Raw genomic sequence first — 144,179 nt, forward strand, 5'->3', positions numbered from 1 at the left:
TGATTTCAAATACTCCAACTGATGAAGGCTTGATCATTCAATACAAACAGTTTGAAAGCCCCTTTTTTAAATGTAATGATTAAAAAAGATTACCTCCATAGACATAAAATCCCTCATAGCTTTTCTAAACAAACATATCGATGAACTTTAACAACAAGGAATCCGGTTTAAGTTTTAGAGCGTGTACTTTGCTAAACATCCGTTCGTTTGAAGTGTAATAAGGCCAAGTTCAACTGAATGTATGTTTGCCGTAAGGTTCCAGTTTCAAATCTACCTACCAGGCAGAAGAAAACGGTGAAATAAATCCCAACCACTTCGTCCGAAATTTAACTTGTTCGTGTCCTGAGAAATTATAATTAATCCATTTTTCGATATAGCAGGTTAAGAGGCCATGTTTAGAGCCCCCTATCTAAAGGTTATCGTCTAGAGCAATGATAAATAACAGTTAAACTGATAGTCAAATAAATATGAGTATCAGTAGCATTAGCATTAGCAGCTGCAGCAGCAGAATTATCAGCAGCAGATGCAGCCAGTACAATGACAAAGTTCACTTTTAATTAAGGTTAGTAATATTAAGTTATTAATAAAAAAATACTATTATTCAAAATGAATACATACACAATTCATGCATACCAAACATACATTTTGACTGATACCTTTAAACCTTTAACTACTTACTAAATAATGCATTTATGAGAATATTAATGTCAGAAAATTTAACCGTGTACTGAATAGCAGAAAGCGTAAAAAATAATTAAAAAATAAATAAAAGAAATAATGATTGGTGAATTTTTAAAGGTTTACTGTGGTCTTCTATAGTTATATAAGGTAGAAATACCGTATTTAATGCCATTTCGTTCAAACTCGGTATCCTTCATAAGAACTATTGTTTTGACATATATTCATCATTTTGGGAATATTTAAACAATGTAATTAACTATGGTAAATCTTATTTGGGAGTAAGAGCACATCTTTAAGTTAAGCACTTAATAACTGTTATCGTTTGCTAAACATTAAGGCTCTATTCTTATCATAGTATGCCATGGCTTCACCAGTAACGGTTATATATGCAACTATTGTTATAAAGTTGTAAAAAGCGGCATTTCTGATTTATGGCGGAATCGCCAGAGATGAATCATATTGTACACCGTATACGGTGGAAACACCAGTACTAGTTTGTAAGTAAATATTATTATGAAGTTGTAAAAAGCGGCATTGCTGATTCATGGTGGAATCGCGAGAGATAAAACGTTAAATGTACGGTGTCATCACCAGTACTAGTTTATATTTAATATTGTTATTTTATTGATTCATACGAATGCAATAAGTCATAAGCCATGAGTGTTAACCAAATTAATTTATATGAATAATTTATAAATTATTGTTTTGTAGAAACAGTTTTGTGAATACGCGTATTTAAGCAGATTCACAAGGATGACACTTTACCAGAATACTTGACGGGCAAAGTGGATTTTCTCCCGTACCGATTACAGAAGTGAATGGCCTCAAGTGTTATTCTTCAATACGGAAGTAGTTATTTCAGTCAGAATACAGGATTTTTTACGGTTTATGGAGAAGAATATTTTGCCTGCTAAAATTTTACTATTGTAATACATTTGTTTTCATCAATACGAAGTGATAAAAGGGCAAGTGTGTAGTGACTTCTGGTGGTTTCATCTGTACTGGCTTTCGCAAAAAATGATTATTATGTATCTAATATATATTTATAAAACAAAGACAAAACTTACACATATAAAGACAGTGCGATCATTAACATAGCTAGAACTCGTTTCAGCTTATGTAAAACCTTTAATGACTCATTGGTCTGAAATGAAGGTTATGTGTATCCCAATTTATATTGTCTATACATGATTATGCTGTTTATTGAAATTTTATACGAATATATGAGATGAATTTATTCCGACACTTGCTACTCATGTTGAAGATATTTAAAGAATATACTGAACACTGATTAAGATCTGCTGGTGAAACGTCTGTTGTCAACGATGGAGTTAAGGACAGAAGTTTAAGTGAATCTAGTAAAAATAGATATGTGTAAAGGTTTCTTTAATAATTGTCTTCAGCATTAAGTTTGTAAACAGAAGTTTGAAATGCCATTACCAATCAACAATGGGTTTGTTTGAAAAAGATGATCATATTAAGAATAATTGATGATTTATATCAGATTTCCCGTTCTTTTAATTTCATCGGTGTCCCAAGTGGTTCTCTGATACTTCCAAAATAATACTATTGAAAAGTATTGATTTTGTTGTTTTCTATAGGAGGTTATAGGGAAATATAATTGCCTTCGTTTGAGTAAAACGAATTAGAAGGAAATTATTTGTTAATCATGGAATAACCGCCCGGTGGCGTTTAATAAGCACGAGTGATTCATATGCACCAGGTTTTCGTGCGCATATGAATGTAAAGGCATTTCATCGTACAACTTAATATAATACTTATATATAATTCATGTAATTAATATATTTTCTATACATCATTGTTATGGGTTATGAGGCCCGACATCTAGTGGTACAAGACAAATCCTGTTAATCTGGATGCTAAACGAGCAGAGGTTTCTGAGTTTTCCCCAGAAGGAAGGTTTATCTCAGTTTTCCTCGGCCGGTCGACCACGTCTGTAAGCTCTGTTTGTGTCAAGCATGTTGTTATCTTGACATACTTTGTTCATGTTGCAAGTGTATGCTGTATGTGATCATCGGTTTCCCAAGACTTCCAAAATTATACTTTTGAAAAAGTATTGATGTTGTTGTTTTCTATAGGAAGTTATAGAATGGTATTCTGGGATTTTATCTATACTAGGGGTCACTCCGGCAATGTAACATTTTAAATAAAGCTCCAATTATAATTTCAGGTTAATAAATGTGTACGTTTATAAGGTAAACTGGTTTTATGATTAGGCTTAAAAAATGCAAGTTTCTTAGCATTCATTTGATATTTCAATCGTTTGGAAGGCTCAAAACATACTAGCCAGATGACGCTAAACAAGGAATAAATTTGACATGGCTACTTCTTTATTGTACTTACAAGTAGAGTGGCATTTAACTGTAATTGTGAATTAGTCCGATGTATATGTATATGCACTAAAGGAAACGCCTAACGTACCAGCTAGCGCTAAATAACATATTTAGTGCCCCGTCATGACAAATCAGCTGTCATTTCGGCCCATGCATATTTCATTCAATTGTCCAAATAATCCTGACAACATGGCGCTCAGAGGGGGCATTATGTGTGACAAACATCTTTTGTTTTAAATTTATATAACATCTCTCGAACACATAAACTACATGTGTTTTTCTGTCGCCACGTGCAGGGATGCTGAGTGATCTTATACATTAACTTCCCCATTTTAAGGCATTTTTTGGCGGTATTTTAGCGTTTATGAGAGCCATGTTCGCGAATGGAGGCGGTGCAGCAATTACGTCAGAGATTTCGATTATAGGAATTGCTTCAGGTACTAGCATGCATGATTGACACATAATTCCTATCAACAACTTGCCATACATTTTTGTAAATATGTTGATATAATATAGAGGCGATTTAAAGACTGATCCATGTATTAACTTATGAATATGAATAGTATACGCTTAACAAAAGTATTTTTGATAAAGATGAGATTTGGGATTAACACTTGTATGTCTGTGTGCTTCAATGAGTGCCCTTGAAAAAAATAATATTTTATTAGGTTATACAAATTGTCAATCTTAAAACTCACACATTGAAATTGCAACGAAAGTTTCTTATCAGGTAGTGTACACTTTTTTAATATAAATGTATATAAAGTTTAATTTTATGGCACTTGTATTTAGAAACTGTTTAACGAGACTGACTTTAAATAAGAGAAGTGAATAAGCACTCTTTTCAATTACACAGCCTTTATTTACCATAAAATTATGTTGGATTCTGACATTTATTTCAATTTATTTTAAAACGTGATAACTATATACAGTACGATTTTTTTACGGATATTTAGTAATTTTTAAATCTGAAAGACGTGCATCAAACATGTTGTTTAATAGTTGTTTTCATGACTGTGGTATAACTATTGAAGCAAACTGAAACTCTTCCTCATACATTGAGCCTACCTACATATCAATATATCAGTAAACTTATAAGAAACTATGTCATCTATTAAAAACACGGAACTTAAGTTTTAAGTGCATACTTGAATTGTTTATATTCGGAAATAAGGATGCTTCTACAAACAAGACGTGTAATACAATGCCCTCGATTAATTACAGTAGTCTTAATTGAGCACTTTAAAGCGGGAAGTTTTTTACAAGTACTAACACAAGACCATAACATGATTACAATATTAAGGGGGCTTACTCAAACGTGCGAATGCGAATGGAAATTATGTGTGTTTTCAAAGTCCATACGTATATTATTTATTACTATAAGCTTGCGGATACGGACTCCAAAATTTACATCAAAAACGCACGGAGAACTGTCAATCTGAAGGGCACGCCGTTCAATGTTTTTGACCAGCTTCCAAAGGAAGTCCAACTGCACAGAAAAAGCATTAAATGGTAAAATTAAGAGAGGAGGGTGAGCGCGCATTTCTCATCCGGGAAAAAATAGATCGTTAACTACAAGCCATACACGCCTGGTGAAGCATAAATTTAAAAAAATGCAAAAAAGCAATACCGTGGACCAAGGACAACTGAATGTTTTAATTTGGTTATTGGTAAGCGTCGCATATTTCGAATGGCAAAGTGTCGCGTTAAATTAAAATAAAAACAATGTCAACGTGAACGGCAGCATAATACAGCAAAAAATAAACCCAAACAGTTCTAGGATCTTATTCGATAATATAAAAAATAAGAATAATAATAGCGATGTTTCTTCACAGGAATTTTATGAACATTTCAAAGAAATATTTTCTGATTCTGAATCTTTCACTGATAATGATATCGAAATTGTAAATAGTGACACGTTTGGTGATCAATAAATAGATTAGCTTGACTGTGATTTTAATGTCTATGATGTTATTAAGGCTATAAATAGTTTAAAGAGGGAAAAATGTCCCGGTTGTTTTCTATTAATCCCCGGTATATTTATTAAGTCTAAACATATTTTAGCACCATAATGTGTAAACTTTTTAATTATATATACAATACGGGTTCTTATCCGGAATCATGGACGAAAGGCATTTTAATACCTGTTCCTATAAAGGGTGATGAAAATGAAGATGATAATTACAGAGTAATACAGCTTACTAGTATGTTCTCTAACATATTTCACTTATGTTAAAAGTCCAAGAAAATGGACTGAAGATAACGATATACTAACGCGATATCAATTTGGGTTAAGGCAAAACAAAAGTACAATTGATTGCATCTTTGTTTTAAAATCAACTATTAACATAGGTAACATAACATAAAGCATACAAATTTTATTGCGCACTCGTAGACTTTAAAAATGCGTTTGATCTAGTTTACAGAAACGGCATATGATTTAAGCTCTTCAACAAAACTGTTTCCTCAATTTTGTTTAAGTGTTACAATCTATGTATATGTATGTCACAATATGTGTTCGTTCAAATGGATGGCAATGTCGCGGACTTTTTTGAGATTTAGTTAGTGTTAAACGGGAAGAAACCTTAATTATATATCCAAATCTACATATATATAGGAGTCTTCAAATGCGAAAGCCACCAAAGGCTTTAGCCTACCAGGCATTTAAGGCTATCTATTCACTGAACTGACTTTTTGACGTTGTTTAACTGGGGATAAATGAAAACCTTAAACTAATTGACAGCATGCCTATATTTTATTACGGGGCAGAAATATGGGGTTTTCATTAAGCCACTGATACGGAAAGAATATATTTAAAATTCCTTAACCATGTATTAAAGCTGATAATTCAAACCGCAAATGCTTCTGTATATGGTGAGATTGGGAGGTTTCGCTCAGATATTGCAAGTAAAGAACGAATTCTGAAATATTGGTACAAAATTATAACTAAACACCACGGTTCGTTGGTGCATGAGATGTATTGGGATCAAGTGAATAATAATATTCGTGGCTCATGGGCATTAGTGGTAAGGCAATTGCTTAATAGTTTTGGTCTTAGTTATATATGGAACAATAATGACATATCGTTGCTTCAATTTACAGTGTCAATCAAAGAATCCATGATCATTAGTGCTAATACCGGTTTTCTCAATTCAAAACTAAATCGTAGTTTAAAGTGTAGGTTTGGTTATGAGAATCATCTAGATTATTAAATATTAACAACTACAAGCATCGTATATCGCTAACCAGATTAAGATGCTCAGCTCACAAACTTGCAATCGAAGAAGGTCGTTTTAGAAATATAGATCAATCTGATCGTAAATGTATATATTGTTAAATTAATGTTGTTGAAGATGAGTTTCACTTTTTGCTTGTATGTGCTTTAAACAGAGACATACGGATTGAATCTTTGTCTAGATATTGTTGTTATTGGCCCACAGAGCTAAAGTTTAAAATGCCGAGTAGTATAGTACACAAATTAAACTTGATTAATGTGCGTATCTTTCAACTTCAAGACGAGAAAGTATCATAAAATTATAAATGTTTATTTTTTCTTCTTATAAAACAATTATTGCTATGCTTTAGTGACAATTTTTATTTCATACTTTTTCAGTCTGACCATGGACCTAAAACAAATAACAATTATGCTCTGAACAGTGGCTTTACAACGATATACTTTCATCACTAACAAACACGCTGTTGTCAAAACATGCCTGACAGCATACCCGTTTTAGCGGGGGTGGTCAGTCTATTCATATTATTCAGTAAAGGATTATGGTACGTCACTGTTCAAGCAATATCATATTAATAATTACTTTTTATACTTGAATTATCAATATCTTAATAGTATTATTAATCTGTGTCATCATATTATCATGCTCTTTTCATGTATGTAAAAAAAATATAAACACCAGCAATATAGGCGATGAACTTGAATGTTTGTTCTAATAATCTATTAAATTGAATTGAATCACAACTGAAACAGAGAAGTTGGTTTTAATTGGCATTTGTAATTGACCAAATAATTGCTTTTGTAATCAAAGTACGATGATGAAGTTGATTTAAGCTACTTCGTCTTGGTGATGTGATACCATTCTTCCTTCCTGATCGATGTTTAGCAATATCAATCTTGATTGTTTAAATGGTCAAAACTCCAAATATTTCTGCCCGCAAATAAGTAGAGGTTCCTGTGCAAACGTTGGACTTGCTTGTCTATGCTTCTCGAAAGATAACTTCTTTGGCGTGCAGTCTATCCGTTCAAGATTGATGTTTGCCTATTATTCTACTTGAAAACGCTTGAATGATTGCGATCTGTGGTATGTTATGGCTTAAGCCGCCGTACATTAAGCAATGCATTATTCATCCGCATCTTAAGATGGCGATGGAACTACACAAGTTGTTTATACGGACAAAAGTTGTTTAGGTATATCGGACTCGTTGTAATGGATGTTAATTACGGTCGACACGCCGAAATATGATACTGACGAAATTTAAAGAAAAATGCTAATCATTATGTGTCTGCAAACATATGCCAATACTACCTATTTTAAAGATGAACACAGAAAAAACGTGGTGCATTTTACGTTTCGGATAATCCAAAGCGTGCAATTACGGCAATATCACATTCGATTTTAAGGTTAAATTAGTGTCCGGAATACGCGACGATGGTAATAGAAGGTGACTGCAAAATGTCCCAAAACAATGAACAAGTTCTTTAATATAAGAGACCAGCCGGCTTATGACTTTAAGGCCATAAGAAAAGCACCAAAACGTTGTACAAGAACAACATAAACAAAGCGCACGTGCGCTATTTTAAAGGGGCTAGACACCAGATGGTCAAGAAATCAGCAAAAGCAAATGCTGTATTTCAATGCGAGCTAGTAGGAGGCCGATGAGACGTTACTTTACATGGTTAAAATAATAAATGCAACATTCATGTGGCTTTTTCTCTTATGTGTTCCACGTTTAAAATAGCGCATGCCGGTTCCAAGTTAAAGTCCTATCTGCTTATGAGAACAGATACATATACCGACGCTTTTTTAAACTTACTAGGATTTACGTGGTTTTACGTGCGCAAAAACTGCGAAAGATGCATGTATCGTAAGCGATATTATGATATACATCAGTAAGTATTATCAATGTGTTATACACAACGATGTCAATATTATATAAGTGTTTGTCAAATTTCTTTTTCTCTTGCAATTATATCATCTGGTGTATAGCCACTGTAATGCTTTGGGACTATGTGGTATAATGTTAATTGTAAAACATGTGTACTTTTTCTATTTTATTTACATTACCAGCAAGTGCACACACACGTTTATTACTTAAACTATTGTTCAAAAACATGGCCTATATTGCCCTACTGATATTAAAATCACATTGTCGATAAGTCGAAGGGATATATTTAACTGGAAATAAATGGGATAGTACAATGGAAATTACAATAGCCAAGCATTAAGCGAAAACATAGTTAAAAGGCACAGTGTTATAGTAGCCATATACTTCAAGAAAACCTCGTTTAAAGTCGCAATGATACAATTGCAAAATATAACACTAAAACCTAGTTTAAAGGCTCAGTGTTACAGTAGCCAAGCATTAAGCGAAACATAGTTTAAAGGTGCAATGTTATAGTAGCCAAACATTTAGAATTCACCAAGCTTGCTGGCTCAAAATTACAATTGCCAAACATTTGGTGAAAACCTAGTTTAAAGTCACAATGTAATAGTAACCAAACATCTGGAGATACGCTAGTTTAAAGGTGAACTGAACTGTAATTTCTAGTTCTTAATTGTATTTATTGTTTCTACTAAACGCGCTCAAGTTTGATATACAAAGCGTAAATTTTGCTTCTACGGTCTACCGTTACCAAGGAATCCGGCCTCTGTTCTGCCCATTCTATGGTTGCTAGATGAATTAATGCCCTTGAAATGAGTGGACACTGTGTTGTCTCCCTTCGTTTTAAGTGCGCATGCCCAGCGAGTACCACAATGCATTGCACCATTTACCACAATGCATTGCTTTAATTTCCCGGAAAATGTTAGATATTTCTGGGTTTCTGATATCGCCTACATATTGATGTAAGAATTAAATCTACAAAATCTACGTAGTCGGTTTGAATAGCGATACGAAGTGTTTTATATGAAGTCAGTCTGTATCATTGCGATAAATATAAACGTGTTACTTCCCTTGGATTAAAATAAGCCATTTAAAATGGAGGCCATGGCAACACTACGTTTCAGAAACCGTCAATGACAGACAAGTCAGTGGCACAAAATAAGGTAGCGATAATGAAATGCAGACGATCTTAAACTTTTACGACCGTGCTCTTATGTTGGGGCAGCTGGTTGAAATGGATTGATTTACCAAACAATAATTGCAGTGCCATTCAATCGTAATACTTGCGAGGACTTGGACAGGTTATAAACATTGGAGATTTTTTGATACAAGGAAATTGGAACAACCAGCATTCCATAATATTGCTTTACATTTGGCTGTTTTAAGTCAGCATTTTTAATGGAATGCTGTGTTGCACTCTACTTAGGAAGATTAAATTGTGAGTGATAAAGGTGAGTGATTTGATAATTACTTGTATTTTATCAAAGAATGACCTCCACAATAACAGTTAACAGTAAATCTGTGAGGAAAAGTGGGCCCAATGATGGGCTCGAACCTATGATCACTAACACACTAACCGATGCCCCATGTTCGTATAGGATTACCTAAACACTTCACCCCTCTCCCTTTGGGTGCAGGACGAAGTGAACCATTTCACAAGTGAACCTGTTCCTAAGTGTACAATTTCAGGACCAAGTGAACCACATTTGTATTATATAGTGGATATTGTGTGATGGCACACTGCCTGAAAGGTGATAATAACTAGTAATTATCGCCATTCGAATGCAAGACTTCACAAATTATCCATTAATTACACCCAATTAGGATGCAGTAGGATGTATTGATAATATATTCATTATAAGGATTAAATAAAAAGGTATTTTGTTTTTCATTTTTCTTTTCATTTTTTCAAAACATTGTTATATCAAAATACAGAATTCTAATAAATAAACACTTTGGTTAACAATTTATTCATATTACCTATTAAATCATTTATACTCAGGAAAATAAACTCCGAGTTACTCTGAAACATAATATTACATTAAGAGAATATTCCCTATATAACATATAGATGGTTCACTTCGTCTCACCAAGTGGTTCACTTAGTCCTGGTTCACTTGAGAAGTGGTTCACTTCGTCCTACATTCCTCCCTTTTATCTAAAGACTTATCAAGACACCCTTGCATTTAACATCAAAGTTAACCTTGGATGAACAGTGTGTCCGGTGTTGGACTCGAGCCAAAAAACACTCAAAAGTTAGGATGAAATTCTTATTAACTTAGCTAACCAAGCCGCTGCTTCCCCAAATACAATGCACACTACAACAATAAGGCAACTATCAATTCATTGCTGGATTTTCATACCCCGACATCCTTTTTTTTCGCCGCCACTTAGAAATATTGACTCAAATAAAAATGTTGATCTAGTGTACCAGTATGTATTTGCATATCGGTCCAGAACTGTCTAGGAACTGAGTTTATTCTTCGATGTAAAACATTGACTTATAAAAAAGGAGAAATGTTATGATCTTGATTGTGGTTCGTCTAGAAACTCATGTTTATGGCCCCTTATGCATTAAGAAAGAGCATGAACATTCATCTAATGAACAACAAAATACCCCCATTTAAAAAATGGTTGAAAAGCAATTAATCTAGCAATTTATATTGGCCAAAAAGAGACTTTGAGATTTTAAATACCGTCATTCACATTTTAAATACAACAATGGTTGGTTTTCATTTAAGTGATACTCACTTATTTTGCCTATTTATTGAAAGTATGTTGTAAAATAAATCTGTAAACAAATCATTGAGCTAGAGTTGTGGGCCTTTATCCCCCATAATCATATGATTTAACACTTTTAGGAACCGCTTAAAAGGGAGTGATCCATAAAAATAATAAAACAAATAAAAACAAGAAAGACTGAAAAAAATCATACATCAACAACTTTAGAGTTTGTGGAAAGTTCAGTTCATAATTCTGGGTGTAAATAAGGTTTAGTGATTTTAATAGAAATTTGTACTATTTACAGTCACCAAAAGGCTGTTGGTCCTAGCTAAAAGGCTGATCCTTCAATTGTGCAATTTTTAATAGAGGCTTGATTTACAATGGGAAAAAGGGCGGATTCAGTATTTGATACTGGGAGGCATAATTTAGGGGCAAAAACATTTAATTTGCGGCCCTCCATTAGAACTGAAATGTATTTGGTTAAAAGCATTGGCAGTGGTGTTTGAAATTTTCACAATTTCTTGATCGAAATGGTGCATTTTGGGGATATAATTTGTTATACTCTTTTTCTACTATATTGAAACAAAACTGATCATAGATATTGGGATGGAGGTGGGGGGATGCCCCCATCCCACTGGATCTGCTTGTGAAATTCTCTTATCAAATTGTGACAAATCAGAAAACTTAAAATATGCTTTAAGACAAACTTCTTATCATTCTAACTTTTTGTTGTACAGCAGACTAAAATTTTTTTTAGTTTTTTTTTCTGAATTATTTCAATTAAGCCCGACTTGAAAATATATGTTAACCATATTTACATGTATACAAGTCATTTTGTGAACAAAAAGCAATCAGCTGCTATAAATGCATTGAGTACAAAGAGTGAAATGGACAATGGCTGTATTTTAAAAAATAAAACTGCTTGTTGAAATGCATTTTTTGTTGTAATGAGTAAAAATTCATACATAAAATAGAGAATTAATTTGATTAAACTTGTGTATGATTTTTAATAATACTACATGTATTAAATACATGGTATTAAGATACTGTTTAACTTGTGCTCATAGAAATATAAATATTCTGTATTCAGCATTTGATGTTTACTTTTATTTTACTGCTTTTTGTCTTTAAACTGTAATTCTATAGGATTTAAAAAATACTGTAAGGTTAAACACTGAATCAAATTTCAAACATATTAGAGTATTGAAAATCAATTACATGCAATATTTTTATATCAGTATCTTTTTCAACATTTAATATAAGTATAAAACAAGTATCGCTATCAGTTATATTGTTTATTGTGTATAATTTTAATTGGATATCATGAAGATGAATCAACTTAAATAAGTCAACATCATAAAATGCTCATGAATACATGGAATACTCATATGGAAAATCAGTATTGTGAATAATGTTTTTTCAAGACATTATCTAGATCTGGGCTAAAAGCATTAATCAACGAAATTTATCATCATATCATAAAATTAAAACTGCACTCTCACAGATTGAACGTTTTGACAACTTCTTATTTTTTTCTTGAAACGAGCCAATTTTTGCGAAAAATGCACTGAAACTAGTTATATAACTGCTGACAAATAAAAAAATGACTGGATTTTTATATTTAAGTTCAAAAATTGATGTTTTATGCATTTTTCTTAAACCGTTAGTAACCATTTAAGCCATAAAACATGAATTTTCGAATGGAAATATGAAGTTCTATGATCTGATCTTTTGTCAGCAATCTTTTATCGTATATTTGCTGATACCAACGCACAAATTTGCTCTTTCCAAGACAAAGAATAAAAAAGTTGTAAAAACACTATATGTGTGAGAGTGCAGCTTTAACATGTCTTGACCACTTTGATGTTTAGACTCTAGAGTTGCAAGTTTGTCCTTAATCTTTCCACATGACTTTGTTCTTTGAAATAGTATCACACTTACCGTAATTTATCTAGTTAATTTGTATAACTCTGTCAGATTCCGTGAATGGCAGATTGTGACTAAGCATCCCATAGACTACAAATGCACTGGTTTGGAACTGCCAGTGCATAGTACATTCATGGCATACTAATCATGTTCAGATGTTTGTAGTAATTTCACCAATTTCCTATGTAGAGAATACATGTGTTTGGTCAAAGCCAGCATGAACCATGATGAAGTTCTCTCACCTTTAGAATGAACAACATATGCGCTTCTTTGCAAATTTCACAATAGATAGTTTTTCAAAATTAATGTTATAAATAGATGCATACATTTGAAGTTTCTGCTAAATGATTTAACATTTTGTGCAGGTTTTATCTAGCTAACCTTGATGTAAAATTTGGTTGACATTTGAGAACTTTAGCTTAGCAAATAATCTACTCCATGGCTAATTTACATAAAAGGGATGTTACTCTTTAGTCAAGCCGACGGTTAGAGATGGCCTTTCTTTAAATACAAACTTTGATAGTATCCATCGATAAATACCTAGGTTTTTAAAGCCACTTTTGTTGTAACATAGCACGACATTCCTTTTGTCAGTCAAATGACTGCCACTAAATCAGCTTGGCATTGCCATCGTTTTGCGTGTCACTACTGTTATGCCACGTTTTACATGAGAATTTAAGTGCCTAAATTTTTAATGGCTGGCAATTTTTTTCTTGGTCTTTCAACATCACATCTGGTCAAAGGAGTGGATGGGACAGAGGCAAAGCTGTTGCCTATTTGGGCTAACACACCGATCCCCAATTGAAATTGTATAACCGCCCCTGCATATTATACTGATACTGGTACACTAAATTATTCACAGATTCAGACTTCAGCCGGTTCAGGAACAAAGGATTTGTCGTCAGTTTGAAACTGTTTCAAACATTCTGTGTTTGACTTGGTTGAACATATTGATTCGTTCCATTTCTTCTGTTAACTTTCAAATTAAAAGCGTCTACTTCGGAAGATTAAGCAAAATCCATATGTTTTACTCGTTATTTTGGTGATAAACCATGTAAGTGGACTGGAAGCCTCGGAAAGTCCATGTTTTTTTACTGAATTTTCGCGGACGCGGAAGTTGATATGTCGATTGACTGGCTCCCGTTTCATCTTCATTCTCTATCAAAACCGAGAGGCAGTACCAAAGGAAGCAACTACGCATGTATAGCAACGCCAAGGGACGCAAGTCAGTCGAGTTTTTCGGAAAATGCGGAACAGGGGGTAGTTTGTAACAAAATTGCCAGCTTATGAAAATGATTTGAACTGAATATCATATCGTATCAGACTTGAAAATTATCAATCTTTTATATCGTTATGTAATAATTAAATGTCAAATATCAGTTCAGTTCTACTTTAAAGGCGTCACTGTTATAGTAGCCAGACGTTCAAAGAAAAACAAGTTTAAATGCACAATTTTACAATTGCCAAAGATTTAGCGAAAACCTAGTTTAAAGGCGCAATGCTACAGTAGCCAAATAATACGCGCAATATTAGTTTAAAGGCACAATGTTATAATATTCAAACATTTAGCGAACACCTAGTTTACAGGCACAATGTTATAATATTCAAACATTTAGCGAACACCTAGTTTACAGGCACAATGTTATAATATTCAAACATTTAGCGAACACCTAGTTTACAGGCACAATAATGCAGTAGACAAACAATAAGCGAAAACCGAGTATAAAAGGACACATATTACAGTAGCCCAAAATAGCGAAAACCTAGTTTAAAGGCACAATGTTACAGGAGCAAAACAATAAGCTTAACCTAGATTAAAGGAACAATATTAAAATAGCCAAACAATTAGTGTTAGTATGTGTTGATAAACAAAACTCAGGCAAGCTTTGCATTTACTCGAATGCACCCAATAAATGCATCAAAATACTATATAACGCAATGCACGACATAGCATACGTTACATCACAGTTAAATGGCGCGAAAGTTTTACCGTGCTGGATGCGACAAAGGGGTATGACTCATATCCGCTATCAAAGGGGTCGTCACTCCTAACTACATGCGCGACGCCTTTCGATCGATATAACTATAATCATATTCCAATGGGTATCCAATCAGCGTAAGACATTTTCAATCGGAATATCGATGAGATCCTTGAGAGGATTCCAGGCGTTGCATCGCTTGTAGACGATATAAAATTTTGGGGACGTTCGAAACCGAAAGATGAAAGAAAACCCGGAGATGCCTCCTCAGCAGCGCGTGAGAGAAAGGTTTCAAATTCAACACAGACAAGCTATTGTATAACCGTCGGAATTCAGCTATTTTGGTCAGGTGATCGGTGAAAAAGGATTGTCCGCAGACAAGGACAAAAAACCCGCGATAGTAAACAAGAATATCCCATAACCACGCCATGAATTAGAACCACGCTTCGGCATGGCGAACTGCGCAACAAATCTCAAAGACATCACAAGTCCAATTCGTAGTCTGCTGCAGAAAGAAACACAGTTCACAGTGACCAAGTTTCCTCGTTTGACCGAGTCAAACAGGTCAATTTCCAAGCACAAGTGATAACATACTTCGAAACTGAGAAATTCATCACGCTCAATGTGGACGCATCGTCCATGTGCGTCAGAGTCATCTGCTTACAGGGGAACCTGTCACGTACGCGTCAAAAACTTGACAGCTATTCAAGTAGCCTGGGCACAAATTGATTTCGTTTGGATGCCAAAAATTCAAACACTACTTATAAGGCAAGCAGACTATAGTCGAGAGTGACTTATTTCAATCCAGAAAACGCCACTATGTATAGCCCTGTAACGTCTGCGGATTGATTATGGAATCACGAACACTCGACATAGAATTTAATCATACGAAGGGATCAAACATCCCGATCTGTGACGTGTATCTAGAAATTATGTTGCAGAATCCTACCCAGGAAGGGGCACAAATTAGATGCTCACAGAAGCGATCAAAGAAAAGAACAAATCCATATTGAAACGCAAAGTGTCGAGCAGTTGCTGGCTGTAAAGCAGGCAATTCTCAAGGGATGGCCGGGCGAGCGGACATTGTGTGACTCATAATCTACCGAGCTCTGGAACCACAGGGACGAGTTAGGGTATGACGATTGGCTCATATTCAGATGTCCTCATTATACCAAGGGTAGCACATTCAGACATCCGTTCATATGAATTAAATCAGTTGCCAGAAGGTGATTAACCGTCCTTGCGGTATTTTGTCCTGGCTAGGCATGTCGAAACAGATTACGGAACATGTTTTAGCTTGATAGAAAGATCGCCTTGAAATCAAAAAGGAATCGTAGACTCAGCATGAATTTCCCAAGCGACCATGGCAAAATGTCTAATGCAACCTTTTATTCTCGAATACAAAGAAAACATTGTTTGGTCGACGCATTTAACTATCGCAAAGAGACAATTCGCAAAACAGTTCAAGCAAAACCTTAGTTACGAAGCTCAAAGTTTATTTCAGCCGACTCGGTAGTCCCATACAGATAAAAACAGTAAACGCAAAATAGTTCACATGAGACGAGTTGGTAAGATTGGTGAAATAGAGGATCAACACGTGACGTCATGTTCTTCAATTGCCTGCTCTAATGCTCATGCAGAATCCGCAGTCAAAATTGCGAAACGTATATTACAAAAGGCTGAAGACGCGAACACCGACGCACACCCTGCTTTGTTAAAAATTCACAACATTCATCTTCCATTAAGATATTCATCTGCAAATCTTCTTAAATCCCCGGCCCCAATTTCTCGAAACTTCTTAAGTCCCTTATAACAGGATTTAGCTAATCTCACTATTTTTGTTGTTCTATAAAATGTGTTATATTTACTTCTTCAAGAATTTTTAGAAATCATGTAGGAATAATCTGTTTGATTATCAGAATAAACCATTTTTCATTTATCACAATTCACTTTCAGTATGTATTTTGGCTAATTGAAATAAGCGTCTTAAGCCTGTTAAGCTTAAGAAGTTTCGAGAAGTTAGGGCCCGGTGCCTAAGGTTGATTTTGCCAAGGTCGAAATCGACATAAAGCTCAAACGTGTTAAAAGGTATCATGACAGAAATACCATGCCTTTACCGAGATGGAACCCAGGTGGCCGTTTCATGTTATAATGGAATACTGAAGTTGTTTTTCAGTATTATAACCGATCATACACAATACAGAGCACGGACGGCACAGAGCCGAAATCGAAGTTCATGAACAAAATCAGAGCTGATCATTTGAGCATAGGGTATGATCAAAATCCCCCCTGTACACTCGCGATGTCTTTTAAGGGTCGGCAGCGATGCAAAAGTCGATTGTGGGAACAATTTTTTTAACTGTTTTAACACATCAACTCATTTTTATTTTTGAGCTTCAATATTTAGCAAACATGTCTCATATATCCGATACAACATGAAGAGCTGCAATAAGGAGTTAAGCATGTTTTACGAAATCATTTTTGTCAGATATTCAATCAAAAAGCATTTACGTTTTCAGGGAAATGTCTTAATACATAAATATTAAGTTTGTGAGTCAAATTTATCGGAACTGCTCACAAAATTAATAACTTGTTCATCGGATTTCCAACACCTATTTCTTCAGAAAAGCAAAAAGAATATATGTTTATTATTTTGTCAGTTGCGACCGCACCGTGTAAAATTAGTTGTTTTTTTAAGAGCGCTAATTTGTTTAGTAGAATGTGGCCTTTTCCCTTCTAACCGCGTTTTTCGATCGTAAGAATTATCAAAGCACCGGCTCAATCATGCAGCCGCTCTAATTATAATCAATGAACGATATAGACCCGGATACAATCGTCTAGATGGTCGAGATTAAATTGGCAACACGAACACATTATTTCACTTCCTAATTCCTTAAAATTACGTTAACAAATGACAATTATACCACCATTTAAAGTCTGTTTGTTTTCATTTGTGTAATCGTATATATACTGGGCAAGAAGTGCTGATTTTTTTCGTGAATGACAGTGATTATCCAAAGTTTGAATTTGGTTCGGACATATTTGACGGGAATTTGGATGACCGTTACAATGAAAAGATGGTTTCCAATCGGTCATCTATACTTTCTACACTTGTCCAGGTAAAAGCTTCAGGTGTGTATTTTAACTTCTTTGTTGTTTTGCTGTTAATATAGCAAATATGCTGTATTTTTTGTATTATTTGTTTCCTTCAAAATTAATTATACATTTAATGATTTATTCATGTGTGTTTTTATTTTGCTACAGATAAAAGTATAGTGTTTATTTCATTCATATACAATGCATGTACAGTAATTGAAAAATAAAGTTTGGCCAAGAAACGAGCACCACATTTCTTGTGTTATCATAAAACTGTTTCAGTAATGCATACTACATTATACTACAATGAACATTTATGTATAATATTTCTTATTAAAATTACAGATTCCTCCGATGCAGCGGATCATGAAATTCCTGTCCCCATGAGGCAACGAGGCCGTGCTGGTGGTAAAGGCCTTGGTCGCCGATGAGTCAATGTTCGTGGACAGTAGGATGATGCTAAAAATCAAACTGACTGACATTCAAATGTGCTTCATGCAATCCCATGAGTTTTACCATTCACAAAAAAACAACAACATCAAACAAGCCGGATTGTGTATATTTTGTAAATATTAGTCAAAAAGAATAAAAAAATGGTGTCAGAGTGTGTGATTGGAAAAAGGTATTAATCACACTTTGTGTTGCGAATAAATGTTTGTAGATTGTTTAGATGTTCATGTGTATATTTAAGCTATATCTCGAAATCATTTAAGTGTTAAATATTTATGCTGAGTGGTTTTTGTCTATGAAAAAATATTGCATATTCTTGTATTTTTTTAGATATTTTTTTTGCTATATATGAAAATTGACACAATCAGTATTTGCAGTACAAAAGAAGTAAAAGTGTCGTTTGTATATATGCTTATGTTTTCTATTACCGGTCTAAATTTGAGCAAGATATCTAAAAAATAATAATGAAGATCTGCAAGTTTAAAAAAGATAGGCGTTAAATTCTGAGAAAGCCTAAAATCAATCTGGCGCTAGCTGGAATTTTCTGTGACATATTTTCAGCTGGTTAACAATACGGTGAAGGTCTATTGTAAATTCTCTTCCAGAACTTAGATGGCTACCAAGGTCAATCGTGTAGTCAAAGCAAGAGTGATAGCTGTAGTTTGTATTTGATTGCAAATACCTATATTCATTTTGTGAGTTATTTTTCAAGTCGCCTTGTGTAGTCATTTCCTTGGCATGAGATATGACAATGGATTTTAAAAGAGAATATTTTAACCAAGTTTTCCTAAGGAAAAGTGGAAAACCTCTTTAATAGATTTGGATATGCCACTGGTCAGGCTGGTGACTATGAGATAGTTCAAAGAAATATATTTGCTTTTTCTCAAATAGCATTTGTTTGATCTCAAAACTAATATTTGTATAGACTTATCTTTTAGTGTTATCATTCTTTCATTGGATGTTATCTTTGTACTGTTTACAATATCATTGTTTAGTTAAGAAGTGAATAAAATGTGAGCAAAAGTGAGTTAAATGACTATATTATATATTTGTTCGCTCTTCGCTCGTTTCTCTTTTTTGCTAAATGCAAAACAATTATTATTATTATTATTATTATTATTATTATTATTATTATTATTTCGCTCGCTCACTCCATTATTTTTTGAAAGAAATCCGATGAACAAGTCAGATGAATCAATTAGGCGTGGCCTGAACAATTTTAAATAACAAGCTTCAGAAATTTATAAACATTCAGGTATTAACTGTATTCCTTTTCTTTTACAGACGCCGGCTGTATACATATAAAAAAGAAAAAAAAGCTATAATGCGAAAACAATGTTGTATTTTCCTAGACGTTTGACATATTGTTACTCTCTGATAGGTACACCTTAAAATGAAACCGGACGTTAGACACAGGCTTCATTGTATGACCCTATACTACACTATGTCCCACGCAATGCTATAAACCATACTTTGAAATCATTAACATTGACGAACATTTATATAATCACCAACTGCCGAATTGATGTGTGCAGTATAAGTAAATATTTGCTCTGAATATTGAAACTTTGTCTTTTTTAACATGGATCTCGTTATCAAAGAAACATACATGAGAAATGTTTGAGGAATTTCATTGGAGTCCTCAAAGGCTTGCTGTGATAACTATTTGATATTATAACTAATAATACAACACATTACAACCGTGAAAATTATGAAATTGAAGGGAAAGTATTAGTATTAAAATGAAACAATGATAAAATATTTAGTAAGAGAAAGTGAAAAGCAGCAAGGAGTTGAGACTTGAGTCTGGTTGTTTACGAGCCTTACTCGTTTTGGAAGTTCGCTGTGTGTTGCCCTGTTGTCAAGTATGAACGTTGACATTGCGGGAATTGTACCATAGGAATTTAAAGTGAACGAACCCTGCTTTCAATTGGACAGATGCAATGTTGAAAGAAATAATTATGAATACTAAATGACAATCGTAATGAATACTCACAACACTACCACAGTTGGTTTAAAACGTTTCTGGTCATGACATAAACTCAACTAACAATTTCCACGCCTGTTAAGACCGCTCTTTGGTTTCCAGTGGTAAACGACCATCCAATGGCTCGTGGATGGTAAGCTGTTCATATTTCCATGAACTCAGTTTTGTAAAAGATCCACGTTTTTTTACATGGAGCTCATTGATACATGTTGTTCAAAAACGTCTCATTTGAAACAAGGGACGAAACATACACTTTGAAGATTGAATAACTTTCCACCGGAGTGTTTAACAAAACCAGAAACACGTTTTCAAACAGTGAGTACATCGGGTTCCTGATTTCCAAAAGAATCTCAAGCATGAATAGCTTAAGTGTCTAATTTTACATACCACTATCTTAACATTGATGTTTTAAATTAAAATAGTTTCTAGTATAAGATAATTTCTTCAAAAAGTCTAAGAACTCGTCAAAATGTAAATACTACACAACCTATACAGAAATAAAAATGATGTGTTTAGCTTGGTCCTTTTATTAGTTGATTGAGAAAATAAGGCCAGTTAATGACATTCATATGTATTTACTTAAATGGTTACAGAATAGTTCATAGCAGTTTTAATTAAAGATGTCGATTTGGCATAGAATTTGGAAGGCATGGCAACGGTCGTTGATTGTCTACTCAAATATGTGTATGCCTGATTTGTATCTGTATTCCTTGCCAGCAACAAAATGCAATCAGAAACTTGTCAATTTGCTTTTCTGATATGCATTCGCTTTGATTCAAATAGGAGCTTTTCCTGTGGCCATATTATAATTACATAGAGGGGAAATCAGCATAGAATTTTTATTATCAATATAATGTAGGGAATATAGTAAACTGGACAACAAAGTCATACTATGACTAAGATGACTGCGACAAAAAGGGTTACAAACACCAGCGGCCTTTTAAAGCTATTAAATTAACAAATTAACAAATATTCTAAAACATATAATACTGTTAACATTTTGAGTTTGCAAATTATTTTTAAAATCAAAACCATTTTCCAGTGTAGCATATACTAAAGTTGTGTTGATTAATTTTGTCGAACACAATTTTGTTGAGAAATACCATGTAAAAAACGTCATAGGTATGACTATGTTCCAGTGCCAGAGTCTTTATATATTTGAACAATTTATCTCTTGATTGGAACCTTCTTTTCATTACATTATTAAGCATATTGTCTCGTCCATGACAGCCTATCAATTATCAACGTTATTTACAACAATAGGTTGTGTTGCTTCTTTTCAGAACAATTTAATTACATTTGCATCGAAACAATAATTTCTCTGTCGGAAATCTTGTTCATGTCTCAAATGTATATGACTTCTATGTCAGCAATGTTATAACACTCCGATACTAAACAGTTTGCTTTTCAGATATACAGCTGCCTTGATTTAAATGGGAGCTTATGATGTTAGCACACTATGATTATATAGAGAGAACTCGGCGAAAAATATATATCAATATAACTCAGGGAATAATTTAACAAAAATAATTAGTATTGCCAATACTTAAAAAATGCATTTTTTAATATAGAAGCTTTTATTCAGCTCAAGTTGAGTAAGACATCAAATTTTACCGAACTAGTAACTTGAGCAACAAATACATATTCATGACTGAGATATATGTAACGAAAAAGCTTCTCTTTATACTTATAATACTCTTACCATTTCGTATTGCAAAATATTTTTGATATCAAAACGAAGTTAACGTTCTCCACAGCAAGGAAGTATTACAAAATTATGTTAATATACACTAATTTAAATTTTCTTTTTATTCCTATATTACCATTTTAAACCTCTTTCAAATGATACCGGTTAAATATGGAGTATCAGGCATCGTAATGAAATACGCATACGAAAATATATTCATAGAATATCCAGATTTAAAGAAAAGAAATAATTAAGAAAAGTCGACAAAAATTACATCAAATACTATTGGATAAGTAAAACATCAATTGTTCCAAGTATGGGTCTGTTTTCAACATCAGCCAACCAACGGTAATGGACGAAACTGACTGACAGCTACTATTATTGCTAAATCTGATGGTAAGAAACGGCGCTTGCGCGATCAAGAAGATAAACACGCCACATGCGCAAGCCCATTGCACCAGGGTTATTTTAAACACAACCAATATATGCATTGTTGCTGATGCACCCGCGAGATGTTCCGAACGCATTATCACTAATAATTATATTAAAACCAATACACATTCCCTTCACAGTGTCATATTTCTGCCTTCGTATAACCACGTAGCCTTCTTGGAAAGTTTCGCGATATTAATGGAGGATATAAAACATAATATCTATCAAGAGGAAACTCGAAAAAAACATTGATAAAAGCCAGGTAATTATTTTAACGCGAAAATAATTAAGTGTTCTATATGGCTCTTAAACATTTCAAATTTATTAATTTGATTGAATTCATGAAAAATTCATGAAAAATCGTAATGATCATATAAAATACGATATCTGTAATGTTTAAATTGTTCGAACTAAATAACTTGTCACGTGAAAACGTTATCTTTATTATGTTTGGTTGCAATTAATGGCAGTTTAATGCAGTGTATGACACTTATAGGAAATTTTTCGTTTTTATATCTGTCTCGTTTTTATGAAGATATTTGAATTTCCATTTGAGTGATAATTATGTGACATATCCGCCATTATCATCGTGAAAGTTTTCATTATAACTGCGTTGTAATGTGATAGCACTCAAGATTTATCCTAAGATGTACTTAATATGTCATTATTCCATGTTAGAAATATCAAACGGGATGACTCAATTACACAATGACCTGTATTGTATGAAATTGCTTAAATATTTTAAAGTATAACGTTTTACGAAAAGAAGATGTTTTCAAATTTAAACAAGGCTTTTTTTCTTCAAATAATAATACTACGACCGGAATACGGTGGGGTGTTTAAAACACATTTGGATAATACATTTATTTTACATGCATACCTTCTTGGAATGATAAATGAAAGCACGTAAGTGATCACGGGTGGGGGGGGGGGGGTCGGGGAACTTAAACCAGTTCGCAATGTTAAAGCCTTTACCTGGAAGATATCGATAAAACAACACAACCATTTTCAACTTAGGTCATTTACTAAAGTTAAGTACCACTTTTCATTTGATACAGTTACTTCATAAAATCTTAAATATCTTATTTTCAAAATGCATACTTTAGGCCACACAAAATTGATATTTCGTTCCGCGGATTTACCGCTCCTATTTTTTTGAAAATGTAAAAAAATTTTTTTATTTTTTTTGCGCCCGCACCTTCATTTTGATCGCCAAGCAGATTTTTTCAAGCAATATTTTACTAAAAGGCTTAAAGTAATCAAGGATAATTTGATACCGATGCGTAGTGTTTTAATACTGTATATCGATCGGTTCAGCATGGTTTTCAATAAATTCAATCAAAATGGCGGCTTCCGGTATAAACAATGTTGCTCGAAGTTTGGAAATTAAATCTTATTTTTGACAATAAATATGTTTTGAGCAGACTTGAAGTCATTGTTGATCGTCTCATGCACTAAAGGATCATTATTTAAAGCAATCATTATGCAATAAAGCATGTGTATCTGAGACTGGTAGCGATTATATATCTCCATACCCTAGTCACGCGCACGTCGGTGCAGCGCTGACGTCATTACGTCACAATTTCCATTCGCCTATAAGGTTAATTTATACGCTAAAATGCTGCACAAAATGCCCTAGAATGGGGTTGGCAATCTCAAAGATATCTAACATACCTACACGTGACCAGGCTGGGACCAATTTTTCCATGTAGGGGACGCTAAACCCTTCATGATGCACCCTCGGGGTGTCCGGGATGATATTTGGTCACTGGTTTTCAGCGCATCAAAGTATGCGCAAATTCGGGACATTTCGTAAACAAAACGCGCTCCCATATAGCTCATAAGGGGGAGCTAATCTCGTACATATCTTCGGAACCAATAACGATAGGAGGTTGGTTCCGGTATTGAAATTTACGTCTCTCCATACCCTAATCACTCGCACGTCGGTTCAGCGCTGACCTTATGACGTCACAATTTTCATTCGCCTATAAGGTTAATTTATACGCTAAAATGCAGCACATAATGCCCTAGAATGGGGTTGGCAATCTCGAAGATATCTCAGCATCCCTACACGTGACCAGGCTGGGACCAATTTGTCCATGTAGGGAACGCTAAACCCTTCAAGATGCACCCTCGGGGTGTCCGGGATGATATTTGGTCACTGGTTTTCTAGCGCGTCAAAGTATGCGCAAATTCGGGACATTTCGTAAACAAAACGCGCTCCCATATAGCTCATAAGAGGGAGCTAATCTCGTACATATCTTCGGAACCAATAATGATAGGAGGTTGGTTCTGGTATTGAAATTTACGTCTCTCCATTCCCTACGTCACGCGCACGTCGGCGCAGCGCTGACTTATTACGTCACAATTTCCATTCGCCTATAAGGTTAATTTATACGCTAAAATGCAGCACAAAATGCCCTAGAATGGGGTTGGCAATCTCGAAGATATCTCAGCATCCCAACACGGATGCTAAATCCTTTAAGATTCACCCCTCGGGGTGTCCGGGATGATATTTGGTCACTGGTTTTCAGCGCGTCAAAGTATGCACAAATTCGGGACATTTCGTAAACAAAACGCGCTCCCATATAGCTCATAAGGGGAGCTAATCTCGTTCATATCTTCGGAACCAATAATGATAGGAGATTGGTTCTGGTATTGAAATTTACGTCTCTCCATACCCTACGTCACGCGCACGTCGGTGCAGCGCTGACATTATTATGTCACAATTTTCATTCGCCTATAATGTTAATTTATACGCTAAAATGCAGCACAAAATGCGCTACAATGGGGTTGGAAATCTCGAAGATATCTCAGCATCCCTACACGTGACTAGGCTGGGACCAATTTTTCCATGTAGAGGACGCAAAACCCTTCAAGATGCATCCCTCGGGGTGTCCGGAATGATATTTGGTCACTGGTTTTTAGCGCGTCAAAGTATGCGCAAATTCGGGACATTTCGTAAACAAAACGCGCTCCCATATAGCTCATAAGGGGAGCTAATCTCGTACATATCTTCGGAACCAATAATGATAAGAGATTTCCGGTATTGAAATTTACGTCCTCCATACCCTACGTCACGCGCACGTCGATGCAGCGCTGACGTTATTACCTCACAATTTCCATTCGCCTATAAGGTTATTTTATACGCTAAAATGCAGCACAAAATGCGCTAGAATGGTGTTGGCAATCTCGAAGATATCTCAGCATCCCTACACGTGACCAGGCTGGGACCAATTTTTCCATGTAGGGGAGAAGGAGAGAACATGTATTAATATATAAATACAAAATGACAAAATACGTCTTTAATATGGTCAAACTAAACATTTATTTTGCATCAAACGCATAAGTTTTTTTTTTAATCTATAGTTGTTGAATTGCATACCGACACCTTACCATACATGGCGTAATTATTGGAATCCCTGTTGGCTAAAAACACGTTGATCTTTAAGTAAATTTAAACACACAGCTTAAAGCCTTCAAGTATAAGAAAGACTCGCTCATTGGGCTCACGCCTAATGATGCAATGTGTTCTCAAGATAGTATTATTCCACAATGAAAAAAAACAATTTAAAACACGACATTTGTAAAGGGAAGCCTACCGCCTCAGCTTGGTCAAATATCACTTCCGTTGGTTGAGAAGAAGTTTCCAATTTAGAAGTCGTTTCGTCGCACAGAAAAAAATCATCACTGCCATAACGAACGTTGAGCAGAGTTGTTTGGGGTTCGCAAATACTTCCCAATTCGCGTTTCAGTGTAGCTGCGTTAACGTCACACAGTCCTGATGACGTAGAAGCACGTTCGTTATTTGCTCCTAACGCAGTGCCAACGAGTAGTCCGAGAACTAGAGCAGCAACGGACACCATGGCAGACATCACTACAGTACAAATGTACAAACAAGGGGTTATCTTACATCGTCACGTTTGTGAATTGAAAAAAAACAACATTGTCCTTGTTATCTGTGTTAAATCACATTTATAATAACAATTTGCCAAACGTAATACCTCATATATATTCTGCATCCTTTTGTGTAGATGTGACTTAAAAGAATCGTGTGTTTATTTGAACCTCGAAGTGAATGCCGTTGAACATTGTGTCATCAGCTTTTCATTGACATACCATAATTTGTGCAGTTTATAGAAAGGCTTAGTCCACCAAAATCGTTACGCTATTTATAGAAAGGTTGAGTCCTCCGAAATCGTTACGCTATTTATAGAAAGGCTGAGTCCACCAAAATCGTTACGCCATTTAGGGAAAGGTTGAGTTCACCGAAATGTTAACGCTATTTATAGAACGGTTGAGTCCACCAAAATCGTTACGCCATTTAGGGAAAGGTTGTGTTTATCAAAATCGTTACGCTATTTAGGGAAAGGTTATGTTCATCAAAATCTTTATGCTATTTAGGGAAAGGTTGTGTCCACCAAAATAGTTACGCTATTTAGGGAAAGGTTGTGTCCACCAAAATCGTTATGCTATTTAGTTGTACACTTGATATATGCACGAACTTTTTTTTTAATGCATTTTTATGTTTAACTCATTTGACATTTATAATAAAAACCCAAAATCAAACACAAACAAAAGTGATTTAAGAACAAATAAAAATATTAGCGATATTTTTGCGATTTGTTATCTGAGGTATTTGTGGTTATTGATATTGATTGAAAACACCATTTATTAACACTAACATTATTATATGTACTTTAATCATATGCTTTTTTGTTTTGAACATTAAAATAATGAGTTAACATAATAAAGCATTCCAATTAATATTTGTTTGTTTATCTATCAAGTGTTAAAACTTATTGCCCACATCCTACACAAACTGTCACTTACGCACATGTAGTAGTTCGCAACCACATTACTGCATGGCCACTAAACGCTAGCTCCACCCCTTAAAGGTAGTGCAAAAAAACGAGCTGTCGACAACACCACAGTACATCTGTTCCCTTTGTTTTATTATACACACACGAACATGATTAATATTTTATTTGATTATTTTATCGAACGGATATATTTCGCAAATTCGAAAATGTGTTACCGTTATTTGATATTCTAGCCGGTCTCGAAATATGAGTGAGTCCGACTCGGTGGAGAAAACCTCCTAGCACCATAATTCACATAATATTGAAACGAAATCCGTGCCAGCCTGCAGTAAATGTTTTTACACGGTACCACATTATCCGATTTTCTTTTTATGTCCGTTCAATAAAATTGTAAAATTAGCTGGCGTTTAGTGGCCAAGAACTGCTATAAAAATAAGTAACGACATGTAAAGTTTCCACCTGTCTTCTAATAATTGGGATCATACCGAACATAATAAGAACACTAAGTCTAAGTTATAAACTCGACTTGCCTGTCGACATATTGAGCTTCTATTGAAAGTCAATCTTATCTTTGTACAATGTATATTATAGGCCATACTGTTTAAAACTGCCCAGTTTAACTGCCACAGACCGAGTGTATCTAAGGTTATTCTCATTTATAAAGTGATCGAAGTAACGTTAAACTTTGTATATTTATATTGCAATATGACAGTCGCTTTTTTAATGTTAAACTTAAAAATGCTTATATAGATATCGACACATCTGAAAAGTGTTATAGTTTTAATTGCTGGAGACAAGCATATTTAACATGTTTTAAAATTCTTTGGGGTGTTTTGCAAAATGTTTTGTGTTAATTTATAAATCCAATGGACCAGCACAAAGGACACACATTAACGAAGATTAAAGAAGAGTTGTGGAGGCTCCAATTAAGACATTTGGCTGTATTCAGTAAACAGCTAAGATGAGTAACTTAAGCTTATGAGTAGAATTATAGTGTTTTGTTTTGCCATTAGACGGTATGGAATATCGAGGTCATATCAGGAAAAATGTAAAAGATTGAATAACATTAGATGTGTAACTAAAGTTTAAGAGTAGAATTTAAGTGTTTGTTAGACTGTTTAAAAACTGGCTATTAGATAGTATGAAATCTCGAAAATATCAGGCTAAGGATAACACACATTGATTACCGCCCCAGGCCTCTATGTAACAAGAAAATCACCGCACAATCTCAAACTCATTTAACAACGTAACGTAAATTTATTCAAAATCATAAATTGTTTTTCTAATATACTTCATGAAAAATAATAATATGGTAAGCATTTGTTTCTCATTTAATAATTATATATATTATTGAAATATTAATAAACCTGAAACAATACGTAAGAAACCATTACGTTAGATATCAAACGACAAAAAATGTTATTGAACTTAATAACTCGTATATATCTACGGTTAAGTAAGCCCTTCAGCGATATTTGCGAATCTTACTTTTAATTTTTGAAATCGTCTCGTAAATGTTTCAAAGATGGCACTAAAAACTGAAACGTACACATAAAAGCTAATAGTATTACGGCTTTAACTAAAGGTCATTATTAGTGAATGTTAACACAAATAAGACGTTATTTTTATCGATGTCCACGGGACTAAGCTGGTACCTGGAACTGGAACACAGCGACTACCGAGCAAATACTTTCACTGTTCAAATTTACGAAATTTAGCAGTGAGAATTGACTTCTGTTTTCATCCGCAAGATGTACGTCAGGACCAGTTTTTGAACTGAACAAGACCAGTTGGTATCTATGACTTCCCGAAGGTGGAGAAGGACCGTAGTAACCTGAAATGGAAAAAATAGACATGTTCTGGGGGTAACAAAGGTAATTTACGTCTATTTGGTCTCAAATGCTACACAAACCAATACTCTTTTCTCTTCATTTTGATTTCACGATGTCCAGTGTTATTAAATGATGTGAACTATGATTTTGAATACGTTACTCTGTGATAGTTGGTTATTCAGATTGATTTATTGTTATATTGAATGGCATACATTATCTAACAGAAAGTGCTTTCAAACTTTGACCATATTAAGGTTCTCATGAAATATTAAACTCGGTGCAGTTCTTATAATCTAAGGCAAAATTAGTCATATACTTTTCTAACTACCCTAAAACATTGAGACGTTTTGCTCCATAGGCGTTTTCAGGTTTTAGCTCTTAACCATATAGAAAACAGCGACCTATTGATGTTAGCCAATTGTATGCCAGCGGCTTGAGCTGATTGAGGATGCCCAACGAGCATCACACAGCAACTAAGAAACCCTCGACTTAAAGATGAACTCTTATTCCCAAATAAGATTTACCACAATTAATACAATTGTTTGAATATACCAAAAATGTTATATTAATGTCGAAAACAATTGTTCTTCTGAGGGTTACCTAGTAAAATTTGAAAGAAAGATGCAAAACACGTATTCCTACCTTTGGAGAAGATAATATATCACAGTAGATCTTTAAACACTCACCAATCATTTAATATTTTTTTCATTTTTAGCTATTAAATACATGGTTACAATCTTGTTATCAGTAATTAATATCTCCATAAATGCATTATTGAGTAATTTGTTAAAGGTTTATCATTGGAAACGTATATTCGTTATACATGTGTATGTATGGATTTTGAATAAGAGTGTCACTTTAAAACAATGGATACCAGTCATCGTGTTATTGTTGTGATCTGGGAACCAGTCACTTTTAAAAAAAACAGAATAAACCAGTCTGATTCTGTAAAGAAGCTTATATAGGGATAAAACTAAGGGGAAGTAGGTATAATCTGACAAGCGGCTGAGACGACACACACTTTGACATTCCTGACATTAATCTTAATCTATTTACTTTGGTACTGAGATTTGACGCATGCGCTCATCTTAAACAAGGTATGTCAATATTTGCACTTTTTAAACTTCGAGTTTCCATTTACGTTTGTATGTACCACCAGGGCGTTACGACGTCTTTGTTAACATCATTCTATGCGATCACTGGCGTCGTTCAAATTACACGATATTCCCGAAATGATGCGCTTTATAAAGTATTACATATTTTCTTTATTAAGTGAAGATTATAACAAAGTTATTGCATATATACCAATAAGCTGTAATCGAGAAATGGGACGCTACAATTATCAGTTATTTCATGAAAATGGACATAAAAAGACAATAATGTTGTTAAAGTTTGCAAACTGAGAAACAGAATCCAGCATGTAAACATACGAGATTGATTGCATTAGTTAACGCTCCTTTAACTATCGAAATAACATGATATAAAGTACCCATTAGTCTTGTTCCCTCGATGGTTCCACTTTTCAGATTTTCTCCCTGTAGGACAAAAACTAACACAAATTTAGTTCAAAATTTCATGATTCTGTTTGGATACCAATTGCCAATCACTTGTTGAAATTATTTGATAAAGGTTTATTGATTTGATAGCTTCTGAAATTTCGTTTGCATTAAAAAAAATCTATCAAATTAGAAATGTCAGGCACATTGATACTATATGATTAGCCAGTACGTTAAGAACTGTCACGTGGCGTTCTGATTATATGTGGTAATTCAAAAGATTTACAAATGTCATGTGACGTCCTGATACTATGGCGCCATTCAAATTCTATTAGCCGTTTCATTTGGACGGGGGAGATTCTTGAAATTTTGTCCCAAACGTATATTTGTTAGATAGAATGGAACTTAAGTGTTGTTTAAACCAAAACATTCAAAACAACTGATGATTGATTGACTCTTATGAACGTTGGATATGAGATATTAGATTGATTGCAATTATGTGAGATAAAAGAATAGTTTACATCGTGTAGCATTTAAATTAGACCAAGTAATCGTAATCGTTACCCAGCTTCGATGCCAAAACAATATCCCCGTTCCGAAACCTTCGAATCGGTAGGAATACGACTACAATAACATATCATCATTTTTTTACAAGGAGTGACCTACTGTTATGCCTGTCGAGCCCAGTGAAGGAAGAATGTAAGCTTTTCCAAACTGTAGTGAGGGGCATCTGGGTCAACCATCAGAAGGGTGTACGTCTTTCCCTGGGAAGCAGATATAATGATATAGAAAATATAAGCTGTCAATGAAACGTCAATAAACATTTATAGTTTGCGTCAAATGCATACGCACAACATACAGTTGTGAGAATCTTTAGATGTTGTATTTTGCAAGAGTCAGTTGTAACCACGGTGCCCCCAGGTCCGGGAACAGCGGGAACTTTGACTTTCGGTCCAGCCAACCCAGGGTAAATCCCCACTCTGCGGAGACGAACTGATGGTAAAATCCCCGCCAAATGCCCCCGCACCCATGGGACCCTAGGTATGGCCCATTCCCCGCTATATTTTGCGCGAAGAAAAACACACCGCATTCACACGGCACTACGGGGCCACCTGAAAGGTAAAACCACGGCCCATTTCCCCAGCTATCCCCGGTATACCCCGGACCTGGGGGGGGGGTTACAATTGACTGGTGCATTAGTAAGTTAGGCAAAAATGTTTACATATATTGAAATACTTTTTACGTAGTTTTGGCAGACCGCCGGTTACAACGCAATATTTACGCTTCAACAGCCTTTCCTTTAATATGCTGCCTTTCGGCAGTTGCGATTATCATCCGATGAACGCAACATCTTCGGATATGTTCGGATTGCGATTCGTCGCATAACAATGAACATGAACATTGTTTATCTTGTCAATGTTTGTATTGTTTCAGCACGCCCCGAGAAACTTAAATACACATGTTAGAAAGTGTAAATTTATGACATGTTAAACGAATTGTTGTCATAAGCGTTCCAACTTTACTTTTGTAAGTGATTTTAAGTGGTTGATCTTTTCCCGCGTTATTGTAACGTCATTTGAAAACTGTTTCCTGTTACGGTCGTGTCGTTCTATTTACAGAATGGGTGAATAATATTTACTGTAAGGTATTCTTAAGTGAAATGAAGTATTTCTTAAAAACTTCTTGAATGAAATCATGAACAATTGGTGTAAATATAAGTAAGGAATTGCGGGGCTGATGTCATTATCGGGGACGGGACTCCACACACTTTAACCACGCCAACTGCATTATACCAGTATAGCACAGCCATTTTTAACGATATTTATATATGACACAACTGTACGAGTTTTGGATAATTATTACTCTTGATCTATATATATCTTATAAACATAATGATGACATTTTATCACGGCGACATTATGTATGATATTATATAGAATAAATTAATTATTAGCTGATAAAAATGCTTTCATGGTGACAAAAAATTATTATTGACGGAGGTCAATAATTATGATTTTAGTGGCAAAATGGCGTTCATTTTTTTCCAGCGTCATTATGACGGCATTTGATAAACTGCTTTCGGTATATTAATATGGCGATTTATCTAGTTCTCGAAAATTGCTCTCCGGCGGTTATTTAAAAATCTATATCTCTCTTAAAATAGTCCATATATACAGGCATGCGCATAATCGGATTACACATTAAATCGAGAGAAATATTTAAACAATTTCGTAACACTGCAATATTAAAACTACTTTTTAATACAAACTGATTGCATAATATACTCGAGTGTATTTCCTGATTGACTCTTTAATGGCCATATCATGCAACCGATTACATCTTTTTACTTGATTGGATTTTATATGAACAATGATAGTTTAATCAAGTTAACTTACAATTAAGAATAAAAACACATGGAGTATAGATAATGTCCTTGGGCCGATTGTTCAGAATTTTGTTAAAGCTATCAACGTTTTAATCGTCATGGTTGTAAACTTTCAAATCAATATTCCTCTGTAAGTTTCACATGTACACTTATGATCTGCAGTATTCCTAATAATAATGAGACAACAGTTGCATCTGTACTTTACTTTATTCAAATATGAGCACACCATCAAATAGTTCATCCTTAAAAGTTAACAACGACGTCATTAATCCCGTTGTTAACTTAAACAAAGTATTGAACAATCGAGCCATTAACTAAGAGATGTTATATTATGTGCTTACCAAATGGATATAATCAAATGAAATTATTATTATTTTAGCATTTTATGTAGAGTTAAACCCATATTATATTATGACCTACATTTCTACGTTGGAACATGTTGCATTTAGAACATATTGCGTGAACTTTTAAATTAACAAGAAGGTCTCATATGCTTTTCTCGCTCCGCCGTTCTTTATCGCAAAGGTTTTACACAATGTGTGTAGATATAACTCGATTCCAAGGTGATATTATTTACAACTGAAAACATTAACAAATTAAACTTACCGCTTCTGCTTGGTTAAAGCTCACTTTAATTGGTGGAGAAGAAGTATCCGATTTAGAATATGTTTCGTCGCACTGGAACTCATTATTTCTGCCATAACGAACGTTAAGCATGGGTTTATCGGATATGCATATACTTCCCAATTCGCGTTTCAGTGCATCTTCGCTGACGTCACAACTTTCTGATGACGTAGCAGCACGTTTGTTGAATCCTCCGGACGCAGCGCATACGAGTATTCCAAGAAAAAGAGCTTCCGCTGACATCATGGCAGAAACCGCTGCAACATTAAGAGTGCGAGAACGAGGATTACTTGTTTTGTCACTTTGGGTTTTTGATATTAATCAACACTTGCCAGTCTTGTTTGTGTTTAAATGTTTTCAAATATTCTTTAGACATGATTTTGTAGATACATTAACACTATCTCAAAGAATATGTATGTATATACGCAGCTGCATGAACGTATAAATGTACGCTATATCAAATTGAAAACAGTTAATAAATTAGATTTATTAAGGTGTCAACGAAACCGTCTTACTTGAAAAAAAAACTAAGTTAACTCATTCGAAAGAAAATGCTACTGACATAAAACAATGCTGACACAAAATAACCTACAAACATTATTTAGGTAATTGAATGTTCATGGACTTACAATTATTGTGCAATTCATCCGTTAAGACATGAACACGGAAATCATAAACCTTTTAATTATTCAATATCGTATACAATTTCCAGCTGACTTCTGATAAAAGCGCACAAAACAAGACAAGCAAAATCGATATTATAAATGTAACTTGCCTGGCGACATATTGAGCCTCTAACAAAACACGTTCTCGCAAATATAATGGACGGAAAGAGAGCTTCACAAAACCCGCAAAGACTTCTAAAATTGATGCGTAGATCTAACTGTATTTCACTACGCAATAAATCTTAAAACGGTATTGTTCACAAAATTATGTTAATGTGATAAATATTTAATACATAGCCCTTCATCATAATTTAATTAAAAGCAGCATTACCTTGTATTATGATCACGGCTATTTTGTACGTTTTACAGACAAACGAACCGCAGGTGACGTCAATGACGTCGTCATCTTGCACGGCGTTAAATCGCGCCATTTTATAATGTTTTAATTATTTAACCTTTGCTACGACAACTAAATCCACAGAGAAAGAGAACCGAGCAACAAATTTTAAACACCGATACACGATATTAACTACGAGTTTAACAAAAACAAAATCACATAAATTAATGCCTAGAACAGAAATTATCTTAAGGCCAAAACGTCAAGAAAAGTTTCGATGATCCTGGTAGATTCAATAACCAATAACATATTGAACACACTATAAGAGCACTCCATATCCAAAAATACTGATAAATTATCGAAATTTAATCCTCATAGACTAATTTAATAGTTCAAGTTTTTTAGAAATGTTCAAATGCTGGTGGAACTTATATAAAAACTACCAAAAGACTAACGATCAGAGAAGTTTTCCAGCATAGTCGAACCCTGTTAGCTCAAACTCGCTTGGCTCGAATTCCTCGTTGGCTCGAATTGCATGTTAAACACCAGTTTCTTTATACCAAATGTAAGCTTTCCCGCTTAGCTCGATTTTCCCGAGGCTCGAGTTATTTTCATCGGTCCCTGGGAGTTCGAGCCAACGGGGTTCGACTGTATTTACAAAATAAAAGTAAGAGTACATACTACAAAAAATGTTGATGTTTTTCTTTAAGTCTATAAACAAATTTGTTTTCTAAAACGTCTGTCTATAACATCTACCAAACTTTTCTTTTACAAATTAAATAACAATCAAAATGTTCTCAGCCAATACGAGATCGTAAGTGAATCCAATGCTAAGTATACATGATAATAAGTTTTCTTTTGTATTTTATTTTAAAACTGCATGCAAAGCCGTGTGTTAATATAATGCAACTTTCAATTGTAACCACGGCCCTCAGGTCCGGGACTATACAGGGGATAGCAGGAGAAATGGGCCGTGTTTTTACCTTCCTTGAATGGGGTTTTTATCTTCGCGCAAAATATATTTGTCCGGGCTTGGCTGGACCGAAAGCCAAAGTCCCCGCTATTCCCCGGACCTGGGGCTGTGTGTGTGGGGAGGGGGGGGGGGCGTGGTTACAATTGACTGGTGCCTTATGATGTATAAATGTGTTTATGAACGACGATATAAGCGTCAAGCTTTCTAAAAGAATGTTTTGATATTTCAGGCCTAAATGCGCATGTAGCACAAGAAAATATGTGTCACAACATTCAAGGCCAAAATTCATCAAAAGTCATTTCCCATCCAACGTTGATTGACTCAATTGTTCATAGTAATTGTAACGGAAATAATAGGTATATTACATAAAATCAGCAAAAAAAAGTATCTTAGATATAATTTAGTCATTGAATTATATGATCATTGAGGTTCTTAAACTGCGGAAAATGACATAAGTTAGGCAATGGCTTTCTAAGTTTCCTAATGTTGTTAGAAGCTCTGTTGTCTTTATTGGTATCGTTGTAGGTGGTGTGGTCACCAAGTCATCCTTCTGGTAAAATGTCCCTGTCCTTTCAATGCAACTTAATGTGAAGGCAACAACACTATGCGTGATGTTACAGCCAGGTTAATCGGCTGAATCGGCTAAGCAATCGGCTCAATTGGCTAAATAATTAGCTTAATCGGCAAAATTAAAAGGAAGATGCCAGAACACGTGGTTGTCTTTGCGCATTCGCAAACGTATGACTGTCTTGATCTCTTGAGTTCTGTTTTGTATTAATGATTCTTTCTGATAACAAAGCATAAAGTCGACTGACGATATTATGTTTTAGTGATGTAAACTTATTTGTTTTGTATGTATATTCACATGGAATCTCTTAATCTTTTTGACCTTTCAACCCCCAGAATGATGCAAAAATGAAATTACAAAATGCAACAAAACCGAAAGTATAATCTTAATTTACCTCACCCAACGTCATTACGATATTTGCATATCACGTGACTCTCTGAATACTTTACATTTTATGTTGTTTTATAAACTTATGATTTCCATTTTTTCACTAAGAAGTTTTGGTTTAAATACATTTTCCCAGTCATGCATCTGAAACACTTATTGTATCATTATTTTAGTCCATGATATCGAAATTGAAAAAGATACAGTTAAAGTATAATTAGCTCATTTTAGTGGGATGCAAGCTCTCGCCGGTAAAGTGAAGAAAAAACAGAGAACTAAATGCCACCTTACCCACTAGACCAAGAGGACCTTACCCACTAGACCACGAGGACTTCGATACATCTGTAGACATTTTTGAAATGTTGACCAAATCCTAATAACATCACGTGATAATTTCAATCAAACCAATCACGCACCAACAAAGCATGAAAATTGTGGCAGTCAAAGACGACTTTTGAGAAAATATTAATATTTGCGGAAGGGTTTAAGCTTTAAATATCTTAGTTTTAACACTCCTAATGAATTGTCACACTTTATTTCGGCATACACAAAAAATATCCATTTTAAAAAAGCATGACCGAGTACCTGCAATTTTTCACTAAACAACATTGGTGCTAGTGCTCCGCCCACCTGCCTCAAGATACAAGATTTAAGAATCTTTATTCAAAGTCGGGTATATGTAAACTAGAAACATTATGTCAATGAGCTATTTTCCGACATGAAGAACAAACATACATACTATTTAAAATCATAACAATTTAACTAGGTACAAGGATTGGAACAAGTATTTACAAAAGCCGTCCCTTGTTATATTCATGCATTCAAAATGTAAGATGGATTAGAGCGTTGAAAACAGTGATAACATCAAAAAGTTATGAAAAAAAGCTACAAAAAGTTATACACATTATTAAAGTACAAACTATTTGTAATTTAAACTGTAGATGAATTAAATGGTTTGTGTAAGAAAAAAACTAGCATAATATCATTAGCCTTAGCATATAGTAAGTCAGTTGACCAATTTGGAATATCGTTGATATTTCCCCTACACTTTTTTAATAAAGCATCGTGTGGACCTCGGGAATTCCTCAAAAATTATATGAGACTTTATCATTGTTATATACTCAATTATTTTTTTCTGTAATTATTTAATCCTAAATGACACTAAGGCTTTAAAAATACGTACTGTCTTAAAATAATCGATTGTACGCGCAAATGATATTTTTGTCACTTAAACGACTTCTTACGGTCTAAATACCCAAACGTATGCACACAAAAACTCGTATCTTTTCTTTAAAGTCTAATGGTAAACACCAGTTTTTTTATTGAAAACAGGAGATATATGAGAATGTTCATATGTTTGTGTTTTTTTTTCAAATAGTCCAATAAAGTTATGTTTGACGTTACGACGACTAACTATTATTTTCCAAACAAACGCATATAATGACCTTTGTTGCCTTTTCTTAAAAGCTATATTTAAATATATTTCATTCAACATTAATAAGTGTAGGGCTGGTTCTCACCATGAAATGAAAATAAATGCAAGCTCTCGCCAGGACAGAGCAAGCGAAATAAATCAGAGGGACTAATACACGGTTATTCTATAATGTGTTATATAAGCAAAAGTAAAGTATCGATTGGAACTTCTTACTAAATTTGTTAATTTTCATCTATGTAATTACGATTTGTTATTATGACAAAACCACAAATTTACGTCATATTAGATATAACATTTGTTGGCAAGGGGGGTATTCAAGAAACAACTTAGTTTGAAATTAAATTTAAGGTTCAAAACAGTGTTTTAATTGGCCTGTATATTTAGCTGATCAATAGGCTGAATGGAATCACTGAGGCATATTAAGGATAAGAACAAGACGAATGTTGATGTTAGGCATCAAAGACGCGGCTGAATGGGTTTTATTGAATATTAATATATATTATCGATACCCAATTGGCTCAATAAAGTCAAGTGACAATATATACAATAGTTAACATAACTATGACGGTTTAATCAACTTTCTAGATCGTAGTTACTCGGTCGTCTCCGGCATTCGTAAATTATTTAGACTGGTACCTTGCATTATCACCGACAAAATTATTGGTGTCGGGTCGATTCGGCCGAGATATCATTTCGACATTATCCTTTTCAGCCTACTTTTATTCATTAATGTTTGTTTTAAATCGTGTGAATTACGCTTTGAACTTTCATTTTATATCAGTTAAATTTAAATTGTGTTAATTTCGTTATTCCGACTTATATTTATTGGTAAAATTGTGTGAATTAAGCTTTGTACTTCCATTTTATATCACTTAAATTTAAAATAGTCAATTAATGTCGTGTTAAGGCACTTATATTTGTTTCAAATGCATAATTTAAACTATTATTCACAATATGCCCGTAAATTCTCACATGCATATTTACAACCACAGCGTGTATATAAATCGTTTTCACAGAAAGTAAATTTCTAAAATAACGAACTCGTATGACCGTCGACCATTCAATACAAAACACAGGGAATAACTTTTTTTTAATTTTCTGTTTAAACATTAGGCTTATTCGTTTTATATGACGTTTTATATGACGTTTTACACGCATCAAAACGGTTATTGACGAAAAAATTTAAGTAAAGTTGAATAAGATTTGATATCATTAACAAATCTTCTTTTTTTTCATAACTAAAATTTATTCGTATACACATCCCCATTGACAATTGCAAACATGTATCCCTATAGACGCGGCCTCCAGGCCGCGTCTAATAAGATCAATAGTGGCGGATCCGTGGACTAATGGTAACATACTTGACTGTCAATCCAGGGGTCGCAGATACGGTTCCCCGTCGCATCATAATTTATCATAATCATATTCGACACGGGCAGCTAAGCGCACTAGCTCTGTCATATAAAAAACGCAAATCCTGTGCAATTGTGTAACTATTTATATGAACATGTTTAGTTATAACAGATGATGTCATACGTTTATCAGGAAAATGCTCTATCAGAGCTGCACAAAGTATTGGCCAATTGATGTTGACTGTTCAAAAATTGTACGAACGTCAGACATACAAATGTAAAGAATCAAATTGTATGTCACTCTGGGTGCAAAAAACATTCAGTCCTTTCTTGCTACAGGTACAGCTTGTGTATTCTTAATTATGATAATATATCATTCAATTAGGAGAGCTTATAATATATAGTTTATTTCAGATTTGTATAATAAAAAACTGTGCAATATAGAATATACTGAAAATAATCAAACAAACACACACTTATTACAACGATAAGTGGTTTAAACAGTATTTTTTAAAACTTGAAGATATGTAAACATTTTGTATGAGTACGCAAATACAATGCAGATATATATAAGCAAATTGGACATAAAGGTATTTCAGACATAATTGAGATTAAAGCGTTTAGGTTATACAAGGTCTCTTTTCTGTATAAGCTGGTTTTCATATGTTGCTGTTTTGTGTAAGCAAAACTAAGAATGCGATATTTAGTACTCAATTGAATGCACATCGAAACATATTAAAATGTATTTGATGTAAATGCATTTGAGCAAGGTTGGTAAAGTGCAGAGACGATTGGAGGGACGTGTGACAAGACAATACCAAGAGGTAACACAGGAGGTATGTTCCAATAACGTTTGACAAGCACACAATATGAATTTAGTTACGACATGATTAAAATAGTAGAATTTGACTGGTCCACTGTAAAGTGCACGTCGGCAGAAGGAATGGAATGTGACTCTAAATTTCCCGAACTAACAAAAAGGAGTTTTTACAGTATGTGGAAAACAAATGTTCATAAAGATTTCTGTAATAATTTGTAGCCTTGCGTGATGTATACTAAACTTCCGATCTCCGTCATGGAAAAAAAACAACAGTGAGGCATGTTTATAAGTTTTGTTTAGGCTGTGTTATAAACTGGCAGATAAGGAACATACTGGATTTATACTTGGAGGGCATTCCATCAGGCTATTATAGAAGAAAGACACGAGTAAGAATTTGTTACTTGCATGAAATATTGCAGATTTCCCAAATTCCGAAGGCGATATGAGGTGGTTTTGCAACGACGAAAGTGAATCGAGGACGACAGGTTAGGTTTAGTCATTGATTGGAAAATTTTATAAAGTAGCTTGCTATAACGTATTTTGTTGTTTTGAGACTCAAGTTAGGTTTCGGTGTACTGGATGTTAATGTATACAAGACGTGCTGCACCACAAATAATCCTGACAGCTTCATGTTGAATACAAAGTCGTACTTGTCTTTTTTGCAAAATATTGTAACAAAAAAACGTCAACATACTGAATAAGTGGTATTAATAAAGTAAATTAAAATATTTCTAGAGATCTAAGTTGAAAGACATACTAGAAATACCGCTCTATGTGTATTCATAGCCAGGACTTTTGCTTGATGGACTCGATATGCTAGTGTCAGGAACAGGATATTAGAACCGTGTAAAAAAAGCTTTACTCTGTAATGTCTGTGAGATGTAACCGATTTAAGTTGCATGTTATTCGTGAAAACATGATTCACTGGTGTGCTCGTCTTTTTAGAGACAAGGAGAGGCAATATTTTCGCTGGGTTGAAGGACACAAACTCTCTTTTTGCCCAAGAATGGATAGGTGGTCTACAATAATGTTAAGGGCAGTATTATCTGCAAAAGACACGAACGCGAATTCACAAATGATGTTGTTTATATATACAATGAAAAGAAAAGGACCGAGAATTGAGCCTTGAGACACACTTGCAGTTACGGAAACAGTATCAGAGTATGTGCAAGAAAGAACAACAACTTGTTTTCTGTCGATAGGATAATCAGTAACCATAAAAGTCATGCTCCTAAAATTCCACTTGGAGAAACTGGAGAGAAGACGTTTGTGCTAAAAGCAACCAAAAGCTTTGTAAATATCACAAACCGGCGAGACAGAATAATTATAGAATGAACAAAATGGAACATAGTTAAATATTTCTTAATGAACCCAGGCTGAAAAGGGGCCAGGAATTCGGTCGTGCAAATATGATAATGTTATTATTCAGGATTCCATCTACCGAAAATAATTTTACGAAAACTTTAAAAAAAACACATACATTTTCATATGACCTACAATCAAGTAATATAACATGTTCAAAATAGCTAATTCGCTCAATGAATGAAACATTGAAACAAGTTAAAGATGCATTGCAAACAACATTTTGTAAACATAAAATTTTAAAATTAAAAAAAAAATCATGTCATGATTGAAACAATTATTTATTGGTTCTTTATTCGTTATTATCACCTTAAGTCAGTTTGTTATATATGCTGTACATGCTCAGCATTTATCCATTTATTACGATGTAGATAAGGAATTTCACCGGCAATGCCTTTTTAAAAAGCTGAATATTCCAATTCTTGAAAGGCACCACAGACTTCAGATTGTCATGCATGCCTTTTCAATATATACTTAAAACACTGTTTACAGTGGGTTCGTCAGCATCATGTTGTAATAAACATCCTCTGCAAACAAACACATTTGAGTGAATGAGAACAAATATACTCTTTATGGTTCAACAAAACAAAATGTAAAGTCAACTAGAGGTTTATTATGAGTTATAACACACATTGTTTTTACCAAATTCACGCTATTGTAACATATATAAAGCGATGTTGTTTCCCTTCATTCGTAGACGTCGAATATGGCTGACGAACTCTTGTCTATCATGTAACAAGTATTTCATGTATCTGTATGAAAGTTATAATTTATTTCGATTATGTATATGTTGCGAAATTCATTCATTTGTTGCAAGTTCATTTTTTATATGTTGAATTAAAACATCCCAGTGTTATAATTGTTTACGCGAATTTTTACCATAAGTTTAACTAGATCATACCTTTCTTCGCGTTAACATCTTCGTAGTGCACAGCATTCGTTGACCTTGACTCATCCAACGGTGTATACAAATCCGGGTCGTCGGGTCTGAAAAGTATTCCTGTAATAGCTTAGAACCATTGTTTAGAATGTCACCAATCATATATGGTATATCGTTAAACAAACTGCATTTTTACCCATGACATGACTGCCAAATATTTTACAATGTGGGATTAGGTTAAAAACATTGTAGGTAAAAGGGCGGCTATTGTCAAGCAAAACCTTATTTATGAATTCAAATTGCCCAGAACGTTTCCATTGTGTCTGATAAACCTATTTACTATGTCACTTTAGTGGCAGGTAATCCAACATGACATAAATACATCAATTTCAAATAGAAGACTATTATTGTTACAGTATTTAAATCGTTATAATCAATGACGGTTATACACATCAAATGCATATCACTTCCTGGAACATTGTGATTGTTTTACTCAAGATGTCGTAATAATTTGAATCGATTTCGAGGAAAAGAAAGCGCCAACAAAGAAATATCAATATTGATTTTAAATGCACCAAATGTTAAACACGTAATAAAAAAGTTTAATGGTCATGAGCGTAATTTCGACAGGGACAGTGTCAATGATATGGCTGCCAGCATGAATTTTTTTTTATGATAATTCATTAAATCAATATCTACCGATTCCCTTCCTTAATTCGATGCATGTAGTCCTAAACAGGTCAAACTGTTTTTGAAGGATTCCTTATCCTTAAAACAAACATACAAACATAATGTTGGCGTATTGAAGAATGCCGGACCTAAATAAACTGGTCACCAATTTGACATTTAATGCCATAATGCACGAGTTTTGGTACGTTATTTTTATTTGTTCAGTGTCATTTCGGGCTTAGTCATTTGCATTTAATCAGAGTGTTACTTACTGTTGTGACAAGAAGGATTGTCACTATATTATTAACATTTATGTTTAGTTCATAAAACGAAGATAATCATTAAACTACTTATTTCGTGTTTTTTTCTATCATGATCTATTTACATTGACACATATTCTATTGTAAACAGGCACATTAATAAATTAATTTTCATATCAAGACTTTTCCTAACATAAAATCGATAGAGTAAATCAACCGAGTTCTCCGTAAACAACAAAGTTTATAATGTAGGAACCTTATATATCACACAAAATCTTGCAGTTTTCTACATCCAATACTCCAGTACCATGGTGCAACTTTAAAATGAAACTAAGACGAAAATATAGTTTTTTTTATATCAAAATTAGTGTTGTCCAATAAAGACAAATAATGAGAAGCCTTTAGAGATTGATTTATGACACTTATATCACATTTTGAATATGTCCTTTGAAACTTAAGGTAGCACCAAGATTGTTAAATTTATTAAACTTCGAATACTTTGTTATTTATATGAAAGTGAGTGACTCTTGCTAACATAGTATTTCATCTAGTTTGATAGTGTACATTTAATAATATTCTAAATAATATGTGAATTAACCATCTACACGATCATAGCTAATAGAAACAAGGTTACACACATTTAATTCACCGTACTGGCAACAATGGAGATTTCGGGATGAACCATTTTGGATAATCATTTTCTAACCGACAAGTCAATCCATGTTCACGATTACAACTCGGGTAACTCAGGTAACTCAAGTGTTTAGTCAAATAAGTTGAGAAAGTCCACTGCGCACGCGTTAAATCATCGATTCGATTAAACATCATCGCGAGTTGGCTTTGACAATAGTAATTTCCATAGCGTATGCGTTAGGTATTAATCAATTTTAAGATAGTTAGATTTTCCGAATGATTTAAGCGGCTCACCCAAACGAAGATTTAGATCGCTCTGACATTTACGAATGTCTGATCAAAATAAAAAATGAAATACAAAATAAAAAGGGACAGAAACAAACAATATAGTCTTGAATATAATTGATAATTTGTTCAACATAAACCATATTTTTCCCTTGGTAATTAGTCAATGATGTTCCTTGATGTTCCATATACACGAAGACACTTGCGCTGAAAGGTTAATATTTAATTTGGAGCGGATAGTTTTGATGCAACAACGGGCAGTTTTTTAGTCACCTCAAGTGTCAATTGAAACAAGTGTCTATATGATTTGTTGGTATAGAAGCCATTCATAACAAAACATAACAAAAACTTATTTCAAGCCAGAGTTATAACATTCGTATTGTTCATATTAACATGTTCATACGTTGCACAAACGTTTTGGTCAATACTATACACAGGTTAGGGAAGAAATACATTGCAACACTTTTCATAATGTATAACATTGTTTAGTCTTCGCGTTAAAACCCTTTTCCTATCAAACAACCACAAGAATCACATATAGATGATCGAAATATATCACCAAACAACTACATAGCTCATTTGTACTAACATATAATATGTAAATTAGTCTACCAATAAACCGAATACACTTTATCGATAATTATACACATATTGTAGTATGAAACTTTTAGCTATTTCATTGGTTTAACATACCCATTTCCTCGATCGTCTGTAACAGAAAAACAGAAGCACATTTAAACAGTACGATAGTGAACTAATGAAAGCATTGCTTTCATGTACATTATGTTATCATTTGTGAAGGCCATAATGCTTTGTTCATGTAAGCAACACCCTAACATTAATATAAAGAGCAAGGTTACATAAACGCTGATGAATTATCGTAGCTTTATGATTCGAATTTGACAGTGATCTTTACTTATTCAATGTATTTTTACCTACAATATGGATTTTAAAACTAATGACTGTACCTGCTGTTTTGAGAATATAACAAGCCAGGATAAGTCAATGATAAGCATGATTTTTTTTAAATAATTTAAAAAAAATAACATAAAAATAGAAAATATACAAATAATCAGAAGAAGGTCGCTGATTATCTCGGTCTGCAGAACGGTAGATGGATAATTATATAGATTTTATGCGACATATAAATCCTTAACAATTGCGGCTAAATTTGTCAACATTGCAGCGAAAGAAGTTGGCATTCGCTATAGGCAGAACGTAAATAAACAACATCCAAAAGGTCTACTTTAGCAAGAAATGTATTTCTTCACTCCTTAATATAAACAAGCACAGTGATCAAAACGACAACTTTATTTATTGACGATACAAATATATGATATCGGAGAGTGACAATTACTAAGCGCGTCGTAAACCGATGCGAAGTTACGCCAACTTTATTAATTGACAATACAAATATATGACATCGGAGAGTGACGCTAACTAAGCGCGTCGTAAACCGATGCGAACTTACGCCAACTTTATAAATTGATGATACAAATATATGATATCAGAGAGTGACGCTAACTAAGCGCGTCGTAAACTGATGCGAACTTGCGCCAAGGTTATTAATTGACTATACAAATATATGATATTCGACAGTGAGACTTACTTAGCGCGTCGTTAACCGATGCGGCATTTGGCACGGATAATTCATCGTACGTATGAACTGCGTTATTTTCAGGATTGTCTGTATCGGATCTGAAAATAAAAAACAGAAGTTCTTAACATATATGATCTTAATAGATCACTGCAGTTGTTGGGTTTATATCTTTAAAATAAATCAGATATTGATAAAAATAAATATTGAAGATCTTCACTATGATCAGTTGTATTTACTAGGTGTACTTTCATTGTTTGAATCACAGTATAAGGTAAAAAATGTTCAAGAGTCATTAATACATATGCAATACAAGAAGAACAAATCAATAAATGAATGAACTGTGGTCGATGTACAAGTCATATCTTTAAAGCCACCGCAATATGCCTTGTAATCGTTTTTACTTTTTACGTTTACCACACTCCTAAAGAAAGATAATTCAAACACGCATATTGAAATATCTATTTTAGCCCGTTTTCTTAACTAAAACATTTTTGAAGAGATACCAATCAAAAGTACACACTGCGTCATAGTTGGATTTAATTAATTGACCGCTAATTCGGCTGGTAACTATTGAGTTATCAGTTCCAAAGTCACCGACTGTTCGCTTTCCAAAGGCATTGGCACTATTGTGAATTGATTCGAATTAAAGAAATGCTTTCTTTTGCTATGGCATATATTAGACAAGTCCGTGCCTGTTGTATACTAATTAATGCTTTGAGACACAACCAAGGGTGTTGTAAGTAAACCTGTCATAGTTGACGCGTTCTTAAACCCTTCTACTTAGAATTTAAAATCACTTACACAGATTGCGCAGCAGTCACATCTGTAATAAAAAAATGAAGGGAAAAATATTTTTTGACTCAGCGAAGGTATTCAGGAAAAGTCAAAAAGCTAAAAAAAAGTTTGTTTTCTGTGATACTACCAATACTTTGGTTTACGGTACAATATTGCTATCTAATTTCAAGGAAAATATCGTAAATGTTCGACTCTTACAAAGGCACTTGTCGTATTGCAGGAAAATGCTACGTATATAACAGCGCGGTGAACGACAAGTAAGGTTCTCTTTCAAACTTACAACGCCATTTTATAAAATCAACATCATGTTCATTAAAGTGTTAAATAAAAACGTGAAATAGCCGCTTACCTCTTTTTCTTTCAAAGTTACAGTTCACTGTATACTTCCGTCTAAGAATAACCACGACCACAGTTACGACTGCAACTGCCACAAGAGTTCCGCACACAGCAACGGCAATAACTGAACCAGCACTGTCATCTGGTTGTATAAATATATAATTCGTTTTTTTATTAATTAAATACACTGTTCGTCACGTTAATTTAAGGTTTATTTTTGAATGGTATCTTAAGTTAAATTTATGTCGTACGCCCAAATGTATATTCAATCATGTGACTAACATTCCCACAATTCTTAAAAGTCTCTTCAGAGACGTGTTAAATGTGCTACCTTATAAAATATATCCACTGTCGGTGAAAAGATTTAGTGAAAACATATACTAGGGTACTTCAAACCGTTCTGTAATATATGTTGAATAGCTTAGAGACCACAATATAATTTATACAAAAACTATCTTTGGTGTAATCCCACACTATGTGGAACCTGTAAGCATTCATGTATTCCTGCTAATGGTTGTCAACTAACAACACAGAAGTCTGCACTTTGGCACTGACACATTTATATTTAAAGGCTACTCCTAGTATTATATCTCCACCCCTAAAGCACGTGTATGAAACAATAAAAACATAGGAACATGTTTCGACAACGTGAAAATTTGGCACAGTTTTAACTTCTCTTTTGTAAAGAAATACCACCACCACTAAATTTGTGAAATGAATCAGTAAAAACAGATAAAGCTTTTCGAAAAGCTGTAAATCTTAGCACTTGCAATACAATAATTCTGACCAAGAAATAAGATGGACAGCAAGATTATGGGGTATTCGATGCTATTTTCAAAGTTGCGAATTGTGATTATAAAATGTTAGAAAAATATAATATTCTCTTATAAAAGACAAGTCAACACATTCGTTTTGAAAACTCATAGCTTGGTTAATGGAGATTCTAAAATTCTAGAATGAGTACCGAAATTGAACTGTAAATTGCACATTGTGTGAATAAAATGTAGGCTCATTAAGTGACAATCTTATACAAAATCAATACATACACATGTATAACAAACATAAACTTTGAATGAGCCTTTAACTACTTACTAAATAACGCATTGATGGAAAATATTAATTACTGATAACAAAAGTGTAACTGTGTATTTAATACCTATAAACGCAAAAGTATTAAATGATTGGTGAATGCTAAAAGATGTGCTGTGATCTACTGTGTTTTATGCACATGTTTTGTTCAAATTAAACTAGGTATCCTTTATTAAATCCATTGTTTTCGACATTTATTCATCGTTTTTTGAATATTAAAAAAGTATTAATTTATGTGGGAGTAATAGTACATATTTAAAAAGACATAATCGCCCGAATTCAAGAGCTGAGTAAACTCGTACATTACCTTGTGCCTGCAGTAGAAACGTTTCCGTATAGTTTCCAAGCTCGTTGTTGACATGTACGCGGTAATACCCGAAATCCTTTTCATCTACGGAACTGAAGAATAATTTAGTTTGAAGTCCGTCTGTAGAAAAAGTTATGACGATGTCTGTGTCATTAGAAACAATATTCCATGTACTAGACGCCGAAAACTTCTTTTCCCAAACAAAGTCCTTAGCTCTTGGTCGCGGAAACGCTACTAACTTAAGAGTAAACGCTGCAGGCTCTCCAGGTGCAATTGTGACGTTCTGGTCTCTCTGGGACAATGCTGATGCACGAGGAGCACCTGAGAAATAAAGCCATTTTTTATATATTTTCCTGGAAACAGGATAAGAAAATGTTTACAATGTGCTGCTGTTCTGGAAAACATGGTTTCTAATGTAAGTACATAATTAAAAAAAGGACAAGCAAAGTAGCCAACAATTCAGGTAATATAAACTTTGGTATGATGTCTTTTACATATGAGGCGATATCGTCTGGAACCGTTTGTCGTACTGAAAACGGATATGATTTCAGGTTCGGATATAACTAACTTTAGCGCCAAATATGGGTCACAAATGTCTTCATGTCTAGCGTATGATCAAAATAAGTAGTTGTGTTTTTGGCTTAGTCACAGTATAATATGCACATTTGTGAATGCTTAAACTTTCATAGAAACTCCATTCAATACAATATGAGATATAAACAACACTTATCTACGTTCGACAACAGTATATGCCATATGTACAAGATAATTAACACATGTTTGTACTGCAAAGGAAACATCAGAAAATAGTAGTGTCGCAATGGAAGTTGTGATGAAAGATTTATTGGTTTAAGTTCTTTTAATAAAATGAATATGCATTAGTCAATGTTTAGAGGGAAAAACAAATAAATGGAACTAAAGCTCGAAAAAACAAAACCAGAAAATCATTGTACTCACATCGAACAAATAGCTCCAAGGACCTGATATTAGCTTTAGTATTATGTTCGTTTTGTGCTGTACACTGGTAAATGCCTTCGTCTTCACAAACACTTTTGTGATCGTGAAATCCAATTGTTTTGCGTCACTGGCTGTTTTCAAATATTGGCTTTGCTTTAACAATGCTAAATTTGATGATGGATTACTATGAGCTTGGCAATAAAATATGACTTGTGTGTTTTCATTTACTTCAAAGTTTTGCCCGTGATTAGCATTCAATAATGTAAAACTCGCTACTTCTGCTTCGTCTGAAATACAATATATTGAATAAGTATACGATCAGTATTGCTGCACATTCTAGTTTTTATCAAATTCATTCATATGTCTTAACTATTTAAAACATTTTTCGGGCTTATTTTCATGTGTTTAGTCTGGAAGTATTTAATTTTACTAAGTATTTAACTTTAACTTTAAAAAAGCATCCAATGAAACACATTTTTAAAGCAATTTAAAATTAATACGTCCCCTTATGTGCTGCAGTTAGTTTAAAGATGTCAATTTCAAATATATATAATCAATTGAGGCTATTTTTGATATCGGACTTACATTGCACATCAATGTAGACTGTATTGCTGCTGATGCCGACGGATGCGTCATGTCTTGTAGGTTCCATGTAGTTCGAAGCTGTACATTTGTAGTATCCAGTCTGTTTTCGATCAATGTTGGCGAAAATAAGAGTCTGCTCCATGGAGACTTTGGAACTATCAGACATTCTTTCCCATTGAAAGTCGTTCTTGCTCGGAACACCAGCAGTTATTTCACAAACCACAGAAACTGTGCCTTCTTCGATTACTGTAACGTTCGTCAGCGGCTTAACCACGGGAGGAACTGAAGTAAAAGTTACCTTATCATCACTACAAACACTTTTACTTTTACAAGTCTTCTTTCTAAAGACCAATAAAAGACATCGCTAAGAATAAAAGAAAATACGCGCGCACTCATCAGGAACTCTATTTAACGCTATTCTGAATAACTGCATTTGTTATTATCTGCATGCGCCGAATCGTGGTATTGGATATATTTATATAGGTGAAGAACAAAGAAACCAGCCCTAGTGTCATATTTATGAAACATTTTAGAGAAAATGTTTAATTTAGTGAAATATTTCAAATGTTATACAAGAAAATTTTAGAAACCCTTTTATTTTTCACCAAATTTTTACATGTATGCATTATTATTTATATTATTTGCTTCCTTACTTTTAAAATTAATGTTTTATGTCCCTAAATCATTTTTAAGCATGCTGAGCATTTAAGTTGGATTTGTTTCAATGAGTAAAAAAAATGTACTATTTATCAATGTCAAATCTTAAAAATCAAATTAGACTGATTTCAGTATTGGACTTGCATTGCACATCAACGTAAACTGTATTGCTACTGGCGCCAACGACTGCGTCATGTCCTGTGGGTTCCATGTTGTTCGAAGCTGTACATTTGTAGTATCCAGTCTGTTTTCGATCAATGTTGGCGAAAATAAGAGTCTGCTCCATGGAGACTTTGGAACTATCAGACATTCTTTCCCATTGAAAGTCGTTCTTGCTCGGAACACCAGCAGTTATTTCACAAACCACAGAAACTGTGCCTTCTTCGATTACTGTAACGTTCGTCAGCGGCTTAACCACGGGAGGAACTGAAGTAAAAGTTACCTTATCATCACTACAAACACTTTATTGTTTAACAAGTTTATATTTTAAAGACTTTCATTTTATATTTTTTTATTTCTTTTTATTTTAAAGAAAACATCGCTAAGAAAAAAAGAAAATGCGGGCGTTCTCATCAATCGTTATTATGAATAAATGGTATGTTTAAGCGTTTGTTTATCTAAGTCATTTTCCTTTGGACCTTGTAACTACACAGGCTCTTTTTTGAATTTCCAACTACTAGGCTTGCCCAATCAGAAATCTTTGTATTATTCAAATCGTATATTATGAGAGCATTTTAGATTCAAGTCATACTTATGTGTCCCAAAAAGTTAATAAAGATGCCATCTTACTCCCAACTAAGATTTACGAAAATTAATTCAATTGTTTTGATATACCAAAAAGGATGAATACATGTCGAAAGCAATGGTTCTTATGAAGGAAGCCGAGATAAATTTAAAGAAAGGTGCAGAAAACATGATATTTCTACATTATGAGACTATAGTAGATCACAGTAAATCTTTTAGCATTTACCAACCATTTAATATTTTAGCATTTTCAGCTATTAAAAACACGGCTACAATCGTGTAATCAGAAATTAACATTTTCAATAAATGCATTATTTGGTAAGTAGTTCAACATGCATCACTCAAAATTAATGTTTGTTATGCATGTATATGTATTGATTTTGAATAAGAATATCACTTTAATTTCAGGTCATGTAACTCTTATTACCCCATTGCAGATTACTGACTTGTGTTAGATTGAAGATCTCGGCTTTCGGTTTTATTGTTTGGAATATGTATATCAGGTACGAAAAATAACGCGCTAGTTATCACATATAATCAATGAAATGTGTTTTGGTTTCAGCTGAACGGGCTATTAAGTAGAATACTTATATGAAAAACAACAGAAACAAGCTCAATAGCAAACAGTTTAATCACAGGTTAAACGCCAAAGACAGAACACAAACACAAGAAGACATGCCTCTTCAAAATACATAATGTGAAAGTTACTTACAAAGAACTTTGACTTCAAATGGCGACACACGTCTTCCTTGCGTAGAGTTTCCAATTGTGAACTGCATGCTGTTTTCCATGGTAAAGTTTATAGTTGTTGCATTTTGAACGAAAATGCGTAGATCTTGTCCAGATTTTGAAAAAGAATATCCAGACCACCAGTATATTGATGGCGGATTGCTATCACATAAACAGCTAATTGTGATATTTTGTTCTCGTATCGCAGATACGGTGTTTGTCGATATGGCAGTTTCTCCCAAGTGGCACTGTGGTTGATCAGGTGGATCTATGATAAAACAAAATCCATTATATAGAGGATAATTGTTTTCGTCCGTGATCGGTATATATATTTCACCGAGTGAGCACCAAAGTTTATATTTCAAAATCTACCTTCGGTTGTCAAGAGGTGAAATAAGTTGTGATTACACAGAAATAAACAATAGTTCTTTAATATATGCATTAAAAGGATATAAATAGATATTTGATTTTTTTTTAGAAAATTAAACAAAATTGTATGCGAATGTTTAGTCAGGGCGGAAAATATGTCGTTGAAATTGTATCAAAGTCTAGTACATGTTGTCGAAGAGAGCGGGATAAAAGTTAATAATAGTGAAAAAAATAATTTGTTCTATGTTTGAAACAGTGATATATCATTATGCTTCACTGATGTATCACTATGTTTATAACCGGGAAGCATAATTAATATTATTATTAAACAATAACAGCATCAACAAAGTTTCCAATTAATTCAATATTAAAGATTAATAATAGAAAAGAGGATACTCGTACACTGCACATCCACTGTGAGATGCATATCCTGTCTGAGGTAAACGGACTGTCGCTCTAGTGGAATCAATCTGTTCTCTGCTATTATCCTATATCTTCCAGAGTGCGTTCTTTTAATGCTGTTTATGATGAGGCGAGTAGATTGTCCGCCTCCAGGATGTATCCATGAAAAGCTTGGCAACGGATTTCCGTCGCTGGTGCAGTTAAGGCGAAACTCTGAGTCTTCTCTTAGTGTTACAACAGAGGACAAGGCTGATCCACCAAATCTGCAAACGGGTTTACTTGGTCCATCTAAAAGTTAATACATAAATAAGATTTTTGAAAGGGGCAGCAGATACGATCTGATGCGTTGCATTTACTGCACAGCTTTAAAACAATAAATCAGTACTCGGTATGAAATACTATTAATGTAGTATTTCTGACAATTGTGCATTACATATTGCATCGTCTCATATATTGGTGTGTTTTTCTTTTCCATTTTCTATTATATGCAATAAGGAGGTTAATACAGACAGTCCCGGAGATGGGCGGCAATATGTCTTGTGTTTTGTAAGTGTCATTCTAAATGAGTTATAATGTATGTACCTGGAAGAAAAAAACATTATTAAGGTATCGTATTTCATTTTCAAATCAAAACTACTGACAAATTTCCTTTGCTGAATTGCACTGATTTTTCTCGAAGAATATCTCACACAGTAAGACAGTATTATTGTTGTTTTTCGCGCAGCATGATGGAAGAATTGTTTTATTTTGTACGATGTTCTAAATACAATTTTGATATGGCTCACTCGATAGATTGCCTCTTTCAATGTACGTAAACATGCATTATATGTAAGGTCGTATATGCGATTGAAATTTATAAATCATTTTATTACACGCACTATTTATTTTAAGGATTTTGCGTCCAACTCACTTAAATCCAACGTCTTAACATACAGTTACATTATTGTTAGCTAATTATTAATCACGGAACGTTAGTATGGCATCGTCCCTTAAAAATATTAATTCCAGCGCATTTAAAATTTAATGAAAATAACACATACAAAGAACGTTAAGTCTTGGTTGATTATCAGATGTGAGTAATTGACCACCATTACTTCCTCGACAGAGGATTCGCTTGTCCTGGTGTCTTTTCTGGAAGGTGTAGTTTAGTGTACTTGTAGTGACGTCTTGTAAAGAATTGGACTTATTGCCAGATGTGATTTGCGTGGAACCCAGATACCACGATATTGTGGCCACCGGACGACACGTTGACGTAACGCACCGGAAAATCTGTGGGACATTTTCAATTACCGATATAAGGTCAGTCTTTGGAGTTAGTGTCACTGACTTAATGTCCACTGAAAAACAAAATACAAAATTATAATGCTCTTGAAACAATTCGGAATAAAAATGCTATAGTGTCATATTTTAAGGGCCCTCCACCATGAAAAATTTGTTAAGGAAGGCCAAAATTTGAATGGTTCAAATGTTAATGATATATGTTGTTCTCAGCAACAATGTTTTTCAAGAGTAAACAAATTCTATAATTGTGTTTGTCAATAGAAGTATGATATAGTTGCGGCAAGCTTCGAAACAATTTGCAATAAAGTTCATGTTTCGACTTACTTAAACCACCAGGAACATAATTTCAAGTGTACAAAAAGAGCTTGAGAGTTTTAAAGCACTAAGAAAGGCTTAACCTTGTTTATCTGATTTTTCTAATTGGATAAATATGTCTTATATTTACAGGGTCACACCCACTTCAGCGCGAAACACCACGCCAACATCGAAATCATCTAAATATGGGGCTCTCACCCTCAATCACGAAAATCGCTATTTAATAAAATTCTGTGCATCTGGTATACATTGTATATCACGCACTTTGTGTTTATGTTGTTTTAAACCTGTTAATTAATTCATGTTTTGTTTCATATAGAGCTGTTGTCAGGAGTGGAACAAAAAGTATTTAGTTACCTGCATGAGTAATATGTATTGTAGAGTCCTGCCAAAAGGTAACGTATGTAAGACATCGATATAAGCCTGTATCGTTCACTTCAAAATTGTTTATCGTTAAGGTGTATATGTCGTATCCAACAGGCTGTAAATTGAATTTCAAACTAAATTTGCTTTCATTTGATGTCGAACATCCCTCTCCTATTCTGCATATTCCCAAACGGGTTTCTCTCTGAAAATCAACCGCTGAAACGCTTTCACTTGTGTTGCAGGTGAGCGTTATAGTACCATATAGTTGTGCATACTAATTGTCGGATGTAAATATCGAATCACCTGAAATCGTATATTAAAACGTTTAAGACTATCGACACATATCAATGCAATCCATATCAAGTCCTACATGGGTACATAGCCTAATGTCAGCTTTGCATACTATGAACACTTTAAACAACTTTATTGTTATTACTACCTTTGTTTCAGTTCAACATACTGAACAAAAGAAAGTGCTCCAAGTCATAAATTATCAAAGAAGGTTGAATAGTTCTTTGACACTTAGGTAAGGCTTACGTTTAGAATTTAACCCTACTTGATTTATATATATATACTTATAATATTTCTTCATATAATTTGATTGTTTACAAAGTACATGATTGTTATATGATACGCAACTGTACGTGACAAATATAAGTTAAATAGTTTGCCTAACGCTTGTTTGTCCATCCTCAATGTCAATCTTAACACTATTTAGTACTAATGTAACGTGCAAAATACTAATTATTAATAGTCATCATAGTAAACCTTTTGCTACTAGCTTTTTGCATAAATATTTTTATGTATTAAACCAGGCTTGGCTATGACTCTCATATCCCCAGCTAGTAAGTAATCAACAAACGACCAGGATAAGTAAATATTTATATATATCGATACTGAATTGAAACACTGAAATCGTTGAGGTATACTTTTTTACAATTCTGTTGACAGGCAAAAAAATGAATCCGTAAATATTTGGCCCCAAACTGTAACCGATGATTGCTTGTCATTGCCTGCGATAAGGTAATGTGGATTGATGAATTTTTAAAACATTAAGCTAGTTTTTAACTGATAAACTTATATGTGTAGGAAATATGAACATTGCTTTCATCTCACAAGTGTATTGCTAGTGTTTATATACTTAAATGACGTTTTGACTATTTGTACTGAAGGCTGAGTAAAGCAGGGTCTTTGAGTCCACACATTACCATTATATTCGTTATTTTTAACAATTATATATCCCTCGGCTCCTCACAAAGATTATTTTGCGATATCTGCTTGCTTTCAAATTCACATTAGATTGATAAGTGTGTCGACATGCGGCATACAACCTTAAAACTCTTGATGGGCCATAATATGTTTTCGATCAATCCGATATGCTACACTTGTTATTTTCAGAACTAAAAACCTGAAGTGTTATTTTAGTTGGTCAAAGTCCGGACACAGTTGAAACAAATACATAGTCTGCATTAATTTTCAAACAATTTAATTTACTATAACTTTATGAATGCTTGTCGGAAAATTAAACAAACCTAATATGCACAAATACTAGCTATTGACGCCGCAGTTTCTGAGAAGTTTTCGGACACGATTTGAATATAATGATTCTCAAGGAGCTACAGTAGTAATTTGTTAGGATTGCTTATCTGATAAATACACCCTACCGTTCTGAGAAAAAGATTAATATTTTTTAAACTAATAAGTACATGTAAGTCAATATTGAAGATACAACTGAACCTAAATCATAAGGAAAAGCTTAGCCTCGCCATCGAGCCAATTAATCCAGTGAGTGCTATCTATATTTGGTGCTTTATTTTAAATATGTTAGCTCTATGTTTTGTGGTTTTAGTCAGTATTTGTTTAATGTGTGCATCTATATACAATATCAGAGCCCGGGGATGGTGGTTGCAACGCGATTGATTTGTACAAACGTTAAAAAAGACATCAATTGTTTAATGACAAAGGGACCGAACGTTAAACAAGTCACATACAACGTCATAATCATAGTGCATATGCAAATATATGTCATTGGACACAATTAACCGCGAGACAAACCCAATCCTGACCTAGTAGGTACGATATTAACGAGCAAGATACATGTTTTATGTGTTACTATAGATGATACTATTTTGTCTGAAATAAAAAGAATATCATTGAAATTAAAATTTATTTAGTATACGGGTTGATAACCACTCGATGGTATTTGATGGTATTAGCGCAAAATGATGGAAATGATGAATATGCTGATTGTGTCGATCAGTTAAAAAGATCATTCAGAGCACACTATTACATTTGACTCGTCAGATAATGATATTTTAAATGTTATCGAGTGGGTTCAATTTCTGCTTAGACGCTTTTAGGGCTATAAATAAATGTTTCTGTTTAGTAAATAATTATCCTACTGAACTCGTTTTACTAAGGCATATTGAACTTTAAGTCGTTCCCCGGTCCTGTTATTTTGGTGTTTTAATTCCAATTCACCATAAATACAATACATAATATTTTAATATTTACAGGGCGATCACACTTTCTAGCTCTTTTGAAAAATGTATAACTGTAATATTAAATAAAAGATTCAACAATATTGCGAAACCGTTTGTGCGTTGCACTTTTTGATTCAAAAACAGCTTAAATGTAAGAAAATAAGTTATATTTCTTTAATTACAGATTGCAGGTGTATGAGATTTCGTCAATCAGTTTCTTCTTCCGTTTCAATGTTTGGCACTCTCCTCTCCGCCAGTTCCATCAGGCTGAAATTTCCTGAGCAGTTCCACTTATAGACCTCAGAAAAACACTACCGTCCTCTTCATTAAACACTCTTCAGTTCACTAACTGATAAATCACTAGGTCCAAGTGTGCAAGTATTTTGGAACACTTAACACAAACACGAAGGGATGTAAGTTATAAATAATGCATGCTTGTATTACCTAAATAACCAGGCTGTAGGTTGATTTATAACAATGGGAAAAATAAGTAAAATATCGATAACACATAATTTTATATGAATAAGTAAATATACGTTTAAACAATTCTACACCAGTTGTACGTGTTTGACCTGCCAGATAGGTAGTTTAATTGGTTCATTATAACAGCTACATTGACTTGTATTTTTTCTGTGAACGCGGATGTTGTCTGGGCCAGTATTCAATACGATGTCGCTAGAATTATCTCCGTTGCAACACGTCTTGTGTCCTTTTATCAATCTATATTTCGAAACCGCCCTTGGACCACTTAAAGACAGATATTTAAGTCAATGACTTCACCGTACTTGTCGTCCGTGATACTCTTCCGTGTTGGAGACCACTTATTACATTCGTAACTCAAGATCACACGCAGATCTCAGCTGTTGCTCAACTCTTTTCTTCCTTCTACTATCTCTTCTTAGAATGCCTTTCGCAATATACACATCGTATACCCGGTTACACATGTATTATAAAAAAATGACATATGGCATTCGCTTTTTTAAACCAAAATATTACAATATTGTTTTTGTATCTTCAGGTTTAGTCATTTCAATATTTGTGTGCTGACTAGTCTGTCACCATTATGCAAAGAGGACCTCAGTGTAATGTTATACATCTTCAAATATGTTTATTTAAATGCATGTAGTTCATACATTTGTGCAATACATTAATGCAAATAGGAATGTAGCCAATACGTAAGTATAAATTACCTTGCGTGACGGCAATCGTCAACAGTAAACAAATGACGTTCCATCGGACTACCTAAAATGATAATTAAAGTACTAAGATATTGCAAGCAGGGCAAGGAGTATAGAGAGGAAATATATAAAAAAATTAAGTAAATTTTTAGCAATTATAATGCTACAAAACGTTTCGGTTAAGTTATATTATAAAACATTAACAACCTTTTATAACTACCAGTTAAAAATTGTATAATTACAAGTTGCTTTGGTAACGCTAGGACGACAAGCCCAGACCTCACTCACGATTTCTACTATATTGTCCCCCCTTTCCCGCCGCATCTGGTTGTGGGGGCATTAATTTGGGGGAAAGATGAACATCATTTCCCCGTTATTGTGATTAAAGTGCTGTTGTTGTAATACAACTACTGGCAAGGGTACCACAGCGGCAATACGAAAACCAACAATATTTGTACGGCTTAAAAAGCATACTCACTTATGCTTAAGTATTTGTTAGAATGATTGAATAGTCCCGTCATTGCACAATGAATCTTCACAAAAACCTGCCAGAAATACATTGTTTACTCATAATAAGATAATTGTTTTGTTCCATTCTGGTACGACTGTATATGTCCCTCTCCAAAAGAAACTTGTTACACAATTGATGTGTATTGTTAATTTGTATATATTTCCATAATTCTTTTGTCATTATAATTGTGCAATAAAGATTGTTACGGTTTCGGTCAATTTTAGATATTAATATGGTGTTCATGATGTTTAAGAAGAACTATTAATTTTTTAAAAAGGGGTTTGTTTTTCTAAAATATAAATGTGTATTCTTCTTTTTCAATTAAGTGTCAATTTATTTGTTGATTATACAGTTGTCTTCGCAAATAATGAAGAATATTTTATTGTATTCATGGCTGATTTGAAACTTCAGCAAAATTTGAAAGTTATGTAGATAAATCAAAGATAATAGTAGTTGATAATAGACCGAGACCGGAATGTAATATGTTTGCGCTAGATAAGCTTGGAGTTATAGAAACATTTTAATATCTAAGAGTATTTTTTTAAGTTGAAGATGCCAAAATAAATGTGTTTTTTAATGATCAAGCAAGGAATGCCATATTTAGCTTATATCTTCCAATGATAATCTTAGACTTACCTATAGAGTGTTTATTGAAACTATGTCTATGACCAATTCTGTTATTAAGTTGTTAAGTGTTGGTGACCGAAGACTTATTTGGAACAGTAATAGTAAAATACACGCGGATTGTATGACACAAACATTAAAAATTAAAAGTTTGTTCCACGTTATGCTATGTATATAGGTTAATTCCCACTAAGTATTGCTTTTAGTGATATAATTCGATTTTAGTAACATACATAACATATATTTTACATAATCTTTGAAATATATTTTATGAGATATCAATTAATATAATTTTAAAAGTGTCTGCTATAAAGATGTACTTCAGAAGTGAAACTGGTATATGTGACATATGAGAAGAAAATGCTTTATTTTTGTTCTGATTTTAAAGAAAAAGAAAATTTTGTGAACAAGGCAACATCAAAATAAACAGTTGTAATTGTTTAAACAAAAATAATAATTGAAAATAAATATTCTCAAATAAGGAAAAATCATATAAACGAAGAAATGTTCAGTTGCCATGAAAATAGGAAACAATTTCTTGTGATTTTGTTCCATTTTAGGTCAAGAACCTTAAGTCTGCCGTTTCGTTCTGCCAAATATCTCTCTTTTTGTTTCCCTTGTTTGAGAAACTTAACAAAGCTCCCAATACTGGAATATCGAAAGTTGTACTACATTTATAAATATAAAATTTGATAAAGGGAGAAAATGATAAGCCTCACTCTCGGAGTTTGTTACTCTTTAATTCCAAACGATATATTTTTGAAGGTAATTTCAGTTCGAATACTGTTCCGTTAAAGGAATTATTTTAATTGTGACCAGATTTTTATACTTAAACAACATTTTGACTTATGGCAAAATCTTCTTAATGAATTTTACAGAAAGCTTCTTAATCTATTATCGATGGTGCAATAAAAATAATTTAAGTCTCATTATGTAATGTAAACATATTTTTGTACATATATCCAATCCACTTCACTAAACCTTTTTAATATTGTTAACACCCAGTTTGATCAAAAGTGAATTTATCGCTATTTTAATTAAGAAGTTTTTGTTTTTAACATTTTAAACAAAATACTTACAGTCATTTTCATAGAATCGTTCAATTGAAAGCTGACTATATTCAACTGAAGAAAAGGAGGTAATCAGATAATAAGTAATGACTCATGGAATCGGCGATTTTGCACTAAACGACATTGATTTTTTTTTCATTCGAAAATGCTTGCATCACATCTATTTAAGAAACTTAAGGAGCTTAGCTTTTTCATGTGAAAATTTCATTTGTAAAACTCAAATAAGAGGCAGGTTTTATTTACAAAGCGCTATGCTACGCCCATTTTATCTACCTTATAAGTATAGAGCGAGTTAGCGGTCCATTTAAGGATTTCCCTATTTTTTTACATTTTGTTAAATAAATCACCGTGTGGTCCTTGCGATTTATCAGACATTTGGGACTCAATTATATGTATACACGCACTTTTAAATGTGTTTCTTAATTATGTTAGCCTAGTTGGGACTTTTAATAGATATATTTACATACTAATCCGTGAATTCATTTTTCTATTTTACTTCTGGTTTGATGAGCTTTTGCCTTTTTATTGTTAATCTAATGTTAATATTAGAGTGTGTTCGGGGTTTTACCCTTAACATTTTATCAAGCAATATATCATTAGTAAAACATTTTATCAAGCAATATATCATTAGTAAAAGGTTGTGTTATGTTATGCATATCAATATTTAAACGTTCGTCCTTCCAGCCAACTGGAATGCAAAAAAATAATACATGGTAGTTTCGAAATTATGGAAGCTGTAGATAATATGAAATTCTAAAAAGAATCTTTCATTACACTAGAACATCTTTTCTCTTTAATTTCGATTCTTAAGACATTAATTTCAGTGATCTTCAAGCTCTTGTAAATGAAACGTTTTCGAATCAGTTAGAGTGTTTTCATTAAATTGACATGTTTACATCCTGCCTTGAGAGTATTTATATCTGCAAACATATCAGTCATTTTAATTTCGCCCTATTCAAAATAATTAATTAATGTTTGTCTTCATATATTATCAGGTTTCCCATTCCAAATGCAATTAACCCTTTTTTAATTAAGACCTATAATGATATTATCTGGTGCTTTTTGAAGACAAGTCAAGGGGTGAATTGTGTGTGACAATGCATCTTAATAACAGACACTTGGTCAAAAAACAAAAGTTTTTGTTTCATCTATCTATCTATCTAAGCATGAGTATAATTCAAGCATTTTTGGGGAAAAGATAAAGTCAAATGTTGTTTTCTTTTATTCGTAATAATCATTCCGAGAGTAGATTCTTTATCTGATATCTATGTAAATTCTTTACCTTTGCAATAAACAACATTATTGTCTTTCAAAGAACCAATTTTGTAAACATTTATTTTTATTATTTCGTTTTAGACCAGATTTTTCACTAACTCTCACGTTTTCAGTAGGCTTTTTAAATGACTGTATTTTTAGAGTAAGTGAATCATCAGTATACATAGAACTCTTTAAGTATTCATTGATACTTTTAATTAAGTTGTTTGATCATACGGCGATGGATAATATATATATGGATATGATGAACAAGTAAAGGGAAAGTTGGCAGCGTTGTCGTACATCTCTTTCCACTAAAATGTGATATGAATAAACGGATTAAGGGATTTTGGCATAAACTCACTCACAATAATTAAAAGTTTTCTTCGATATTATACAAAGTACATTTTAATGAGTCCATTTGAATAAGATTAGATAATCAATACTTATTGCAAGATATTGGTAAACATATATCTGATGAATGTGGGTCAAGCTTTTTATAGCAAACCCCGCACTATGACTTTGAATTTCACTACAATAACAACATAGACTGGTGAACTTGATTTAGCAATAACCAGCACTATGATTGTGCCAAAGAATCTGTTTCAATCTTGTTGAAATATCACTAAAAGATCAATCCAAAAGATTTAAAGTAGTTTACCTTTTCTAAGATTTACAAATCTGATCATTTGTTTAAGGTTTTTATATTCCGTTTCCAGACATGTTTACTGAACCTCTTATATTTTTTGTTAAGTTATCGAGGTTTGTTACTGTTTACTCATGTTTCAGTTCAAACATTATATAAGCATTTATTACACACTTTGATAAATGCATTAATGTTCCAAATGTTATGATATGGTAGTCATGTACTTTATCTTAATTTAAAACGTACTTGGTCTTAATGTTGCACTAGGCTCGATTAAATGACCTTTATAGTGTCAAATAATAGGTTGTTGCCCTATAAAACTTTGTGGTGCTCATGTTGTTGTTTTATTAGCTCATGTGTTTGATATAAAACGATAACATACTTTCTGTTTTGTACTGATTCAATGTATAAATCTAACCCATAAACTAACATCATTGATTAGGGTGAATTTAACAAAAGCCTCAATTTATAGTTCTTTGTCGGGTTTTATAACCGACATTGTCATAGCAAAAGGACGTTTTTCGTGCCTATAAGCCTACTTTTTGCCAAGTCATTAGGAATAATATCCTTATGTTTTTTTCAAACAGCTGATATTTAGTTGTGACTAAAAATACAATAAAATTATATTAACACTTTTCTTACATTTCACACAAAACTCATAAATACATAAACATTAATAATAAAATCAAATAAAAAATGACATATGTAAAATCACCATTGAATTGTCACAATGTTTGCCTTAAAGGTTCAAGACACCGATGATATAATTGCAAGAAAAAAGAAATTGTCAAAAACTTGATTTAAACAATATACTTTTCAAAAGAGCATTTTAGGATACATAAAGTTTAATCATTATCAATAATAAAGGATTTTCCGAGGAACTTATAAATTAAAGGTAAAAAATTGATCCATGCAAAAAGCAAAAATATTTTCTACAGCATTTGCCTTGCTTCTGTAACTTTTTCATCCTGCTTGTTCTAGTGTAATTGCTTTCATCATTTGTAGATTAATGCAATTGTTATAACTTGATGCATAAGAAGAATGACAAATGTATAAAGTATTAGGTGGTAAAAATGCGTTTGACGTACTGAAGTTGCCACAGAGAGGCAAACGTTAAGTACAGGTGGAGGGGGAGGGTATGGACAGGTCAGGTCAGTTGTAGAATAAAGCGTGTTCTAATTTACCTAAGGGAGGTCAAAAACGTTGAGTTTAGCGAATGAAGTGCTGATTATTATTTAATATCGTTGGGTTGGTCAGGTCCCTGGAGTTTTTCGACTCAAACATTTGTATTTGAAGTGACACAGGCCTAATAGCAGACAGTTTGTCGAATAGGTGGAGTTCTTGTGCATGATATAGGTGACTGGTGAAGAAAAAATGGTAGGTGTCCTCAATTTCACCACATTGGCAATTAAGGCTATTGATAATGGTTTCAGAGAACAAATGTTCATTAAGATTACTTAAGTGCAACCGCAGACTGGCAATCGTGGCACTTATATTGCACACTCATAGTAGAAATGAGGAACTGATTTTTTATTCTTGTTAAGATTGTACTTGAAGGCAGGCAAGGATGTAGAGGAACGAACAGTTTCCAGAAAAGCATTCCATGAGGATATTGTAGTTGGCAGAAATGACATCGATTACGGTTGACGTTAACAAGAAATATAATTGGGGAGATTGACGCCAATATGTTTATGAGTAATAATTGCCTCTATTTTAACATTATTAAGATAAGTGGATTAGACTGTCTGTTTGTTTTTTCGACAGATGAGAAGTAATTCTGTTTTGCTGGATTGAATAATACAAGCAACCTTTCTGCCCATGTCACCATTTAGTTGCTGAGCAGCAAAAAAGGTCACCGACAATGATATGCATAGTATTTTCACTTTCAAAAAGACGTACAAATGATATTATTTCACGATCGATATCATTTATATTGACAAAAAGAGTATGGTTCAAAGAATTGAACATTGTAAAACTCCAGCAAATATTGAAACCGTATCTGACATTGTGTCTGACACGACAACGCTCTGTCTTTCACATAGATAATCAGTAAGCCATACTGATAGGTAACTGGAAATATCACTTTCTCGAAGATTGAAAAGAAGGCCATTATGCAATACGCTATCAAAGGCTTTTGAGGTGTCACAGAATGCTGCTCTTAATTATTTACCTTCATCTAGAGCAATGCAGTAAGAATAATATTTAGATAGTTAGATAGATATATAGTATTAGTTGATTTACAGTTCAGTCCTTGGTAACAAATCCTGACTCAAATGGAGTAAAGAAGTCAGTATGACAAAGAAGTTGAATAAAAAAGTGTTTCTAGTTCCTTATTGCCACTGATTAGGCATATGAGACGGTCCTTACCGTCAGCTTAGGGATCTGACTTTTTTAAGAATCGCGCAGACATGGGCCAGTCTCCAGTGGTTAGATACCTTTCCAAGACGATGAGTGTAATTAAAAAGACATCGAAGGAGATGGGGAAAGTTTTGTTGCTATCCCACTTAGAAAATAGCTATTAATACAGTCCTGTCCTGTTGCCTTGCCAGATTTAGTGTTCCTGATATAGTCAAGAGCATCTGGAGAAATCAAAATCCTTTATAGAAAAAACATCAAAGAGGTCTGTTAGTAGAGTAAGAAGGGTCTGTGGTCGAAACAAGTTATTCAAAAAATTTGCCTTTCGATATTTGATTCGTAGATTAGGTGCCATCGTGGATTAGAGGGGGATGTGCTAGGATACCTGAGTAAGACGAGTACAAATTATAAAGTTTTCCAAAGGTCTGTTAAGGAGAAGGTATTTCCCTAAGTTTCGAAGCATTCATAACATGTGTTTGCTTGGCAGTTATAATAATATGATTAACATGGTTATGTATCGTCCTTTATGCTCACCAGTGATGAGCATTTTTTACCGTTTGGCTCTTCCTTTTTGACGGGGTTACTAACGAATTGCCTTATAAAACCTCTGGGTTCCTTAGTGCGAATCTTGTTTTCTTTGACGATATACATATGTCACACAAAATCATCAGTTGATTAGTGAAATTATTAGCGTAGATGTCGATATTTGTGTTAAAAACATGACATCAAGTCAAACGATGACAGAAGCGATCGGGGTTTGATGTAGAAACCTTGTGAACTTTTCGTTTCAATGTTGATCTGACCGTTTTGTTGAATTTGCATTTGAAATAAAAAGGTCAGTGATTACGAACTAATTTATCCAGAAATGGTTCCTCAATACCACATTTTATAACGCTATCTGATGATGAACTAAAATTAAGTCGAGAAAAGATTCTGAGATTTCGGTAAAATGAGTAACGTCACGGTTGACTTGTGACAGATTTAATTGTTAACATACGGACTATATCGTTTATACAAGTATAAACTGCCAGTAACACTGAGTTGGTAATGTATCCAAATACATATGAAGTAGAATTGGAAGGTATGTTAAAAAACAGTTTTTGCGCGTTTTTCCAAATCGAAATTTACTGGGTTTGTCTATTACGCAAATCTCACTAAATTTAGTGTCGGTATATGTATGTGTACTCACAGATGGATATGATTTAAACTGGAAAACCCTTATGCGCTTTTTGATATCGTGGAAACTTAGGTGAGACAGCAACATGATCGTTGCGTTTATTCTTTCAATCATGTAAAATTATTTAAGTTTGGCCTCCTCCTTTAACTCGATTTGACAAGTCTATGCATAGTTTGAGAAAATACTGTTTTTACCTTTGTTGGACCACTAGGTGTCTAGAACCTTGAATATACCGTTTATTTCATTAAGCACCAAATCAATCTTAACAGTCGCCCTTCAGTGTGGTGATTCCAAATATCTTTAAAGTGACTCTCTTATTCAAAAGCAATACATACACTTGTATAACAAACATAATTAGTGCCTTAGGAACCTTTAACTATTTACTAAATAATGCATTTATGGAAAATATCAACTACTGGTAACAAGATTGTATCCGTAAATTTAATAGCAGAAAGCGCATATTTTAAATAATTGGTGAATGTTTAAAGATTAACTGTAGTCTACTATAGTCTACTTTAGTCTGATAAGGTAGAAACACCGTGTTAAATGCTCATTTCGTTCAATTAAGCTCGATATCTTTCATTATAACAATTATTTTTAACATTTTTTTCTTCCTTTTGGAATATAAAAACAATATAATTAATAGTGGTAAATCTTATTTGGGATTAAGAGTGCATCTTTAAAAGATTGACAATAATATTTATGAAGTCTATTGTTCATTTCAATGAAATACTTAAGTTGATTTTACTTTTCAAATTACGATTCATACAAAGTTACAATCATTAAACTCATTAGACATGTGCAATCGTATTGGGTGTAACGTAACTGTAATCCTCCTTTTAAGGGCCATTTCCAGTTCTTATCATCATTGATTTAAAGCTTTACTTTCGAGAATATGATTATGTTTTTACGAATAAATGCTGAAGTTAAACTAGCATTTATAACATGCTTTAAAATTTTGCTATTCAGAGATTTTTCATAAAAAAGGTATCAAATAATATTATTTATAAATATTAATAATACATTATTCAATTTTAGCACAAATAGTAATTTACTTTTTATATATAAAATATGTACACCTGTATGTTGGTAACGAATCTATTCATGATTTCAAATACTCCAACTGATGAAGGCTTGATCATTCAATACAAACAGTTTGAAAGCCCCTTTTTTAAATGGTATGATTAAAAACGATTACCTCCATAGACATAAAATCCCTCATAGCTTTTCTAAACAAACATATCGATGAACTTAAACCACAAGGAATCAGTTTAAACTTTTAGAGCGTGTACTTCGCTAAACATCCGTTCGTTTGAAGTGTAATAAGGCCAAGTTCAACTGAATGTGTGTTTGCCGTGAGGTTCCAGTTTCAAATCTACCTACCAGGCAGAAGAAAACGGTGAAAAAAAACCCAACCACTTCGTCCGAAAATTAACTTGTTGGTGTCCGGAGAAATTATAATTAATCCATTTTTCGATATAGCAGGTTAAGAGGCCATGTTTAGAGCCCCCTATCTAAAGGTTATCGTCTAGAGCAATGATAAATAACAGTTAAACTGATAGTCAAATAAATATGAGTATCAGTAGCATTAGCATAAGCAGCAGCAGCGGCAGCTGCAGCAGCAGAAGTATCAGCAGCAGATGCAGCTGTTGATATTTTTTGTTGTTGTTTTGCAAGTACAATGACAAAGTTCACTTTTAATTAAGGTTAGTAATATTAAGTTATTAATAAAAAATACTATTATTCAAAATGAATACATACACAATTCATGCATACCAAACATACATTTTGACTGATACCTTTAAACCTTTAACTACTTACTAAATAATGCATTTATGAGAATTTTATGTCAGAAAATTTAACCGTGTACTGAATAGCAGAAAGCGTAAAAAAATAAAATGAAAAAAATAAAATAATGATTGGTGAATTCTTAAAGGTTTACTGTGGTCTTCTATAGTTATATAAGGTAGAAATACCGTATTTAATACGATTTCGTTCAAATTCAACTCGGTATCCTTCATAACAACTATTGTTTTGACATATATTCATCATTTTGGGAATATTTAAACGATGTAATTAACTATGGTAAATCTTATTTGGGAGTAAGAGCACATCTTTAAGTTAAGCACTTAATAACTGTTATCGTTTGCTAAACATTAAGGCTCTATTCTTATCATAGTATGCCATGGCTTCACCAGTAACGGTTATATATGCAACTATTGTTATAAAGTTATAAAAAGCGGCATTTCTGATTTACGGCGGAATCGCCAGAGATGAATCATAATGTACACCGTATACGGTGGAAACACCAGTAATAGTTTGTAAGTAAATATTATTATGAAGTTGTAAAAAGCGGCATTGCTGATTCATGGTGGAATCGCGAGAGACGAAACGTTAAATGTACGGTGTCATCACCAGTACTAGTTTATATTTAAAATTGTTGTTTTATTGATTCATACGAATGTAATAAGTCATAAGAGTGTTAACCAAATTGATTTATATGAATAATTTATAAATGATTGTTTTGTAGAAACAGTTTTGTGAATACGCGTATTTAAGCAGATGCACAAGGATGACACTTTACCAGAATACTTGACAGGCAAAGTGGATTTTCTCCCGGACCGACTACAGAAGTAAATGGCCTCAAGTGTTATTCTTCAATAAGGAAGTAGTTATTTCAGTCAGAATATAGGATTATTTACGGTTTATGGAGAAGAAAATTTTGCCTGCTAAACTTTTACTATTGTAATACATTTGTTTTCATCAATACGAAGTGATAAAAGGGCAAGTGTGTAGTGACTTCGGGTGGTTTCATCTGTACTGGCTTTCGTACAAAAAAATTGATTATTATGTATCTAATACATATTTATAAAACAAAGACAAAACTTACACATATAAAGACAGTTCGATCATTAACATAGATAGAACTCGTTTCAGCTTATGTAAAACCTTTAATGACTCATTGGTCTGAAATGAAGGTTATGTGTATCCCAATTTATATTGTCTATACATGATTATGCTGTTTATTGAAATTTTATACAAATATATGAGATGAATTTATTCCGACACTTGCTACTCATGTTGAAGATATTTAAAGAATATACTGAACACTGATTAAGATCTGCTGGTGAAACGTCTGTTGTCAACGATGGAGTTAAGGACAGAAGTTTAAGTGAATCTAGTAAAAATAGATGTGTGTAAAGATTTCTTAAATAATTGTCTTCAGCATTAAGTTTGTAAACAGAATTTTGAAATGCCATTACCAATCAACAATGGGTATGTCTGAAAAAAGATCATCATATTAAGAATGATTGATGATTTATATCAGATTTCCCGTTCTTTTAATTTTATCGGTGTCCCAAGTGCTTCTCTGAGACTTCCAAAATAATACTATTGAAAGATATTAGTTTTGGTGTTTTCTATAGGAGGTTATATGGAAATATAATTGCCTTCGTTTGCGTAAAACGAATTAGAAAGAAATTATTTGTTATTCATGGAATAACCGCCAGGTGGCGTTTAATAAGCACGAGTGGTTCATATGCACCAGGTTTTCGTGCGCATATGAATGTAAAGGCATTCAGCTTTGGGGAACCGTTAAATTTACATCGATTCAATTTATTGTTAAAACTTTAAATGTTTATTGTTTAAGTTTTCTGTTATAATGCAATTTCATCATATGCATTATCTATTTGTTTTCACTCTTCAAAGAACAAAGCGATGTAATATTTCATCGTACAACTTAATATAATACTTATACATCATGTAATTAATATATTTTCTATACATCATTGTTATGGGTTATGAGGCCCGACATCTAGTGGTACAAGACAAATCCTGTTAATCTGGATGCCAAACGAGCAGAGGTTTCTGAGTTTTCCCCAGAAGGAGGGTTTATCTCAGTTTTCCTCGGCCAGTCGACCACGTCTGTAAGCTCTATTTGTGTCAAGCATGTTGTTATCTTGACATACTTTGTTCATGTTGCAAGTGTTTGCTGTATGTGATCATCGGTTTCCCAAGACTTCCAAAATTACACTTTTGAAAAAGTATTGATGTTGTTGTTTTCTATAGGAAGTTATAGAATGGTATTCTGGTAATTTTAACTATACTAGGGGTCACTCCGGCAATGTAACATTTTAAATAAAGCTTCAATTATAATTTCAGGTTAATAAATGTGTACGTTTATAAGGTAAACTGGTTTTATGATTAGGCTTAAAAAATGCAAGTTTCTTAGCATTCATTTGATATTTCAATCGTTTGGAAGGTTCAAAACATACTAGCCAGATGACGCTTAACAAGGAATAAATTTGACATGGCTACATCTTTACTGTACTAATAAGTAGAGTGGCATTTAACTGTAATTGTGAATTAGTCCGATGTATATGTATGTGCACTAAAGGAAACGCCTAACGTACCAGCTAATGCTAAATAACATATTTAGTGCCCTGTCGTGACAAATCAGCTGTCATTTCGGCCCATGCATATTTCATTCAATTGTCTATATAATCCTGACAACATGACGCTCAGAAGGGGGGGGGGGGGTGGAGCATTATGTTTGACAAACATCTCTTGTTTCAAATTTATATAACATCTCTCGAACACATAAACTACTTGAGTTTTTCTGTCGCCACGTGCAGGGATGCTGAAGTACTTCGTTTATGAGAGCCATGTACGCGAATGAAGACGGTGCCGCAATTACGTCAGATATTTCGATTGTAGGAATTGCTCCAGGTACTAGCATGCATGATTGACACATAATTCCTGTCAACATACGTTTGTGTAAATATGTTGATATAATATAGAGGCGTTTTAAGGACTGATGCATGTATTAACTCATTAATATGAATAGTAAACGCTTAACAAAAGTATTTTATATGAAGATTAACACTTGTATGTCTGTGTGCTTCAATGAGTGCCGTTGAAAAAATAATATTTTTTTAGGTTATACAAATTGTCAATCTTAAAACTCACATATTGAAATTGCATCGAAAGCTTACTTATCATGTAGTGTCCACTTTTTTAATATAAATGTATATAAAGTTTAATTTCATGCCACTTGTATTTAGAAACTGGTTTAACGAGACTGATTTTGAATTAGAGAAGTGACTAAGCATTCTTTACAATTATACAGCCTTCATTTACCATAACATTATGTTGGATTCTGACTTTTAATTGAATTTATTTTTAAACGTTCTTATAACTATATATAGTACGATTTTTACGGATATTTAGTAATTTTTAAATCTGAAAGACGTGCATAAACATGTTGTTAAATAGTTGTTTTCATAATTGTGGTATAACTATTGTAGCAAATGAAACTCTTCCTCATATATTGAGCCTACCTACATATCGATATATCAGTAAACTTATATGAAACTATGTCATATATTAAGAACACGGAACTTAAGTTTTTAATTACATACTTGAATTGTTCATATTGGGAAATAAGGATACTTCTACAAACAGGACGTGTAATACAAAGCCCTCGATTAATTACAGTAGTCTTAATTGAGCACTTTAAAGCGGGAAGTTTTTTACAAGTACTAACACAAGACCATTACATGATTAAAATATCAAGGTGGCTTACTCAAACGTGCGAATGCGAATGAAAATTATGTGTGTTTTCAAAGAGGTCCATACGTATATTATTTATTACTATAAGGTGGCGGATACGGACTCCACAATTTACATCAAAAACGCATGGAGAGCTGTCAATCTGAAGGGCACGCCGTTCAATGTTTTTGACCAGCTTCCAAAGGAAGTCCAACTGCACAGAAAAGCACTAATCCCAGAAATGGTAAATTAAGAGCGGAGGGTGAGCGGGAAAACTAGATCGTTAACAACAAGCCATACACGCCTGGTGAAGCATAGATTTAAAAATTGCAAATAAGCTATACCGTGGACCGAGGACAATTGAATGTTTTAATTTGGTTATTGGTAAGCGTCGCATATTTCGAATGGCAAAGTGTCGCGTTAAATTTAAATAAAACCAAAGTCAACGTGAACGGCTGCATAATACAGCAAAAAATAAACCCAAACAGTTCTAGGATCTTATTCGATAATATGAAAAAAAGAATAATAATAGCGATGTTTCTTCACAGGAATTTTATGAACATTTCAAAAAAAAAAATCTGAATCTTTCACTGATAATGTCGAAATTGTAAATAGTGACACGTTTGGTGATCAAGAAATAGATTAGCTTGACTGTGATTCTAATGTCTATGATGTTATTAAGGCTATAAATAGTCTAAAGAGGTGAAAAGGTCCCGGTTGTTTTCTGTTAGTCCTCGGTATATTTATTGAGTCTAAACATATTTTAGCACCATAATGTGCAAACTTTTTAATTATATATACAATACGGGTTCTTATCCGGAATCATGGACGAAAGACATTTTAATACCTGTTCCTATAAAGGGTGATGAAAATGAAGATGATAATTACAGAGGAATACAGCTTACTAGTATGTTCTCTAACATATTTCACTTATGTTAAAAACTCGGCTAAGAAAATGGACGGAAGATAACGTTGTTTTTTTTTAAATCAACTATTAACATAAGTAATATAACATAAAGCATGAAAGTTTTATTGCGCACTCGTAAACTTTAAAAAGGCGTTTGATCTAGTTTACAGAAACGGCATATCATTTAAGCTCCTCAACAAAACTGTGTCCTCAATTTTGTTTAAATGTTACAATCTATGTATATGTATGTCAAAATATGTGTTCGTTCAAATGGATGGCAATGTCGCGGACTTTTTTAAAGAGTTTTATGGGTGTAAAACATGAAGAAACCTTTATTGTGTATCCAAATCTACATATATAGGAGTTACGCTGTCTTCAAATGGCAAAAGTCGCTAAAGGCTTTAGCCGACCAGGCATTGAAGACTTTTTGAAGTTGTGTCACTGGATTGTCACTGGATAAATAAAAACTTTAAACTTTTTGACAGTATGATCATGCCTATATTTTATTACGGAGCATAAATATGGGGTTTTCATAAAACCACTGATATGGATATATTTAAAATTCCTTAAACATGTATTAAAGGTGAAAACTCAAACCATAAACGCTACTGTATATGGTGAGCTTGGGATGTTTCCCTTAGATATTGTACGTGAAGAACGAATTCTGAAATATTGGTACAAACACCACTTAACATCACAGTTCTGTGGTGCATGAGGTGTATTGGGATCAACTGAATAATAATATTTGTGGGTGATGAGCATTGGAGGTAAAGAAATTGCTTAATAGTTTGGGTATTAGTTTTTTATTGAACAATAATGACATTTCATTGCTTCAATTAACAGTGTCATACAAAGATTCCAAGATCATTATTGCTAATACTGGTTTTCTCTATAAGACACGTCAGTCAAATTCAAAACTAAATTGCTGTAGTATAAAGTATAAGTTTGGTTACGAGAATCATCTAAATTATTAAATATTAAAAACGACAAGCATCGTATTTCGCTAACCAGATTCAGATGCTCAGCTCACAAACTTGCAATCGAAGAAGGTCGTTTTAGAAATATAGATAAATCTGATCGTAGATGTATATTTTGTCAATGGAATGTTTTTGAAGATGAATTTCACCTTTTTCTTGCATGTCCTTTTTACAGAGACATTCGGATTGAATGTTTGCCTAGATATTTTTGTTTTTGGCCCACAATGCTAAAGTTTAAAATGCTGAGCAGTATAGTACACAAATAAAACTTGCTTAATGTGCATATCTTTCAACTTCCAGACGAGAAAGTATCATAAACCAATAATATTTTTTCTTCTTACATTACAATTATTGCTATGCTTAAGTAACAATTTTTATCTTTTTCTTTTTAAGTCTGACCATTGAACTAAAACAAATTACAATTATGCTCTGAACAGTTGCCGTACAACGATAACATTTCATTACTAGCATCCCGCTGTTATCAAAACATGCCTGACCGCATACCTTTTTAGCGCGGGTGCTCAGTCTATTCATATGGTTCAGTAAAGGATTATGGTACGTCACTGTTCAAGCAATTTCAAATTGATAATTACTTTTTAGACTTGAATTATCAATATCTTAATAGTGTTAATAATCTGTGTCATAATACTATTATGCTCTTCTCATGTATGTAAATAAAATGTAACCATCAGAAGTTTAGGCGATGAACTTCAATGTTTGTTCTTATAATCTATTGAATTGAATTAAATTGCAACTGAAACAGAAAAGTAGGTTTAATTGGCGTTTGTAATTCACCAAGCAATTGCTTTTTTAATCAAAGTACGATGGTGGGGTTGATTTAAGCTACTTTGTCTTGGTCCTGTGATACGATTTCCCTTCCTGATCGATGTTTAGCAATATACACATATCAATCTGTGTTGTTTAAATAGAAAAAAACACCAACTATTTCTGTCCGCAAATATGTGTTTCTACTTTTAAAAAAGCGCATACCTGTTTCCAAGTTCAAATCATATCCGCTTATGAGTACAGATAAGTATACCGACGCTTTTAAAAAAATACTTTACATGCATAAAAACTGCGAAATATGCATGTAACGTAAGCGATAAGCGATAAGTTATATATTCAATGCGTTGCACTCAACGATGTCAATATTGTGTAAGTCTTTGACAATTTTCTTTTGCACTTATATCATCTGGTGTCTAGCCCCTCTAATGCTTTGGGGTCATGTTGTATCATGTTTATTGTATATCATGTGAACTATTTCTATTTAATTTACATTAACAGCATGTGTGCACACCTATTTAATGCAAACAGTATAGTTTTAAAGCATGGACTATATTGCCCGATTGATATTAGAAATCACACTGTCGATAAGAAGGAGAGATAAATTTAACTGGAACGAAATGGGAAAGTTAAATGGGAATTACAGTAACCTATCATTTAGCGAAAACGTAGTTGTAAGGCTAGATATTTAAGTAGCCAAAGAGTTATAAAAGCCAAACATTTAGTGAAAACCTTGTTTAAAAGCACAAGTTTAAAGTAGCCAAAAAATAAGCGTAAATCCTATATGAAAGGCACAATGTTACAAAAGCAAACAATAAGCGAACACCTGGTTTAAGGCACAAGGTTTCATTAGCCAAACAATAAGCGAAACCTAGATCAAAGGCACAATGTTACAGTAGCCAATCATTAAGAGAAACCCTAGTTTTAAGGCAAAATATACATGTAGCCAAAATTTAGCGATGACCTAGTTTAAAGGCACATTGTTACACTAGCATAACAATTAGCGAAAACCTTGATTTAAGGAACAATATGATAGTAGCCAGGCAATTAGCGTAAGTATGTGACGGTAAACCAAATTCAGGCAATGTTCGTATTTGCATTCACTCGAAAGCACTCAATTAATGCATTAAAAGACCATATTACGCAATACACGACATAACATACATCACATCACATCTAAATGACTCAAATATTTTAGCGCGCTGGATTCGACAAACCGGTTATGACTAATCTCAGCTATCAGGGGAGTCGTCACTCCTAACTCCAAATCTCACAGAAATATTAAGTCTGCTGCAGAGAAAAAAAAACAGTTTACAGTTTACAGTGACCAAGTTTTCTCGTTTGACCGGGTCAAACAGGTCAAATTCCAAGCACAGGTGCTAAGATACTTTGATACTGAGAAATTCGTCCAAGGGCGTCAGGACCGTTTGCTTACAGCTTTCGGGGGGACCTGTTGCATATGCATCAAAAACCTTGACATCTATTTTAAATAGCCTGGGCACAAATTGAAATAAGAATGTGTTGTCGTTTGGAAGCCAAACATTCAAACACTATTTATACGGTTAGTAGACCATAGTCGAGAGTCATTTCAATCCACAATAAAGCAACTATGTGTAGCCCTGTAATGTCTGCTGATTGATTATGGAATAACGAACACTCGACATAGAATTCAACCATACGAAGGTATCAAACATCCCAATCTGTGACGTGTTATCTAGAATTTATTTTGCAGAATCTTACCTAGGAAGGTCCACAAACATGATGCTCACATAAGCGATCAAAAAATAGAACACATCCATATTGAAACGCGAAGTGTCGAGCAGTTGCTGGCTGTAAAACAGGCTATTCTCAAGGGATGGCCTGGCGAGCGGACATTGTGTGACACATAATCTACCGAGTTCTTGAACCACAGGGGCGAGTTAGGGTATGACGATTGGCTCATATTCAGATGTCCTAACTCATTATACCAAGGGTAATACATTCAGATATTATCAGGGCCGTTCACATGAATTACATCGGTTGCCAGAAGGCGATTAACCGTCCTTGTGACATTTTGTCCTGGCTAGGCATGTCAAAACAGATTACGGAACATGTTTTAGCGTGAAAGAAAGATCGCAAAGGAACCGTAGACTTAGCATGAATTTCCCAAGCGACCATGGCAAAATGTCTAATTCAACCTTTTAATTCTCGAAAACAAAAAAAAACATGGTTTTGTCGACGCATTTAGCCATCGCAAAGAGATAATTTGCAAAACATATCAAGCAAAACCTTAGTTACGAAGCTTAAAGTATATTATAGCTGACTCGGTAGTCCCGTACAGATAAAAACGCAAAATAGTTCACATAAGACGAGTTTGTAAGATTCGTGAAATAGGGGATCAGCACGTGACGTCATGTTCTTCAATTGCCTGCTCTAATGGTCACGCAGAATCCGCAGTCAAAGTTGCGAAACGTGTATTACATAAGGCTGAAGACGCGAACACCGACGCACACCCTGCTTTGTTAAAAATTCACAACATTCATCTTCCAAACAGATATTCATCTGCAAATCTTCTTAAACCCCGGTGCCTATGGTTGATTTGCCAAGGTCGAAATCAACATTAAGCTCAAACGTGTTAAAAGGTATCATGACAGAAATGCCATGCCTTTACCGAGATGGAACCCAGGTGGTCGTGTCATGTTATAATGGAATACCGCGAAAGTTGTTTTTCAGTATTATAACCGATCATACACAATACAGAGCACGGACGGCATAAATAAGAGCCGAAATCGAAAGTTCATGAACAAAACCAGAGCTGATCATTTGAGCATAGGGTATGATCAAAATCCCCCTGTACACTCGCAATGTCTGTTAAGAGTCGGCAGCGATGCAAAAGTCGATTGAAGGACCAACAATTTAACTGTTTTAAGTCATCAACTCATTTTTAGTTTTGAGCTTCAATATTTAACAAGCATGTCTCATATATCCGATGCAACATGAAGAGCAGCAATAAGGAGTTAAGCATTTTTTACGAAATCATTTTTATCAGATTTTCGATCAAAAACATTTACGTTTTCCTGGAAATGTCTTAATACATAATATATTTGTGAGCCAAATTTATCGGAACTGCTCAATCAACAATGTATTGTGGCTTTGTGCTTATATCAGCTATTTTAATTAAGATATATGCATTTTTGTAACCCGAAAGTGAATTTCATCCACGAAATTTGATTATTTTTCTGAATGACTTTCTTATTTGACAAGATTTCATCAAGATCTCTCAATAAATTGTTGAATAGGTAGTCTGGGGCATTTCGATATAAAAACGGAGTATTAATTTTTGTAACACCTAACTAACCCAAAACATCATTCCTCTAAGCTAAATAAAACATGTATTTTTAAACGTTTTAGTTTTTGACCTTCCCTAACGACTCCTGCATCGCTGCCGGCCCTTACATTCTTAGAAACTGAAATTCCCCAGACATCCTTATGTCAATAGGAAAGGCCGAGTTGTCAGGCCGCCGGAAGTGTTCTTCAATGAATGGGTTAACAAAACTCTTAGACTAAATAATACGTGCACCATATGAAAAAAATATTTTGACTATAATTCTTATCTTTTAAAATGCAACTTTGCATGTTCATAAACATATCGGAAACATTTGAACACATATATTCAAAGTTTCATATAAGAAACGGAACGTTTCGCAAGCATATTCATGATCTTAATAATATTCCCGCCACTCTGGCAGTTGAAATGGAATAAATAGTATAACATGCATCCCTCTATAGATACCTCAACACATAACAGTAGCCATCCATGTAGCGAACAGCAATTTTAAAGGCACAAGGTTAAACCTAACATTCACCTAGCAAGACATACACATCGTCGCAAAACACTGAAGGTGATCATCCCAGGCACGTGATTTCACGTCATTTAAAAAATTACGTTGTTATAATTATTACGGACATTTTTAGTTGGACATGAATGTGTTTCACTGATCATGTATTCCAAAAAGTAACAATGCTTCAAAACAGAGCTCATGATGATGTAAATATAATGTATGTGTTTTAAAAAACTCAGTCAGAATTATTTGATACATCAAGCGAAAATAAGGACAAGAAAAAATGAAAAGAAATAATGTGAACCATCTGATTTCAAAATTTCAATAACGAAATAATTTGTATTAAACTAAAATTCGACCAAGCCATGGAAATTTTATTAAATACATTTTTTATATTTGCTTTTTCTTCACACAAAACCCTTAAAAAGATACCAAAATATTAATTACATAAATAATATATAGTCACTTTGGAACGTATTTAGCTTCGCCTTCAGGATATAGTCATTTGGCGAGCATTTAATAAGTATTATATGGTTATGAGTCATAATTTTCTAAATAATACGAATTAGTTTTATATATTTTAATTGATCAACATGTTTTAACAACTGTTTTCTCAGTGCTTGAAAATCAAATCCAAACAAAGTCATTCTGTTTTACCTTTCAAACATATTTGTGATTTGAGTACAAACGTTTAATTTGAATACAAAATGGCGGAGGGCAACGCCAACCTTATTAATGTTAATCAATTATATGACAAACTTGAAATACTTGAAATTTGATTTATACTTTACTGCATTTATTTGAAGATTCTGATGATTTGCATTAGGCCACACCAAATTAATAACTTGTTCATCGGATTTCCCGCACCTATTTCTTCAGAAAATCAAAAACAATATTGTTATTCTTTTGTCAGTTGCGACCGCACCATTTAAAAAATAGTGTTTTTTTAAGAGCGCTAATTTGTTTAGTAGAATGTAGCCTTTTTCCTTATAACCGCGTTTTTCGATCGTAACAATTATCAAAGCACCGGCTCAATCATGCAGCCGCTCTAATTATAATCAATGAACGATATAGACCCTGATACAAGCGTCTAGATGATCGAGATTAGATTGGCAACATGAAAACATTTATTTCACTTCTTGATTCTTGAAAATTACGTCAACAAATGACAATTATACAATCATTTAAAGTTTGATTAAATTTTGGGCAAATGAGTTTGTTTTAATGTTGCTCCTTTTAAAAGTAAACGTATATATACTGGGCAAGAAGTGCTGAATTTTATCGTGAATGACAGTGATTATCCAAAGTTTGAATTTGGTTCGGACATGTTTGACGGGAATTTGGATGACCGTTACAGTGAAAAGACAGTTTTCAATCGGTCATATATACCTACTACACCCGTCCAGGTAAAAACTTCAGATGTGTATTTCAACTTCTTTGATGTTTTGCTGTTAATATAGCAATTATGATGTATTTTTTGTATTATTTGTTTCCTTCAAAAATAATTATACATTTAATGATTTATGCATATTTGTTTTTATTTTGCTTTCATTCATATGCAATGCATGTACAGTAATATAAAAATAAAGTTTGGCCAAGAAACGAGCACCACATTTCTTGTGTCATCATAAAACTGTTTCAGTAATGCATACTACATTATACTACAATGAACATTTATGTATAATATTGCTTAATAAAATTTCAGATTCCTCCGATGAAGCGGATCATGAAATTCCTGTCCCCATGAGGCAACGAGGGCGTCCTTGTGGTAGAGGCCTTGGTCGCCGATGAGTCAATGTTCGTGGACAGTAGGATGATGCTAAAAATTAACCTGACTGAAATTCAAATGTGCTTCATGCAATCCCATGAGTTTTACCATTCACACAAAAAACATCAAACAAGCCGGATTGTGTATATTTCGTAAATATTAGCCAAAATGATAAAAAATGGTGTCAGACTGTGTGATTGGAAAAAGGTATTAATCACACTTTGTGTTGCGAATAATAAATGTTTGTAGATTTTTTAGATGTTCATGTGTATATTTAAACTATATATGGAAATCATTCAAGTGTTAAATATTTATGCTGATTGTTTTTTGTCTATGAAAAAATATTGCATATTCTTCTATTTTTTTTTATTTTTTTTGCTATATATGAAAATTGACACAATCAGTATTTGCAGTACAAAAGAAGTAAAAGTGTATGTTGTATATATGTTTATGTTTTCTATAACTTGTCTAAATTTGAACAAGATATCTAAAAAAAAATATGGTAGATCTGCAAGTTTAAAAAAAAGATAGGCGTTAAATTCTGAGAAAGCCTAAAATCAATCTGGCGCTGGCTGGAATTTTCTGTTACATATTTTCAGCTAAAATGGTTCACAATACGGTGTAGGTCTATTGTAAATTCTCTTCCAGAACTTAGATGGCTACCAAGGCCAATCGTGTAGTCAAAGCAAGAGTGAAAGCTGTAGTTTGTATTTGATTGCAAATGCCTATATTCATTTTGTGAGTTATTTTTCAAGTCACCTTGTCTAGTCATTTCTTGGCATAAGATATGACAATGTATTTTAATAGAGAATTATTTTTAACCAAGTTGTCCTAAGGAAAAGTGGAAGACCTATTTAATAGATTTGAATATGTCATTGGTCAGGCAGGTGGCTGTGACCATTGGCACTTGTGTCCAGGCTTTATCTTACCCATGCATAGGGTATTTTGAAAAGTTATTTTCAAAAAGTTTGAATAAACTGGAAAACAGTGGTTTTGAGTTCTCTCATTTATGAAATAGTTCAAAGAAATATATTTGCTTGATCTCAAATAGCATTTGTTTGATCCCAAAACTAATATTTGTATAGGCTTATCTTTGAGTGTTATCATCCTTTCAGTGGCTGTTATCTTTGTACTGTTTACAATATCATTGTTTACTTAAGAAGTGAATAAAATGTGATCAAAAGTGAGTTAAATGACTATATATATTTGTTCGCTCTTCGCTCGCTTCTCTTTTTTGCTAAATGCAAAACAAATATTATTATTATTATTATTATTTCGCTCGCTCGCTCCATTATTTTTTGAGAAAAATCCGATTAACAAGTTATCAATTTGGTTTGGCATTAACAATTTTAAATAACAAGCTTCAGAAATTTATGAACATTCAGGTATTAATTGTATGCCTGTATTGCTTTTCTTTTACAGACGCCGGCTGTATACATATCAAAAAGAAAAAGGCTATAATGCGAAAACAATGTTGTTTTTTCCTAGACGTTTGTCATATTGTTACATTCTGATAAGTACACCTTAAAATGAAACCGGACGTTAGACACAGGCTTAATTTTATGGCCCTATACTACACTATGTCCCACGCAATGCTATTAACCATACTTTTAAATCATTAACATTGACGAACATTTATATAATCACCAATTGCTGAATGGATGTGTGCAGTATAAATAAATATTTGCTCTGAATATTGAAGCTTTGTCTTTTTTTTAAAATTGATCTCGTTATCAAAGAAACATTCCTGAGAATTGTTTGAAGAATTTCATTCGATTCCTCAAAGGCTTGCTGTGATAATTATTTGATATTATAAATAATAATACAACACATTACAACCGTGAAAATTATGAAATTGAAGGGAAGAGGGAAATGAATATATATTAAAAAAGCTTTTATATCACAAGCAATAAAAAATACAGTATGGCCTTAATGCAGAGAACTGTTTGATTTCTGATTTTAACATATAAGTGCAGTTCAAGCAAAGCATATTTTTGAAACTTCTTTTGGCTTCGAATATATACGAGGACAGAGGATCAAAATAGAAGTTGGGAATTGCCATTCGAAATCAGTACCATGTTTAATTTGTTGTGTCGATTATATACATTTTTTCACATATTGCATTAGTAACAAGAAGACAGAGCCTAATCGTTAAATACTAAACATGCTGATGTATAACACCGCTATTCCTCTACACAGCATACTAGTTATTGTATGTTGTCCTTGATAAAATGTTACGCAACTGTAACCGGATAAGATTGCTTAACCATCTGCCTTGCGTAAGTGTTGGCATTTAGACTTTTGCGTCATAAAGATTTTAGTTTGGTTATTTGTGGCTTCCTTTGAAAACTTAAGAGACATACTGAATCTGCTTACGTTGTTCCCTTGAATTGGACTATAAACATAAGTGTTCTTAAAATAAATTCTAGCAATGGCTAGAATATGATCGTGAAGAAAATATCGGTGAAAGTAGTTACACTCGAAGATACAGAAATAACTAGAATGTTATTGTCATGAAATTTAGTTACATATTAGTTCTTATTCTTGAATACTTTTGCACTATCGCTTCTTACTAATTGGGCTATTTTTCTAGCATTAAAGGGATCCATTTCCTTTGCCGAAATGGGTTAATTGATCCTCATCCTCTTACACTCTAATCGTGAACAATCAACTTCTTCGAGACACATCTCGGGGATCGGTGAAATCGTTATTTTGAATTTGGTAATATTTTTTCTAATGTTAAAACTGTCGGTGTTCTGTTAATTTTCTGAACGAAAAAGAACCTTCAAAAAGACGTATTCAAAACGGTAAGCATACACTTTGACCAATACTCTGTTCAAGCAAACACTCTCAACCACGTGGCAGCAACTTCGAGATTCGATATCATTTTAAAGCCGCTCATATAAAGGAAAACACATGGCTCATGTTGGACTTACTTTCCCACATTTACTGTTCGGCCGCTGAAGCTTTTGTTTATGAAGCTTCACCAATTTTTTCTTTGTGTGAATTTTATTCTGAATACCTTTTCGAAACTGCTTCGAACATTCCGACGATTCCTTTTTTAGTTTATTTATTTCATCATATTTAACCACGTGATGCGTTTCAAATAATTGTTCGTTGATTCTATTTTGTTCAATTAAACAGAATACCAAAAAAGCCTCTTCGAAACGACTCTAAGTATGTCAGAAATGTTAATCTCATAACAACTCTGCGACTAAAACACGACAAACGAATACTTTGTGGAAACAATTATCTCTGATTAAATCAATACTATTGAAATCAGGTCACAAAAATAACATTATATGTGAAAGTTAAGTATGTCCTCTAGCTAAAGAAAACAATGTCAGATAGTTCAATTCCTAGATTCACATCGAGTTACTAATAAAGTTTAAGGTGTTATTACAATTATGTTTGTAACCCATGCGTAGGTATTGATTTTGAATATAAATGTCACTTTAAGTATATTTTATAAAGAAAAATGAGTTTGTTTTAGATTGCATATTACATTTTGCAAAGCATGCATAATTAAAAACCAAAAACTTAAACGTATATGTCCTCTTACGTCATACGTACGGACTTCCTATTGACATAATGGTGAGATAAAATCTAACCGGAGTTGTAAAATCTGTTTTTATTGACATTATTTTGTTGATCGAACAAACATGTTTGACATTGAGCTCTAAATTTCCTGTTACGTTAACTATTATTGGTTAATTGTGCCGCTAAACACTGGGTATAGGTTAACATTTTTTTTTAAGTAATGTCTTCGAGAATAAGTAACTTATAAGCTTGCATTAAATACATATTAATATTTGCTTATATGTATATAAGACCCGTCAAAATAGTTTTTCATTCATAAAATTTACTCAAAGCACTTTTTTCTTTATTTTAGAAAGAATATCAGTTATCACAGACTGAGCAGCACGTTCACAATCCCTGGAAAAGCCCTTCCGGTGCGCAAGCGTTACTTATTATAAATGTATGCATATGTAGTTTGCCAGTTAAAGTTCATTTTCAAACACGAATCAATCTATCATAAGAGCGGTCAGCCGGTCTGATACGATGAAGACTGAACAAAAACCTATATCAGAAGAGCGTTTAACCGGTCCGATACGATGACCGAACAAAAAGCTATTTCAGAACAACGTTCAGACGGTCTGTTACGATAATGACTGAACAAAAGGCTATATCAGAACAGCGTTCAGATGGTCTGATACGATAATTACTGAACCAAAAAAGCCACTTCAGAAAAACGTTCAGACTGTCTGTTACGATAATGACCCACAAAAAAAGCCATTTCAGAAAAGAGTTTAGACGGTCTGTTACGATAATGACCGAACAAAAAGCTATTTCAGTATCTGCTGGAAACATACTGAAGGACATGTCTCTCGGTTATACTCATGTCAGTACGTACAAGATTTGAATATAAAACGTCAACCAACATAATTCTATTTCATGACAATGCTTCGTCTTAAATGTCAAGGCGTTTAAGCGTTGACCTTAACGAATGTGATGTGGGGACGCTTGAAACTCTCAATGAGTACAAAATAATCACACCCTAGTTTTCGAACTGTTAATGAATTGTTAATTTACGCAGATACATTCAGGGGTTTCCGTTTTTCGTCTACTGACTCTTTCACGCAGGAAACGCTGACCTCCCCAGACAGGATAGTAGGTACAAACATTACAGTGTCGTCCACAGGGATCTAATTAACCATTTTTAACCACCGAGTTTATCAATTTGACGTGACAGATCTGGAATCGCAAACTTATTTGAATAACAAAGAGACAGCTAGCCCACGCGACGTATTAGCGTAAATTACTTACAAATTATTTCAAACAGGTTGATAACGATGCTTAACATGCGAAAAAGTCAGTACGTGTGTTGTTCTATTACGGCGCTTATTATCTTTAGAATAATACAATAAAACTACACGCCTTAGGACACATCATTGTAATAGAATATTTGCTTATGATGAAAATAGAACATTATTATCTCTTGGACATCGAAAATAACTTATTTTACTCGCAGATGTGCCACTTGTGAAAGCCCATTTGATGCCACATCATTGATATTTCAGAGCAGCAAACACCAACCCTCTAGATATATAATAACAATATATCATCCATCTCTTGCGGTCTATGGAATACTACTGTACGTTTTCCAGTTGATTTCTTATGTTCTAGACAAAGACGCAGCATATATAAAGAGTCTCCTGTTCCTAACATTACTGTTATACAATTGCAATGTAATATTAAATGCAATGCACCAACTATAATAAGGTTCATGGGGAAAGCAACTAACCTAAGGGGACATTCTTTACCATACGAGTATGATTTAAGCAATGTCGCAAACAATACATTATGTTTTGTCAGTGTTCCAACCAGAAACCTTTGAAATTGATCTTACTACGACAATGTATAGCGACATGACCTTACCTCAAAGTTGGAAATATAAATAAGTTTAATGTACCAGCTATTTCGATATGCATTTTATTACTGACCAGATAAAAATGTGTATATTTTACAACATCCCGTCAATGCATTTTCAAGCAAACTTTTATTTTAACGTTTTTTGCTGAGGATATACCTTTTTAACATTTCCCGATAATTCAGCTTAGTTGTTGCCAATCAGACTCCGTTTCCAGTTAATCAAATTTTGGCGTTGATTCTGAGATGATATTTAGCCAATATATAACAAATGAATTATGAGCAGTACAATCGTATGCCAAAGCTGATCGCTGTTGCCAATCGGTTACAAAATAACGTGATAAATACTTAATAATAAACTACACATAAACGTATTCATAAAGTGAAAAGTGACTATTTAACAGCGTAGAGATGATGGGCTCTAGGCTATTAAAATAATACAACGGAACTTATCCGGTCAAATTTTCCAGCTCAATATTTACCAATGGCAATGCAGAGTGTAAAATAAATACATTGAGAGGAACTTTATTAGTTTATTTCTAATGTTTCAATCGTAGAGAGGTAACGAAAACAGACTACAGAGATCTAAATTATTTTATTTACTTTTTTTCACAACATCTGGCGTTGCCCGAACTCCGTCCACTATCTAGATAAAATAACAAATGTGGGTCATAACTGTTCTATTTCAGTCCATCCACTGTATAGATATTTATGGCTTAGCTGGTTCAGGGTAATCAAGTGGTCATCTGCTATTCACGAACAATGTCGCATGGGCAATCTGTGATTGGGTTATTGTAAGGTCAAACAATGTTTTGAATATCTTTGACCGTGACAATGACTTTTGGTCTCCAGATCAAATAATCAAAAGGGGGTCATTACTGTTCTATTTCAGTCCATCAATAATGGTCCATCGTACTAGGAATAAATAGTCGTAGTTTATAAAAGAATTTTTAAAAAAAAATCTTCAATTGAAGTGTCGAGTTCTTATAGGGTCAGCGTTTCTCTAATAAAAGTGACCCTAGATAGTCACCTATTGACAACATAAACTATTGTTTTTGTCCGAACTACAGTAAAGATTCCTAACTACCAGTAAAGATCGTTCAACGTCAAACCTACCTCAAACATTAGTGCCCGTGACTTTGACGTACAGAAGCCAGACCGATATTGATCAACCATAGGTCAGTGGATACCTTAAATAATAGTTTCCATGGTTATATTAAGAACATTTCTTGAAAGTTATATTGTAACATGATTTGCATTCGACCTTCGCATTTGACCTACTGACCTTAAAAACGATAAGGATAAAAATACGGTCAATTATAACTTCCCAGTTAAGTTTTACGGTCCAAGGTTAAATGTCCCTTTTATTACCGACCACAAAGAACTGCACATATCATACCTTTGTAAGTAATGGGCTTATAGAGGTTTAAATCGGGTTAAAAGTATCGCAATAATTGTATAAATTTTATGACAAAACTCAACTCTGGTTTCCACCTTATTTTCATGCACGTGGCAACACTATGATAGGTAATTTGACATGTCAAACATTAATTTACATGTTGAAAGGGATTTATTGTATTACATAGCTTAGCTGAACATCAATAATACAATGTAAATTAGCTTTTAAGCAACACCTTATCAATGAGCCTGTTTAGCGATACATGCTTCCATGACACTAAACAAGAGACACATAACTACAAAATGAAAGGGGTAGACTACATCAATATTAAAAAAATATGTTTTAAACGATGTTCAGGTAGCACACAAATCGGAACGATATCCCAGCCAACATGATGTTTCATTATTCGAACACTGATGCAGCTCATACACATATTATTCCTCGATAAGGCTTTAATTTAATAGCGTTCATTCTGCTGTTGTTGATACAGGTGTTTGTAAGTCACTTGTGTCTGCACTTTCATTTGGATATTTCCATAATGATTGGCTTCTTTTATGGCGATGGACGTAAGTTGCAAAGCGTTTTGTATGCTTTGTTTTGATAGAAGAGAAAATATTTTTACACTTCACTGTTTTCTACTCTTTTACCGATACGTTGACGTGTTCCTTTTACCGATATGAGCTTTATTTTGAAAGCATTTGATGTACTGTTGTAAACACTCTTTAGAGAAGTTGTGCCTAATACATTTATATCCACACTTTCACCCATTCAAGACTGTTGTGGACACTATCGAAACATGTTGCTTCGATTTTACTTCTGCTCTAACATTAACTGTCTTTTCTTGAGCGCCTTATCCTCTTTACTGCGGTGAAGTTTTGTTCTAAAGTTTCATTTTCGATATAACTCGTGGTCAACGAAGCGGATGACTTGTTCCGTATTCGGAATTTCTTCATAAATGCTTTCCTGAATTCACGATTGTAGCACACGTAAACTTATGGATTCCATATGCAAGCCGCTTTGGCCATTTGACATGGCAGCTGCACAATGGTTGGTGAAATTTCCTCCAAAATCATATCTTAAATAACGCCGTTAAAAGGCTAACAACGGCATAGGGAGTCCAGCTGATTATAAAGGACACTGCAAATAGAATACATATAACGGTTGCACAAAACTTAACGAATTATCATAAACAATATCCATGCTATATCTATTGAAAGATAAGGTAAAAAGAAAATACTATATTATATACAAGTAATAAACTAACATTGTCACTTTTAAAAAATTTGTATATAATATAATGCATAAGCAGCATGTAACTCATAGATAAAAGCAATCGTTTAATCAAAACGGATTTCAGTTTCTTTTTTGGATATTTATTCAACACAAGTAAAAATGTCCGTGACACGTACTCGAGTGACTCTAGTCAGGGTAATCAATTGCAAACACATAGAGTAAGTCCGATGCGCATGCGCTTAATCTGTCATAATATACATGATCTATTGTAGCATCAACTTAGGGCTTTTTTGTTGATACCAAACCAGTTTCAGTTTTGGTGTCAATGGTTTCAGCAGTTTCGAACTCGGTTTTGATAGTTTGGCTTGAAGAAACAAATGCATGGTTTTGTATACAGTTTAAACAACATGGCGAAGCTACTGCATGTAGCCATTATTTCCAATTATAAATATAACCTTTACCATTTAGCTCATTTGCCCATTATAAGGCAATGTTATCAAAAGGATTGAGTTTCAACAAACATGGTTGATCACTTTCCGCCATGTTGGTTTCAAAGTAAACTAGTTTTCGGATGAAACGAACCGATAAAACTTCCTCCGGTAGGGGTTTCAATAGTTTCGAAAACCGGTTTCGGTTTTCGTTAAAGAAACGATAAAACTGGTTTTGGTTTTATTTAAAACTGTAACAACAAATGCACATTTCTTGAAACCGAAATAAAACCGAAACCAGTTTATAACCAACAAAAACGCCCATAATCGCGACCTTATCCAGAACTTGCTACGTGTTGAAGTGATTGTTCGGTAGTTTGCCAATTAAAACGAAGTAAAAAGTATCATCTTGAGGTTAAAATATACTGTGAAGAAATAATGTCAGATATTTTTCTACACCCCCTTTTCAAATCAATGAATTAGGAAGGAAAGACACTGCAAAATACTCAATTACACCTGACAAAATGCATAAACAGTGTACCCAATGACGTTCGGGATAAGTGGACTAAGTAATGCAAGCCTACTCAACATCGCTATTATACTTCAGTCAAATTCAACGCATTTTAACACAAAAGGCAAAGCACGATTTAACAGGTTTTTTTTTGTTTTCATTATTTCATAGATTTTGCTCATACACATATGCAATTTTAAATATTTGCTATTTTGTCAGTTATCACAAAAGTACATGTTGTGCTTTAGAAATAATATTCTTTAATTTATGTAGCAATAAAATTTATAAGCATTATGCTTATGGAATTGTACTGACAAAAAAGAAAAAAAACAACATTAGTACAGCTGAAATAAACCATACTTTATAATGGTGAGGTTGGTTTAAGAAATGACTCGAATATTTCCATGATATTGGGACCAGTGATAGTTAACCCAAACGTTCAAAAGGTACACAGAATTCCGCAAACTGGATAAGTCGCCTACTTTAAGCGACCCTCTTAATCGACTGAACAAATTAAAAGAGTATATTAAGTTTGGAGACATTTTCTAAAACAGTAAAAGCATAACAAATAAATAAGCAAATTTTACGAAATTCTTTGAAGCAAATTCTAAGATATATTTAAGGCCATGGAATACATAAAAATAACAACCGGATATATTTCATAGTTGAAATATCATGACTTTGTTCAAGACAACTGAAATCACAGACAAAAAGTCAGTGAAAAAGACACCGAAAAAACTTAAAATCACTCTCAACACATCGAAAAAGAACTGAAATATATCACATTGTGAAGAACCTTTATCGTTTTAATACCTCAATAATGATGTGGGTATTAACGTTGCTAAGGATCTGTTTTCTCTAGAGATTGAAATTAAAAATACATTAGTTCACAGTATTATTTACGATACTTTTACTGTTCATGTCAATAACAACTTTCCTTTATAGTCCATTTAGCAATTAAAATTTTTCGTGTCATCGTAAATCATTTAATATGTTAAACGTTAATAAAGAGTTAATACGCAAAAGCTATCAGAATGCTACGTAGGCGGCAGGCATAACTGTTATTAACTTTCTCGGTTTAACATTGTACGTTATCACCCTCCATGGGATTTGATATTTTTATCTCAGTGTTTCGAATCAATGTTCTATCGGCAGTAATGGATTGTCTGGATTAAAATCCATTTGATTATTCATCTAAATTGAACAATGGATTTATCATTTCCATTATGCACAAATCAGGCACGTTTTGATAACGGGTGTATTACTATTTGGATTCATATTACATTGAATATGTTTTTTAAATGGCGTATAAACAAAACTGAAACTGTCTGCCACTGTTTTGGAATGCAGAAGTATAAAGAGTATTTTTATATATATATTGGTGTTTTTGTAACTGGCTAATAAAATGAAATATCCTTGCCAATTGTTTTGAGAAATATAAGGAGTGGTGATAAACGTACATTTTTTTTACAAACATCAAAATAATGTTATATATATATATCGGCAAGTGCTCTAAGTTTTCTCATTCTTTCGTTACGTCTGTTAACAACTACTAAGGCGGTTGCAACGGTTTGTCTCCCTTATGTATGAGCTATTAAACAACTTGTTTTAAAAAACGTATCGTCATAAAGTATTTGTCAACGTTGCTAGTCCCTGCAGTTTCAATGTGATTTATCTCTTTAATAACAAAGACGGTAAGTGTATAAGGTCACTCGAGATATTGTGTGTTCGAGCCCTACCAGGTCTGATTTCCGCATAAACTTTCAAAATGTACACAAGTTCTGGTTTCCCCAGGAAACGTGAGTGATTTTGTAAGTTACCAATATTCGCTACAATCGATCCAAAGAAAACGTACTATTTTTAAAAAGCAAGGCCTACATGAGAATGTTATAAATTTGGTTTCTTTGTTAATTATGTGTCTACTTGGCTAATCCCTGTAGTTTTCAGTGCATCTTTACAACAATAATTTTAAACAATTTAAATGACCTACTATGCTTTCAGGGATCTCATATACAAACTAAGACTTGCTCTTTAGTATATTTCACTAAAATGCTGTTACAAACGGTGTATATATCAAAACAATACACGATTTTGCCGAATGACAAGCAAGCAAAACAGAAATCACGAAGGCAAGAAGTAGTCATTATTTTAGTTTTCTTTTAATAGACAATTAAATTGGTATTCGAATGAGAAGCATGAGAAGCTGACGTATAACTACCTGAAGACAACAAAATCAAAACTTAATTTTGGCATTCGATTTGGTCAGGACCTTTCGATATAAATAAAACAGATTCCTTCCGGCGACCCCACGGTGGAGACATTGATTTAAACGCTAAGTCTATTAAAGCAATCCTATCATTATTAAAAACATATGTACGATAATGTACACCTGGTACCGCCAATCAACAGTCTGTAAAAACGAACAATATTTCAGACGTAAGTGAACCGATATTCGTCTTCTTGATTTCCCTGACAATGCACACGAAATGCAAACTAATACAGACTATATTAACAAATGCAATCATCCAAAACCCGTGCAACATTGTAGTATAGTGTTGAAATAAACAATTACAAGTACTGCATACGATGAAGCTACATACTGTTATGGTAAAATACTTACATATAACAAACGCCACGGACATGGTCACTTTTACATCTCTCATGACGCTCCGTTTCTGTATCCATGCAGACCGCATCTTCTTCTCCCTCCAAATCTGAAAGTTTATAAAGATTTTGCATTGAAAATCATATTAAAGCAAATAAAAGAAGACGAGTATTCATTTGGTTCATTTCTTCAATAATATTGAGGAAGTCAATTGTAAGAATTGGAAATAATCTAGGCTAGCAAAACACATGGTATTTATCCGCTGTTTCACCCCATACCCTTAGAAACATATAAACGTTTTCAGGTTTGAGGTATAGTGTGTACCTTTTGTTCTAACAATGCTATATGTATGTTTAAACTTAATTTATTTGACAATGATAGATAATATATTGCTAGATGCATTTTCATTTACACAATGGTGTACGAAAGTGGAGTATTCAGATGACAATGAAGTAAGGATTTAATGCGCTTAAAATGTTAAACAAATGTCAAATGTCAAACACTATTATTAAACTTACCTTAAGCAAAATTGATATGTAGCATATTAGTATTATGGCCAACGGAATGAAAAGTACAAAGAAATACATTGCGATGGTATACGACAAATTTGATAGGGTTCTTGACTTTCAGTCCGGTGCTCAAGAAATTCCTATACCTTCAAGTTCAAATGATCCCCAAGCAACTAAAGGCATTGTGCCCCAGAATAGTCCAAACGAAAAGCATAGTCCAATAGCCGTCCATATACGAAATCGCCCTATAGTGTTTGGCTTAAATGTTGATGTCATTATTAGATATCTGTGAATCGATAGTCCAGTTAGTAAAAATATCGATGTAGTCCCCAAAGTAGTTACAATAAAACCGTCCTACTGGCGTCCATAGAATCCGAAAATAAAACCTTTAGAGAAACTGGAAATGATTAAAACTGGAAAAGCGCAAAACACAATAAGCATATCACAATATATTACAGCAACAATCCACAAATTCGTCTGTATGTGCAATTTTCCACATGAATGATACACCCTTAACACAGCAACGTTCTCAAGAAGTGCCAAAATAAAAAGAATAGAAAATATAGTTCCTATAATATAATAAACATTTGAAGATATGTCCATTATTGTCAGTTTTAGCAAATCAGTTACTGTGTCATTCACGACAAGCTAGCAGACCCACTTGTGACTCCTTTCCCGATAGAACCGTCGCTCATATCCAGCATACGGGCAAAAAGGCAATAGTTATTTATATAATAGTCCTTTCGTTGACGCGTATTAACATACTGCGTGGTTTAAGACTGTTTTGGCCGAAAAGTGATAAACATTTTAAAGATTCAACTAAAAATCTAACTTCTTTGAAGTGAAATGCATATTAAGCGTCTAAAAATTAAGTGCCAGTTGGCCATTTACATGTATGTTACAAAATATTTTCAATAGTTAGTCCTATATAAAAGATTGATAGACAAATTTAGCTCCCCAAAAATAAAAACAAAATAAAAAATGGGTACTTCTGAGTGTAACAGGTGTTTACAAAACATCATATGGTGACTTTTATATTTAATTCATAACAATATTTAATTTCCACTTTAAGAGCTATTCTATCGTGTCAATTAAATAACGTATATGTGTTGTAAATTAATTAAATGTGAACTTTGATTTTGTATAGTCATATAGTTATTATTTAATGTTTAATCAAAGCTCACATAAATCCATTTAAATTCATTTACAACACCTTTCTTATTATACTTTTGGTATTCTCGTTTTACCGGTACGGAACGATAAATGCAATTTGTATCGTTATTATGTATTTGGTTTGCTTTTGAAAGAGACAAATGTCACCAAAGTGTCATGAAATTGATTGAGAATATTTGAAAAGCCAACGAATCTCGAATAGAACACTATATGTTCGCCATAATCATGGTATACTTCTAGCATATATCACGCATCCAACATGAATGACGTAACACCATTGGTTCAGATCTGATCACGCGGTGATCCAATATATTTTTTCATATTGGGTCAGTAAATAATAACGTACCATAATGGCGTCTTATGTTCAGGCCAGATAAAAACAACGATTAACCCTAAGTTGATCAACAGGTCCTCGACGTGATATATACGTTATGGGGTTAGATGATGACCCGATATGAGATATACGTGGCGCAGGAAACCATTTTCAGGTTCGAGATTCGCTTTCACCCAATATGGTTACCTCTGCCCCATATATCACATATCGGGTCACTTATTTACCCCGCAACTTATATTATTAAGGTCAGGAGGTCACTTTAAAAGACTGCACGTACGCATGAATAAGCCACCTTCAAAGGCAACTGAGCAATTTGTAAAAATATGCTTCCTAACTGTAAAGGGTGTGAGTTTTTTTAAACCTTAATGTAATGACCTTCAGCGAGGCATAACTGTTAATAGCGCTGGAACTTCTCAACCACTAGAACAGATGATGCAAAGTGTCTGCAGTCATGGCATGAAGAAGACTATAAAGACTGTTTTTCAGTTCTCTGATGGTAAATGGTCATTAAATGGCCCGTGGATAATAAGCTTTTGTTAGATCCAGACAGCAATCTAATCAATAAGGTTTGTGAAAGATTCAATGCGATTCAACTCAATGACATCTTTTTGATTCCCTTGATAATTGTTCTTCAAATACTTCATGAAATATTTATTGAATAACTTTCCTCCGCTGTGTTTTACAAAAAAAATCAAATAATCTTTTCTTGCATAACGTATATCTCCGGTCATGTGACCAGTGCTGGAAAACCCTGTCTTACCGTTTAAGATGAGTCACGGGCAACATCGCGCCACTTCGTATTTCTTTTATTATATGGTTTATACAAGACTTAGTATATTATGCCATTTCAATAAAGCGCAATCAAGTATAAAAGTATGCAAGACTTTTAATTAAAATTGAAAATGAATAATCGTGCAAACGCGATCTTCAGAGAAACTATTTGACATAAATAGTAATTTAGAATCACTGCGCTTTATGACGTCAGTAGACAACCTCGCGCACGTGTTTTAGTAAATTGTACAAAAGTGTGTTTCGAAGTCAAATCTTCCACATATTTATAATTTTAGATATGCAAGATAAATATCAATCATGTTTTTCCGGTCCAGATTGAAATATCCGACCCTCAGGCACGCTGCGTGCCCTTGGGTTGGATTTTTCGTACCGGAAACACATGATAGATATTTATATTGTATAGCACTTTGATCGTACTTTTATGACATTAATATTTTATTTCTAAATGGGTAACATAATATATTTAAGACTAAGTCACAAATTTAGGATTTTAACTGCCGTCCTAGATAGGACCATTCCTAATTAAAATTCGTCAAAAACCAGTTCAAACTCCTGTGATTCGTGGCTGGGAATTCAAACTTTATTAAAATTTGCAAAAAAACATTTATTTACTCATGACATCGATCATATATTTTTCAGCAAGATTACCGATTCAATTGTATTCAGCCGAATTCGTCCTGATTATCCAGTTCTCAATCCGATTCCGATTTTCTCTTTCGCATGGTAAAAATTGACCAAATCTGTCCCGATAGCGTTTGGATTCTCCCGAATGCGATCAGACACAGATCAGACAGTGACCTATCAGTGAATGGAAGACATCCGTTAGAAAACCGTTTCAAGTGATAGTCCCGGACTCAATCGGCTTGAAACGGCAATTCAAAATTTGTATCCGGTGTCATGGCGGTTTAGGCTGTTTAAATCTGCTCTCAGTTAATTCGAGAATTACTCTGCGATGTGCTAGGTACTCAACGTCGGATGGGCCAAAATTTGAAGTATGAATAGTTAAACTGAATTTTCTGAATTTGCGAAAATGTTATATATTAGTTTGTTATAAACTAATTATCTCTGAAAATCCACGCCGGTTGTTTTCAAATCTATACTACTGGGAAAAGGTTACCCTACTCAATCATAATGTCAGAAAATAATATCAAATTATAACAAATAAGCCAATTGATACGCCAGTCAACCAAACCAAAAAACGACCCGTGTCTTCTCCAGAAGAACTTGTTGATCTAAAAAGAAACAGACTTGGTAGTGATGTTTCCGTTGGTGGGGAAGACAGTAACAAGCAACAAGGTAATCGTTGATTTCCTTTTAACTTGATATTAAACATGATTATAATAATAATAATAAATTATGCATAATCCCGTATTGAAATGTTACTTTAATCGATATAATGCCGATAGACATGTTTAGAACAATAATTTTGTTCAAATGTATTGAATGTTACTTTGAACTTTATTATGGTTTATCTTGAATTGAAGTACACATGACTGAGTTTGTTTTCATTTTGCTTAATACAGTAAACACTATCGTGTGATGGAGATTTTCAATATGTATGTTTTGTTATTTGCGTACAAATCGACAATTATGAATGCAAACCATAAAAAGGATGTTCCAAGTTGTCATTGAATGCATTATTTTATGAAACGAGGAAAATTAAAAGTTATGAAGCGAGCCTTTCCGTAATGAGTTTCATAAAAGTTTGGTATAAAATGCAGAGAATGTAAGATTTTTTCAATATAAAGATAAATTCGTCACCAAAGGAAGGATTTTATTTATTTTCCGATATAAGGGTCGACACATAAATATTAGGGCAAAATGACGTCATTATCAGGATATTGCATTAATCAATATTGAAAGCAAATAAATTCGCGTTTATTCCAGACACATGTTAAGCACTTCAACACTTGTCGTTTAAGTTTCAATAAGTTATAAAATGTGTGAAACAACCAGTACCTCGGAAGAAGAAATATCCTATTGAGTGAGCTGTTAACACATTTTTTATCGTGCAACGGTTATTTATTTTAAAATATTCATATACGTTAGACAACATCCAAACATAAATTTGAATAGAGCATAGTCACATAACAAAGGATTAAAAGGTGAACGATCATGGCAATCTAACAGACATGTTCGATGAGTGCCTAACATATATCTGTGTTAATACTAACGTCACACGCACATATATACTTAAACTTGCTCTTTTTATGGGGACAACCGTCGCCAAAGTCTTCATGAAATTGACCGACAATGGTAACGGAAGCTGATATCCTCACCTTTATCACAGTGTAGTATAGGCATGTACTATGTCATGATCAGTTGATATTGTCTGACATTACCCTTAAACGACTGCGTGACATTCGTTATTTTCATTAATGGAAATTCAGGTCAGGCCATGCACAACTTTTAAGGATAAAAGCTGTTAACCTAACACCTTTGTGCAAAATAAACCAGTACAGCAAAAACGATGTGGTATGGGAGCCTCTTTCACCACTACAACATACGAAATTAGCAATATAAATGATTTAATGATTTAAAATGTCTTCAACTATCATTAATAAAACCGTTTGTAAGTTTTCTATTTGTAAATGGGCCGTGGATAATTGGCTACTCACACTTTTAGACAACACTCTCATTCTTTCAGTTGTGTTAGAGATTTATAGTGATTCAACTTGTTTATTAATGGGCCAGATTAAACCTGACGTGGAAACTCTCTATCTATTTCCACTGGGTTCCTATTCCTAAATTGTTATACCCCTTCCAAAAACTCTTCATTTAGTTATTTTGCATAGTACAAAATTTATATATGTGTTGTGACGTTAAGATTTATATCTTTGAAAGATAACAAAATGTTCAGCAGTAGACTGCACTATCGAACTTAGGTCAGTATATTGTTAGCAATGTGGTCTTCAACTATGTTAAAAAATAAGAAGCAGTATTCTTGAATTCAACAATATTCAATCAAATCATCAATAATTATGAATTCATGCTATCAATTTGAAAAATAACCATCAATTATAATCATCCTCATTTTGTAAACATACTTTAATGGTCTGCACATTCATCATTCGGGTACAAATGAATGATTAAAGTTACCGCTGTGGAAATTTTAAACACTCACAATGATACAAAATATTCTAATACCCTCTTTAACATATTTAAACAAGTGGAGTACTCTATCCCTTAAAATGTCAATATTAATGAATTTGAGGAACATTCAAACAGTATCACGTTCATACTACAGCAATATTTATGAAGTTTGATGTAATTTATCTCCGGAAAACGCAACTTATATGTCTTGTGAAGACAGACAAAACAAGATAAATAGTTTGTCTTTGCTCTTTTCATTGATAAAATGATGGAGTCGGCACATGTATATCCCCTTAAAGCAATATAAAAAAAAACATGCAATAATGTGTTCTTATTTAACTGTTCGGCGAATCAAACTTTAAAATACAAACAAAATAAAAAAAATATTTCTTCTTTTGATCACTAGAATAATAAACAAAAAATGATGCATACTTTCTAACTTTAATTCCATATAGTATTTTATACTGCGTTTCACAACTTTAATCTTTGACCCCTCTTATTAATATTATGGCTATAAGTGAATTCTTGTATGTTTATAGTGACTATGAATTAATCCTTGCTCTAACATATTGCATGTCAACCTTAAGCCTCCATTTTGCTCTATACTGACCAACAACCTCATTTGACCTTGACACTTTTAGTCAATTCAATACGTAAATCTTTGGTTGCCATTTAAATGAAATTCATTTCAATAAAACATCATTGCAGCCGTAGGTAAAATAATATGGAACAAGAGACTTGTAAGTTGCGTAAAAACACTAATTACAATTAAATAGCAAAGGTACCATCTGAAAACGGCAACTTGATATATTTAAAGTGACCCATTGTCCATTGCAAGTGAATATAATGGTAACAGTTATAGTTTGATTATCATATCAATCCAGAAGTGACAAACAAAATCATGCCAACCTTGTCAGTTTTTTTTAATTGAAATGCTAATATACCTGTATCATCCCACAAAAGGAATGAGATTTTCAAAATTAAATATAGTACTTACTACATCATTTATCAAACTGCTTTGCTGTGAAGAAACATATGTTTCAAGCCAAATTCAGTGTTCAATTCATAAAACGATATCAGGCGTTTTCAACCTTAAATATGTTTTAAATGTTTGGCTTGAAAAGCCCGATGATTGAAACAAGGATTCTGGAATCTTAGAAATAAAATTCTTGGGCTGTTCTTTTATGCGCCCAATCAACATAAAACGGAGATAAAGCGGTTTTTGTACCAGTCAGAAACGATTGTCAAGCTTACAGTCAGAACCGATTGTTAAGCTACCAGTCGCTGATAAGAAACGGTTGCTACATGACAATTCAGAAATTATTATATTTATTATATAAAGTCTGCTTATGCAGGTGTTTATCGCTTCAAAACAACTGCAGATCATTTTGCTGGACATAAATTACTTACCTCTTATGCAAAAAAAACGTTATTTAGTATTAAAATGAAACAATGATGAAATATTTAGTAAGACAAAGTGAAAAGCAGCAAGGGAGTTGAGACTTGAGTCATGTTGTTGTTTACGAGCCTTACTCGTTTTGGAAATTCACTGTGTGTTGCCCTGTTGTCAAGTATGAACGTTGACAATGCGGGAACAGAAAATTGTACCATATGAATTTAAAGTGAACGAACCCTGCTTTCAATTGGACAGATGCAATGTTGAAAGAAATAATTATGAGTACTAAATGGCAATCGTAATGAATACTTCCGTTACACTCACAACACTACCACAGTTGGTTTAAAACGTTTCTGGTCATGACATAAACTCAGCTAACAATTTCCACACCTGTTAAGACCGCTCTTTGGTTTCCAGTGGTAAACGACCATCCAATGGCTCGTGGATGGTAAGCTGTTCATATTTCCATGAACTCAGTAAAAGATCCACGTTTTATTACATGGAGCTCATTGATACATGTTGTTCAAAAACGTCTCATTTGAAACAATGGACAAAACATACACTTTGAAGATTGAATAACTTTCCGCCGGAGTGTTTAACAAAACCAGAAACACGTTTTCAGACAGTCAGTACATCGGGACCGGATTTCCAAAAGAATCTCAAGCATGAATAGCTTAAGTGTCTAATTTTACATACCACAATCTTAACATTGATGTTTTAAATTAAAAAGTAGTTTCTAGTATAAGATAATTTCTTCAAAAAGTCTAAGAACTCGTCAAAATGTAAATACTACACAACCTATACAGAAATAAAAATGATGTGTTTAGCTTGGTCCTTTTATTAGTTGATTGAGAAAATAAGGCCAGTTAATGACATTCATATGTATTTACTTAAATGGTTACAGAATAGTTCATAGCAGTTTTAATTAAAGATGTCGATTTGGCATAGAATTTGGAAGGCATGGCAACGGTCGTTGATTGTCTACTCAAATATGTGTATGCCTGATTTGTATCTGTATTCCTTGCCAGCAACAAAATGCAATCAGAAACTTGTCAATTTGCTTTTCTGATATGCATTCCCTTTGATTCAGATAGGAGATTTTCCTGTGGCCATATTATAATTACATAGAGGGGAAATCAGCATAGAATTTTTATTATCAATATAATGTAGGGAATATAGTAAACTGGACAACAAAGTCATACTATGACTAAGATGACTGCGACAAAAAGGGTTACAAACACCAGCGGCCTTTTAAAGGTATTAAATTAACAAATTAACAAATATTCTAAAACATATAATACTGTTAACATTTTGAGTTTGCAAATTATTTTTAAAATCAAAACCATATTCCAGTGTAGCATATACTAAAGTTGTGTTGATTAATTTTGTCGAACACAATTTTGTTGAGAAATACCATGTAAAAAACGTCATAGGTATGACTATGTTCCAGTGCCAGAGTCTTTATATATTTGAACAATTTATCTCTTGATTGGAACCTTCTTTTCATTACATTATTAAGCATATTGTCTCGTCCATGACAGCCTATCAATTATACAACGTTATTTACAACAATAGGTTGTGCTGCTTCTTTTCAGAACAATTTAATTACATTTGCATCGAAACAATAATTTCTCTGTCGGAAATCTTGTTCATGTCTCAAATGTATATGACTTCTATGTCAGCAATGTTATAACACTCCGATACTAAACAGTTTGCTTTTCAGATATACAGCTGCCTTGATTTAAATGGGAGCTTTTGATGTTAGCACATATGATTATATAGAGAGAACTCGGCGAAAAATATATATCAATATAACTCAGGGAATAATTTAACAAAAATAATTAGTATTGCCAATACTTAAAAAATGCATTTTTTAATATAGAAGCTTTTATTCAGCTCAAGTTGAGTAAGACATCAAATTTTACCGAACTAGTAACTTGAGCAACAAATACATATTCATGACTGAGATATATGTAACGAAAAAGCTTCTCTTTATACTTATAATACTCTTACCATTTCGTATTGCAAAATCTTTTTGATATCAAAACGAAGTTAACGTTCTCCACAGCAAGGAAGTATTACAAAATTATGTTAATATACACTAATTTAAATTTTCTTTTTATTCCTATATTACCATTTTAAACCTCTTTCAAATGATACCGGTTAAATATGGAGTATCAGGCATGATATGAAATACGCATACGAAAATATATTCATAGAATATCCAGATTTAAAGAAAAGAAATAATTAAAAAAAGTCGACAAAAATTATATCAAACACTTTACTATTGGATAAGTAAAACATAAATTGTTCCGAACTATGGGTATGTTTTCAACATCAGCCAACCAACGGTAATGGATGAAACTGACTGACAGCTACGATTATTGCTAAATCTGATGGTAAGAAACGGCGCATTCGCGATCAAGAAGATAAACACGCCACATGCGCAAGCCCATTGCACCAGGGATATTTTAAACACAACCAATATAATATATTATGGTTTGTTGCTGATGCACCCGCGAGATGTTCCGAACGCATTATCACTAATGATTATATTAAAACCAATACACATTCCCTTCACAGTGTCATATTTCTGCCTTCGTATAACCACGTAGCCTCCTTGGAAAATTTCCGGATATTAATGGAGGATATAAAACATAATATCTATCAAGAGGAAACTCGAAAAAAAACATTGATAAAAGCCAGGTAATTATTTTAACGCGAAAATAACCTGGTAAGTGTTCTATATGGCTCTTAAACATTTCAAATTTATTAATTTGATTGAATTCATGAAAAAATATGCGAAAAATCGTAATGAAGTCATATAAAATACGATATCTGTAATGTTTAAATTTTTCGAGCTAAATAACTTGTCACGTGAAAACGTTATCTTTATTATGTTTGGTAGCAATTAATGGCAGTTTAATGCAGTGTATGACACTTATAGGATTTGTTTCGTTTTTATATCTGTCTCGTTTTTATGAAGATATTTGAATTTCCATTTGAGTGATAATTATGTGACATATCCGCCATTATCATCGTGAAAGTTTTCATTATAACTGCGCTGTAATGTGATAGCACTCAAGATTTATCCTAAGATGTACTTAATATGTCATTATTCCATGTTAGAAATATGAAACGGGATGACTCAATTACACAATGACCGGTATTGTATGAAATTGCTTAAACTTTTAAGTATAACGTTTTACGAAAAGAAGATGTTTTCAAATTTGAACAAGGCTTTATTTCTTCAAATAATAATACTACGACCGGAATACGGTGGTGTAGAAAACACATTTGGATAATACATTTATTTTACATGCATACCTTCTTGGAATGATAAATGAAAGCACATAAGTGATCACGGGGGGGGGGGGGGGGGGGTGTCGGGGACCTTAAACCAGTTCGCAATGTTAAAGCCTTTACCTGGAATATATCGATAAAACAACACAAGCCATTTTCAACTTAGGTCATTTACTAAAGTTAAGTACCACTTTCATTTGATACAGTTAATCTGAAATATCTTATTTTCATTTATTTTATTCAGAGTGCTTACTATAGGCCACACAAAATTGATATTTCGTTCCGCGGATTTACAGCTCCTAATTTTTAACAATGTAAAAAAACTTTTTTATTTTTTTGTGCGCCCGCACCTTCATTTTTTTCAGGTAATAATTTATTAAAAGGCTAAAAGTAATCAAGGATAATTTTTCTAGGCTAGTTTTCGTGTTTTTGTAAAGGGAAGTTACCGTTGCGTAGTGTTTTAATACTGTATATCGATCGGTTCAGCATGGGTTTCAATAAATTCAATCAAAATGGCGGCTTCCGATATAAACAATGTTGCTCGAAGTTTGGGAATTAAATCTTATTTTTGACAATAAATATGCTTTGAGCATGCTTGAAGTCATTGTTGATAGTCTCGTGCACTTAAGGATCATTATTTAAAGCAATCATTATCCAATAAAGCATGTGTATCTGAGACTGGTAGCGATTATATATCTCTATACCCTACGTCACAAAATGCCCTAAAATGGGGTCGGCAATCTCGAAGATATCTCAGCATCCCTACACGTGATCAGGCTGGGACCAATTTTACCTTGTAGTGGACGCTAAACCCTTCAAGATGCACCCCTTGGGTTAGTGCGGGATGATAGTTTTTGACTGGTTTCAACAGCGTCAAAGTTTGCGCAAATTCGCGACATTTCGTACACAAAACGCGCTCCCATATAGCTACTAAGGGGGAGCTAATCTCGAAGGTATCTTCGGAACAAAGATCGAAATGAGCTTGGTTCTGGTATTGAAATTTACGTCTCACCATACCCTACGTCACGCGCACGTCGGTGCAGTCGCTGACGTTATTACGTCGCAGTTTTCATTCGCCTATAACGTTATTTTATACACTAAAATGCAGCACAAAATGCCCTAAAATGGGGTCGGCAATCTCGAAGATATCTCAGCATCCCTACACTGTGATCAGGCTGGGACCAATTTTACCTTGTAGGGGACGCTAAACCCTTCAAGATGCACCCCTTGGTTAGTGCGGGATGATAGTTTTTGACTGGTTTCCACAGCGTCAAATTTACGCAAATTCGCGACATTTCGTACACAAAACGCGCTCCCATATAGCTACTAAGGGGGGGGGAGCTAATCTCGAAGGTATCTTCGGAACCAAGAGTGATAGGAGCTTGGTTCTGGTATTGAAATTTACGTCTCACCATACCCTACGTCACGCGCACGTCGGTGCAGTTCGCTGACGTTAATTACGTCACAGTTTTCATTCGCCTATAACGTTATTTTATACACTAAAATGCAGCACAAAATGTCCCTAAAATGGGGTCGGCAATCTCGAAGATATCTCAGCATCCCTACACTGTGATCAGGCTGGGACCAATTTTACCTTGTAGGGGACGCTAAACCCTTCAAGATGCACCCCTTGGTTAGTGCGGGATGATAGTTTTTGACTGGTTTCAACAGCGTCAAAGTTTGCACAAATTCGCGACATTTCGTACACAAAACGCGCTCCCATATAGCTACTAAGGGGGAGCTAATCTCGAAGGTATCTTCGGAACCAAGAGTGATAGGAGCTTGGTTTTGGTATTGAAATTTACGTCTCACCATACCCTACGTCACGCGCACGTCGGTGCGTCGCTGACGTTATTACGTCACAGTTTTCATTCGCCTATAACGTTATTTTATACACTAAAATGCAGCACAAAATGCCCTAAAATGGGGTCGGCAATCTCGAAGATATCTCAGCATCCCTACACTGTGATCAGGCTGGGACCAATTTTACCTTGTAGGGGACGCTAAACCCTTCAAGATGCACCCCTTGGGTAGTGCGGGATGATAGTTTTTGACTGGTTTCAACAGCGTCAAATTTAGCGCAAATTCGCGACATTTCGTACACAAAACGCGCTCCCATATAGCTACTAAGGGGGGGGGGCTAATCTCGAATGTATCTTCTGAACCAAGAGTGATAGGAGCTTGGTTTTGGTATTGAAATTTACGTCTTACCATACCCTACGTCACGCGCACGTCGGTGCATCGCTGTCGTTATTACGTCACAGTTTTCATTCGCCTATAACGTTATTTTATACACTAAAATGCAGCACAAAATGCCCTAAAATGGGGTCGGCAATCTCGAAGATATCTCAGCATCCCTACATGTGATCAGGCTGGGACCAATTTTACCTTGTAGGGGACGCTAAACCCTTCAAGACGCACCCTTTGGTTAGTGCGGGATGATAGTTTTTGACTGGTTTCAACAGCGTCAAAGTTTCGCGCAAATTCGCGACATTTCGTACACAAAACGCGCTCCCATATAGCTACTAAGGGGGAGCTAATCTCGAAGGTATCTTCGGAACCAAGAGTGATAGGAGCTTGGTTTTGGTATTGAAATTTACGTCTCACCATACCCTACGTCACGCGCACGTCGGTGCATCGCTGACGTAATAACGACAGCAGTTTTCATTCGCCTATAACGTTATTTTATACACTAAAATGCAGCACAAAATGCCCTAAAATGGGGTCGGCAATCTCGAAGATATCTCAGCATCCCTACACTGTGATCAGGCTGGGACCAATTTTACCTTGTAGGGGACGCTAAACCCTTCAAGATGCACCCCTTGGGTAGTGCGGGATGATAGTTTTTGACTGGTTTCAACAGCGTCAAATTTAGCGCAAATTCGCGACATTTCGTACACAAAACGCGCTCCCATATAGCTACTACGGGGGGGGCTAATCTCGAAGGTATCTTCGGAACCAAGAGTGATAGGAGCTTGGTTCTGGTATTGATATTTACGTCTCACCATACCCTAGCGTCACGCGCACGTCGGTGCAGTCGCTGACGTTAATTACGTCACAGTTTTCATTCGCCTATAACGTTATTTATACACTAAAATGCAGCACAAAATGCCCTAAAATGGGGTCGGCAATCTCGAAGATATCTCAGCATCCCTACACGTGATCAGGCTGGGACCAATTTTACCTTGTAGGGGACGCTAAACCCTTCAAGATGCACCCCTTGGGGTGTGCGGGATGATAGTTTTTGACTGGTTTCAACAGCGTCAAATTTTGCGCAAATTCGCGACATTTCGTACACAAAACGCGCTCCCATATAGCTACTAAGGGGGAGCTAATCTCGAAGGTATCTTCGGAACCAAGAGTGATAGGAGCTTGGTTCTTGGTATTGAAATTTACGTCTCACCATACCCTACGTCACGCGCACGTCGGTGCTGTCGCTGACGTTATTACGTCAGAGTTTTCATTCGCCTAGGTATCTCGTACGCAATACTTAGTATCTCTTACGCACGACTTAGTATCTCGTACGCACGACTAAGTATCTCGTACGCAAGACTTATTATCTCGTACACACGACTTAATATCTCGTACACACGACTAAGTATCTCGTGCGCAAGACTTATTATCTCGTGCGGAAGACTTAGTATCTCGTGCGCAAGATTAGGTATCTCGTACGCACGTCTAAGTATCTTGTACGCACGACTAAGTATCTCGTACGGAAGACTTAGTATTTCGTACACACGACTTAATATATCGTACACACGACTTAGTATATCTCGTGCGCAAGACTTAGTACCCCGTGCGCAAGACTTAGTATCTCGTACGCACGACTGAGTATCTCGTACGCATGACTTAGTATCCCGTACACACGACTAAGTACCTCGTACGCAAGACTTAGTAACTCGTATGCAGGACTTAGTATCTCGTGCGCAAGACTAAGTATCTCGTACGCACGACTAAGTATCTCGTACGCACGACAAAGTATTTCGTACGCACGACTAAGTATCTCGTACGCACTACTAAGAATCTCGTACACACGACTTAGTATCTCGTGCGCAAGACTTAGTATCTCGTGCGCAAGACTTAGTATCTCGTACGCACGACTTAGTATCTCGTACGCACGACTAAGTATCTCGTGCTCAAGACTTAGTATCTCATATGCACGACTAAGTATCTCGTACGCACGACTAAGTATCTTGTACGCACGACTAAGTATCTCGTGCGCATGACTTTGTATATCTCGTACGCACGACTTATATCTCGTACGCACGACTTAGTATCTCGTGCGCACGACTAAGTATCTCTTGCGCACGACTTAGTATCTCGCGCGCTGAACTTAGTATCCCGTACGCACGACTAAGGATCTCGTACGCAATACATAGTATCCCGTGCGCAAGACATAGTATCTCGTGCGCAAGACTAAGTATCTCGTACGCACGACTTAGTATCTCGTGCACAAGACTTAGTATCCCGTGCACAAGACTTACTATCTCGTGCGCACGACTTAGTATCTCGTGCGCAAGACTAAGTATCACGTAGCACGACTTAGTATCTCGTGCGCAAGACTTAGTATCTCGTGCGCAAGACTTAGAATCACATATGCACAATTTAGTATCTCGTACGCACGACTAAGTATCTCGAACGCACGACTAAGTATCTTTTGCGCATGACTTTGTATATCTCGTACGCACGACTTAGTATCTCGTACGTACGACTAAGTATGTCGTGCTCTAAACTTAGTATCACTTACGCACGACTAAGGATCTCGTACGCAAGAAATAGTATCTCATGTGCAAGACTTAGTATCTCGTGCGCAAGACTTAGTATTTCGTGCGCAAGACTAAGTATCTCGTACGCACGACTTAGTATCTCGTACGTACGACTAAGTATGTCGTGCTCTAAACTTAGTATCACTTACGCACGACTAAGGATCTCGTACGCAAGAAATAGTATCTCATGTGCAATACATAGTATCCCGTGCGCAAGACATAGTATTTCGTGCGCACGACTTAGTATTTCGTGCGCAAGACTAAGTATCTCGTACGCACGACTTAGTATCTCGTACGCAAGACTTTGTATGTTGTACGCACATCTTAGTATGTCGTGCGCACGACATGAAAACAACAACAACATTCACAGGTTACCTCTGTGCAAACGTACGACTGCCGTCCAAATATTTGTTGGCTAAGGAAATATTTAACCATAGAATTGTAAAGTTTCTCCACTGTGACAAAAAGACAGTCGGCTTTGCTCCGCACATATTTCGGCTATTGATACATATAAAAACATAGTGTCATATGTGGACTCAGTACGTTCCCTTCTTCCTACGCTTGGAAGAGTATTCTATAGGGTGCTATGGAAAGGCAAAAAGTGTCCGACTCTGTGCTCCAACTTAATTCATGGTGGTTCACCCCAAACGTTATCACACCGGGGAAATATTCAAATTTATGGTTAGTTGCAAAGGCATCTCCAAGACTATTGTCTATGTGCTCATTTCTTATGCCCTTTTTATAACGAGACTATACTCTCGCAACTGTGAAATGTGTCATTTAACGTGTGAAAGTTTGCCAGAACATTATGTGATAATGTTAAAAAAACGATCATGTAAGGCAAACACTGTGGGAACATGTCTTTGACATAAAGGTCTGGTTTATTTTAGAAAATGCATGACTCTTAGCGGAAGAGAACAGTGCCTTAATAAAATTGAATATTTCGGCAGAAATGTCAGATTGTGAAATGGCTAGTTGGGGAGTAGCAAAATGTTTGAATGTGCGTGAATCAGAGCAATATAACCTGGACATACACATTAAATTTAGTTTTAGTTTAGACTTATTTATTTTACAACGACTGTGAAACAAGTTATACAACATTATATTAATCACTCTCGTTGGCACGATTTTACGCGAGAGTGTGGTCTTGTGTTGTGGGGGAAACCGGAGTACCCGGGAGGAAACCGACTGGTCCGGCTTGGTGACCACATACACATTAATGCAATGCATCGGTATATATTATAATATTGTATTTTTGTACCAATTTAACCTCCTATATATGTGTAATGCTCTCAATATATGTGTAGCCCTGTGAATATTTCAACATTCTTTAAAAGTGTTGTCTGCTGCATTTCTCATATTTTGTGTTGTCTGCTTCCCTTGATTGATATTTGATGTTGTGAGAATAGCAATCTGCAGGGTATTGGCGCATTTTACTTATTTGGTTTTAACTGAGATCTGGAGTCATTTCCATGGAGCATTTCTATGTTCGGTATGTATAAAATGAATTCTAGGGAGTTCTTTTAATTGCAATATGTTGTATTGGTTGTGCATTTTGTATTTTTGGAAGGTTTGAGTTGAGTGATACAGGGCTGTCAGACTTTTCAACCCCAAGACTTTTCAACCACTTTGTCATTTGTGAAATCAAAGACTTTTCAACCCCTTTGTCATTTCAACCCCTAAAAGTGCTAAGACTTTTCAAACCCACCTTAAACAAATACTTTTCAACCCCTAATAAATGAAGACTTTTCAACCCTTTAATTTTTCACCTTTTTAAGAAAATAACTACAACAGTAAACAATTTATTTTGAAATTTCTTTTTAAAATTAAGAATATCTTAAGACTAAAAATATAACAAACAAAAGATATGTAATACATACAAAATATACATAGTTGAAACACATGATATTACAATAATTCATTAAATATTTACATTGAAATAAATTTAAAAATGCTCGACTGTTCATTTAGCTAATTTGTCACTTAGCCATAAATCTTCCCTATCTCCCTTAGGAAATCCTCACACAATATATTATGTGCATGGTACTGCTCCATCAATTAATTACAACAGTGTTTGTTTTTCTTTTAGTTTTAAAAACATTTTGTGATCAATAAAAAAGGCAATAAAATGAGTTGAACTTTAAATAAAATTCTTCATAATATTTCAAAATATCATGATTTAGCAGACAATGTTTAAGAAATACAAACGTATACATTGATTTTAAAGATGTTAAAAATGTATTATAGATTGAGTTCCAAATGCTTTCAAATTACATAAGTGTAACATAAGATTTTATTAATGTTTTTTATTTCTCAGTTTAAAAAAATAAGGACATTCAATTATAAAGTGGTATATATGTAAAAAAAAGCGCTATAAGCATTGTATAGTCTTTTCACATATGCAATTAAAGAATGGAATGAAGATCGCACATCCAATACTTTGGAGAAAAGTGTAACAAATAAGCCAAGCAAATCTCTAATTGTATTACAATAACAACTGGTAAAGTTTCTTGCAAAAACAATGAAAAAGACAACACCTGGCTGACAAAAACAATAGTGGTTGAAAAATCTTTGATATAGGGGTTGAAAAATCTTCAATATGGCTATCAAATTATTCAACTAGGGGTTGAAAAGTCTTTGATTTAGGGGTTGAAAAGTCTAAACAGGTAGGGGTTGAACAGTCTTTAAAATAAGGGTTGAAAAGTCTTCATTTTGAGAAGGGGTTGAAAAGTCTTGGGGTTGAAAAATCCTGCTCCCAGATACAGAGGTTGCCAGTGAGAACACTCAGTTCCATAAACTTGTAAGTGTACTGTATGTAGCTGCAGATGTCATTAATGTTTTGTTGTTGTTGTCATGTGTTTTACCTTTCTATTGAATGTCATTTATCTCAGTAGTTGTTTGTTAATACGGGCCACTAAGCACTTTACGATATTGTATGAGATAAATCTATTCTTTAACATTTTATGTATTATAACTAAATGTGATGTTGCATATTACTTAATATTGTTTATGTTATATTTTAGTGTGTAGAATCATCAGATTTAACTGAAATGTACTGCAGTCATTGTAATATGTGAATCATATAAACAGTAAAAAACTAGAAAGCATTAATTTAGTCTTTGTTTTTCTAACAATTGTCCCTTGATAAGAAAAGAAGCTATCACAAATCTGATGTCACATGTAGCTCCAATCACAGTTATTTGATAGCAATGAACTCCTGCCTTTGTGTCATGTGACCTGAAATTATTTAAGTTAAATGTCGCTAAATGTATTTTATGTCATACGACACCAAAGCGTGTTGCTCAAAGAGATGCATGAACCTGCACTAATGAAAGTTCGTAAAAATGTTGGTGGGTCACCCCGTGGTGTTAAAGGTGCAAACTATATATTTCTTTTAAGTACAATTTAACCACTAAGCTAACGTTTACAATGCTACCAGATAATAGTTTCTTGTAAGTCTGGTTAGTTTTATGCTTACAGTAAACATACTTTTCAGACCAGAGATGTATTGTGCACGTGCATCAAGCTGCTGTGGAGCCAAGTACAGTAGATGTTATGCAGGGTCTTCGTAAAACTCCCGGGTGATGATATTCCTATATATTGGGTTGCTAAAAAAAATGAACATTAGAAATGAGAAGTTTATGACAATGTTACTTTGATAAGAAACATCTGTTTGTATATTTGACTGTAAATCTTTTACTGTCTAACTGTGTTCCCTGTCCAGTCAACCAATAAGTGGCCCCTATATTCCCCCACCGACCGCCCCCGTCCCCAATAACAGCATCCCGTCCCCGGCCTGCCGCCCTGTCCCCTCGCCTGCAGCCCCGTCTCTCCAAACAGCCCTTTGTCCTCCCGCCAGGACCCCGCCCCACCCCCCAAACTCGCACCCCGTCCCGCGCCTCCCCCCTCCTCCCGCCAGGACCCCGCCCACCCCCATATGCCGCCCCAAACTCGCACCCCGCCTGCCCCCGTCCCCCCTCCTCCCGCCAGGACCCCGCCCCATCCCCCAAACTCGCACCCCGTCCCCCGTCTGCCCCCGTCCCGCGCCTCCCCCCTTGCCAGGCAACCCAACCCCCCCGCCTGCCAGCCCCGTCCTGCCCCACCTCCTGACCTGTTGTCCACTTCTTTCCAAACCTTTTCCCACCATAAGTTATTTCGTATTAATGAAGGGCCGGCCAGATAAGTATTACCCTCTTTGGCAGACTGATGTGTAGCCACATTATGTGCTGAAGACAGAGAAATCAGTTGTATAATTCAACATTATTTTATGACAGCATACATTGTATTTGTATAATACTGAATTTACCATTTTCTCATTCCTCTCATTGGAGATGACAACTTCCAAGAAAATGACCGCGGTGGCAAATGTCTTGATAGTCTCGGGAATCCAGGGTCAATCTGGAATCATGCTCACAACAGTTACATAGACCAGCGGCTTGGATGTAAGGTAATGTTAATGTATATAAAATATAAAAGCACAAGATTAGCGTGAACAATCTAACCGTAACTTTAACGTCATTATTCATTTTAGAGTTGTCACTATATGCCCCTTCTGTATATGACCTACTAGACTAAGTAGATTAGACCTTGCATATTTTTGATACCTTACGCAGTTGTACTAGAGCTCGGCTAGGCTTACCGTAGTACAAAACACGTTATTCATATTGTGGCCACATCTTAGTAATTTGAGGCCAATCCTAAGTAACTTGGGGCCACTACTGAATAGCTTTTCCGTGCCACTACTGAGTACATTCAGGCCACTACTTAGTAACTTGATGCACTACTTATTAACCTGTGGCCACTATTAGGAACTTAAGGCCTTTCTAAGTAACTTGAGGCCACTATTTAGTTACTTGAAGCCACAACTTTGTAACTTGAAGCCACAACTTAGTAACTTGAAGCCACAACTTAGTTACTTGAGGCCACAACTTAGTTACTTGAGGCCACAACTTAGTAACTTGAGGCCACAACTTAATAACTTGAGGCCACAACTTAGTAACTTGAGGCCACAACTTAGTTACTTGAGTCCACAACTTAGTAACTTGAGGCCACAACTTAGTAACTTGAGTCCACAACTTAGTTACTTGAGTCCACAACTTAGTAACTTGAAGCCACAACTTAGTTACTTGAGGCCACAACTTAGTTACTTGAGGTCACAACTTAGTAACTTGAGGCCACGACTTAGTAACTTGAGGCCACAACTTAGTTACTTGAGTCCACAACTTAGTAACTTGAGGCCACAACTTAGTAACTTGAGGCCACAACTTAGTTACTTGAGGCCACAACTTAGTTACTTGAGGCCACAACTTAGTAACTTGATGCTACAACTAAGTACTTTGAGGCCACAACTAAGTTACTTGAGGACACAACTTAGTAACTTGTGGTCACGACTTAGTCACTTGAGGCCGCAACTTAGTTACTTGTGGTCACGACTTAGTTTAATCATGGAGGCGTGTAATAAGATTATGTGACGATGTAGGCGGGCGGCGTCTAATAAAAAATTAAAGCAAAATTCAACCTTCTTTATCCTCTATAGTTATCTCGATAAAACTGTCCGAAGATTTCATTTGTCAGAATAAAATATATGGCTATAATGTTGTTTCCCATTAACCATTTGTCTGTATCCTTTGTACTATGAGAATAATTATCAATTTGTTTGCAGAAGCTATTCGACCGGATGACCGTCAGCATTGTTGAAGTTGACAATGTCTCCTGTATGTATCCAATGATTCCAGCGGTGGCCAGATCTCTTGCAGGATGAATAGCGACGTTGACAGTGCAGCACAATGTAGAGTGAGTTCACGATATGTGGTTACTGGTGACACAAATGCACATACTAATATAAATATTAATCAAGGTTAAGTATACCAGTGCATAGTGTATCAGTATATATATATTGATGATACATGTTTAGAATATCTAATGTTCCGGGGCGTACCCAGTAGTCGACGTTAGAGGAGGCTTAACTTAAACGTAACCTTTTGACCTGCCCCCTCTCTTCCTGATAACTGATATATATATATATGTATATATATATGGTTCAGACTGTTGACAGGGGGATGCCAATATATTCCCACGAAAATTTTAACAATTTCTAGTCTGTAATGGTGCGGATTGGTGTGTAATGTTACCCTTTTCTCTTGTATTGAAATATAAAAAACTCCGATGATTTTAGAGCACTCCTCCCCCTTTTTGACCATTAGTTGACGTTTATCTGCCTTTAAAGTTAAAGGATACCTGGGGCGGGGAATAAAAACAATATCAATAATAAAATTGCCAAAAAAAAAAAAAAACAATCTTGTAATCATGTGGCAAAGTTCAATATCTCAACTGATTTCATCTTGTTGGGTGTGTAAGATTGTTTATACTCGCCCTCGGGCCTTGCTCATTCAGCGATTGCTCCCTTAAGAATATTAGTCATTTCAATTTTTGGAGCATGCTGTGCACAGACAGAATGTAACCCTGGTTTGAGCTTCCCTGGTTCTTTAACGTGCATCAGTGTATAGCACTGACCCCCATTTAACGTCCCTGCAGTGAGACAATTAGTATGTTTAGTGAAGCGACAGGGAATAAATACTTTCGACCCCTGGATTGAAAGTGAAGTGTTTATAATTAACAACTAGACCACGATTCAGCTACGAATTTCGTCTGATGACATCATGCTTTATATATGCTACTTACCCACCATTTCCAAGCAGCACCACATCTTCCAGACATAGATTGTCTCGGTGTAGCCTTTTGCACAGCCCTGATGTCCTGAACACGTGTGCATCATGGCACGAGACCGGCCAACTGGCGTTGACACTTGTGAACAATCCTGGGAAAATAATGATTTAGTTATTTACCAATTAGCTTAACAGCACGTTCAGTCTTACAATTTTATGACATGATTATAAACAACATTCGCCTTTTTAGCTCAACTATTCGAAAGTAGGTGGGCTATACTATTCGCCCCGGCGTCAGCGTCCGGTTAAAGTTTTAGGGCAATTTGGGATTTTCACTTATAAGTCCAATACCTTACATTCAATTGAGTTAATACTTCACACAGTTGTTCAGGGCCATCACATGATGAGGTTAGATAACTCCATATTATTCTTTTCACAGATTATGGCCCCTGGTTGACTCTGAAACTTAGGTTAAAGTTTTAGGACAAGTTGGAATATTTATTAATAACTTCTATATCCTTTGTTCAATTGACTTAATACTTCACACAGTTGTTCAGGACCATCACCCAATGAGGTTACATAACTCCATATCCTTAATACAAGTTATGGCCCCTGATTGACATAGGTTAATGTTTTAGGCAAGTAAAAGTTAATGGCAAGTTGGGATTTTAATAACTTCTATACCGTTCATTAAATGCACTTAATAAAATTCAAAATTATTTACGACCATCTTACAACAATAAACATAACTCCGTTTTAAGCCTAAATACCAGTTATGGCCCTTGATTTTTTTTCTTTTGCCTGTGGTTAGCATAACCTGAAAACTATGGGATGGAATTTAACAAAATTTCATACAAAGGTTAAGCACAGTGAGAGTTCAGTGTACATGAACCATAACTCTATTTCCCATAATCACAGAGCCATTTTCCTTTGTTCTTTTTCTATTGACCAGAGGCGGTGCAAAACTTAAAAACAACTTGATTTAATTAAATCTAACGTCATACCATGATGGAATATAATAAGGAAATGACGCATTTAAGAACCATAACTCTATTTTAGCTAATTTCAGAGTTATTTCACTTTGTTTCTTTATCTTGTCATGAGATTTATTTGAACACTACTAAACAGAATTTAATCAAACTGCATACTATGGTAGAGCATAATGAGAGGTACAGTGGACAGTAACCATAACTCTATTTAACCTAAAAACAGTTATTGCCCTTTGCTATTTTATTCTATCTGGAGCAAAGCTCAAAAACTACTGGATGTAACTGAATTAAAATTCATACAGTGATTGAACATAATGCAAGAAAGTGCAGTATGGAACAACCATCTTTCTATTAGAACTTTTTACAGAATAATTGTCATTTTCACTTTTCCTTGTCCGGAGCATAACTTTAAACTATTTGATGAAATTCATTAAACTTTGGTAAAGCACAGTGATTGGAAGGACAGTAAAAACAAGAGCCATTACTATATTTTATCCTACTAGAGTTATTGGCCATTGTTACTTTTTAACTCGACTATTCGAGGAATATGGAGAGCTATACTACTCAACCAAGCGTCGGCGTTGGCGTCACACCTTGATTCAGATTTTGCGTGCAAGCACACATAGGTTAATATCTCAGCAACTACTTGAGGAATTGCATTGATACTTGATACAATGTTACTCAACCATCCAACCTACTTACTTTGCTTGTTACCACTTTTAGTCAATACCTCAGCGAATACATCCTGTATTGCATTAAAGCGTTACACACATGCTCCCAACCTTTTAACCTTCCTCTTTAATCAAGTAAGATAACTCTATCTTTCATATTATATATCTTTGCCCCTTTATTTTGCGACTTAATCCTGGTGAGGTCTTGCATGTTAGCAAACATAGGATAATATCTCAGCAATTACTTGATGTATTGCATTGAGTTTTTATACAATGGTATTCAGCCTTCCAACGTTATTGAATAACCAAGTTAGATAACTGTATTTTGCAAAAAATGGCCCTTTATTATTAGACTAAAAAATCTGGTTAAAATGTTCCATGTAAATACATTTATGTTAATATCTCAGCACATCATGTATTGCATTGAAATCAATTAAATCTAACAGTGATCCATCCATGTTTCGCCAAAATTGTTCAATCCTTACACTGAAAAAAGGCGGAATAGTCGAGTGGCTGTCTCTGTGACACCTCTTGTTCTTGTCCGGAGAATAATTTGAAAACTAATAAAAGGACTACAAGAACCATAACTTCTTTTCAGCTCATCACAGAGTTATTGTTCTTTGTTACTTTTCCTTGCCCAAAGCATAACTTGATAAATTAAGGATCAAATTTATTTAGCCCAATGAGAGGAAGTGCAGTGTAGTGAAGTGTACAAGAACCAAAACTCTATTACAGCGAACTACTAACCCTTTGTTTACATTTCCTTATCATCAGCGTTACTTCTGACTTACTCAAATGAGATTCAAATAAATAACTCAGTTTGGTTATGGCCTCTTTTCAAAGAAATAGATTGCAATTCCTGTGTCAAGGCGGCATTCATCGCTCCAATGACAACTCTAGTACAAAGACAGTTATTATACCCCCGACAAACGAAGTTTGAAGGGGGTATATTGGAGTCACCCTGAGGTCGGTCGGTTTGTCAGTCGGTCGGTCCGTTGCAATTTACCTTTTCCAGAGCATAACTTAAAAACTACTGGATGGAATTGGATTAAAATTCATAAAGTGGTAAAGCATAATGAGAGGAAGTGCAGTGTACAATAACCATAACTATATTCTTGCTTATTACTGAGTTATTGCCCTTTGTTACCTTTTTTTGTCCGGAGTATAACTTGAACTGGATGGAATTCATTGGAACTTCATACAATGGTAAAGCACAGTGAGAGGAAGTGCAGTGTTTAAGAACCATAACTCTACCTAAACTAATAACTGAGTTATTGCCCTTTATTTGTTTTTTGCTGTCATTTTTTTTTCCAGACATTAACTTGCAAACTACTAGATGGAATTTATTAGAACTTCATACAATGGTAAAGCACAATGAGAGGAAGTGCAGTGCACAAGAACCATAACTCTATTTCAGCCAATTACAGAGTTTTGGCCTTTGTTACTTTTTCTTGTCCGGAGCATAACTTGAAAACTAATGGATGGAATTTAATAAAACTTCATACAGTGGTACAGCACAATGAGAAGGAGTTCAGTGTACATGAATCACTACACTATTTTAGCAAATTACAGAGTTATTGCCTTTTTCTGTTGTTGTTTTTTTGTCAAATTGTGCCCAGACAGTAACTTGAAAGGTACTTAAGATGGAATAGCATAAAACTCCATTCAATGATAAATCATAATGAGAGGCAGCGTTCGGGGGTATTAATCACCTTCAGTGATAGCTCTAGTTAAAGATTGATATTTCAAGATGTTTTAAATGGTTATTCGTTTGGAGAATAAAACTATTTAGAATCCAATTAAATCTAATTATGTATTATATTGTTGCAGGTGGATGCGTTGCTGTGCAGTGTCTCCTCGGATATGAACCTGACAAGAAGCCCTATCTGCAAGTCCCTCGTGCAGAAAGGCGACAACTCGTCGCTACAGGTAAGTGAAGTTTGGGTTTAAAAAGAAAATATGTATACTGTAAATGACTGGGTATAAGACGATAGGGAGTATAAGACACAGACCAAAAAAAAAAATAAAAAATCTGAGAAAAAACCTTTTAATCTATGTTTTGGGTTAAAGCACGCATAGAAAATATTGTACAGGTTTGTTTTTGAAATGTCAACAACTACATAAAAGAATAAAGGTTGCGGAAATGTGCGAAAAAACAAGACCATTATCGCATCAGTTTGTAGTATTGGTATGTTAAACAGAACTAAAGGCAGTGCGAGATTTTCACACCTTATCGTACAACTGACAAAAACTATTTTGACAGTGCCAAACGTCCGTCCGTCCGTAAACTTTTACTTTAAACGACATCTCCTCATAAACCGCTTAGCCAATTTCATCCAAACTTCACAGGAGTGTTCCTTGGGTGGTCCCCTTTGAAAATTGTTCAAAGAATTGAATTCCATGCAGAACTCTGGTTGCCATGGCAACGGAAAGGAAAACTTCAAAAATCTTCTTCTCCCAAACCACAAGGCTTAGACCATTGATATTTGGTAGGTAGGATCACCAAATGGTCCTCTACCAAGATTGTTCAAATTATGGCCCTTGGGTCAAAATTGGCCCCGCCCCAGGGGGTCATGGGTTTTCTCTATATGTTTATAGTGAAAACTTAAAAAATCTTCTCCTCTGAACTTATCTAGACTAGAGCTTAGATATTTGGCTTGATTCATCGTCTAGTGGACCTTTACAAAGTTTGTTCAAATTATGGCCTTGGGGTCGAAATTGGCCCCGTCCCAGGGGGTCATGGGTATTTTCTATATGTTTATAGTTAAAACTTCAAAAATCTTCTCCTCTGAACTTACTTGGCCTAGAGCTTAGATATTTGGCATGATTCATCGTCTAGTGGACCTCTACAAAGATTGTTCAAATTATGGCCCTGGGGTCAAAATTGGCCCCGCCCCCGGGGGGGGGTCATAAGTTTTCTCTTTATGTTTATAGTGAAAACTTCAAAAATCTTCTCCTCTGAACTTACTTGGACTAGAGCTTAGATATTTGACATGATTCATCGTCTAGTGGACCTTTACAAAGATTGTTCAAATTATGGCCTTGGGGTCAAAATTGGCTCCACCCCAGGGGGTCATGGGTTTTCTCTATATGTTTATAGTGAAAACTTCAAAAATCTTCTCCTTTGAACTTTCTTGGACTAGAGCTTAGATATTTGGTATGATTCATCGTCTAGTGGACCTCTACAAAGATTGTTCAAATTATAGCCTTGTGTTCAAAATTGGCTCCACCCCAGGGGGTCATGGGTATACTCGATATGTTTATAGTTAAAACTTCAAAAATCTTCTCCTCTGAACTTACTTGGCCTAGAGCTTAGATATTTGGCATGATTCATCGTCTAGTGGACCTCTACAAAGATTGTTCAAATTATGGCCTTGGGGTCAAAATTGGCCCAGCCCCGGGGGGTCATGGATATTTTCTATATGTTTATTGTTAAAACTTCAAAAATCTTCTCCTCTTGACTTACGTGGCTTAGAGCTTAGATATTTGGCATGATTCATTGTCTAGTGGACCTCTACAAAGTTTGTTCAAATTATGGCCCTGGGGTCAAAATTGGCCCCGCCCCCGGGGCTGATGGGTTTTCTCTATATGTGTTATAGTGAAAACTTAAAAAATCTTCTCCGAACCTGAGTTCATTAATAAAAGCAATTAAACAAATTCTTGTTGTTCATTCACCAGACTCCATATGTATGTTTAATTATTGTTCAATTCAATTTATTATTCAAAATAGTATTGAATAACTTTAATCAAAAAATATTTTTGCTTAAATTATAAACGTCTTGCGATATACCCTATCCCGAACTTCAACTGCCGTTTTAACCCGTATATATTCAATCAATATGAGGCGAGTAACATCCCTTTCTACATAAATCTAAAATTCTCAGCTTGAAATCGACCTCAGAAAAAAAGTTGTTACTGGGTATTATATGCAGGCATTTTTTACATCGAAATCTGAGGGAAAAAAGTGTGTCTAATACCCAGTCATTTACGGTATATATAAATGAAAATGCTGATGATTTTAGTTACTGATGGTTATGAAGTCAAAATGAACCTAAAAGAGAGTGCCGCCGCCAAGAGACTTGGCGATTTATGTATGAATAACATTTTCTTAAGAAAACCCAGCTGTACTAAAGGATTTTTCTACTTAATTATTTCGTTTTATCGAATGTATTCTTTAAAATGCCTCGTACCTAATTGGCATGGTAGAATGTAATGTGTATAAACAGGTTTGAAAAACCTTAATGTAATAAAGTTAATTATACACCGAGAATCTGGGGACTTCATGGGAGTTGTGTTTGTTGTGTCCCTTCCGGTAAAAAAAATATTGTGTTGTATGTAGCTCCAAAAGAATTGCACCTACACACATAAATGGATGGAATTTAATAAAACTTCATACAGTGGTACAGCACAATGAGAAGGAGTTCAGTGTACATGAATCACTACACTATTTTAGCAAATTACAGAGTTATTGCCTTTTTCTGTTGTTGTTTTTTTGTCAAATTGTGCCCAGACAGTAACTTGAAAGGTACTTAAGATGGAATAGCATAAAACTCCATTCAATGATAAATCATAATGAGAGGCAGCGTTCGGGGGTATTAATCACCTTCAGTGATAGCTCTAGTTAAAGATTGATATTTCAAGATGTTTTAAATGGTTATTCGTTTGGAGAATAAAACTATTTAGAATCCAATTAAATCTAATTATGTATTATATTGTTGCAGGTGGATGCGTTGCTGTGCAGTGTGTCCTCGGATATGAACCTGACAAGAAGCCCTATCTGCAAGTCCCTCGTGCAGAAAGGCGACAACTCGCTACAGGTAAGTGAAGTTTGGGTTTAAAAAGAAAATATGTATACTGTAAATGACTGGGTATAAGACGATAGGGGGTATAAGACACAGACCAAAAAATCCATAAAAAATCTGAGAAAAAACCTTTTAATCTATGTTTTGGGTTAAAGCACGCATAGAAAATATTGTACAGGTTTGTTTTTGAAATGTCACCATCTACAGAAAAGAATAAAGGTTGCGGAAATGTGCGAAAAAACAAGACCATTATCGCATCAGTTTGTAGTATTGGTATGTTAAACAGAACTAAAGGCAGTGCGAGATTTTCACACCTTATCGTACAACTGACAAAACATATTTTGACAGTGCCAAACGTCCGTCCGTCCGTAAACTTTTACTTTAAACGACATCTCCTCATAAACCGCTTAGCCAATTTCATCCAAACTTCACAGGATTGTTCCTTGGGTGGTCCCCTTTGAAAATTGTTCAAAGAATTGAATTCCATGCAGAACTCTGGTTGCAATGGCAACGATAAGGAAAACTTCAAAAATCTTCTTCTCCCAAACCACAAGGCTTAGACCATTGATATTTGGTAGGTAGGATCACCAAATGGTCCTCTACCAAGATTGTTCAAATTATGGCCCTTGGGTCAAAATTGGCCCCGCCCCGGAGGGTCATGGGTTTTCTCTATATGTTTATAGTGAAAACTTAAAAAATCTTCTCCTCTGAACTTATTTAGACTAGAGCTTAGATATTTGGCTTGATTCATCGTCTAGTGGACCTTTACAAAGATTGTTCAAATTATGGACTTGGGGTCGAAATTGGCCCCGTCCCAGGGGGTCATGGGTATTTTCTATATGTTTATAGTTAAAACTTCAAAAATCTTCTCCTCTGAACTTACTTGGCCTAGAGCTTAGATATTTGGCATGATTCATCGTCTAGTGGACCTCTACAAAGATTGTTCAAATTATGGCCCTGGGGTCAAAATTGGCCCCGCCCCCGGGGGGGTCATAAGTTTTCTCTATATGTTTATAGTGAAAACTTCAAAAATCTTCTCCTCTGAACTTACTTGGACTAGAGCTTAGATATTTGGCATGATTCATCGTCTAGTGGACCTTTACAAAGATTGTTCAAATTATGGCCTTGGGGTCAAAATTGGCTCCACCCCAGGGGGTCATGGGTTTTCTCTATATGTTTATAGTGAAAACTTCAAAAATCTTCTCCTTTGAACTTTCTTGGACTAGAGCTTAGATATTTGGTATGATTCATCGTCTAGTGGACCTCTACAAAGATTGTTCAAATTATGGCCTTGTGTTCAAAATTGGCTCCACCCCAGGGGGTCATGGGTATACTCGATATGTTTATAGTTAAAACTTCAAAAATCTTCTCCTCTGAACTTACTTGGCCTAGAGCTTAGATATTTGGCATGATTCATCGTCTAGTGGACCTCTACAAAGATTGTTCAAATTATGGCCTTGGGGTCAAAATTGGCCCAGCCCCGGGGGGTCATGTGTATTTTCTATATGTTTATTGTTAAAACTTCAAAAATCTTCTCCTCTTGACTTACGTGGCTTAGAGCTTAGATATTTGGCATGATTCATCGTCTAGTGGACCTCTACAAAGTTTGTTCAAATTATGGCCCTGGGGTCAAAATTGGCCACACCCCGGGGCTGATGGGTTTTCTCTATATGTGTTATAGTGAAAACTTAAAAAATCTTCTCCGAACCTGAGTTCATTAATAAAAGCAATTAAACTAATTCTTGTTGTTCATTCACCAGACTCCATATGTATGTTTAATTATTGTTCAATTCAATTTATTATTCAAAATAGTATTGAATAACTTTAATCAAAAAATATTTTTGTTTAAATTATAAACGTCTTGCGATATACCCTATCCCGAACTTCAACTGCCGTTTTAACCCGTATATATTCAATCAATATGAGGCGAGTAACATCCCTTTCTACATAAATCTAAAATTCTCAGCTTGAAATCGACCTCAGAAAAAAAGTTGTTACTGGGTATTATATGCAGGCATTTTTTACATCGAAATCTGAGGGAAAAAAGTGTGTCTAATACCCAGTCATTTACGGTATATATAAATGAAAATGCTGATGATTTTAGTTACTGGTGGTTATGAAGTCAAAATGAACCTAAAAGGGAGTGCCGCCGCCAAGAGACTTGGCGATTTATGTATGAATAACATTTTCTTAAGAAAACCCAGCTGTACTATTTTTCTACTTAATTATTTCGTTTTATCGAATGTATTCTTTAAAATGCCTCGTACCTAATTGGCATGGTAGAATGTAATGTGTATAAACAGGTTTGAAAAACCTTAATGTAATAAAGTTAATTATACACCGAGAATCTGGGGACTTCATGGGAGTTGTGTTTGTTGTGTCCCTTCCGGTAAAAAAAATATTGTGTTGTATGTAGCTCCAAAAGAATTGCACCTACACACATAAAACTTCATAAGTATGTTGGCCAGCATGGGATATTGTTCACCTGCCATTTCTGTCACATTGAACTCGGTCTAACATGTTATGGCCCCATGATATTTTAAAAATGATCTTAAAAAACTGTGTTGCATATAGCTGTTAATGTATTGCAATAACACTCCTGAAACTTCATATGAATGTTGGTCAGCATGGACTGTTGCCCACCTGCCATTTCTTTCACACTGCACTAGGTCTTCCAAGAATTGGCCATACACTTCGTAAAAATAGTCTGAATAGCTTTTGAATACATGAAGTACTAAAAGTATTGTACTCTTTAGAATGCCTTAAATGTTCATAAAACTTTATAGAAATGTTGGTTAGCATGGGCTGTGGTGCACCTGCCATTTCTTTCACATATAAATATGTCTTACAATACAAGAAATTATTGCCTTTGACTTTGTACATTAACTGTTGTAAATGGTCTTAAAATGGTCACTCATTAATTTCACAACTCATCATTTAACCATTCCTGTGTCCAGATGGCATATGGGGTTTTTTTTGTCATGATTGTGTTAGTTAAATCATTCGATTTCAAGGTGAATGTAAGCAGAAATACAACAATGAACTCCAAGTCAGGAGGGTTGCGGAGATATCAGGAGGCAAGTTGCCATGTAAAACCATCTTTCTCACCCATCTACCCACATATGAGGAGTCCAGCACTGCTGAACAGGTATAAACATTTTTTTTTGTAATTCACTTTGCAAAGCGCTTTTGATTAAACTATAGGGTCTAAGCTCTGATGCATTTTAAAAACAAGTAAAATTGAATTGTTTTGAATTTTTGCCTGACTATAAATGAAATATATTTTACAAATAAGCCACAAACCATTAATTTCTCAACTCTCTAAAATAAGAAATACTTACGATGAATTTACTGAACATAACACTTTCACTTTTCCCCATTTCAGAGTCTTATAGACATCCTACAGCAGGTTTTCCAGCTGGCCAACTTAAAGAAATTGCGCTTCCTGGCCATCCCTGCCTTGGGGACGGGCTACCTAAACTACCCCAACACTATAGCTGCACGTTGCATGTATGACACAGTGCTGGACTGGGCTGCTAAAAACCCAAAGGCTTCACTGAAAATGGTCCGGTTTGTGATGTATAACAAGGACACAGAAGCACAGCAGGTGACAGCATTTTTTCAACTTGATTTTAATAAGAAAGTTAGGGATCTGTTTAAATTTATGCCGCATCAAATCATATCTTTTCTTCAAAGCTTATCAGTTTTGACTAACGTTATACACTTGTCAGTAATACTAAAGGCATTCTTATTTTATAACATGTTTGTAAACACAACTTACAGTTTCCAACAAACCTGACCCTTTGTTAAAGTATAAATAATAGAAAAAGAATTTCCATGTCAGGCTTACAGGATCTGTCACCTGCGTTGCCAGGGTCGTGAGGCGAGACTTCAGCGACATTAAGATGGTAGGTGGCTATTGCTTTAGAAATGTTGTAAAATAGAATGCATGTTTCATATAAATGATATAAGTGAATAATCTTATTAATTCTTAGGCTGCTGATGGCGATTTTAAAGGCTTTGCAAACAGCTTGGAACCAGACCAGACGCCGAGTAACTCGGCGCCTGGTCAGGTTCCAAGCTGTTTGCCACTCAGTCAATTAATGCCCAAAGTTTTAAGTAAATTGAAAGAAATTTAGAATAAACCAGACGACATTTTTGAGCAGACGACAATTTACCCAGCATGCAAAGGGTTAAGGAAAGGCATTTTTCGGAAATGGGGCAGTGGTGACCACACCCAACATGGGGACCAACTTAAGCAATAAGTGATGGTGGGTTGCCATTGCTCTGTTGCCCATTGTGAGCATACCTGTTATCTGTTAGGGGACTGACATGTACCTGACAAGCATTCCAAATTATCCATTTTATCTTTTAATTAATATTCAGATACGGTTTTCAGTAACCATTTTAAGCCTACACATCTGAAGGTAAATCTTTTTCATAATATTAAACATTTTATCATAGAGGTATGTTTTTGCAATTCACAAAGTTTTAGAATGTATAGGTATATTTATTTGTCCACTGTTTGTTGAAGGTTCCAAGGGTCAAGGTACTTTATGCGAATATTCCACACAGAACATCATTCCTACCAATCTCCTTACCACTCCCCAGGCAGTTTACATGCTCCATCAGGGAAAACACACTGCTTTCAAAGCTGCATTCGCAACTATTTATTTAACACTTCTGTTGTACATGGTTGTAATTTTTTGAGGGGTTAATTTTTTACTCTTTATTGTGCATCAATAAGGTCTCAACTTCAACCTTAGTCAAACATTAAATTTAAGGTACCGGTAGCTTTCGGATGATCACATATTGCTAATGTTTAACCTCAATTAGCGCCCAAAATCGGCCCATAAAATGAGAGCTTCGAATTTTGTAACCCTTCTCACGCTATAGTTACATGGGTTACAGCCAAATAAAAAGAACATATTACATACAATGAAAACAAAGTCAAAGTTCAAACACAAAATACCGAGTTTTCAGGTCGACATATGATCAGTGTTATGCAGTTACATTAGTTACAATGAGTTACAGCAAAGTTTCTGTAAAGTTTGAAAAAGTGTTTTTTTCTATCTGAAATAGCGGGTTACGCGGTTACAATGGTTACAACCGGTTCCATCGGTTACATCGAAAATTTTCTTAATAAATCGAGTTTACAGGTCGACATATGATCAGAGTTATGCAGTTACATTAGTTACAATGAGTTACAGCAAAGTTTTTGAAAAGTTTGAAAAAGTGTTTTTTCTATCTGAAATAGCAGGTTAAGCGGTTACATTGGTTACAACTGGTTACATCGGTTACATCGAAAATTTTCATCAAAAATCGAGTTTTCAGGTCGACATATGATCAAAGTTATGCAGTTACATTAGTTACAATGAGTTACATCAAAGTTTTTGAAAAGTTTGAAAAAGTGTTTTTTTCTATCTGAAATAGCGGGTTACGCGGTTACGTTGGTTACAACTGGTTACATCGGTTACATCGAAAATTTTCTTAAAAAATCGAGTTTTCAGGTCGACATATGATCAAAGTTATGCAGTTACATTAGTTACAATGAGTTACAGCAAAGTTTCTGAAAAGTTTGAAAAAGTGTTTTTTTTCTATCTGAAATAGCGGGTTACGCGGTTACATTGGTTACAACTGGTTACATCGGTTACATCGAAAATTTTCAAAGTTCAACATCGAAAATCGAGTTTTCAGGTGGACATATGATCAGAGTTATGCAGTTACATTAGTTACAATGAGTTACAGCAAAGTTTCTGAAAAGTTTGAAAAAGTGTTTTTTTCTATCTGAAATAGCGGGTTACGCGGTTACATTGGTTACAACTGGTTACATCGGTTACATCGAAAATTTTCATCAAAAATCGAGTTTTCAGTTGGACACATGATCAGAGTTATGCAGTTACATTAGTTACAATGAGTTACAGCAAAGTTTCTGAAAAGTTTGAAAAAGTGTTTTTTTCTATCTGAAATAGCGGGTTACGCGGTTACATTGGTTACAACTGGTTACATCGGTTACATCGAAAATTTTCATCAAAAAATCTAGTTTTCAGGTCGACATATGATCAGAGTTATGCAGTTACATTAGTTACAATGAGTTACATCAAAGTTTTTGAAAAGTTTGAAAAAGTGTTTTTTTCTATCTGAAATAGCGGTTACGCGGTTAGATTGGTTACAACTGGTTACATCGGTTACATCGAAAATTTTCATCAAAAGTCGAGTTTTCAGGTCGACATATGATCAGAGTTATGCAGTTACATTAGTTACAATGAGTTACATCAAAGTTTTTGAAAAGTTTGAAAAAGTGTTTTTTTTCTATCTGAAATAGCGGGTTACGCGGTTACATTGGTTACAACTGGTTACATCGAAATTTTTCAAAGTTCAACATCAAAAATCGAGTTTTCAGTTGGACACATGATCAGAGTTATGCAGTTACATTAGTTACAATGAGTTACAGCAAAGTTTCTGAAAAGTTTGAAAAAGTGTTTTTTTCTATCTGAAATAGCGGGTCACACGGTTACATTGGTTACAACTGGTTACATCGGTTACATCGAAAATTTTAATCAAAAAATCGAGTTTTCAGGTCGACATATGATCAGAGTTATGCAGTTACAATGAGTTACAGCAAAGTTTCTGAAAAGTTTGAAAAAAGTGTTTTTTTTTCTATCTGAAATAGCGGGTTACGCGGTTACATTGGTTACAACTGGTTACATCGGTTACATCGAAAATTTTCATCAAAAATCGAGTTTTCAGGTCGACATATGATCAGAGTTATGCAGTTACATTAGTTACAATGTGTTACAGCAAAGTTTCTGAAAAGTTTGAAAAAGTGTTTTTTTTCTATCTGAAATAGCGGGTTACGCGGTTACATTGGTTACAACCGGTTACATCGGTTACATCGAAAATTTTCTTAAAAAATCGAGTTTACAGGTCGACATATGATCAGAGTTATGCAGTTACATTAGTTACAATGAGTTACAGCAAAGTTTTTGAAAAGTTGGAAAAAGTGTTTTTTTTTCTATCTGAAATAGCAGGTTACGCGGTTACATTGGTTACAACTGGTTACATCGGTTACATCGAAAATTTTCAAAGTTCAACATCAAAAATCGAGTTTTCAGGTGGACATATGATCAGAGTTATGCAGTTAAATTAGTTACAATGAGTTACAGCAAAGTTTCTGAAAAGTTTGAAAAAGTGTTTTTTTTCTATCTGAAATAGCGGGTTACGCGGTTACATTGGTTACAACCGGTTACATCGGTTACATCGAAAATTTTCATCAAAAATCGAGTTTTCAGGTCGACATATGATCAGAGTTATGCAGTTACATTAGTTACAATGAGTTACAGCAAAGGTTCTGAAAAGTTTGAAAAAGTGTTGTTTTTTTCTATCTTAAATAGCGGGTTACGCGGTTACATTGGTTACAACTGGTTACATCGGTTACATCGAAAATTTTCATCAAAAATCGAGTTTTCAGGTCGACATATGATCAGAGTTATGCAGTTACATTAGTTACAATGAGTTACAGCAAAGTTTTTGAAAAGTTTGAAAAAGTGTTTTTTTTCTATCTGAAATAGCGGGTTACGCGGTTACATTGGTTACAACCGGTTACATCGGTTACATCGAAAATTTTCATCAAAAATCCAGTTTTCAGGTGGACATATGATCAGATTTATGCAGTTACATTAGTTACAATGTGTTATAGCAAAGTTTCTGAAAAGTTTAAAAAAGTGTTTTTTCCTATCTCAAATAGCGGGTTACGCGGTTACATTGGTTACAACTGGTTACATCGGTTACATCGAAAATTTTCATCAAAAATCGAGTTTTCAGGTCGACATATGATCAGAGTTATGCAGTTACATTAGTTACAATGAGTTACAGCAAAGTTTCTGAAAAGTTTGAAAAAGTGTTTTTTTCTATCTGAAATAGCGGGTTACGCGGTTACATTGTTTACAACTGGTTACATCGGTTACATCGAAAATTTTCATCAAAAATCGAGTTTTCAGGTCGACATATGATCAGTTTTATGCAGTTACATTAGTTACAATGTGTTACAGCAAAGTTTCTGAAAAGTTTGAAAAAGTGTTTTTTTCTATCTGAAATAGCGGGTTACGCGGTTACATTGGTTACAACCGGTTACATCGGTTACATCGAAAATTTTCTTAAAAAATCGAGTTTACAGGTCGACATATGATCAGAGTTATGCAGTTACATTAGTTACAATGAGTTACAGCAAAGTTTTTGAAAAGTTTGAAAAAGTGTTTTTTTTTTCTATCTGAAATAGCAGGTTACGCGGTTACATTGGTTACAACTGGTTACATCGGTTACATCGAAAATTTTCAAAGTTAAACGTCAAAAATCGAGTTTTCAGGTGGACATATGATCAGAGTTATGCAGTTACATTAGTTACAATGAGTTACAGCAAAGTTTCTGAAAAGTTTGAAAAAGTGTTTTTTTCTATCTGAAATAGCGGGTTACGCGGTTACATTGGTTACAACCGGTTACATCGGTTACATCGAAAATTTTCATCAAAAATCGAGTTTTCAGGTCGACATATGATCAGAGTTATGCAGTTACATTAGTTACAATGAGTTACAGCAAAGTTTCTGAAAAGTTTGAAAAAGTGTTGTTTTTTTCTATCTGAAATAGCGGGTTACGCGGTTACATTGGTTACAACTGGTTACATCGGTTACATCGAAAATTTTCATCAAAAATCGAGTTTTCAGGTCGACATATGATCAGAGTTATGCAGTTACATTAGTTACAATGAGTTACAGCAAAGTTTTTGAAAAGTTTGAAAAAGTGTTTTTTTTTCTATCTGAAATAGCGGGTTACGCGGTTACATTGGTTACAACCGGTTACATCGGTTACATCGAAAATTTTCATCAAAAATCCAGTTTTCAGGTGGACATATGATCAGAGTTATGCAGTTACATTAGTTACAATGTGTTACAGCAAAGTTTCTGAAAAGTTTAAAAAAGTGTTTTTTCCTATCTCAAATAGCGGGTTACGCGGTTACATTGGTTACAACTGGTTACATCGGTTACATCGATAATTTTCATCAAAAATCGAGTTTTCAGGTCGACATATGATCAGGGTTATGCAGTTACATTAGTTAAATTGTGTTACAGCAAAATTTCTGAAAAGTTTGAAAAAGTGTTTTTTTTCTATCTGATATAGCGGGTTACGCGGTTACATTGGTTACAACCGGTTACATCGGTTACATCGAAAATTTTCAAAGTTCAACATCAAAAATTGAGTTTTCAGGTCGACATATGATCAGAGTTATGCAGTTACATTAGTAACAATGAGTTACAGCAAAGTTTCTGAAAAGTTTGAAAAAGTGTTTTTTTTTCTATCTGAAATAGCAGGTTACGCGGTTACATTGGTTACAACTGGTTACATCGGTTATATCGAAAATTTTCATCAAAAATGGATTTTTCAGGTCGACATATGATCAGAGTTATGCAGTTACATTAGTTACAATGTGTTACAGCAAAGTTTCTGAAAAGTTTGAAAAAGTGTTTTTTTCTATCTGAAATAGCAGGTTACGCGGTTACATTGGTTACAATTGGTTATATCGGTTACATCGAAAATTTTCAAAGTTCAACATCAAAAATCGAGTTTTCAGGTCGACATATGATCAGAGTTATGCAGTTACATTAGTAACAATGAGTTACAGCAAAGTTTCTGAAAAGTTTGAAAAAGTGTTTTTTTCTATCTGAAATTTTATCTGAAATAGCAGGTTAAATAACCACATACATGTTCATCTTGAAATAATATAACCACATACATGTTCATCTTGAAATAATATAACATTTCTATGCATTTTTTATCAATATGGTTAAGCACACACATGTTTTTGTTATAGAATTCTAAAAATATTATATACACTTAAAAAAATGTTATGGCTATTAGTGTCTTTTAATAATTGTTACGTTACTTTCAGTAGTTCCTATTTTTGTTGTGGGCTTCGTACTTATCATTTTAACGCTATTTGCTCTCTTATGTCAATTTAGATACATCATTTATGCGTTTCAGGAGAGATGCCTATTATTACACTTGGTTGAGTTTATATGAAAATTCATTAAAACAATACGGAGGTTGCAAATATTACTGTATTTGTTTTTAAATACTATTCCCAATAAAGCCTCACGTTTATTGATTACGATGTTAATTGTTGTTGAAGCTATAAAATTATTTAATTTGTTCCACAACTGTTGTGTTTCAAAGCACACCCAATATAAATGTTCTTTGGATGGCAACATGTACATAATCTAAAAATCGACAAGTTTGAACTTAAAAAGTAATGTATTTGTTGGTATTATTCCCAAAAGGAAATTGTAATAAAAACTACGTAAGGTGCTGTCAATTGTTGGTTCGTATATGTGTATAACTACATATCCGTTTTCATTTCAAATGTTCATTCGTGCTTGCTAAGGTTTCTGTCCATTTTAATTTTTAAGTTGGTGTTAATGTTGTTTAAAGTAATATCAAGTATAGAAAATTGTTTGTTTTGATTGTACAACGTTTTCTTTGAATGATGTGTTGTTAGTGTGTGTAATTCAAACTTTAGTAAGCTGTATCCTCATAGAATCATAGAGTTAACACCCTCAATTTGTACACAATCCATGCGATTATATATATTATTGGCTTAGTAAACATCATTTTATACAGAATATATTAATTTTCTTGTATCAGTTTAATACAAAGAAATAAAATGATCGTAAAACATGAATTTTGTATACGTCGATTTTTCAACTGCTTGCAAAAACATATTATGAAATAGAAAATCATTCTCTTATGAATCAGTTATTATTTATTTGGAAGTCTTTATGTTCATTAAAACAAAATACTTCTATAACATATAGAAGTATTTTGATTCAACCGGATTCAATAAATTTTAATTTCGGGGCTCTGATGTATACTGCACTGCCATCTTACGTTCAACCAAAGATGAAATATTTTTGTATGTATAAAAATAACTTTGTGCATGAAGATTACATAGATACTGTAACCAACGAAAAATATAGAAAAGAACTATCTCGATTTAGACTTTCATCGCATTCACTGTATATAGAAACTGGTAGATATGATAATTTAAATAGACATGATAGATTATGTAAACTCTGTACGCAAAATGTTTTAGAATCAGAATATCACTTTCGTTTATGTTGCAGTGCATACTCAGAATTAAGAATTAAATATTGTATAAGGTCAAGTTGGCCATCTCAGGCTAACTTTAAGCACATAATGTTAAATAGAAACCGAAAACAGGTTAACAATCTTGCAAAATTTGTTTTCTATGCTATGAACCTAAGAAATGAAAAGTTACAAGAATTAGCTGCTTCTTAATAATTGAAACTTTAACGTGTAGAGTATTTTAATATAGACCAGTAAAATTATAATGTTAATTATGTAAATACAAAAGAAATTTTTGCTTAATGTTGTATCACTTATATAAATTTTATTTATGTTTGCTTGTATGTTTATTGTTTGTCATGTTATTTGTACGTCTTGGCCATAATTTATGGTTATATTTGTAAATGGCCCAAGGCAAATTTGCCGATTGCCAATAAATAAATCTGATGTTCAGACGGAAACTCATAAATTTTGGTTTTCTTTCTAATGCAAAAAATGAATATGTTTGTTTTACTGTTAAACATTCAATTTGTATTGTTTGCGAAAAAATACTGATAATTTCCTTGATATTTCTATATTTCTTTTACAATTAAAGATATGAAATTTAACTCTATTTATATATTTAGGTTGTCAGCTAAAATATGCAATAGTTGTATTTTTATTGCGCATATGGTGTAACAAGGGCAATATAAGGGGACAGGATATGCCTAGAACGTATAAGTTTGTGGGCGTGGCTACCTAATTAAATCGCAATATGCCAGAATATTGCATTCAGCCAATCAGAAAGAAGATTCAAAAGAGAAAGGTATGCCGGATCGATTGGGGGAGGGGCTTACCAATCTCTTTAGTTTCCGACACATTTCGACTTAAACTTCAAGTTTTGTATTTATCGGACATCATTCAAAACCACATGTTTTATTCAAGTATTATATAAAGCTTGAGCGCATTCTAAGAATTTTGATACCAAACACGTCCTTTTTAGCTATAAAATGGCAAGTACTGCTTTTCATTCCGATTGGCATATATGAATCAAATGAAATCTTGTAAAACTTGTGCATCATTATCGCGTCTAAATAAAAAAAATGGAGATTTGTATTGTTTGAAATGGCATCAATTTACAACAATAAAATCCTGAAGGTTTTAATTGCACTTGTGCTAGCAAACAAGGTACAATGTTATACATTAATTAATATAATAATTAATTATTTAGTTCGATCTTTCGTTGGTGACAGCGTCTGTCATTCATTCATCCATCCATCCATCCATCTATCCATCTTCATTCATTCATTCTTTCGTTCGTTCGTTCGTTCGTTCGTTCATTCGTTCATTCATTCATTCATTCGTTTTGTTCGTATCACTCACTCGCTCCTCGCTCACTCACTCACTCACTCACTCACTCACTCACTCACTCACTCACTCACTCACTCACTCACTCACTCACTCACTCACTCACTCACTCACTCACTCACTCACTCACTCACTCACTCACTCACTCACTCACTCACTCACTCACTCACTCACTCACTCACTCACTCACTCACTCACTCACTCACTCACTCACTCACTCACTCACTCACTCACTCACTCACTCACTCACTCACTCACTCACTCACTCACTCACTCACTCACTCACTCACTCACTCACTCACTCACTCACTCACTCACTCACTCACTCACTCACTCACTCACTCACTCACTCACTCACTCACTCACTCACTCACTCACTCACTCACTCACTCACTCACTCACTCACTCACTCACTCACTCACTCACTCACTCACTCACTCACTCACTCACTCACTCACTCACTCACTCACTCACTCACTCACTCACTCACTCACTCACTCACTCACTCACTCACTCACTCACTCACTCACTCACTCACTCACTCACTCACTCACTCACTCACTCACTCACTCACTCACTCACTCACTCACTCACTCACTCACTCACTCACTCACTCACTCACTCACTCACTCACTCACTCACTCACTCACTCACTCACTCACTCACTCACTCACTCACTCACTCACTCACTCACTCACTCACTCACTCACTCACTCACTCACTCACTCACTCACTCACTCACTCACTCACTCACTCACTCACTCACTCACTCACTCACTCACTCACTCACTCACTCACTCACTCACTCACTCACTCACTCACTCACTCACTCACTCACTCACTCACTCACTCACTCACTCACTCACTCACTCACTCACTCACTCACTCACTCACTCACTCACTCACTCACTCACTCACTCACTCACTCACTCACTCACTCACTCACTCACTCACTCACTCACTCACTCACTCACTCACTCACTCACTCACTCACTCACTCACTCACTCACTCACTCACTCACTCACTCACTCACTCACTCACTCACTCACTCACTCACTCACTCACTCACTCACTCACTCACTCACTCACTCACTCACTCACTCACTCACTCACTCACTCACTCACTCACTCACTCACTCACTCACTCACTCACTCACTCACTCACTCACTCACTCACTCACTCACTCACTCACTCACTCACTCACTCACTCACTCACTCACTCACTCACTCACTCACTCACTCACTCACTCACTCACTCACTCACTCACTCACTCACTCACTCACTCACTCACTCACTCACTCACTCACTCACTCACTCACTCACTCACTCACTCACTCACTCACTCACTCACTCACTCACTCACTCACTCACTCACTCACTCACTCACTCCAAAAAATAGAATGGTCAAATATCCACATAAAAACGTACTTGTATGTGACTAAAGTATCAGACTAGGGATTTGCGAGGCTAATACAATTAATAATTGTATACTATTAATTAAATTATTTATCACATAATTCCTTAGAAGAAATGCTTGGTACATATAAAATTACTTAGAATTCTTGTTATGATGACGTTTTGCGATTTCATTAACACAATAAATTTGTTTTTGTTAAAAGGTTTTACAGTCGAAATCCTAATCCCAGATTGTATTGACATGGTGACATCTGCATAATTGTCACCACTAATTGGGGCCATAAAACAGGACAAAGAAGATAGCCCAGGGCGATTTTCATTTAATGCCGAGTCGAAGGTGTGGTGATATCGAGGGCCTTATATTTTACATATTTGATTAAATCTACCAGCTGAAGAAGTGAAGACGGCTCTAAAGGAACAGAGCAGAACAGAATTTATTCGATTGAAACCATTACGGTTTCTCATCATAAAAATATACAAAATAGATAGATAGAAATGTTTTACAATAAGCAATACAAGAGTATGAGTTGCTACATATTATCAAAGTGATCATTAAATATTAAGCAGTGCATGCGCACATAACGATAAAAAACAAGAGAACAAATTATAATATTTCATCACATCCTGGATATATTATGCAAAGAAGAAAAAAACATACAGTGTTGTATAATATGTTATTTCTAATTCGATATGCATCTCTTATATAGGTGGCAAGATTATTAAGTTTGTTTCTTCTTTTAGAATTAAGCAGTGAAAGCATATTAAACACTTGGATTTCTCCAATAACAAGTTTTAATGTGTCTTCGTCTAAGCTCTTCATAAGGTGCACATTTAAACAAAAAATGAAACTCATCTTCAATGTCATTTGAGTTGAGTCTAAAGGGAATGCGGTGGATTGCACTGCCCCCCCCCCCCCCCCCCCGGTTAAAACACCTCCAACTCATTTTTTTACAAGGCGGACAAAGCACTGTCTAAGGGTTTTTAAAAGGAAGGATGTAACTCTCCCTTATCAAAACACCCCTTATACCAATTTGATGAATTTTTTTCTGATAAACTTAAACTTGTTCAAAAATAACTCTTGTCGAATGTGTTAAAAACCCTAGGGGGTGTTTGTCCCCTTGTAAAAATGATGAGGGTTGTTTAGTCCACCTAAACAAAATGTGCGGGAGGTGCTTTGTCCCGGGGGGGGGGGGGGGCGGTGTCCGGCTCCCGTATATATATATAGTATTTGTTTAAGTATTTAATGTATGGTTTATAGTCTCTAAACGTATGTTGTACAAGTATAGGCATAATTGACAATTCTTCTTCTATTAGTGTATGAGACCGATGTTCCATTTTTAATTATAACCCACGGGGTTGCTATGCCACTCAATGTAAAAACCCATGACACGTCATTCTTTGGGATGGTAAAGATCTTTGATATCAAATTGCTTTTCTTGAAATGAGCATAAAGCAATAATAGTAAAATCTTCGTTTAAATACGAGAAAATGGCATGGATTGAGAAACCCCAATAATTGAGAAGACCCTTTAAAAAAAAGATTCTTGATATAAAGAAACAAACACATTCAATAATTGTCTCATATACAGCTGTGTGAAGTTAGCTAAACATACGACATTGGACATTGGACATTCAAAAGTGAATGTCGTGCTAGCACGACATTGGACATTGGACATTCAAAATCGAATGTTGTGCTGGCACGACATTGCACATTGGACATTCAAAAGTGAAAGTCGTGCTAGCACGACATTGGACATTGGACATTCAAAATCGAATGTTGTGCTGGCACGACATTGGACATTGGACATTCAAAATCGAATGTCGTGCTAGCACGACATTGGACATTGGACATTCAAAAGTGAAAGTCGTGCTAGCACGACATTGGACATTGGACATTCAAAATCGAATGTTGTGCTGGCACGACATTGGACATTGGACATTCAAAATCGAATGTCGTGCTAGCACGACATTGGACATTGGACATTCAAAATCGAATGTTGTGCTGGCACGACATTGGACATTGGACATTCAAAAGTAAAGTCGTGCTAGCACGACATTGGACATTCAAAATCGAATGTTGTGCTGGCACGACATTGGACATTGGACATTCAAAAGTGAATGTCGTGCTAGCACGACATTGGACATTCAAAATCGAATGTTGTGCTAGCACGACATTGGACATTGGACATTCATAATCGAATGTTGTGCTGGCACGACATTGGACATTGGACATTCAAATGTGAAAGTCGTGCTAGCACGACATTGGACATTGGACATTCAAAATCGAAAGTCGTGCTGGCACGACATTGGACATTGGACATTCAAAAGTGAAAGTCGTGCTAGCACGACATTGGACATTGGACATTCAAAAGTGAAAGTCGTGCTAGCACGACATTGGACATTGGACATTCAAAATCGAATGTCGTGCCAGCACAACATTGGACATTGGACACTCAAAATCGAATGTCGTGCCGGCACGACATTGGACATTGGACATTCAAAAGTGAAAGTCGTGCTGGCACGACATTGGACATTGGACATTCATAATCGAATGTCGTGCTGGCACGACATTGGACATTGGACATTCATAATCGAATGTCGTGCTGGATCGACATTGGACATTCAAAATCGAATGTTGTGCTGGCACGACATTGGACATTGGACATTCAAAAGTTAAAGTCGTGCTAGCACGACATTGGACATTGGACATTCAAAATCGAATGTTGTGCTGGCACGACATTGCACATTGGACATTCAAAAGTGAAAGTCGTGCTAGCACGACATTGGACATTGGACATTCAAAATCGAATGTTGTGCTGGCACGACATTGGACATTGGACATTCAAAATCGAATGTCGTGCTAGCACGACATTGGACATTGGACATTCAAAAGTGAAAGTCGTGCTAGCACGACATTGGACATTGGACATTCAAAATCGAATGTTGTGCTGGCACGACATTGGACATTCAAAATCGAATGTCGTGCTAGCACGACATTGGACATTGGACATTCAAAATCGAATGTTGTGCTGGCACGACATTGGACATTGGACATTCAAAAGTAAAGTCGTGCTAGCACGACATTGGACATTCAAAATCGAATGTTGTGCTGGCACGACATTGGACATTGGACATTCAAAAGTGAATGTCGTGCTAGCACGACATTGGACATTCAAAATCGAATGTTGTGCTAGCACGACATTGGACATTGGACATTCATAATCGAATGTTGTGCTGGCACGACATTGGACATTGGACATTCAAATGTGAAAGTCGTGCTAGCACGACATTGGACATTGGACATTCAAAATCGAAAGTCGTGCTAGCACGACATTGGACATTGGACATTCAAAAGTGAAAGTCGTGCTAGCACGACATTGGACATTGGACATTCAAAGTCGAATGTCGTGCCGGCACGACATTGGACATTGGACATTCATAACCGAATGTCGTGCCGGCACGACATTGGACATTGGACATTCAAAAGTGAAAGTCGTGCTGGCACGACATTGGACATTGGACATTCATAATCGAATGTCGTGCTGGCACGACATTGGACATTGGACATTCATAATCGAATGTCGTGCTGGATCGACATTGGACATTCAAAATCGAATGTTGTGCTGGCACGACATTGGACATTGGACATTCAAAATCGAATGTTGTGCTGGCACGACATTGGACATTGGACATTCAAAATCGAATGTTCGAATGTTGTGCTGGCATGACATTGGACATTGGACATTCAAAATCGAATGTTGTGCTGGCATGACATTGGACATTGGACATTCAAAATCGAATGTTGTGCTGGCACGACATTGGACATTGGACATTCAAAATCGAATGTTGTGCTAGCACGACATTGGACATTGGACATTCGGCACGACAATCGTTTTTGAATGTCCAATGTCCAATGTCGTGCCAGCACAACATTCGATTTTGAATGTCCAATGTCCAATGTCGTGCTAGCACGACATTCGATTTTGAATGTCCAATGTCCAATGTCGTGCCAGCACAACATTCGATTTTGAATGTCCAATGTCGTGCTAGCACGACTTTCACTTTTGAATGTCCAACGTCCAATGTCGTGCCAGCACAACATTCGGTTATGAATGTCCAATGTCCAATGTCGTGCGGGCACGACAATCGTTTTTGAATGTCCAATGTCCAATGTCGTGCAAGCACAACATTCGATTTTGAATGTCCAATGTCCAATGTCGTGCTAGCACGACTTTAACTTTTGAATGTCCAATGTCCAATGTCGTGCCAGCACAACATTCGATTTTGAATGTCCAATGTCCAATGTCGTGCTAGCACGACTTTAACTTTTGAATGTCCAATGTCCAATGTCGTGCCAGCACAACATTCGATTTTGAATGTCCAATGTCCAATGTCGTGCCAGCTCAACATTCGATTTTGAATGTCCAATGTCGTGCTAGCACGACTTTCACTTTTGAATGTCCAATGTCCAATGTCGTGCCAGCACAACATTCGATTTTGAATGTCCAATGTCCAATGTCGTGCCAGCACAACATTCGATTTTGAATGTCCAATGTCCAATGTCGTATGTTTAGCTAACTTCACACAGCTCTCATATGCTATTTTGCTAGAATGTAGTTTATTATTATTATTATTATGAGTAGTAGTAGTAGTAGTAGTAGTAGTAGTAGTAGTAGTAGTAGTAGTAGTAGTAGTAGTAGTAGTAGTAGTAGTAGTAGTAGTAGTAGTAGTAGTAGTAGTAGTAGTAGTAGTAGTAGTAGTAGTAGTAGTAGTAGTAGTAGTAGTAGTAGTAGTAGTAGTAGTAGTAGTAGTAGTAGTAGTAGTAGTAATAGTAGTAGTAGTAGTAGTAGTAGTAGTAGTAGTAGTAGTAGTAGTAGTAGTAGTAGTAGTAGTAGTAGTAGTAGTAGTAGTAGTAGTAGTAGTAGTAGTATTACCCGGGATTTACGAAAATGATTGATGTTGGTACAAAATAATTGATATTTTACTGGGATTAATCGTTGCGCATCTGACAACTTTTTCTCTTAAAACGATAGGCTATGTAACATATTTTTTTGTGTGTTTTACATGGATGCCCCAAAAAGCAAAACCGGTCTTTAACGGCGCGAAGACATGTATAATCAATGGGATTCGCGCGCCATTTGAGACGCAGTGTATTTTTTCCACCCCAAAATCATATTTCATACAAAAAACCTGGCCCCAATTTCACTAAAATTCTAAACCATAACAAGCTTAAGTAGCTTATTACATTAAACCATAATTCTTTCTAAATCTTGATTTTACTGTATAAAAATTAGGTTAACGTAATCGTAGTAGTCATAATTTCCTTTTCAAGCCCACAAACTTTTTATAATTTTAAACAAATTAAAACACAACAAATAATAGTCAGCTTGGCTTTATCCTGTCATAATAGTGTTCAAAATTGGAGCCAGATTAGTTGCATGATAGAGCCAAGATTAGCATATGGAAGTCCATAAACACACATCTTTTCTAATATAATATATTTCAGCTACTATTTCTATCATCTACTACTTGGGTACGAATTAGAATTGATGACGTTACAAAATAAACATATTAAAGTATCCGAAACTGTATATAAAATATATAGTATATACAATAAATACTAAGTACATCAAACTTAGCTTGTTATTTCATCGAGCCATTAGTAATTGTGTTAAATGATGATACCCATAATGTCACTCGTATAGTTTTGTTATCATTTGATATCATAGCTTACTGATTAATGATATGTTAAATTTATGACCAACCACTATCAAATGTAAGGTTATTATTGCAGTATATAATTGTGTTCTTAAAATTTTCGGTTTTATACCTCTAACACATTCTTGCCCTTCTCATGCACATCTTAAAACCGTTTCAACTGATACAAAATAATACGGATGTAACCAGTTGTAACCAATGTAACTGCGTAACCCGCTATTTGAGATAGAAAAAAAAACACTTTTTTTGCTGTAACTCATTGTAACTAATGTAAATGCATAACTCTAATCATATGTCGACCTGAAAATTGACTTTTGATGAAAATTTTCGATTTACTGATGTAACCAGGTGTAACCAATGTAACCGCGTAACCCGCTATTTCAGATAGAAAAAAACACTTTTTCAAACTTTTCAGAAACTTTGCTGTAACTCATTGTAACTAATGTAACTGCATAACTCTGATCATATGTCCACCTGAAAACTCGATTTTTGATGAAAATTTTCGATGTAACCGATGTAACCAGTTGTAACCAATGTAACCGCGTAACCAGCTATTTCAGATAGAAAAAAACACTTTTTCAAAATTTTCAAAAACTGTGCTGTTACTCATTGTAACTAATGTAACTGCATAACGCTAATCATATGTCGACCTGAAAACTCGATTTTTGATGAAAATGTTCGATGTAACCGATGTAACCAGTTGTAACCAATGTAACCGCGTAACCCGCTATTTCAGATAGAAAAAAACAACACTTTTCAAACTTTTCAAAAACTTTGCTGTAACTCATTGTAACTAATGTAACTGCATAACTCTGATCATATGTCGACCTGAAAACTCGATTTTTGATGAAAATGTTCGATGTAACCGATGTAACCGGTTGTAACCAATGTAACCGCGTAACCCGCTATTTCAGATAGAAAAAAACAACACTTTTTCAAACTTTTCAGAAACTTTGCTGTAACTCATTGTAACTAATGTAACTGCATAACTCTGATCATATGTCGACCTGAAAACTCGATTTTTGATGAAAATGTTCGATGTAACCGATGTAACCGGTTGTAACCAATGTAACCGCGTAACCCGCTATTTCAGATAGAAAAAAACACTTTTTCAAACTTTTCAGAAACTTTGCTGTAACTCATTGTAACTAATGTAACTGCATAACTCTGATCATATGTCGACCTGAAAACTCAATTTTTGATGAAAATGTTCGATGTAACCGATGTAACCAGTTGTAACCAATGTAACCGCGTAACCCGCTATTTCAGATAGAAAAAAACACTTTTTAAACTTTTCAAAAACTTTGCTGTAACTCATTGAAACTAATGTAACTGCATAACTCGGATCATATGTCGACCTGAAAACTCGATTTTTGATGAAAATTTTCGATGTAACCGATGTAACCGGTTGTAACCAATGTAACCGCGTAACCCGCTATTTCAGATAGAAAAAAAACACTTTTTCAAACATTTCAAAAACTTTGCTGTAACTCATTGTAACTAATGTAACTGCATAACTCTGATCATATGTCGACCTGAAAACTCGATTTTTGATGAAAATGTTCGATGTAACCGATGTAACCGGTTGTAACCAATGTAACCGCGTAACCCGCTATTTCAGATAGAAAAAAAACACACTTTTTCAAACATTTCAAAAACTTTGCTGTAACTCATTGTAACTAATGTAACTGCATAACTCTGATCATATGTCGACCTGAAAACTCGATTTTTGATGAAAATGTTCGATGTAACCGATGTAACCAGTTGTAACCAATGTAACCGCGTAACCCGCTATTTCAGATAGAAAAAAACACTTTTTCAAATTTTTCAAAAACTGTGCTGTTACTCATTGTAACTAATGTAACTGCATAACGCTAATCATATGTCGACCTGAAAACTCGATTTTTGATGAAAATGTTCGATGTAACCGATGTTACCAGTTGTAACCAATGTAACCGCGTAACCCGCTATTTCAGATAGAAAAAAACACTTTTCAAAAACTTTGCTGTAACTCATTGAAACTAATGTAACTGCATAACTCTGATCATATGTCGACCTGAAAACTCGATTTTTGATGAAAATTTTCGATGTAACCGATGTAACCAGTTGTAACCAATGTAACCGCGTAACCCGCTATTTGAGATAGAAAAAAAAAAACTTTTTCAAACTTTTCAGAAACTTTGCTGTAACTCATTGTAACTAATGTAACTGCATAACTCTGATCATATGTCGACCTGAAAACTCGATTTTTGATGTTGAACTTTGAAAATTTTCGATGTAACCGATGTAACCAGTTGTAACCAATGTAACCGCGTAACCCGCTATTTGGGATAGAAAAAAACACTTTTTCAAACTTTTCAGAAACTTTGCTGTAACTCATTGTAACTAATGTAACTGCATAACTCTGATCATATGTCGACCTGAAAACTCGATTTTTGATGAAAATTTTCGATGTTACCGATGTAACCAGTTGTAACCAATGTAACCGCGTAACCCGCTATTTCAGATAGAAAAAAACACTTTTTCAAACTTTTCAGAAACTTTGCTGTAACTCATTGTTACTAATGTAACTGCATAACTCTGATCATATGTCGACCTGAAAACTCGATTTTTGATGAAAATTTTCGATGTAACCGATGTAACCGGTTGTAACCAATGTAACCGCGTAACCCGCTATTTGAGATAGAAAAGAACACTTTTTCAAACTTTTCAGAAACTTGCTGTAACTCATTGTAACTAATGTAACTGCATAACTCTAATCATATGTCGACCTGAAAACTCGATTTTTTGTAGTTGAACTTTGAAAATCTTCGATGTAACCGGTTGTAACACAATTTTCAGCATACACGCCTTACAATAAGCCAGTGTAACCACTGTAACTATGGTCTTATAGGCGTTACAATATTCGAAGGTTTCATTTTATGGGCCCATTTTGTGCTCTATCTCTTTAACCTTGCAGAGTTGGTCAAATAAAAATTCCACAATATGCAAGCAATTTACATATTAGTGTCAATAACCTTTTCTTTGTTTAGATCATTTTTGTGTCGCCTGAAAAGACGACATATAGGGGTTACTTTTGTCGGCGGCGGCGTCCGCGTCCCATTTTTGCTTGTCCGGGGTATATCTCCTAAACTATTAGTGGTATCAACTTGAAATTTCATATGTAGATAGATCTAATTGAGAGCAAGTGCAGTGCACAATAACTGTTACTCTTGCTTCCATATTTTTAGAGTTATTGCCCTTTGTTATTTTTCATGCTTAAAGTTTTGTCCGGGCATATCTTGTAGAATATAAGAGTTATCAACTTGAAACTTCATTTGTAGATAGATCTCATGGAGGGCAACTGCAGTGCACAATAACAGTAACTCTTGCTTTCTTAGTTTTAAAGTTATTGCCCTTTGTTAATTTTCATGCTTAAAGTTTTGTCCGGGGCATATTTTGAAGAATATAAGAGTTATCAACTTGAAACTTCCTAGCTAGATAGATCTCATTGAGGGCAAGTGCAGCGCACAAGAACCGTTACTCTTGCTGCCATATTTTTAGAGTTATTGCCCTTTGTTAATTGTCTTGCTGAGGTTTTGTCCGTGGCATATCTCGAAAACTATAGGAGGTATCAACCTGAAACTTATTCCGTAGGTATATCTGATTGAGGGAAAGTGCAGTGCACAAAAACCGTAACTCTTGCACCTATATGTTTAGAGTTAATGCCCTTTGTTAGTTTTCATGCTTAAAGTTTTGTCCGGGGCATATCTTGAAGAATATAAGTGATATCAACTTGAAACTTCATAGCTAGATAGATATCATTAAGGGCAAGTGCAGTGCACAAGAACCGTAACTCTTGCTGCCATATTTTTAGAGTTATTGCCATTTGTTAATTTTCATGCTTAGGTTTTGTCCGTGGCATATCTCGTAAACTATAGGAGGTATCAACCTGAAACTTATTCCGTAGGTATATCTGATTGAGGGAAAGTGCAGTGCACAAAAACCGTAACTCTTGCACCTATATGTTTAGAGTTAATGCCCTTTGTTAGTTTTCATGCTTAAAGTTTTGTCCGGGGCATATCTTGAAGAATATAAGTGATATCAACTTGAAACTTCATAGCTAGATAGATCTCATTAAGGGCAAGTGCAGTGCACAAGAACCGTAACTCTTGCTGCCATATTTTTAGAGTTATTGCCATTTGTTAATTTTCATGCTTAGGTTTTGTCCGTGGCATATCTCGTAAACTATAGGAGGTATCAACCTGAAACTTATTCCGTAGGTATATCTGATTGAGGGAAAGTGCAGTGCACAAAAACCGTAACTCTTGCATCTATATGTTTAGAGTTATTGCCCTTAGTTAATTTTCAAGCTTAAATTTTGTCCGTGGCATTTCTCGAAAATTATAAGAGTTATCAACTTGAAACTTTATAGATAAATATATCTTATTGAAGGGGATCACAGTGCACAAAAATGTATCTCTTGCTTCCATATGAGAGTTATTGCCCTTTGTTAATTTTCATGTTTAACTTTACCTTGCACACTTTTTTAGCTCACCAGAGCACAAAGTGCTCAAGGTGAGCTATTGTGATCGGTCTTTGTCCGTCGTCCGTCCGTCAACAATTGC

The 144,179-nt window shown here is 34.6% G+C and overlaps 2 protein-coding genes and 1 long non-coding RNA gene across 3 annotated transcripts; all 3 read right to left on the minus strand.

Annotated features, from left to right (window-relative positions):
- Positions 1 to 28,669: 28,669 nt before the first annotated feature.
- On the minus strand, positions 28,670 to 33,838 carry LOC128239871 (uncharacterized). The gene is made up of 3 exons (XR_008261952.1): positions 33,578 to 33,838; positions 31,252 to 31,349; positions 28,670 to 29,091 (listed from the first exon to the last, which is right to left on the minus strand). It is a non-coding gene; the product is annotated as an uncharacterized LOC128239871 (long non-coding RNA).
- Positions 33,839 to 50,656: 16,818 nt separating this feature from the next.
- Positions 50,657 to 92,047, minus strand: LOC128241119 (cell adhesion molecule DSCAML1-like). Its single transcript, XM_052958095.1, has 9 exons — positions 91,979 to 92,047; positions 91,476 to 91,569; positions 87,786 to 87,820; positions 84,624 to 84,646; positions 54,742 to 54,926; positions 53,883 to 54,125; positions 52,789 to 53,076; positions 52,001 to 52,285; positions 50,657 to 50,970 (listed from the first exon to the last, which is right to left on the minus strand). The coding sequence occupies exons 1-9, from the start codon at positions 92,045 to 92,047 to the stop codon at positions 50,657 to 50,659; spliced, it is 1,536 nt and encodes a 511-aa protein (XP_052814055.1).
- An 18,475-nt stretch (positions 92,048 to 110,522) lies between these two features.
- Positions 110,523 to 113,598, minus strand: LOC128241120 (uncharacterized). The gene is made up of 2 exons (XM_052958096.1): positions 113,508 to 113,598; positions 110,523 to 111,052 (listed from the first exon to the last, which is right to left on the minus strand). The coding sequence occupies exons 1-2, from the start codon at positions 113,596 to 113,598 to the stop codon at positions 110,523 to 110,525; spliced, it is 621 nt and encodes a 206-aa protein (XP_052814056.1).
- Positions 113,599 to 144,179: the final 30,581 nt, after the last annotated feature.

Source organism: Mya arenaria, chromosome 7 (assembly GCF_026914265.1).
Source record: "Mya arenaria isolate MELC-2E11 chromosome 7, ASM2691426v1".
Classification (NCBI taxonomy): Eukaryota; Metazoa; Mollusca; class Bivalvia; order Myida; family Myidae; genus Mya; species Mya arenaria.

Bases quoted from the DNA above. Each gene is read 5' to 3' on its own strand.
- LOC128241119 (XM_052958095.1), bottom strand. From the start codon at position 92,047: ATGTATTTCTTTGTACTTTTCATTCCGTTGGCCATAATACTAATATGC. The intron at 91,570-91,978 runs GTAAGTTTAATA...ATAAACTTTCAG, and splicing joins ACATATCAATTTTGCTTAAG to ATTTGGAGGGAGAAGAAGAT. The intron at 84,647-87,785 runs GTTAGCCTTTTA...CGCGTGGGCTAG, and splicing joins GCTGGACTCCCTATGCCGTT to CTGTCTCTTTGTTATTCAAA.
- LOC128241120 (XM_052958096.1), bottom strand. From the start codon at position 113,598: ATGCACACGTGTTCAGGACATCAGGGCTGTGCAAAAGGCTACACCGAG. The intron at 111,053-113,507 runs GTAAGTAGCATA...CTCTGTCTTCAG, and splicing joins GTGCTGCTTGGAAATGGTGG to CACATAATGTGGCTACACAT.